This window comes from Notechis scutatus, chromosome 5, assembly GCF_049901735.1.
Source record: "Notechis scutatus isolate UNSWTSFEM ecotype Mainland chromosome 5, rNotScu1.2, whole genome shotgun sequence".
In the NCBI taxonomy this organism is placed as follows: Eukaryota; Metazoa; Chordata; class Lepidosauria; order Squamata; family Elapidae; genus Notechis; species Notechis scutatus.
This window is the reverse complement of record NC_142013.1, coordinates 236,511-358,406: the sequence shown is the minus strand read 5'-3', so window position 1 is coordinate 358,406 and position 121,896 is coordinate 236,511. Positions and strand designations below refer to the sequence as shown.

Below are 121,896 nucleotides of genomic sequence, written 5' to 3'. Positions count from 1 at the left end.
GAATTTCCCACACTCAAAAGATACAAGAGGTTTCCCCTTTCACCCCAGCGCATGACCAGTCCGTCTTCAGCCAATAAGAGTCCACCTGGGTGCTTTGAGAACGCTGAGATGTTTGGGGTAACCCACATTCTTTCTCAGGGTCCGTGGCCTTGGGTGCCGGCACAAACCGGTTCCGAACTCTCCTGCTCTTCACCCAGTTGCCTTTCCCCATCCTCCCTATTTCCCATCACATCCTCATACATGTTTATTGCCCATTTGTTCCTTCCTCCCCACTCCAGTGTCCCCCTCCTCCCGCCTGGCCTTCGATGGCAGGGTGCCAGCAAGGCGCCAAGCCAAAGATGGCAGACCTGACCCTTTGATCCAGTGGGCCTGAACCAGGTGACGGGCTGAGGGCCTGATCCAGCCTCTTGGCTCTTACAGGAGTAAACCGACCGGGAAAATGTTGTATTTATTGAACAAGTTTATTCACAAATCCAGCCTCGTGCCTTTGGATGGATGTGTCTGGTTAAGGAAGGCAAGGCCCAGATGGAGCCTTCGGAGGCTGTGGAAGCAGCAACACCTGCAAAGTCCACCTGGCAGGAGGAGGCCGGGGAGGGAGGGGTTGCTACTTCGGGAGCCAATTACCGCCGTCTCCTTTGAACTTGGAGTGGTTCTTCCACCACAGCAGCTGTTTTCGCACTCAGAGCCCAGGAGACCCATTAAAAGTGTCTAAAGTTTCTTTGAGGCCCAAGGAGGGGAGATGTCCAGGGCTCTCATTACTTGGCTGTCTTGCCCGACTCTCTGGTGGTGGCCACCTCGGTCCAGCAGGCGCTCAGGAGACACGGGCGATTAACTGTTGCAGGAGACCAACAACCCCCCGACCTCTCCTGGGGGTCCCACTTGCTGGCCTCAAGGGGTCCCTCTGCCGCCAAGACCTTCCCTGGAGGTGGCCGTCCAGGAGACCAGAAGGACGACGATGTGTGCAATGACCTTGTTTTCTGCATCATCCACCCAAGTGAGACGAGCCACTTCTAAATGAAAGGAGGGGCCTCTGCCTCCCACTCCCCACCTTGGCTCTTTGCAGCCCTGTGAAGGCTCTGGGCAGGCTCTGCAGCCACCTCCACCCCTCCCAGCTCCTCCCAGGAGGATGGCAGCTCTTCTGGGCAGCCGCCAGCCGGGCCCTCCGCGTGAGGGAGCCCTTTCCGTGAACAAAACCAGCGCAGCTTTCCTTCTCATTGCTGCCAGGCTGAAAGCAGGGAGTTTGCCAAGCCCCCCTCCCAATTGTTCTGATACCAGTCTCCCCCACAGCTCCAGAGCTGTCAGTCAAGTGAGAATGTACAAAGACGCAGCAATAGGTCATGTTTCAGATTTAAATAAGCAGATTGAGAGAATAGAAGCCATTTGTGTGTGTGTGGCTTTGTGAGCAATGCAGATCATTTGTACAATATACCTCTCCACGCCCTATTATATCTATGTGTCCATCTCTCTCTCTCTCTCTCTCTCTATCCCCTTCCTTCCTTCCTTCCTTCCTTCCTTCCTTCCTTCCTTTTCCTTCCTTCATTCCTTCCTCCCTTCTTTCCTTCCTCCCTTCTTTCCTTCCTTCCTTCCTTCCTTCCTTCCTTCCATGTTTATCAGCACACAGGGTGCCATACTAAAAAAACTCTTGGGTGGCACTTACAAAATTGACAACATTTCCATCTGTCAACTCCAGAACTGCTTAGATCAACATAACAGACTATGCCACTGCATTAAAACACCTCAATGTGAATGAAGACCAACACAAATCAAAGAACAGACAGTTGTGATTTATTTAAATAACGCCAACAATAAAAACAATCCAGAAAAAGAAATGTATCAAAAATTACAAAAGATATACAGCTATGCATGTTAGCAAGAAACAAAACAAAAAAGCAGAAAAATGGAAAAATATCACAAATTGCTCAAAAGTCAAGCAAACTTACATAAATGGAAGAATCAAACAATAATCTTTCTGTAACATCCCAATGTATGAACTCGTCATAAAAACAGGGCTGGACTTAGGTATAAACTAAACAAGCTTTGAAGTCCTTACAGAATTTCAGATTCTCCCCCAAGTTTCTAGAATTTTATATGGCTTCTTATGTGTAACCTATGAGAGGCGACCCCCACCAAAATAATAAATAGGAAATCGGGGGATCATTTGAAAACAATGTGTAATTTCAGTATGAAAACGTCGTTCTGAAATAATTAACATGCGTGCATGTTGTGTGTTCAATTTTGAGGGGCGACTCCGGCCCTGTGTGCGTAAATGGTGAGGCCTTCTGGGGTAGCGAGGGAGGGAGGGGGCAGCTGGCTCTTGCTGCTGACCGCCTTGTGCCCTGCTCTGGGTTCCTGACCCAGAAGCCGATGGTTCTGGGGAGGACAAGCTGCAAGAGGGCCGGGTCTCAAGGGACGGTGGTGGCCAGGGAGCCAACGGAAGTCCGGCTGTCTCAGAAGAAGCTGCTGCTCTGGACTCTTGAGCCGGTGCCTTGAAGAGGGCATTGCCTGCTGTTCGCAAGGCAGGTTGTAAGAACCAGGGAATGGCACCAAGGCCTCGTTCCCAGGGGCTTCTGTTGTGGGTTTGGGTTGTGGATGCATGAACCGAAAAGCAGGGGCCTCCATTTCTTTTCTTTTTGGTACAGATGCCCCGGAGCTTCTTCTCCAACTTTCCTCCTGGGAAGTCCACGTTTTAGCCTGAGAAGAAGACCCTTCCTCAAGAAGCAGCAGGTTCAAGTTGGCTCCCTCCAGGATTGGCCACTCAGGGGGTCCCCCACCCCAGAAGCCCTTGGACCAAATTCAGCCTCCTTTTCAAAGGGTTGGGAGAAGCCCCCCCACCCATGACCTATCTAATAAGGGGGGGGTCTGAGGCATGCTGTGCCGATGATTGAGCACCAGGCCCCTCCGGCTCACACCTCGGGTGGGTCTCCGTGTCTGTCTGGCAGCCAGAAAACTGTGGCATAAGACGTCGTAATCGGCCTCAAGGCTCCCTCTGTGGGGTGTTGGATGGACCACCGAGGCCACAAAGGGCTATTAACACCATGCTGGACCTGATGGGATGATGGATGCAAAACGAGGATGCTGGACCTGATGGGATGATGGATGCAAAATTCTCCAGCTCAGTGGAGAATCAGGCCAGGAGCTTGGAAGGGGACGCTGGAGAGAGGTTGGTTTAGTTGAGGTTGCCTCCCTCCCTTCCCGGGAATGTTTGGGTCCATCTCTCCCATTGGGACGCCTGGAAGACTCTGCTGACCGCTCTTCCCTGAGTGGCCACCAAAGGGATCCAGGCCTCCAGGCTGCCTTTTCCTGCCCTTGGCTTTAGGGCAGGACTTGGGTGCCTGGAGGGCCGAGAGGAGACGCCTGACTCAGCACTCGCCTCATCCCGGGTGGAGGGGAGGCCTGGTGCTGGGACGCCCTCTTCACCCCCCTCCCCTTTCCTCCCCAAAGGCAGGTGGAACAGATGGGGGCCAGGAGGGATGCCCAGGTGAGGACGCCAAATGGAAGGGGATTGAGGAGGGGGGGGGAGAGAGCAAGCAAGAGGGGGGGGGGGGGGTGGTGGGACGGGGCTTGTTATCTAGCGTGCCAGGTGCACCCTTACCCCACCCCCTGATGGATGGTCCCTCCCACTGGTCAGGCACAGAGGGGCCGCCACATCCGCCCTCAAGCCGCCTGGCCAAGTGGGTGAGAAACGTCTGACTCAACCACTCCCTCAGCCCCCACGACTCCCGCCCTAAGGGGGGACCCCTGATCACCCCAGGGGGACCTGAGATTACCTGGCTGTCCGCAGGCCAAGTCTGGGGCCCAACTCCAACCTGTGGCTCCAGTCAGGCTCTCTGGCCTCCCGGCCTCACCCTTCCGTTGCTACCCCACACCAGGCTCTGGAGGGGCACGAGCTTCTGCCTGCCCCGAGACCCCCAGTCCAGCTCTGGCCTCCAGCTCCTTCAGCCTCATCACCTCCGGGGGCCTCTGCTGGGGACCATTCAGCTGCCCCTTTGGCTTCAAGGGCTCTCCTCTCTTCTCCTCTTATCCTGCAGGATGCTCAGCTCCCGGCTCCTGGCTCCTGTTTTGGCCAGACCCTCTGCCCTCACCTCTACCGGGCCCTCTGCCTCACCACCACCGCCTCTCAGCCTCGGCCTGGGGCTCTGGGGCTTTGAGTGCAGGTCTCATCCCGGAGTCCTGGAGCTTCTCCACTCCTCCGTTTCCCTCCAGGACACCTCAGCCTTCTGGGGCCATGAGGCCTCCAGCTCAGGTTCGCACCTATTTGCTAGAACCGGTTGTTAACATTCTAAGCAGTTCAGAGAACCGGTTGTTAGAAGAAATTACAGGGCTAATCCTGTAAGGAAGGCAGGAAGGAAACATTCTGGTGTTGCTTACAGAAACTGCCTCTCTGTTAACCCTTATTACATTCTTGGCAGGGTTAGACTTCCTGTCTCAGGAACGTCTCTGGAGTTTTTCCCCCTCCTTTGCTGGTACTTTGCTTGTGTGAAGGGACCATTCAAAGTTACAATGGCACTGAAAAAAGTGACATGACCATTTTTCACACTTACGACTGTTGCAGCATCTCCACAGTCATGAGAGGCCAGGCGAGGAGATGCGTGCCTCGATGGGAGTGATGTTGAGTTGGCGACGCCCAGCCAGTCACATGACCACCAAGCCACACCCACCAACTAAGCCACGCCCACAGAACCGGTTGTTAAAAAAATTGTATCCCACCTCTGATCACAACAGTTGGTTTCGCGTGTAGATGGTTTATGGACCTTCCTGCTGACAGAGCAGGAAGGGAATTAGCTATTTTGCTATCTGGTAAAGTATCTGTATGAGGGACAAAGGCTCCAGGGATGAGTCCATGACTGTCAGGCGCAAGAAACCAAGAGACCAGGCAGTTCAAAGGAAATACAAGTTTTAAAAAGTAAATTTTATTAATTTTCTATTAATTACATTCCTTAGTGCTTAATAAACATCGTGTTGTCTGGATATTTAATTTGTTAACCATTCAAATGCCATTCTTCCTCTCCACTCTTTTTTTCCAACCATGGGTAAAATAAGTTCTCTTGTCACATTTTTCTGATATCTTTCCTAATAAAAACAGCTCAGGTTTAAAATCTACATGTTTCCCTATGATCTTCTCTAGCCATCTATGTATTTTTGCCCAATTATTTTTTTGTTTTAGCACAAGTCCACCACATATGATAAAATGTGCTTGACTTTTGAATACATTTCCAACATTTGCTAGACATATTTTTAAACATATTATCTAACTTAGGTGGTAAATGCCATCTATAAAACATTTTATAGAATAGGATAGGATAGGATAGGATAGAATAGAATAGAATAGAATAGAATAGAATAGACAAGAACAGAATAGAATAGAATAGAATAGAATCCTTTATTGGCCAAGTGTGATTGGACACACAAGGAAATTGTCTTGGTGCAAATGCTCTCAGTGTCCATAAAAGAAAAGATACATTCGTTAAGAATCAAGAATCATCAGGTACAACACTTAATGATAGTCATAGGGTACAATAAGCAATCAAATCATACTAGGAAAAAGGCAATATAGATTTTAAGGATACAAGGGACAAAGTTACAGTCATACAGTCAAAAGTGGGAGGGGATGGGTGATAAGGAGGGATGAGAAGATTAATAGTAATAGTAATGCAGACTTTGTAAATAGTTGGACAGTGTTGAGGGAATTATTTGTTTAGCAGAGTGATGGCTTTTGGGGGAAAACTGTAAATTTTCTTTATAAGAAGAAATGAATACAAGTTTAATATACGGTCGCACTTTCTACAAGAATCTGACCTATTAAAGGTCAAAGCCAATAGGCAGTAGATAGAAGTCAATGGAATTCAAGGCAGGCTGGACTTGGATCTCTTGTGGGCTCGAAAGGACTACAAACTGATGACCCTCTTGACTCTTCCTTCTCTCGGGCCCAGCCTGGTCATCTCCTACAATGGCCTAATTAAACCACTCCCTATTAGGAGATTGTCTAGAACAATAGATGACCATTGTACCCACAACCATTCCTTCAAAGAATGTATTTGCATCCACATTGAACAGAAAGACCGAAGGACACCAAATTTGCTAATTTCCCACAGAACTATTATGGGTTGGCTTGGATTCTGCCTCGGAGCTACTATTTCCTCCTCTGCAAGCCCATGGCCCTCAGCACCCGCACACGGATCTCCTTGGTCTTGGCCCCATAAACTATGGGGTTGAGCATGGAAGGGACTAGCAAATAGACATTGGCCAGGAAGATGTGGACGCTGTGCTGGATGTTGTGCCCAAATCGGTGAGAGAGGAAGGAGAACAGTCCAGGGGTGTACAGGATGAAGATGACCCCCACGTGGGCCCCACATGTGCCTAGTGCTTTGTGGCGAGCCTCCAAGGAAGGCAGGTGGAAGACGGTCCGTAGAATCAGCCCGTAGGAGACGAAGATGAAGGTCAGGTCTCCGCCGGTAACGAGGAGGGATACAACCAGCCCATAGAGGTTGTTGGGAGTGGTGTTCCCACATGCTAGTTTTACAAGAGCCATATGCTCACAATACGTATGAGAGATATTTTGGGAGTGACAGAATGTCAGCCTCAGCAAAAGTAAAGGAATGGGTAAGACAATCACGATGGCCCGGATAACCACGGCTGCTCCGAATTTGACCACCATCCTTGGGGTCAGCAGGGTTGTATAGTTGAGTGGGTTGCAGATGGCCACGTATCGGTCGTAGGCCATGGTGGTGAGCGTCCCAGATTCCACAACAGAGAGGGCGTGCACCATGAACATCTGCACCAGGCAGGCAGCGAAGGTGATCTCTTGGGCGTTGGCCCAGAAGATGCCCAGCATCTTGGGCAGGATGCAGGTGGGCATGGCCATGTCGGTGAGTGCCAGGAAGGAGAGGAAGAGGTACATGGGCTGGTGCAGGCTGGACTCTGTCCAGATGACCCAGAGCAGGGTGGCATTTCCCAAGAGAGCCAAGGTGTAGATGAAGCAGACGGGAAGGGAGAGCCAGGTCTGGACACTCTCCAGTCCTAGGAGGAGGAAGGAGGTGGGAGGGGCATAGGCACTGAGGTTGGCACTCGCTCCGGGCATAGCCGACCTCATGAAGTAAGCCGGAGGCTTGTCTCTCCGAGCTGCCTGGTCTTCTTAAATATTTTGATGCAATCTGCTGGGTCTAAAAGTTGTCTGGCTTCCCACCCCATCAATTGACCTGCAGTTTCTTTGGATAATGTCTCCTTCTCCCAAGTCGTGGGACCTTCTGGTGCTTCTTCTGGTTAGAGAGTCATTTTCCTGCCTCTGGAGGTTGAACTGGGTGTTCCTCTCCGGGAAACGAAGAACAACGTGAGTAATCCCACTCCGAGCTTTGTGGTGCAGAGCCTAAGAATAGCAGACTTTCCATAACTCAGTTCCTCGTGAGGAACAATGGGGGGATTTCCTTGCTGCACCCAGCTGAGGCTCCAGTTTTGGAATCCAGGGTCTCCCTCGCTCCCAGGCCTTGCTCGTCCCTCCTCAAAAAGGAGAAAGAGTCGTCCTGGCCACGCTGCCTGCAAGAGAAGAATTGCACAGAAAAGGAAAGAGGAAGGGAGCAGATCTCAGCCGCTTTAGATGGAGTGAAGGATCACCAGTGAGATGACTGGTCCCACCACCTCTTCTTCCACGGGATGCTCCTGTTTGGGGTTCCAGTCAGCCGACCCACAATTCCTCTTCCAGAGCCTTCCGTGTGTTTCTAAAGGGGTTCAAAGAAGAGATTCCATAGCCATTTGCTGAAAGGGTGTATAGGGTCTCCTTCTTGGGTGGGAGGTTGGAGTCAAGGGCCTCCAGGGTCCTCGCTTCCTTCTCTATTCTTCTGCTTCGTTATTCTGCCACTTTTCCTGTGATCAGGTGTCTCCGTCCCATCAAGGCCAAAGAAAGTCTGGACCGGTAGAGGACCTCCAAGGTCCCTTCCAACCCTATTATTCCAGGTTCTACATTAGCTCTCTCCCCCCATTTCATCCCTTTTCATCATGTTGACTTGCCAAGATCAGAAGTCTGCACATTATGGAGTTTCTCCAAGGTTAAGAATAGAATGGAACAGAACAGAATAAAACTGTGGGAAGTGTATCTATTTCGTGACTCAAAACTCAAGATGAAAAAGGGAGGTTTTCCTTTTGAAGTAAGGAAATGCGGTATCAAACACTGATTAGGATGCTGACTGATCTTGGAATGTTTTTGAAGTGCTGGGAACTATCACACATTTTGGAATGCCTTTGAAATGCTAGATACCGGATAAAGAAGTGTCTGTTACGAGCTAGGCACCATGAAAGATGTAACTTGTATCCTGAAAGATAGATTGTAAATCAAGCCATTTGTATACTGGGGGGAGTAGTAGGGGGTAGTTTTGGGTATAAGAGTAGAGCCTTTAAGCTTTGCCTTTCGTTCCTCCCACCTGCCAGGGCAGGAACCCATTTCTGCAGAAATGTTACAATAAAACCTTTTTCCTTGGATCAACTTTGAATCCTGGTGGTTTTTCTTAGCCACAATCTCACAAAACAGAGTAGAGTAGAGTAGAGTAGAGTAGAGTAGAGTAGAGTAGAACAGAACAGAACAGAACAGAACAGAATAGAATAGAATAAAACAGAGTAGAGTAGAGTAGAGTCGAGTAGAACAGTTGGAGGGGACCTTGTAGGTCACCTAGTCCAGCCCCCCCACCGAACAGGAGACCCTACACCATTTCTGACCAAGGACAGTCCAGTCTCTTCTTGAAAGGCTCCAGTGACGAAGCTCCCACAACTTCTGAAAGCAACTTCTGTTCCTTGGGTTGATTGTTCTCCCTGCCCTGGTTAATTATGGTTAACTAGATTAACTCTGGGGGGGTCCTTGGTGATCTCTGAGCTTGGTGGTTTTCTTGCAGATGTTTCATCACCCAAACTAAGTAACATCAACAATGCTAGTCTAACTAGGGTTAACTATGGTTTCCCATTCAGGTGTGCACCCACTGAATTCATCTGGCATCCTTTGCTAAAGATCCACACACAATCTATTTTAAGGTGGGGCTCTGTATACTTTCGTTAAGGAAGTGGTTTAGCTTATAATCAGGGGAAAATAAGAGCCTCAAGCTTAAAAGTGACTTACCTCCACCCTGTGTATACATTGGTTCCTTTTTTCCAATTTAATGTTGATTGTATGCCTTCATTTCTAATGTTGGGTGCTTTAATGTTCTAATCCTGCAACTGCTTTATTCTGTTATTTGTGGTATTGCAAGCCAGCCAGAGGCACTGAGTGGAGACATGGGCAGCAGGCACATTTTAAAAACAAATAAACCACCTTCCCCCACATCCCTTTTTTGCCATGCGTAAACAGGCAACACCGAGACTTTGCACTCATGAACACATACAGACACACTCATGCTCAGCCATTCCAAGCCACAACATGGACACACCTGTGAGGCTCCTCAGGTCTGGCTGAGCAGATCAGCGGTGGGCCTTTCCACAACCTCCAAAGAGGCAGAATCTGCTGGGATATATAGTTCAGGCGCCCCCAGGTAGCAAAGGGACCGAAGGAAGATGCTGGGCAGGCAGAGGCTCCCTGGGGGATTCTGGCTGCACACAATGCCCAGGTGTGCAACGCCTCCACGGGAGTCCCACGGCTTCTTGGAGTAAAATCGCCCCCAGGAACCTCTTGCTCCCCCCATCACCCCCCCCCTGAGTGGGGTCATCTCCGAGCCTCCTTGCCTTCTGCAAGAGCTGGCAGACTTGGCTCTGCCCGTTGGCTTGGGCCCCAATGGAGGCCTTTCACGCTGGGGGGTGGCTGGTGGATTAAGGACAGACCCCCCCTCCCCCCACTTCTCCCCACCCCCCCTCCCTCCCTCCCTCCCCATCTTTTTAGCTAGCTTGGTATTTTTATAGCCTTGTATTCATTTATATTATTAGGTTTTGTGCCATTTGATCTTTTGTACTGCAAACTGCACAGAGTTACCGCGTGGTAAGGTGGGTGGCTAATAAAATGTACCTATAAACAAATAAAATGGGTGTGTGTGTGTGTGTGTGTGGAAGAACCGCTCCCTGGTTCGGTGCCTCTGAGACGGATTCCCTCTTTAGGGTTACCGTTTTCTGTATCCAGCTGCTGCTGTTGCAAAAGGCAGGGACAGCAAACAGAGAAACAAGCCCGGATGGCAGCCTGGGTGCTTTTTTGCACCCCCTTTTCTTCTTGCATGGAGTGTTACTCTCGGGCCTGGCAGGCAATTCCCATGCCTAGAGAGAGGGAGAGGAAGCATTTTGTGACCCCCAAAGAGGCAGCTTTATCTGGAAGTGGTTCAGGAAGAGGGCTCCCTAATTCACGGGACAATGAGGGTGGGAGAAGGAGACCAGCCCAACCCACCTGGCACGGCTCCGTCCCTGCAGCCCAGCTCAACAAAAGCGGTTTTAGCCTTGCTGGGGAGTGGACTGCCTGCCTCGTCGGCCTCGTGGAGCAGACCAGAGGGGACTGGAGAGGAAAGGGGCCGTCCCGGCCCAAAGAGCTGGAAGAATCCCCCATCCTTTCCCTTTCGTGGGCTTGGCTGCTGGCAGCTGAAGTTGAGCCACTCGGAGGGTTTGTGTTGGAGGAAGGCAGGAAACACGATTTTCCTACAGGAACGGGGCAACCCACTGTGGGACAATTCAATTTAATTATTTAAAATGGTTAAAATATATTTGTACATTTCTGTCGTTCACATTTCATCCTGCCCCTCCTTTGGCCACCTTTCTTTAATGGTTCCATGCCACCATTTCTCCGCCGTTCGTGTAACTCTTGCCCCGCAGCGAGTTCTCCTTTCCCACCTGAGCAACAGGTGAGCTGGCTTGGGCTTGGCATGGAGGCTGGTCCTTCAAGAGCAGCTGGCAAGGCTGGAGACGCAGGCGCCCTTGAGCTCCTCCACGGGAGCCACGTGCTCACGGACAGCCTCGGCCTTCCCCTTGAGACCCCGATTCTCTCGGGTCATCTGAACCTCCAGGAGGCTCCACTTGGAAAGAGGAGCAAAGCCCAGAGCCACTGGGGGGCGCTGCCACCTCCCCACCCACTTCCTTTCTCTACCGATGGAGTCCAACTCGTAGCATCCCTTGATGAGGTGGTTCTGCCCTTGACTGAGGGCATCATGCCCACAGCTGGTACATTGTGAAGAAGCAACGGATGGAAACTAACCAAGGAGAGAAGCAACCTGGAACTCAGGAGGGATTTCCCGAGGACAGTTAACTAGTGGAACAGCCTGCCACCAGAAGCTGTGAATGCGCCAACATTGGGGTTTTTAAAGAAGGGACCGGACTGCCATTTGTCTGAAATGGTCTGGGGTCTCCTGCCTGAGCAGGGGGTTGGACTAGAGGACCTCTAAGGTCCCTCCCAACTCTGTTGTTCTGTTATTGTCTTGCTTCTCCCTTTAGGATTTCCATCCATGGAACCCTTCCTCAGTCTTCCTGCTTCTCCCTCACGGAAGTGAAGAGGTTTGGGTCGAGGAAGCCTCTGGACGTGGGGTGGAATGAGCCTCCTCCCCAAAGCTCCCCCCTTCCAGAGACCAGCCCACGTCTGGGTTTCTAGAGCCGGGGCACCATCAGGTGGTGGAGCGTCTCCTCTGTGGGGGGGGGGGACATTGTGGAGCCAGGCCATCTCCGAGGAATGTCTGTCCACCAGAGGCCTTGGAGGGTTGGACTAGAAGACCTCCCAGGTCCCCTCTCCAAGGTCTCTGTTATTCTATGTCCTGTGTAAGCTGCCCAGGGTTGGTTTTAGGATGGGCAGCTATACCATTGCCATAAGCCGGAGGTCTCCAAACTTGGCAACGTTTAAGCCTTGTGGACTTCAACTCCCAGAATTCCTCGGCCAATTTGAGTCCACAAGGGTTCAGAGGAAGGCAGAGCCGAGCAGAGGCCAAGACTACAAGGAGCAAGTTTATTCGCAGGTGAACATAAACCATTTTCACTTTGTTAAGGAGAGCCTCCGTTCTGGAAGGTCCTGCAGCCTTCAAGGAGGAAACGGTCCTGAGAAAAGCGGCAGAGGGTCCCTCTTCCAAGCGGCTCCCGGCCCAACCCCTTTCCTTGGACGGCATATCTCAATCCTTCGTGGTGCATGGACCTCCAGCACGAGGCAGGGCACCTCTCAGCTTTCCTAAGCCTTTCTCCTTCTCCTCCATCCCCGCCATGGCCGTCGCAACAGGAAGGCGGCAGGGACCGGTTGGAGAAGGGAGTTGACTTGGGACCCCGTGGGCCTCAGGTGTGGCCTGCTGTCTCCCGGGTGGGATTCAAAACTCCCAGCAACCGGTTCACGGCCTGGTTGCTGGATGGGCGTGGCCTATTGGGATTTCGCCTTCCCCAGGGTCCGGAGGCCCTCCAGAAGCCGGAAGCAAGCCCCTTTCCAGACTTCCGGTCATTCCGGAGGGCCCATTTGCCCCCCTCCCAGAGCCTCTGCCAGGCGCTGCACCTACTTGCGTCGAAATCGGGCAGTGTGGAGACTCCTGGGACAGGAGGGGAGGGCTGGGCGGGGCCAGCCGGTAGGTTCGACTCCCAGTTTGGCAAACCACGTGCAAATTTAGCCTCCGGTTCGCCCCAACCGGTCCAAACCGGCTGCATCCCAGCCCTGCCTGTCTCCCTCTGCCTCCTCCTGGGATGAAGAAAGCAACCCTCCGGCTTGGTTTCCTGCCCCCAGCCATCTGGCTTCAGTGAGGCTCCCTGTTCCGGCTGAGCCTCATGAACTTCAAGGCCCGCTTCCGGATGTCTTTCATCCTCGCCCCGTAGACAATGGGGTTGAGGACGGGTGGAACCAGGAGGTAGACGTTGCTCAGGATGGCCTGGAGCAGCGGGGACACGTCTTCTGTGGACCGGTGGATGACGGAGAGGCTAATCAGGGGCAGGTAGAAGGCCAGGACCATGCAGAGGTGGGCCACGCAGGTGCCCGAGGCTCGGAGGCGCTGCTCCCAGGAGCTCAGCCCTAGGACGGCCTTCAGGATCAACAGGTAGGAGGCGAGGATGAGCAGGAAGTCCAGGCCCATCACCAGGCTGATGGCGATCAGGCCGTAGACGACGTTCATGGCCAGCTTGTCTTTGTCACAGGCCAGGTTCATCATGTCCTGGTGGAGGCAGTAAGAATGCCGGAGGACCCGGGACTCGCAGAAGGACAGGCGGTCGAGCAGGAAGGGCAGAGGAAGGAAGAAGGCCAGCCCTCTCACCACAGCCACCAGGCCCACTTTGACCGTCACGGAGTTGGTGAGGATGGTGGCGTACTGGAGCGGGCGGCAGATGGCCACGTAGCGGTCCACGGCCATGGCCAAGAGGATGGTGGACTCCATGCCCGAGAGGGAGTGGATGAAGAACATCTGCAGAAGGCAGGTCTGGTAGGCGATCTCCTTGGCGTCCAGCCAGAAGAGGGAAAGGACCCGGGGCATCGTGCAGGAGGCCAGGGCCAGGTCCACCCCGGCCAGCATGCCCAGGAAGAAGTACATGGGCGTGTGGAGGGCCGGCTCGGCTCTGATGACCAGCACCACGATGGAGTTGCCCACCAGGGCCACCACGTACAGGGCACACAGCGGGAAGGCCAGCCAGAAGTGGGCAGCCTCCAGGCCGGGCAGGCCCTGCAAGGTGAAGGCGGAGAGGCTGCCCAGGCTCTTGTTTGCGGAGGGCACTGCCAGGGTGGCATCCGGAGGCCCCGTGCCCACGTCTGCGGGAGGGAAAGAAGGCAGAGTTGGTGGCGCTTCTCCTCACCGCCTCCCCAGTGAGGCCCCCATGACAAAGTGTCCCTGACTTACAACCACAGATCGGCCCCCAAGGTCTGTCGCCAAGCAAGACAGTTGTTTTGCCCCATTTGACAACCTTCCTTGCCACCGTTGTTAAGTGAATCACGGCAGCTCTTAAATTAGTAACCCCGTTGTTAAGTGACTCTGGTTCCCCTGTTGACTTCGCTGGCTAGGAGCTGCAAAAGCCCCGGTGACCCCAGGAGGGGGAGACCGTCATAAATACGAGTCAGTAGCCCAGGGGCTGAATTTGGGTCACGTGACCAAGGGGTCGTAAGTGTGAAAAACAGTCCTCGGCCCCTTTTTTCAGTGCCATTTAAAGCAGTCACTAAATGAACTGCTGTAAGTCGAGGGTCCCTGTATCCCAAGTGTGGTGCTGGAGGGGCTGCATGGAGGATTCAGCCGTGGAAACGCTCTGGGCCAGCCTGCCCCGCAGGGTCGTTGTTGAAGGAGAAAGTCAAGTGGGGCAGGAAGAACTGTGCCCCCTGCCTGGGGCTCTGTGGGGCGCGGAGGGGTTGAGGGATTCACACCCAGGACTCACAAGGGGCCCCTGAGGTGGGCGTGGGAAGAGCCACAACCGGGCCACACCCACCGGCCCTGAGAGTGGGGCACTTCCAGCCTCAGTTCGCCTTCCGTTGTCCCCCGGCAGCCGGGAAGGGCGTGGCACGCAGGCCCCGGTGGACGCAGCCCTGGAGCAGGAGGAGAGGCAGCGGCCGAAGGGGAGCAGTCGGCCCCGTCGTATCTGGGGGCAGCTGAGCCCAAGGAAGGGGTGGGGGGAGGTCAGCCGATTCTTTGAAGCCCCTGAGAGCAACGGAGGGAAACCAACCAGGGAGAGAAGCAACCTGGAACGGAGGAGACCATTCCTGACCAAGCGGTGGAACGACTTGCCACAAGAAAGTGGTGGGCTCTCCATCCCTGGAGGTTTTCCAAAAGAGGTTGGACAGCCGCTCCTGCTTGAACAGGGGGTTGGACTAGAAGACCTCCGAGGTCCCTTCCAACTCTGTTGTTCTGTTATTCAGTAAAATCTCTCTCTCACACATACAGAGCAAACTTGCAGAGCTGAAACTTTTGTGGAAAACTTACCTTGCGAGATCATTTCCCCTCCGTCTCTCCTTGGGCACAGTGGCTAAATTAAGTGCCCCCGGGGGTCCTTCCTTCCTTCTCTGGTGCCTTCAACACGCATCCCCCATGAGCCTCTCAGTCCAGCTTCCCAAGCCCCTTGGCTGCCCCGGGAAGACCCCCGTCCGGGCCCCACCCGGCCCTTCTCCCTGAGGAAGGAAGACCCTCCCCGGCTGCCCCGCAGGAGGAGGAGGCCGGTTGCGTCTCTGGGGAAGGCGAGGGGCCTGAGCGGCCAGCTGGGAAGCAGGCGAGGATGCCTGGAGGGAGCCTTCTCAGGCTCAGCCCCCCCTCCCTCGGGACCGCTAGTCACTGCTGGGAAGGCCCCACCCCAGAAGGGCCGGGCCCAGGGAAGGAGAAGCACGTCCAGGGGATCCGATCCGGGACGCTCAGCCCGCCTCTCAGGGGCAGCAGCAGCTGCCTTTTCCCAAAGCCCAGGAGGGGGAATTTCCCTGGGGTTTTCCTGGGGGGCTGCCACTTGGGGCTTCAGGCCAGGGACCATCTGGAGGGAAAAGCTGGCCCTGCGTGGCTCAGCGGGGCCCCCGCCAGAACGTTGGCCTGGTGCAGCTGCACCCTCTGAAGGCCTGGCACCCCCAGCTCCATTTCTCCCAACTGCACCGCTCGTCCTGCAAAAGATTGTATTCTCTCCCTTTCCCTCCCTCCCCCCTCCCTCTTTCTCTCTTTCTCCCTCTCTCCCCTTCCCTAAATTTCACACCCAGCAGCACAGAGATTGGAGAAGGAAGAGCCAAGATGCTGGTGAGCTTCATCGGGGATGCTGAAAACAGACGTTGCAAAGGAAACCCCGGTGGCTGGGCGAGTTACAGCCAGAGAAGCGGCCCAGGTGGCTGCTGTCCCAGCCAAGCAAGAGGGGCCCTGAGCTTGGGCTGTGACGCAAGCAGAGGCCCAGCGGGTATCGGCCACGCTAAGAACACCTGGACTTGCACACCTGCTTTTCCAAGCCCAGCAGCCTCCCTTGGACACGGGCTAAGGAGCTTGAAAGCAACCCTGATATTCCTGTTTAGAACTTCCTGTATCCTGAGGCCCAGGAGCTCCGATGCTGGACAGCCCTTTGCCTGCAGTGGTCTGGGGTCCCTGGCCTTGAGCAGGGGGTTAGGCTAGAGGACCTCCAAGGTCCCTTCCGACTCTGTCGTTCTCTTCTGTTCTCCTCCCCTCTCCCCGAGGTCCAAGTAGTAGGCTCTTCTCTGCTCAGCCTCCCAGTTGGAAGAGGGTCTGGGACCCGCGGGGGGCTGAGCACACATACCCCCCCAGCTGCCATTCCCTTGTGGGGACCCCCAAGACCCCCTCCAGCCCTCAGATCGTCTTTTATGTCCATTGGGTGCAGGCCTTCCTCCCCCCACCCCATAATTGTACTGCCTTCGTGTTTCTGTCCGAGGACGGAGAGGCTCACAGCCCACGTTCCAACTCTCCTGCTGTGGGGACGTTTCCTCACGTCCCCAGAAGGGAAGCTGGGCCAGTGGTTGGGGGCGCCCTCCCTCCCGCAAGGGGCAGAAGTTCCTCCCCAGAGGCCAGAAGGGGCCCCCGGGTTGCCTCCTCCTGGGGCAGGGAATCTGGGGGTGGGGGGAACAGGGGCTGGGGGACCATCCCAGCGTGGCCCAGGGCCAGGCAGCCCCCAGGGGACCTCAGGGCGAGGCCTTCCCACTCCTGGGAACCTGGGCGCTTCCTGATCCAGCTGATCCCCCCCTGTTTATTTAGCTCGGACCCTTGAGTTAGATTTATTGGATTTCCTTGGAAGAAACGATGGGGAGAAGCGGCCTGGGATCTGGCAGCTCTCCTCCGGCTGCCAACCTCCCCTCCCCAGCCCCAGGGTTGCACAAAGACCGCCTGGGGGGCAGGGGGTCCAGGAAGGACGGCTTGGCCTTTCCCTGCCATTTGGATCAGGCCCACGAGGGAATGGCAGCCGGGGGAGCGTTCGGTGGGTTCAGCCTCTTCCAACTGGGAGATTCATTCGAGAAGAGGCTAGTCGGTGAAAACAGAGTTGGGAGGGACCCTGGAGGTCATCTAGTCCAACCCCCCCTGCTCGAGCAGGAGACCTGATGTCATTCCAGACAGGCGGCTGCCCAGTCTCTTCTTAAGCACGTCGGGGATGGGGCCCCCACAACTGCTGGAGGGGCGCCTTCCCACCGATGAATTCTTCTACCAGGCAATTCCTCCTGCCTCTGGGGGTCCTCAGGTCTTCCACGCCACGATTGTCCCAACGCTGCTTTTCCAAACGGCAACTGGACTTTTGTCCAGTCAGAACTGAGGAAGCGTCTTGGAGGAGAAGCAAAATGTTTTCAAGGAAAAAAAACCAAGAAAGTCCAGTGTTGCCTATTGGAAAACAGCTTTGGGACACCGAGTGAGGAGGTCGTGGGAAGCCCCTCCCACCAGGCACCCAGAGACGATGGAGAAGAGCCTGGTGCGACCAAAGGGTGTGTGTGTGTGTGTGTGTGTGTGTGTGTGTGTGTGTGTGTGTGTGTGTGCATGGTGCAGTTGCCCCCAGGATGACCAAACCGGGACCTCATCAGCACCACTGAAGGTACAGACAGTCCTGGCCAGCTGCCCCATTGCGATGGCGCTTGGATGGAGGCCAGGCCGGCTGACGAGAAGGAGGAACGGTTCCCAGGGGAAACTCGCAATGGAGAAATTTTGTTTGTGACACAGAAATGCCTGAACTTCCTTGGAAAGCGGGGGGGGTAGAGGCAGGAGGGAGAGGAGGGAGCCCCCCCCTTCGACCTCTCAGCCCTGCAGGTGAACGAAGAGTAGGGGTGCTCCAGGAAGACCCCCTTCCTCTCATTGGACTGTCCTTCCCTGCCCGCTGCCAGGTGCCTGTGGAAGGGGGGACGTTTTGGGCTGCTACCTTGACTCTTTCACCCCACTCCCAGCGGCCCTTGGCCCCTCCAGGCAGGCTGCTGATGTCCTGCGTGGCCCCTTCCCTCCCCCTGCCCCTCCCTGCAGCTCCAGAGCGGCTTGTCCTGCGGTCAGCAAAGTCTGATATTCTGCGGCTGCTATTTTTAAGGCGAAGGGTGGATGGCCTGAAGCCATTTAAGGGAGAAAGGAAGAGCAGAGCTTTTTTTTTTTTTTCTATAAATAAAGGAAAATAATGTGAACAGGAAGGGGTGGCTGGGCTCCACTTGGCCCAGCTCTGCTCCACTTCTGGCTATCTTGGGAACTCGAAAACAGGCTCAGGGAAAGAGGCTGGGGGTTGGGGTGGGCTGCCAGCTTCCTCCAGCAGCTGAGCCCCCTCTGGAGAGAAGAGGGGTAGAGGGGACCCGGGGAGAGGAGATGCAGAGGAGATCCCTGGGGGTCCCGCTTAGGAGGGGCAGCAGCTCTCGGGAGGGATGGCGTGTAGGACCTCCTCCACCCCCAGGCACAGGGCTCTTCTGCCTGGAGGCTTTAATTTGCCCCCCCCCCCAGCAGGGAATGGGCCCTTCAGAGCCCCCTCCCAGTCCAGGGTTCACCCCCTCTGCAGCTAAGCAAGTCCACGTATTTTTCATCACGTTATAACAAACAGAATAACAGCGTTGGAAGAGACCTCGGAGTCCCCTAGAGCAGGGGTCGCCAACCAATGGGCTGAGGACCAAGAAAATTTTGGTGGTCTGCAGAGAAATGTCCCCCCCAAAGTAATTAATCCAGGCTGTGCGGGAACACAAGGCTTGCGTCGCTTGCATTGTGAACAACACAAGGTAGTGAGGGGAGGGGGAAAAGGGCGGAGGGGGGAACTTGCCCCACATGCCCCACGCACTGGCCTGGCCACTGGGCTGCTTCTTTCCGCTTCTTTCTTCTTCTGCTTCTGGCTGCACGCAAGGAAAGCAGCAAAAGTCTTTCTTTCTCTCCCCCAAACTCCGCCAGAAATGAGCCTTGGGGACCCTGCAAGGCCTCCTGCTCCAAGAGGCTGAGCCGGCAAAGACTCATTTCTGGCGGAGTTTGGGGGAGAGAAAGAAAGACTTCTGCAGCTCCTGCTGCTTTCCTTGCATGAAGCCAAAAGTCTCTCTCTCTGTCCCCCCCCCTGAGAACGGAGCTGGAGACGGTATCCTGTGATCCCAAATAAAGAACGATCGATCGTTAGGAAAACGGGGTGGGGGATTTTCCTGAAGACTTTCGGGGGCGTTTTCCCAGGGTCTCTTGGTCCACGGGATTTAAAATGATGAGTTTGGTGGTCCCTGAGGTCCAAAAGGTGGGCGACCCCTGGACTAGTCCAACCCTCCTGCTCAGGCAGGAATCCCCAAAATAATTGTCCAATTTCTTTTTGAGACCCTCCAGTGGTGGAGCCCCCATGGCTTCAGTGGGCAAGCTGTTCCATTGACTGACTGTTCTCACTGACAAGAAATCCCTCCTTACTTTGAGGTGGGATCTCTCCTTGGTTAGTTTCCACCCATCACTTCCTGTCCTGCCTTCTGGTGCTTTGGAGCATAGGCGGACCCCCCTCTTCTCTGGGGCAGCCCCTCAAACCTTGGACAGCTGCAATCAGGTCACCCTCTGCTCCTTCTCTTTGTTGGAGTACAGACACCCCCAATTCCTGCAATCATCCATCATCCAGTTCATCCTCCAGTCCCCTAATCCTCTTTGTTGCTCCTCTCCGCACTCTTTCTCAACGTCTTTTTTATACTGTGGTGAACAAAACATTACGTCAGCCTCAAATGGGCTGCAAGAGCAAATCAAACCCCACAGCAAATCCGGGGAACAGGTTCAAGGCTAGTTTGGCTCCCCCAAAGCTGAGATTGGGGGCGGGGAGAGAACACAGAGCTTCTTCCCCCATGTTGTGGGGTAATTTCCCCATCAGTAATTTATTTCCTCTCCTATAGGAAAGAAATGCTGCTCATGGCAGACGAGTTTCCATGGCCTTTGCTAGAAACACTTTATTTGGCATTCTGTTCTTCCTTAACGTTTTAGTTTCAGCAATGCTGCCTCTCTCAACTTCGACCTTGACGAGTTGGGAGAAGAGAGCCCAGATACGCGGGTCAGGGCCTACGTGGATGAGCGGCACTCGCTTCAAAATGAGCAGATACAATCACCTCAGTTGCCTAGCAGACTCCCACAACCAGGGAAGCACCGGGATGAATTTCAACCACAGACTTTACGTGTCAGTTACGATGACGCTAATGCACCCAAAGTCTCGAGATTCACTTCCCACCAACAGCAAACCTTCCCCAATTGACGTACGTATGAAGGTCCGAGATTCTCTTCCCAGCACCAGCAGCCCTACTGCAACGTCTCACGCCCGGCTGGCTGAGCAACTTAGCCCACCAGTGCCTACAATGATTTCTTGACAAGTCGACATGCCACCAACGACAACTGCCACACTCAATCCACAGGCAGCAGCATTCCTGCCACAACCTCAATACCAATCCGGCTCCCAGGCACCACAAGGTGACCACGCCCAGCCTACACATCAGCATGACGCTCAACCATCGTCCCCAGTATAGGAGTACGACATCCTCCATAAGTACTGGGAGGAAGACTACAACCCGTCGTTGACTTACAACCCAAACTCACCCCACGAGAATCCAGGGGAGAACCCTCTACATCAATACCTCCCCCCAACGCAGCAAATCCTGAAGATTACTGGAGAAACTTGGCTGTACAGAGTGGAAAGCTAAATTTACATGCCAACGGAGTTCGCAGATTCTCTGACAAGCCAGGCGGTGAGTATCTAGTATTGAAGAAACTTTTCCTGTGCCCCGTTCAGGTGGCACACCTGAACCCTGATGAAATAATCAGACACTTGATAGCATGGCTAGGGCCACAGTCTGCTGACATACCGAGGGCACTTTTGGCATCCCACTTAGACGACCCAGCCGCTGCCCTACAGTTATCATGGAAAAGGCTTGACGAACTGTATGGCGCTTCCAAGGACATAGAAGCAACACTCTTGGATAGCCTCAACAATTTTCCTAAAATCCCTATTGACAAGCCTCGCCGAATCATAGACCTCGCTAACATACTTGTCCAGCTGAGAACGGCACAACAAGATCCCAACTTACCGGGACTCGCCTGTCTCGATCACGTCGACACGTAGAACAAAATTGTTGGAAAACTTCTGCAGGTGCTAATTGAAAAGTGGCTCCAGTTGATTGACACCTTCATGGCCAAGGGTTGCCCCCGCTTTGTACCCTTCACACTTCTTGAAGAATTTGTGTCCCAGGAGGCGACAGTGTGCAACACACACCGGGCCCGTGGACTCAGAGCTGTTAGTCCTCCTAATACCAGAAGATACAACAGCAACCATATATCACACTCTGGCCCTATGCTCACTACCAGGGAAAGACCTTTCATGGTTGTCCAGAATACCGAGATCGACTCCTCATCCACACTGTCAGACTGTGCTCCTTCTAAATCCCAAGAAAGAAATACTCAGACTCCATGGTGTAGAGCAGGATTACTCTTTTACTGGAAAGTGAATGGTAGCAACAGAATCAATTCCGAAACTGAGAAATTGGCGGGTGAAATGCATATACAAAGGGATAGAATTGCTCCCCTCCTCCAAAGATCAAATGATTCTTCCAATTAAAACTTCTGAATAGGATCATGTGGTCATCTCCAGGTGATGATGAGGCTACTGTCAGTGACCTTGACATATTTTGATAAAAGTTCGCAGTTGCGCAGAAAAGGACAGAGGCTAGCGAAGAAATGGAAAGTTAAAACAAAGAATCCCCCCTCCCCTTCTTAACCCAGTAAAGGAATGCAAAACACCTCCTGCCTTCTTCCCCTCCAAGATTCCCCCCTCCCACCGTTTCATGACAGCCGAAAGAGAAAAAGACATAACAGCAAATAAAGAATAGAGAGCAGCAAATAAGCAATAGTTAGGGGTGAAGATATCTTGAGGCTGACATTCGGACCCCCTAGAAGAAGGACATTAGTCCCTGTAAGAAAGAACAATCATATATTAACATTGGCATACATTTCTATGGTTTATCAGGATATTTGGCATAAAATTTCTTAAGCAGTTCAGGAGCCCTAATGTCTTCCTCATTAACCCATTCAGCATAGGATGGAGGAAAATGTCTCCAAGCTACAAGATATTGGACACGACCCCTCCATTTCCTAGAGTCTAGAATTTCTTTAATCTCGAAATGTTGTTCCCCTTCGATCAACAGAGGTACGGGGGATCAGACTGGAGTCGGTCTCAAGGTACTGGTATGTTCGGTTTCAACAAACTGACGTGGAAAACTGGATGAATACTGTTTAAGAGTCTTTGGTAAAGTCAGTTGAACAGTCACCGGATTTACAATCCTCTCAATGGGAAAAGGTCCTACATACTTAGGACCCAACTTCTTCGATTTCTGGGTAGTCTGCAAGTATTTGGTCGAGAGGAATACTTTATCGCCCACCTTATACAACATCTGTGGGGCTCGCTGAGCAGATACAATCACCTCAGTTGCGACCGGCCAATAGCAGACTCCAGTCGCCCAACACAACCAGGGCAGTTCACCGGGATGAATTTCAACCACAGACTTTACGTGTCAGTTACGCACCTGACGTTGTCCACCCAAAGTCTTGCTGAGATTCACTTCCCACCAACAGCAAACCTTCCCCAATTGGCGATGCGTACGAAGGTCCGAGATTCTCTTCCCAGCACCAGCAGCCCTACTGCAACGTCTCACGCCCGGCTGGCTGAGCAACTTAGCCCACCAGTGCCTACAATGATTTCTTGACAAGTCGACATGCCACCAACGACAACTGCCACACTCAATCCACAGGCAGCAGCATTCCTGCCACAACCTCAATACCAATCCGGCTCCCAGGCACCACAAGGTGACCACGCCCAGCCTACACATCAGCATGACGCTCAACCATCGTCCCCAGTATAGGAGTACGACATCCTCCATAAGTACTGGGAGGAAGACTACAACCCGTCGTTGACTTACAACCCAAACTCACCCTACGAGAATCCAGGGGAGAACCTCTACATCAATACCTCCCCCAACGCAGCAAATCCTGAAGATTACTGGAGAAACTTGGCTGTACAGAGTGGAAAGCTAAATTTGCATGCCAACGGAGTTCGCAGATTCTCTGACAAGCCAGGCGGTGAGTATCTAGTATTGAAGAAACTTTTCTGCGCCCGTTCAGGTGGCACGCCTGAACCCTGATGAAATAATCAGACACTTGATAGCATGGCTAGGGGCCACAGTCTGCTGACATACCGAGGGCACTTTTGGCATCCCACTTAGACGACCCAGCCGCTGCCCTACGGTTATCATGGAAAAGGCTTGACGAACTGTATGGCGCTTCCAAGGACATAGAAGCAACACTCTTGGATAGCCTCAACAATTTTCCTAAAATCCCTATTGACAAGCCTCGCCGAATCATAGACCTCGCTAACATACTTGTCCAGCTGAGAACGGCACAACAAGATCCCAACTTACCGGGACTCGCCTGTCTCGATCACGTCGACACGTAGAACAAAATTGTTGGAAAACTTCTGCAGGTGCTAATTGAAAAGTGGCTCCAGTTGATTGACACCTTCATGGCCAAGGGTTGCCCCCGCTTTGTACCCTTCACACTTCTTGAAGAATTTGTGTCCCAGGAGGCGACAGTGTGCAACACACACCGGGCCCGTGGACTCAGAGCTGTTAGTCCTCCTAATACCAGAAGATACAACAGCAACCATATATCACACTCTGGCCCTATGCTCACTACCAGGGAAAGACCTTTCATGGTTGTCCAGAATACCGAGATCGACTCCTCATCCACACACAGTTGGGGAGAGAACTCCTCAGATACAACCCAATTTAGATTTCCAAACACAAGGAGGATACAGTTTTGTCCTATGCAGAACACTCATCACTCGCTGAACAGCTGCACTGGGTTTGCAGAAAAATCACTGACCCAACGAAAAGAATTGCTAAGGGAGTACCCATACTGCCACAAGTGTTGCGAATCCAAACACCCGTCCACGTATTGCACAGCCAAGGTGCAATGCGACTTTTGCAATAGTGACCAGCACCCGACCGTGCTGTATCCAGACTCGGAGCTGCCACGGCAGATATCTCGTAACCCTCCTTTGGACAAGGAGCCTCAACGTAACACAGAAGCATGCAGGGCTCCTTGGCAGACTGCCAAACCGCAACCACAACCAAGGCTGAGTGTCAACTGCACAGCACTGTGCGCTGACTCACCACACCCTCGTTCGTGTCTTCCCATCTGCTTAGCTAAAGTGTACCCTGAAGATGCCATGAAAATGTACGTGTGGATAGACATTCAAAGCACCTGCACCCTGGCCAGACCTGCATTCTTTGACCTCTTTGAAGTGCAACAGGACAAACTTCCCTTCACTGTATCAACATGCCATGGACCAAGAAGCACAGTGGGGAGGAGAGCTACTGGACTCTGCATAGAGTCATTGGATGGAAGTTCCCAGTTCCCACTACCGCCCGTATTTGAATGTGATGGGGTACTGAATGACCGCAGTCAGATTGCAACACCTGAGGTCATAAGTAACATGCCTCACCTACAGCACCTGGCTCATCACTTCCCCGCTCTAGATCCGGAGGCTGAGATCCTACTCTTGCTGGGAAATAATGCCCCATGCACCTTTCTCTTCTCCGAGTCAGTCGGCGGCCCTGTAGACAGCCCAGTGGCCATCAAATATCCACCAAGATGGGGGATCGTAGGAATTGTCAGTGTCGATCAGATGCAGACTCCAACCCAGGCAAATGCCTTAGCACCATCCAGTCCAACAGCCTCCCGACACCCTTTAGCACCATCGAAAACAAGCTGCCTCCGATCAGTACAGTTTTGCTAGGACACCGTAAACGGCCGCCTGCAACCACCAGCCATCCACTAAGACGCTCTACACGCTCTACACATATGCCTCCGCAACACCCTTTCCAACATCGTCCTGACGCCCTTTGAAAGCAAGAGCACCGTTCCAACCCTAAAAGGCCGCCAGAGGCAACCCGCAGACTTGCAGACTTGCACCAAGAGGCCAAACTTGAAGATTGAACCTCAAGCTTTGCATGCTTTGCTTTGTTTGATGCTTTATTAATGTTTACTGTTTTTTTAGTTATATAGCTAACTGTTTATCTTAGTTATATAGTTATATGCTTGCTATTCAGTTAGTATTACTGTTTACTGATTATCTTACTTTATAGTTAATTTTTACCTGCACTGGTCAGGTGGGGAGTGTGCTGTCCCAGCCAGTCTATGGGAATTGGATAGTTACTTAGGAATTTTGAGCTGTCCCCTTAAGGGAATGCATCATGGTAAATGTAGTTAAATGTAGTATCCTGGGAAATGTAGTTCATGTCACGCGGCCACATCTGTAATCCCGATTGGTCACTAATTTAACCCTCCATGGGTTGGGGGAGTTTTTCCTCACTTTGCCTGAACTCCCTGACTCATGGCAGCTGCTTTCTATTGCTACGAGATGGGTTGGGAGATCACCATCTTTTACTACTAGGCAGATAGGCAAAGGATTGGTCATTAAAGAAGAAATTCGTCACAAATGCGAGTTATGAGGATACCTGATGAACCAATAAATGTTCTTTGTTATGGACGTCTTCTTGAGTTATCTCTCTGCATCTGTGCAGTTTATAAATCCTTTTTTTCTTACTCTTAGAATTTCCTGCCATAAAATCCTGCTTTGCTTCTTTGGAAAAACGTTGTACATTCTCTGCTGAATCTGCTGAGCCTTCATGCTGTACATGCTGGGATTCAGGAGCAGAGGGACCACAGTGTAGATCCGTGATGGCGAACCTATGGCACGTGTGCTGGCATGCAGAGCCATTTGTGCCGGCACGTGAGCTGCAGGCAAACTTACCTCACTGCGCATGTGCGTGCCTCACAGCTGATTTTTGGCTGGTTTGAGGCCTTTTTCGGCCTCCCAAAGGCTTGAGGAAGGCTTCTGCAGGCTTCTACAAGCTGTGTAGGCCGAAATCTAGCCCTGTTTTGTCACTTCCGGTATTTTCGGAAAAAACAGGAAGTGATGAAACGGGGCTAGATTTCGGCCTACAAAGCTTGTAGATGCCTGCAGAAGCCTTCCTCAAGGAGGCCGAAAAAGGCCTTATACCAACCAAAAATCAGCTGTGAGGCGCAATGCAGGTAAGGGGACGGTGGCCATTTTCTGCCTTTCTGGGCCCCAGGGAAGCTTTCTGGGAGCAAAAATGCCCCCGGAGGCTTCCTGAGGCCCAGAAGGCCCCCAAAATGGGGGGTTGCTGCAAAAAAGAAGAAGAACCCATGCTCACCCAGTCCCATGGCCCTGCTCACTAGCCACGCCCACAGAACCGGTGATTAAAAAATTGGAATCCCACTGTTAGGGATACAACACCCTAGCACAGGGGTGGGCAAACTTTTTGGCTCGGGGCCGCATTGACTTTTAAAATTTGACAGACGGGCCGGGTCAGCACAAGATTTTTTGGGAATCGCCCCCCTTCCCCCCTTCTCCTCCTTCCCCTCCCCTCGGAGGCCCCCTGAGTCAGGAGTTGCTACCGCCGGCGTGGCTCCACGCGGCTCCAGTCCCGCGTTGCCTCGGGAAGGGAAAGGCAAAAGGAAGAGCCGCGACGGTGCTTTGCAATGGGAGCAGCGGCACCGAGAGCTCAGGCTCAGCGGCTCCTGGTTTTGCCTTTTCCTTCCCAAGGCAACGCGGGACTGGAGCGCACGGAGCTGCGCCAGCGTAGCAACTCCTGACAGCCCCAGCTGGACACCTGAGCGGAGCCGGGCGAAACTGCCTGTTGCTGCTGCCGGAGCACCGCCGGTCGCCTCCTCAAGCAGCCCGCCCACCCGCCGGTCTTCCCCTCTGCCGCGTGGCTCGGGGCCAGGCGCGCGCCCGCGAGTTAAAGGAAGCCGAAAGTTGCTGGGAAGTTGCTCGGGTGCTGGGAGCAGGCTTTTAAAGTGCTGCCCGAGCAGGACCGCCGAGCCGGAAACGGGGCACCAAGGCAGGGCAAAGCTCCACCAGCAGCGGCCTAGCTTTAGGTGGCTCCAAGCAGCCCGCCCGCCCGCCCGGGTGGAACCCTTCCCGCTCCTCGGCGGGAAGACGCTCCAGCCTGCAAGCTTTGCCTTTGCAAAGTTTAAGCCTGGAAGCCCGGAAAAAAAGGGGATCGGCGGGGACTCACCTTCGGAGATGTCGCACTCAAGGTGATTTCGAACTCCCAGCCGAGGCCTTTGCAAATTTCTTTTCTTTCCTACCCTAGATCGCTCCGCACTGTTTTGCAGCTTTGGGGGCCACGCGGCACAGGGCAATTACGCCACGCCCAGCGATTTTTTTTCAGGGGCGGGCCGGATTGGACAGACCAATGGCAGCAATTTTTTTTCAGGGGCGGGCCGCATTGGACAGACCAACGGGCCGGATGTAGCCCGCGGGCCGTAGTTTGCCCACCCCTGCCCTAGCAGAACGTGCAACGGCAGTCAAGCAGACAGAGAGTGTGTGTGAGATAAAACGTTGTTGTAGCTTTACAATCAGTAAGACAGATACACTGTGCAATTAAATAGTTTTTATTCCAGCAAGAGTTATAGCATAGTCAAAAGCAGTCCATATGTCATACACTAAGTTCAGACAGTCCGAGGGTTATTCAGTTTGCAAAGTCCAGTGTAGAAAATAGATCGTTCAACTCACAAACAATCAGTCCAATGATGTATCTCTTTTGCAGTCAGAGATATGAAGCAAAATCAAACCTTCTTTTCTTCTCTCAGCAAACATACACAGTAATCACCATCAATCCTTCATTGTCAGCTATCCAGTAAAAGCCGGCGAACAGTGAGCTCTCTTGCTCCCTCTTATGGCGATTTACAACCGCACCCAAATACTTGGCTTACAGTTTAAAGTGACACACACATTTAAACTAACTAACATATATTATATTTAGCCAAACTAAGTTAGGTAACTAATGTTATCCCTAACATTCTCCCCTTTTGGGTAACATCATAATATATATCTTTATTTACAATTTCAACCCATATTTTTCACAATTCTCATTGTGCCTTACTGCACCTTGGGCTTTTGTAAATCCATCTGCAATATTTTCTTCAGTTATGCAGTACTCCAATCTTATCAGACTATTTTTCACAGATTGTCTAACATTCAAATATCTAAGGTCAGTGTGTTTAGATCTAGTCTTTACAGCAATATTTGTAGCCAACCATATGGCTGCTTGGTTGTCCTCATACACAAAAATGGCATTCTTAACAGTTACTCCCATATCTAACAATAACTGTTTATACAGAATTATATCAGTACATAGTAATGATAAACATGAAAATTCTGCCTCCATTGTGGACATACTAATATGTTGCTGTCTAACAGACCTCCAACCAATCAGTGTTTTACCTAATAGTATAGCCATACCAGAAGTTGATGTTCTTGTTTTTATATCTGTTGCAAAACTTGCATCAGCATATGCACTCAAAATCAAATCATCGTTTGGCTCTAAATACAATGCATAATTCATTGTCTTCTTAAGATACCTTAATATACGTTTTAGCGCTTGCCAGTGACGTTCATTTGGTTCAGCACTAAATCTTGCCAGTTGATTAACTCCATATGCAATATCTGGCCTTGACCAATTACTTATATATGATAAGCTTCCTATTAACGACTGATAAATAGTCTTATAAAATTTTGAACTCTGAGCATCAGTACGACAAAATTCCTGACTCATTGGAGTCTTTGCCGGTTTACACAGTTCCATTTTATACATTTTGAGTAATTGGTATATTTTATCTACTTGTGATATCTTAAATCCACTATTGGTTTTGTCTATTGTCAATCCTAAATACTGTCTGATTTCTCCTAAATGCTTTAATTTTATTCTCTTACTTAATAATGATATAATTTCACTAGCTTCATTATTAGTCTTAGTTATTAAAGCAATTTCATCTGTAAACAACAATAATAATGATATATTTCCATTTGTCTCTTTCTTAAATAAACATGGATCAGCTAAACCTGCCTTAAATCCAATATTGTTTAGCTCTTTTACAATATATTGGTTCCATTCATAACCAGATTGTTTCAATCCATAGAGACTCTTATTCAGTTTCCAATAGTCATTTTTTTGTTTTACCATCCTTAATACCTACTGGTTTTCTTAAATATATAGTGTGCTGCAATGGTGCATGCAGATAGGCAGTTTCCACATCTAAATGGTTAACTATATAATTCTTCTTAGCTGCCCACACTAACGCTGCTCTTAAAGTGGTAGCCTTTAAATTTGGTGCAAATACCTCATCATAATCAGATGCCGTTTGATTATATCCTTGAGCTACCAACCTTGCCTTATGGGTAACAGTCCTATTTTTACCAGTTTTTAACTTAAATATCCATTTGCAACCAATGGACTTTTCACCTGGAGGTAATTTGGTTTCTTCATAAACCTTCATTTCCTTTAATGAATTTAACTCCTTTTCCATTGCCTTTTGCCAATTCTCCTGATCCTTTGCAGGATACATCCTAAGTTCATCTATACTAGTAGGAACTTTACTCACTTGGCAAACTATACTGGCTTGATACCTATCAGGTGGTCTAGTTACACGTGTAGAACGTCTAGGTATTACAGGGCTTACAGGTGGACTTACATATTCTACCTGCTCCTGATTATCTACCTCTTCCTGTTCTGGTATTTCTTCCTGTTCTGGTCCTATATGCTCTTCCTTTACTTCCTCTTTAATTGCTCTCTTCTTATTACTGGTTTTCTCTGGCCTTTTGTAGGATTCTATAATTACTTCCTTATTTGAATCTTGTTCCAGTTTCTCCCATCCTACATGTTCTAGGAATTGTGCACTAGCGCTACAGTAAACTCTAGATGTACCTTGTTCCCAGAATCTGTATGATCTATGGTTAGATTCATATCCTACAAAAATCAATCTTTTTGCCCTATGTTGCCCTTTCTTTCTCAGTTGTGTAGGATATGCACCCATGCTGGTGCTCCAAATGTGTGCAAGTAGCTTAGGTCAGGTTTTCTGCCATGCCACCGTGTGAATGGTAATTCACCAGTAGTAGAATTAACCACATTATTCAGTATATGATTCCCACACATTATTGCTTCTCCCCACAAATTATCAGGTAATCCTGAATCTGAGATCATCGTACGAGCCATTGCCTGTAACGTTTGGCCTCGTCTCTCAATAAAGGCATTATGCTGTGGCCTATATGGTGCAGACTTTTTATGTTCTACACCTGCCAACTTCAGCTTATCTTGGAATTTATTGTTTGTAAATTCCGTACCGTTATTAGTAATAAGTGTAACTAACTTCCTTTTAGTTTTCCTTTCAGCGAATTTAAGCCAATTAAAGAAATTTTGATAAGTTTCAGTTTTACTTTTCATTAGATAACAGAAACCATATCTAGAATAATGGTCCATTATACTAAGAATATATCGAGCACCTCCCACACTTTGTTTTTTAGGACCTATAATATCAGCAAATACTACCTCTAAAGGTTCCTTTGTTTTAAATCCATTTACTCTATTTGCTGATATCACCTTGCTTTTCTCTTCACTACATATATTGCATTGCAAATACTTACTGCAAGGTTTCAGTTTTATACCCTTAGATTGTTCTACTGTTTGTTTAAGCATTTTAAAATTTATATGCCCCAAACGTCTGTGTAACAGATGTATGCTCTCATTGTGAGGTTTAACATTATCATAAACTGTGTTAGCCACCTCTAAACTATCATTTAACACATACAATTCACCTGTTAAAGTTGCATTCACTTTCTTATCTTCTTTTTCAATTATGCAATTGTCTCCCCTAAAGGTAATTACATAACCTAGTTTAACCAAAACTCTCACCGAAAGCAAATTAAACTTAAGTTGTGGTACATATAACATTTTTACATTTTCTCTTATGCAATTACAATATGCTATACCTTCACCTTTAGCCTTAAGTTTCCATCCATTAGCTAACGATATTTTCTGTGAACTTGTGGACATCTTAACAAATTTTTTCTTATCCTTTGTTATGCAGTGAGATACTCCACTATCTATCATCCATAAATTATTATTCACAGTTTCGTTGCTATACATGGCTAACTCTATGCTTTCTTTATTCTTGCGATGCTTTTTAGCATTCTGGCTGGTTCTTTGGCTTTTTGCTTTCTTGCAGAATCTAGCCAAATGTCCTTTTGCTCCACAATTAAAACATTTTCTAATTGTATACGCTGACGGAGATATTTTCTCTTCTTCACATTGTGATGGTTCACTTCTGAGTTGATCCCTTTCAAGCCGCCTCGTGGCTTCTTCAATTAATCTGCCAGTAATGTCAGTTAAAGATAAACTATCTTTTGGCTACACTTCAAGCGAAGTTACGTAATCATCGTAGCTCTGGTCTAATGAAGACAAAATGATATAAACTTGGTGCAGTTCAGTGAAGATAAGTTCCTTTTCATGCAGTTCTTGAAAAATTCTCTTCATTGAGTTTATATGATTTAGCATGTCTCCATCCTTCTGAAGATGCGTTCTGAACAGTTTCCGTGTAAGATTTATATGTGCTCCTACACTGTCCCGAACATAAATCTTCCTTAGGTTCTCCCAACATTTCGCAGCTGTCTCTTCCCCACGTATATGGACAAGCTGTTGGTCAGAGAGAGTCAGTCCTATTATGCAAAGAGCTTGTTCATTCTTCACTTGATATTCTTTTATCTTCTGGGCATCATCCTCTTCCTCTGGATTCCATGCATCTACTTCTGGTGGGTTTTGAATTAAATTCCACAAACCTTCTCTTCGTAGAAGTAGGCTACATTTCATAGACCATGAAACATAGTTTGTTCCATCCAACTTGGATATTTGAGACAAACTTTGTAGATTGACTCCTGCCATCATTTAACTGGATATAAAACTATATTAATAAAAACACAGCTTTCTGTTTACAATATTGTGTTGCTACACAAACTCTCACTCACAAGCCTGTTATACTGGTTAGACTGACTGTGCACCTGGGCCCATAACCAGTGTTAGGGATACAACACCCTAGCAGAACGTGCAACGGCAGTCAAGCAGACAGAGAGTGTGTGTGAGATAAAACGTTGTTGTAGCTTTACAATCAGTAAGACAGATACACTGTGCAATTAAATAGTTTTTATTCCAGCAAGAGTTATAGCATAGTCAAAAGCAGTCCATATGTCATACACTAAGTTCAGACAGTCCGAGGGTTATTCAGTTTGCAAAGTCCAGTGTAGAAAATAGGTCGTTCAACTCACAAACAATCAGTCCAATGATGTATCTCTTTTGCAGTCAGAGATATGAAGCAAAATCAAACCTTCTTTTCTTCTCTCAGCAAACGCACGCAGTAATCACCATCAATCCTTCATTGTCAGCTATCCAGTAAAAGCCGGCGAACAGTGAGCTCTCTTGCTCCCTCTTATGGCGATTTACAACCGCACCCAAATACTTGGCTTACAGTTTAAAGTGACACACACATTTAAACTAACTAACATATATTATATTTAGCCAAACTAAGTTAGGTAACTAATGTTATCCCTAACACCCACCCCTATTATAAACCAGCTCCTCCTTTGAAGGAAACTCTCCCTGGAGATCTTACCCCCAAACTGTCTTCCTCCCCTGATAAAAGTCCTGGAGACGCCCTTCCTAGATTAACCCTTTTCTGCCCAAAGCCCAGCAAGGATTCAGCCCGTCTCTCGAAGACATATTGTTTATTTACTCCTCCACCTGAACTGCCTGGCTCAACGGGACTCCTGGGGGTTTCCGATACCTCACCTTATGACCACAATTGAGCCCAAAACTTCTGTTGCTAAGCGAGACTGTTGTTGAGTTTTGCCCCATTTTATGGCTTCTCTTGCCACGTTTGTTAACACCCCAGTCGTTAAGTTAGTCACACGGTTGTTAAGTGAAGTAGGCTTCCCTGTTGCTGGTCAGAAGGTTGCAAAAGTTGATCCCAGGACCCCAGGACACTGCAGCCGTTGTAACTATGAGTCAGTCACCCAGCATTTAAAATTTGATCATGTGACCATGGAGATTCTGCAGAGGTCGTAAGTGTGAAAAACTCACTTACGTCGTAAGTCATTCTTTTCAGGGATGTGGTAATTTTGAACGTCACTAAACAAACTGTTGTAATCGAGGCCTACCTGCAAATAGCTCAGGCTACCTCAGCCTCCAAGTCCCCGGGACCGGTTTAAAGGCTGCAGGCTGAGTCCCTTGCAGAGGAGGCTGGAAGGGTTCAGGTTTCCTGGGATTCTGGCACTGGAGGGGCACAAGGCTTCCTGACCACCCCACCCGGACAGTTTGTTTTAGTGTACCGTATTTGCCCGGCGTATAAGACGACTGGGCGTATAAGACGAGCCCCCAACATTTCCACTCAAAATATAGTTTTGTTATATACTCGCAGTATAAGACGACCCCCCACTTGGAGGCATGCTTTTCAAGGCAAAAAGTCGTCTCATACGCCGGCAAATACGGTATGGTTGTAACACTTGGGGTATTCTGGATATAATTCTTGATTGACACCCCCAACCCCTTTCCCCCAAACTTACAAAGCCACCAAAATGCTTTAGAGAGGCAGCTTCGCCTTTCTCAGGCTGGCACTCAATTCCTCTCCCTTTCTTTGTGACAGCCCCCGCGTGCGTGCCATCGGGACTCAAGGGTGGGGGATGGACAGCTGCCAACTCTCTCTCTCTCTCTCTCTCTGTGTGTGTGTGAGTGTGTGTGTGGTGTGGAGGGTAATTCCGGCTATCTCTGGCCTCCGCTCGGTTTTAAAGTCGCTTGGCCGGTTCCCAAGTCGCAGCGCGCTGGCCGGGAGACGCGGCGCCGGGTGGAAGCTCGGTGCAGGGGAGGCAGATCTTTCTCTCTTAAGCGGGGAGGGGAGGAGGGACAAGAGGAGGGACGGGACGGGACAGGGGCGGGAGGAGGCGCTCGCCTTCTTCCACCGCCCACCGGACCCTTTTCTTCCCAAGGGGACCCTGGAAAGCAGCTCGGGAGCCGGGTGGCCCTGCCCAGCGGGGTCCCATCAGGAACTTCCTGAGGACACCCCCCCCCAAGCACAGCCCTCCCGGTCTTTCAAAGAGGGAGGGAGAAGCGGGAGGAGCAAATTGCCGCCCCCGCCCGCTGCCCAGAAGGAGGGCGCCACAGTCCACCCCCACCACCTTCTCCCTCCCACTCCCCGGGCCATTACGTGGCTCGGGGCTGGCTGGCGAAGCGGCCCGCCAGAGACCCTCCCGCTCCACCCCCACCCCACCTCCAGATTGGCCTCCGCAGCGCCCGAGCCGGGCGGAGGGTGGGTGGGTGGGTGGGAGGAGGAGGAGGAAGAGAGACTTCGGCTGGGCTTGAAGGGGCTTCGCAAGTTGCGGAGCTCCGCCCCCGTCGCTCTTGCACCGGTGACAATGTATTACCGGCGTATAAGACGACCCCCCCACTTGGAGGCATGTTTTTTAGGGCAAAAAAGTCGTCTTATACGCCGGCAAATACGGTATATCTATTTCATTAACAATAACACTCTAGCTAGGGAACAGCGGGACGCAAGGCCAACGAAAACCACAGGCCAGACACAATATAAATGTCATAAAACGAAATTACTTGGCTCAATACTTTCCATAATAGCTACCCACCATTAGCTAGGTCCAAAGGCATCTGCTGAAATCTACCGATTTGATCGTGATGTGCAAACAAACGTTGGTACTACACAGTGAGGTCACCTTGGTCGTTGATTCCATCATGATTACCTCCAACCACTTTGAGTATGGGTCCGCCACTATTAAGAAGGTCTGTCCTTGGCAGGGCCCGGTGAAATCAACATGTACCTGGGCCCGGAGATGTGGGTGTTTCCCATTTTAAGGGTGTTGCCGATGGTGGTGCAGACTGGGAATCTTGGCATGGGGGGCAAGCGGCGACCCAGGCCTCAATTTCCTTATGTAGCCCTGGCCACCACACATAGCTTCTGGCGAGGGCTTTCATCCGAACTATTCCAGGGTGGCCCTTGTGTAGCAATGTGTGTACCCTCGCTCTTAAGGGTGGGGGAATGACCATCCGCTCTCCCCACAACAGGCAAGCCTTCATCACGGATAGCTCAGTTTGTCTGCTTTTCAACGGCTTCAGTCCGTCCCCATCTATGGTTTCCGGCCATCCCCTCCACACCCAGTTTGAAATCCACGCCACGGTTCTGTCCTTGGCCATAAGTCTCGTGATTTCTGTTGACGTCATCAGGTCAGGCCAGAGGCTTTCCACTAACCCTAACCCTAACCAAGACAAATTCCTTGTGAGTCCAATCACGCTTGGCCAAGAAAGAGTTCTAAAATTCTAAATGAGCTGAGATCAGGGCGAGGGTTAATGATTGGCAGCCCTGCAATTGCCGACTTGGGTGGGGGGCTGTGAGAGGTTCAAGGCTTGCAGTGGGAATGGTTTCCATGAGGATTGTTTTCATTCGGAGGAGCGTAAGACACGGGATGCCCTGAGTCAGGATGAAGACCTCAACCGAGCTGCAGTCATAGATCTTTTGGGACAGGTTTAGGGAAACAGGGACCATCCAACAATCCAAGGGGAATGTAGAAGGACACAAACCGGAGCACTTCCAGTATCTGAGGGGCCGTTCTCCAAAGCCCCTGAGGGCAGGACAAGAAACAATGCAGGGAGGCTAAGCGAGGAAAGAAGCAACCTGGAGCTCAGGAGACAGTTCCTGAAAATGGCGACAATTAGCCCGTGGAACAGCAGTTGCCTCCAGAAGTTGTGGACGCTTCATCCCTGGAGGTTTTCAAGAGGAGACTGGACAGCCACTTGCCTGCAATGGGATAGGATCTCCTGTTTGAGCGGGGGCTGGACTAGAAGACCTCCAAGGTCCCTTCCAGCGCTGTTATTCAGGGTTTATGTCCTCCTCCCCCCTCCCAATTCACCTGCCTGCACCATGTTCTGTTGGGATGGGCAGCCATTTAGCTGGTGCAGTGTGTGTGTGTGTGTATGTGTTTTCAGTGGGATCTCCCCATTGGAGCTTAAACACAATTCCTCCTTCTCTCAGCAGCCCGAAGCTCTGCTCTGTAGGTCAGAGCCTGGAGGGCCACCCCAAAGGCCCAGGGCTGCAGGCGGCCCATCCCAGAGCAGGGAGGGAGGGGGCCCATGGCAGCCAGAGATCACAGGAGCACCCCCTCCCCCCTGCGGAGTCCGGTGCCCAAGGGAAGGAAGGGGAAACGGTGGCTCAGCGACCGATGGACGCAGGGAGGAAGCTCCAAGGAGACGCCTGGATCCCGGATGCCCTCTGAGCATCGAGGGGGCAACACAGATAAATAAACGTTCCCTTCTCGACTCCTCGCCCTCAAGCCTTGAGAGGAGCCAGCGGGAGGAGCCCAAAGGAGACCCCTCCAGACAGAGCAGCTCATTCTTCCACCCGCTGCAGGGCCGGCTGCCCAACAACTGGGGTGAGTGAGGCAGGGTGTGTGTGTGTGTGTGTGTGTGTGTGTTCCAGTGATGCATTCCAGAGCGCCATCTTAGCCAGTGCCTCGCTCTTGCGACCTCCAGTGCTGGGTTCAGAGCCACAGACTGATGCCAGAGGCTTCGCTGGGGTGGCTGGTTAGTTCAAAGCAGGGGTCCCCCTTGGCCACTTGAAGACCTGTGGACTTCAACTCCCAGAATTCTCCAGCCAGCAGAGCTGAAATCCACCAGCCTTAAAGTGTTTGGAGACCTCTGGGTTGAAAGAAACGGAGAAGCTGCAGCTCCTGGAGGTTGTGGTTTGCTCTTGGGGGGGGAGGGGGGGGTCTCACAAAATGTTCTGAAATATCCTCCACCCATTACAGGGCCTTATAATCCATGAAAAGGCAGCTGAGTTTGCTGAGTCCACCTGAAAGGGAGTCATGTGGAGATTAAAGCGACAAAGCCCCCCCCCCCTTGGGGATAAGCAGCCGAGAAGAGCAACAAGGATGCTGGAGGCAAACATGTGGGACGGATGGCGGCAGGAACTGGGATCGCCTAGAAAAGAGGAGGATTGGGGGGGGGGGGACACACACGACAGGACAGCAGTCTCCCATTACTTGAGGGGCTGCCCCAGAGAAGAGGGGAGGGGGTCAACCTCTCCTCCAAAGCACCTGGAGGCAGGAGGAGAAGAAGCCACGGATGGAAATTTACCAAAGAGAGATCCAACCTAACATCATTCAGGAGCAACTTCCTCTCAGTAAAAACCCTTGATCAGTGGGATGGCTGGATGTCTGTGGAGCTTCTCAATCATCCTGGTGGTGGTTGTCCCAAAGGTGCTTTTCCCAAAAGGCAACTGGGCTTAATATTGAGGTTTTTTTCCCTTTGAAAATGTTTTGCTTCTCATCCAAGACAGGCTTGGATGAGAAGCAAAACGGAAGAAGGAAAAAAACAACCACCAAGAAAGCCCAGTGGCCTCTTGGAAAAACCACCCTTGGGATGAATGGAGGAGGTTGCCTCCAACAGTTGGAGGTCTTCAAAAGTAGACTTCACAGCCTTTTGCCTGGGATGGTGTAGGGCAGGGTGTCCAACCTTGGCAACTTTAAGACTTGTGGACTTCAACTCCCAGAATTCCTCAGCCAGCTTTGCTGGCTGAGGAATTCTGGGAGTTGAAGTCCACAAGTCTAAAGTCCAATTGGACACCTGGTGTAGTCTTCTGCCTTGGGCAGGGGGTTGGACTAGAACAGGGGTCACGAACCTTTCAGACCTCAGGGACCACTAAATTCATAATTTTGAATCCTGCAGACCATTTATATGAATTTTTTAAAACGACAAATAGTACTTAGTACAATTTTAAAAATGCAAATAATTTTTCTTTGGACTACCAAAATTTTCTCATGGACAACCAGCAGTCCATGGACCACTGGTTGGTGACCGCTGGACTAGAAAACCTCCAAGGTCCCTTCCAACAGTAAGACTATGGCTAAATTTGCAGATGATACAACAGTGGTGGGACTCATCTCCTGGGGGGATGAGTCTGCCTACTGAGATGAGGTGGACCAACGGTTGCTTTCATGATGTGGAGACAATAAGTTGGTCTTCAACACCATAAGACAAGGAGCCTATATATAGTGGATTATAGAAGGAACAGATCAGACCTCCAGCCCTTGCTTATCAATGGAGACCGAGTGGAGCAAGTGGCCAGTTTTAAGTTTCCCTAAAAGAGGACCTGACCTGGGGGTGCTCGCATTGCAGCCCTGGTCAAAAGGGCCCAGCAGAGATTATACTACCTGAGGCTTCTCGGGAAACAACAGCCAGATGGAAAACTGCTGGTGACCTTCTACCGCTGCACCACAGAGAGTATCTTAACTTACTGCACCTGTGTATGGTTTGCCAATTGCACAGGGGCAGATGGGACAGCGTTCCAGAGGGTGAACGTCATTGCCCAGAGGATCCTGGGTTGCCTTCTCCCCTCTTTGGAAGAGCTTTATAGCTCCCGCTGCCTCAAGAAAGTTCAAAACATTCTCAAAGATCCATCTCATGCTGGGCACCCTTTGTTTGAACTATTACCACCTGGCAGACGGTACAGGACAATAATAAAAAGGACAAATAGGCTGAAAAACAGCTTCTATCCCAGGGCAGTAGCTCTGTTGAATCCTACTGTATAGTGCAGTGTTGGTGTGGTGTTATGGGTTTTCAGTTCAATGCATAGAATGTGAAGGATGTGTGTTTATTTTCATGGTCATGGTATGCCCTGAAGATGGTGTTTGATTTATTGCAAGGGCAATAAAGTAAACTAAAACTATGGTTCTATATTCTGATGTGGCAGGTGGGCCCTTGTTTAGGGTGCAGCCAAGTTCACCCCTTCCTGCTTTTTGGTTCTCCCTCCCTGCCTCAGGTGACGACGCTGACGGTGGATCCAGCGTGTGCCATGCCTCCCAGGAGCTATGTTTGCGCTTAACGGGAGCCATGGCACTTCCTCCTCCTTCCTCCTGCTGGGGATTCCTGGCCTGGAAGCTTTTTACCGCTGGATCTCCATCCCGCTCTCCTCCCTGTACGTTGTGACTCTGCTGGGGAACAGCACCATGCTGTACGTGATCACCACCGAGCAGAGACTCCACAAGCCCATGTACCTCTTCCTCTGCATGCTGTCCACCATAGATCTGGTCCTGTCCACCTCCACCCTGCCCAAGATGCTCCGTATCCTCTGGTTCCGAGCTGGAGAAATCAGTTCCACGGCCTGCCTGGTCCAGATGTTCTTCATCCACGCCTTCTCGGTCATGGAGTCCAGTGTGTTGGTGGCCATGGCCTTTGACCGTTTCGTGGCCATCTGCAACCCCCTGAGATACGATTCCATCCTAACCACCCCGCTGCTGACCAAGATTGGCATCGTAGTGGTCCTGAGAGGCACCCTCTTCATCGCCCCAATCCCCATCTTAGCCGCACGCCTTTCATACTGCAAGAGCAACACCATTGCTCACACCTATTGTGAGCATATGGCGGTGGTGAAGCTGGCTTGCTCAAGCATCCTGGCCAACGTGGTCTACGGGCTCCTGGTGGCCCTCCTGGTGGTCGGGGGCGATCTGCTGTTTATCACCTTTTCCTACTGCATGATTACCAGGGCGGTCCTGGCCCTGCCCTCACGAGATGCCCGCTACAAGGCCTTCAGCACCTGTGCAGCTCACGTGGTGGTCATCCTGGTGTCCTACACGCCAGCTCTCTTCACCATCCTGACACACAGATTTGGCCACCATGTGTTACCTTACGTGCACATTCTTCTGGCCAACTTCTACCTCCTCTTCCCTCCCATGCTGAACCCCATTGTCTACGGAGTGAAGACCAGGGAGATCCGAGACCAAGTGGTCACTCTCGTCCTTAGGAGGAAGGGCCTTGCATGACGGACTTCACCAGGACCTTCTATGCAAGAATCACTTGCTGAGATGGGCGGTTATAGTGATCAAATGAAGCCCATTCGATAATGTAAGGCCAGGACGACATAAATCACCCAAACATTTATTTATTTATAGATCACATTTGGAGACTGCCCATCTCCCTCCTAGAGCAATTCTGGACGATATACAAATACACACAAAGATATGTGTGAATCTAAAAAGAGTTAAAAACAAGAATTAAATATATTTTATTTGCTTAGCCTGAATTTCACAAACACAGCAACCACAGCTGACTGATCATTGCTTTTGAAATGAAAAGGACAGAAAAATAACCACTTTGAAGATGTTTCATAGCTTAGCAGATCTCGTCTCCACCCTGCTTATGCATCAGTCCCTTATCTAGTTCTTGGTTAATTTTAATATTTTAATTCTTAATGTCGAAGGCTTTTCATCTTTTAAGGTTTGTTTTGGATTGTTTTTATACTGTTGAGGGCTGCCCAGAGTTGTTTGACAGCGAGATGGGAGGCATATACATTTAAGAAATAAATAAAATAACACTCTAAGGCAGAGCTGTCCAACCTTAACTTTTTAAAAAAGACTTGTGAAAGTTTAGAGATTCTCAGACCTCCAAGGTCCTTTCCAATTCTAATTCTATTCTGGTCATGGTTGTTCCAAAGGTGCTTTTCCCAAAAGGTAACAGGACTTTCTTGCTTTTTCTTCTGAAGGCATTTCACTTCTCATCCAAGAAGCTTCTTCAGCTCTGACTGGATGGTAGGGAATGGAAGGATTTCTACTTCCAATACACTTCACCTCCCACCCTCAAAACGCTGCAATAGAGCACTGCACAGCAGAACAACTAGACACAAGGGCAGCTTTTTCTCCCCCGAATACCATCACTCTGCTAAATAAATAATTCCCTCAGCACTGTTCAACTATTCACAAAGTCTGCACTACTGTTACTGTTAATCGTCTCATCACTCCTATCACCTCCTCTCACTTGTGACTGTATGATTGTAACTTTGTCACTTGTATCCTTACGATCTATACTGACTGTTTCCTAGTATGATTTGATTCTTATTGTATCCTATGACTATTTAGTGTTGTACCTGATGATTCTCAACTCTTGACGAATGTCTCTTTTCTTTTATGTACAGTGAGAGCATTTGCACCAAGACAAATTCCTTGTGTATCCAATCACACTTGGCCAATAAAAGAATTCTATTGTCTGTTCTGTTCTACTCAGGTAACTTTGAGGACACAGATAAACCTCCAAGTGGCCTCAAAGACCCCGGATGCAAAGGAGTAGAGATCCTTCCATTCCCCACCATCCAGCCAGAGCTGTGCCTTCAAAAGAAAAAAACAAGAAAAATCCAGTTGCCTCCAGAAAAAAAAAAAGCACCTTTGGGACGACCTATGGACTCCAAGCCCCAGAATCCCCCAGCCAGCATGGGTTGCCCAAGGAATTATGGGCGTTGAAGTCCACAAGTCTTAAAGACACGCCTCAACTTGTGTGTCTTGAAAATGGGACCCAGGAGAGCAAAACGTGTGGGAGACACACCGCCGCCCCCCTGCTCCTCCTCGGGGGCCGTCAGGGTTGCGGGGGCCGCTGAGGGGCCCTGCGAGGCCCGCACTGGGAAATAGGCCCCTTCTCCCCGGGCGGGGATCTCTGGCGCAGGAGGGGAGGCCTCCATCCCCGGGGCGGATTCCGCCTCCCAAGGAGGCTTCCAGTGGGGCACAGAGCGGGGTCCGCGGAGATGCACGAGGACCGCGGAGGCCGGGATAGGAAGCGGGCAGGCGGGCGGAAGGCTGCGCTCCCGGGCCGGGCCTTGAGAGAGGGAGGCTCCCCGGCGCCACCAGCGGCCTCCTCCCTCCGGCCTCAGGAGGGCAGCCATCTTGCCCCCTCCTTTCCTCATGCTCAGAGGAAGGCCCGCCTCTTCCTCCTCCTCCTTACTAGGACCTACATTGACCGGACCACGTCTCGGGGGCTGCAGGCCAAAACCTTCAGGCCTTCCGTTTCTCACCCCGGCGTGACAATCCCGGTCTGCCCGCTTCTTCTTCCCCCCCGATACTTTCTACCCGCCCGCGCCTCCTCCGGGTCCCTCTCTCCCTGCAAAGCTGGCGGGGGAATTCTGGGAGTTGAAGTCCACATGCCCTTTCCCTCTAAGGCGGCTCGCCTTTCCCCAGGCACGCACCCCAGAGACCCTGGAGACACGCCCCCTCCCGTCTCCGGGCCAATGGCCGCGAGCGGAGGGCCGAACGGCGGCCGGAAGAGGTGCGGCGTACTGCGTCACTTCCCCCAGCGAGGATAAACCTCCCGGCGTGCCGCGCGCGCGGTCTCTTTTCGTTCCGCGCGGGCAAGATGGCGGACACGCAGGTGGGTCCCGCGCGGGCTCCGGGCCGGTCCGGGGCTTTGGGCGGCGGGCTCTGGGCGGCCGTGGCTCCCGGCTGAGCGCGCTGTGCTTCCCCTGCAGACGGAGCGGGCCTACCAGAAGCAGCCCACCATCTTCCAGAACAAGAAGCGGGTCCTGCTGGGCGACGCCGGCAAGGAGAAGCTGCCCCGCTACTACAAGAACATCGGCCTGGGCTTCAAGACCCCCAAGGAGGTGCCCGCGGGCGGCGGAGGGCGGGAGGGGCGGCGCTGGGGGGACGACCCGCGGGGGTCACGCGGTCTCTCTCTCTCCCCCCACCCCTGCAGGCCATCGAGGGCTCCTACATCGACAAGAAGTGCCCCTTCACCGGCAACGTCTCCATCCGGGGCCGCATCCTCTCCGGTAGGCCCGCCGCCCTGCGAAGACCCTCCCCGGATCCCGCCCCTCTTTCCTCCCCCTCCCTCTTCCAGGCCCCGGTTGTCCCAGAGATGCTCCCCCCTCCCCAAATGGAAGGATTCCCGGGCCTGGCAGGATTTGCCTCTGAGAGCCCCTGGGGCCGCTTGACCTGGGCCCTCGGGGTCCCCCAAGAAGCCTCCACCGTTTACCTGGGGGCTCCAGCCCAGTGGTTGCCAGCCGGTGGGCCGCAGAGCAATGTCCCCCCCCAAAGCAATGAATCCAGGCTGCGTGGGAACCCAAGGCGGGGCCGCCCACCCGCTGGCCCCCACTGCTCAGCCGAGCGCAAACCTTTCCTTGAGCAGAGCAATGCAAGCTGGGACTGGAAGGCAAGGCCAACAGCGGGGCAGGGAAATCCGCCCTGGGGTGGCTTGCTGACATCGGTGGGAAAGTCGGCCCCCTATTCCAGAGGTGCAGGAGTCCCAGGACTGGCCCTTTGGTCACCCCGGGGCAGCTGCGCCTCCAGTCCATGGCAGGCCGATGCACCCTGGGGGAGGAGCAGCTGCTCCAGGGTGACCTGCAGCTCTGGAATAGGGGACCAACTTTCCCACCACCGTCAGTCAAAATTCATATTAGTGGTCCACAGGATTTAAAATTATGAGTTTGGTGGTCCCTGAGGTCCAAAAGGTTGGCGACCCCTGACCTAATGACCAGATGACTGCAAAGAATGTAAATCCTTCCAGCCCCCCCCCCCATTTAGCCAGAACTGACGAAGCTTCTTGAATGAGAAGTGAAACGTCTCCAAAGGAAAAGAGAGAGAACCTTCAGTTGCCTTTTGGAAAAAGTGCCTTTGGGTCACCCTGGGGGCTATCAGGGCTCTGCTTCTGCTCTTCTCCCCTCCCCCCGGGCTGCTGTGGCAAGGGATGCTTCTCTCACGATGGTCTGCGGAGCCCTGAGTGGGTGCTGTCGACGCTGCCCTTTGGCACGACTGATGCCCTGCCTAGCCTCGGGGCCCTTCCTGCCTCCCCCTGAAGCCCCTGATGGACCCCTGTGGGGCTTCTGGCCTTCACCGGACTTCTCTCCCCCCCCCAGGTGTGGTCACCAAGATGAAGATGCAGCGCACCATCGTCATCCGCAGGGACTACCTGCACTACATCCGCAAATACAACCGCTTCGAGAAGCGGCACAAGAACATGTCGGTGCACCTGTCTCCCTGCTTCAGGTGAGGAAATGCCGCCAGAGGGGCTGGCGATCTGGTTGCCCTGTGGGGGCCTTGCAGGCTCCTCCTCTTGCATTGCACAAGGGCCCAGGCAAGCTCCGCCCAGGTCAGGTGGTAGAATTAGCAGGCACCTTTTGGTCAGAAGTTGCTATGCTTTGAGACCCATTGTAAAATTTGGAACCCGGGGACCAGCGTGGCCCCCTGCCATGGAAGTTGGGGCAATGGCAGCCTGCGTTTTTATGGCTTCCCATTTTGCAACTTTAAGGCTTCTGGACTTCTCCCAGAATTCCGTAGCCAGCTATGCCTGGTAGGGAATTCTGGGAGTTGAAGTTTGCAGGTCTTCAAGTTGCCCAGGATAGACACCCCTGGCCTACAGCAAGCCCTTTGGTGATGATGTATAATCTCACGATGGTCTGCAGAGCCCTCGAGTGAACGGGGCATTGCTGAAAACGCCAACCTGGCACTCACTGAACCAAAGAGCTTGCTCTGCTTGGCTCGCCATGGCCCCAGAATGCCTGGCAACTTGGCAAGCCTTATTGCCTCTAAGGCACAGGGGGGTCGGCCTTGCCTGTCCACCTGATGTGTTGGTGGCGACTGTTCTGGTCCTGCGGTTGCAAAGCTGCCTTTTGTGGCATTGTTAGACTGGACACCATCAAAGCTGACGCCAGCCAGAGCATAGAACAAGTCAAACAGTGCGAGGTCAGGAGAGGTGGAGAATCGCCCAGAGTTGGACACGATTGAATGGAGAACAGCATTCAAGGGAGGGGGGGCTTAGTTCTTTTGTGACAATGTCAGGAGTCTAAACTGATGACACCTTTAACCCCACCTTCCAACTCAGCCTCTTCAACACCCTGGATCTGCATTTGACTTGCAGACAGCTACTTTCAGTGCTTGCATTTCTTGTTGGCGAGTCTAAAGCTCTCTTCTTTCTCTCCCCCCCCCCAGGGATGTGCAGATTGGGGATATTGTGACGGTGGGAGAGTGCCGCCCCCTCAGCAAGACTGTCCGGTTCAATGTCCTCAAGGTGACCAAGGCTGCTGGCACCAAAAAACAGTTCCAGAAGTTTTAAAGGCTATTTGTACTTTTCTTTGTATCAATAAAGAAGCTGGTGTGATTTGAACGCTGTCCTTTCGCTAACGGCAGGCTCATTCCTCCCTCCTCGTCATTAGAGTTCAACGTGAGCAATTTTCAAGGCAGATACGAGACTGAATATCTCCCTGAATTTGTACGGCCTTTTCCGGCGAAGGCATTTGAAGCTCTGCCATTGTTGAAGACATTCAGAAAACCAGTAACTGGTTACAAATTCCCCCCAATTAGAATCCCACCTGTTCAGTGGAGATTCAAGAGTTCAGGATCTGAAGTAGTGAAGTACTGTGTACACAGTGCGTCTCAACCTGTGTAGTGAAGTACACAGTGCGTCTCAACCTACACAAGCTTTATCATTCACAATGGTTTCAACATCATGTGAACAAATGTGCATACATGGGCATATTGTTCTGTCCCAGTCCACACAGGCACACACAGGTGGGGTTTTACGTGTTTATTCCACTCTGCCGAGCCCCTTTTTTCATTCCCCAGCGCCCCCGGCTGCAAGGGCCGTGTTTCAGGGATCTGTTCCCAACAAACTTAATAGAGCCCAAAGTGAGTAATAGACAAAGTTGTGACAAAGTTAACACAGCATGAGAGAGTCCGTAGAAGTCTAGGGGTCCAAAGCATGAGGGGCTCCACACGAAGTACAAGGGGTCAATGCCAGTCCATAGGTCAAAAGCATGAAGAAGTCAGCATGGAGTCCAAGAAGCCAAGGCGCATGGAACTCAATTGGTTCAAGGAACTCGAGAACACACGCCAAACAGAATTGCAAATAGGTGTCTCAGACTCCAGACACGTAGTAGCTAAATAGGTGCCGCCTGATGCCCCTCATTGGGAGGGTGGAGGCTGCCTCCTTGCGAGTAGCCTCATTGACCTCTTGCACCTTCCTCTGCTCGGTTCTGTCCGTCCTAGGATCCAGCAGGGGAGGCAGCTCCTGTTCTTTGACCAGCTGCAGCTGCATTTCTTCTCTGGCCCATGCAGCTGGCTGGTCATTCGCACTGGTTGCAGCTGGACCTTGCCTTCTGCCTGGGCAGCCAGCTGTTCATCCAGGCGCTCCGTCATGGACCCCCCAGATATTCCTGGCACTGCCCACTCCCGTCATGGAGCCTTCCAGGTCCCCCCTGAACCTCCTGAACCTCCCTCTCAGATGACCTCGGAGCCAGGTCTTCCTCCTTGTCCAAGCCAGCATCCAAGGTATCCAAGCCAGCATTCTCTGGTCCTGGTCTGACCTTGATGGGCTTTTGCTCTGTAACCTCTGGGACCCAGGCCTGTGTCTTTCTTCTAGTTCCTTCTCACAAGCCCAACAAAAGCAGCATTTGAGCACAAATCCATCTGCTCCACTCTGCACATTTCTAGCCACCTTTTCCTCCCACAATCATTTCTGGCATAAACAAGCTTGGTGACTGGAGAAAATTAAGTTCTAAATCTGGTGATTGTACATTTTGACAGCACTGGTAGCCAAAGCAGTTTCTCCATTTATTGCCCATGTGCCCTGGTGGGCCTCTAGTAGCACATGGGCCTGTGGAGGGCCGGTTCTGATATAATGACGAGTAAAATGATAGAATTGCCAGCAATAAGGATCCCACAGCCAGCGCAAACGGCCACGGAGAACCCCAGGTGGTTTTGCCTCCAGCCCTGGGATGCCATGCAGCACGAAGAGGAAGGACCGGGAGTGTGTCACGCCCCCCTCTGAGTTATGTCCTCAGCTCTTGGAAACCTAGGATCCCCGTCAGTTTGGCCACATCACATTCAGGCCAATTGATAAACAGGGCAGAAGATGCTGGTTGTTAACATTATAAAGAATTTGCAAATTACTAAAGTTCAATTCTATGTGCGATAAAGGAGAATTTTTGGCCTTGGCAGTCCTTGTCCGATTCTACGTTCCTCGTGGAGAACTAGAAACATGAATCAAAGGAAACTCCTGGTCACCGGAAACCTTCCTTGAAGACGCCTCCCTCTGCTGCTGCCATCCAGGGGACGAGGAACGATTCTCCTGTAGTGCTGAAGAGTTCGGCCATCCTGAGGGTGGACTGAGCCATATCACTGGACCCCCCATGCCCAGAAGGGTCACCCATGAAGATTCTGGTCAGAGACAAGAATCAAATTACAGATAGTCCTTGTCTTATGACCATAAGGAGCCATTACAATAGCAGTGTCAGGTTTCCAAGGGATGAAATCCATTTAAAGAGCCAAGTCCGTCTTCCAAAACAATTTCTTTTATTTAGGGAAGCATCAAATTGGCAAAGTCTGTGGTAATTCTGGATCTGACCCAAGCCGGAATTACCCCACATAATATTGGAAGTTAGAAACAGTCCCCAAAAGTCACATTCCCCAAATAGAAGTAAATCAACGTTTGCCTGGTGTCATCAATCTCCACCTCCAGGTCTCAGCAGGGTCGGCTTTTGTTCCCACGGGAAGAAGAACCACCTAGCCTCAACAACTCTCTCTCGCTCCACTCCTCCCCACTTAGGAATGTGGCAAACCCAACCCCCCCCCCCATAACCAGCAAAGGGAAAGAAAGAAAAGGAATATATAATAAGGCTAAATAAAATGGCTATGCCTAGGTCAATTTTGGGCCTGCCTAGCAGGTTGTGATGACTATTAAGATTGCCTCACTTAGTGAACCCCCATACCTCCTCCCTGATCATTATCTTCATTTAATGACCCCATAATCCCTTGCGGGATGGAGCCTAGGCAACTGAATGGAGCTAGCAGAGTGTTTTAATGGCTGGATGCCCTTCCTGTCGCCAATGCGGAGTTTTGTTCGGCAGATACGATCTCATTGTGCCCAGAGAGAGGAACACCTGCCTCCACCTAGGATTGAACTCACAGCCTCCTGATTGTGAGGCAAGAGCTCCACCTCCAGGCCACCGTCCCACTCCACCTTCTCTCCCTGATGCAGTCATTAAATGAAGCATGGGATGCAGGGGTGGGGGGATGACCCTGGGAGGTGCAGAGCAGGCCCAGGTTGGGGCGGATGCTGAATTGGTTGGGAATGAGAAGAAATCTCTCCGTGAGAGCGATGGTCTGACTCCACGGGGCCCTTTGGCCTGGGGGGATGCTGGCAGGGACCGGGGGGTGGGGGGGATGGTAGACAGAGGAGAAATGGCGAAGGGCTTGGGGATACGCCCCCCTCCTCTCTCGGGAACATGGCCCCGGTGTCCTGTAGCAGCCCCCCTGCCTCTTCCCCAAGGCCTGGTCACGGCACCTGGAGAGGCCCTCTGGGCTTTGGGCTGTTCCTGCTAAATGCCGGGTCAGCCTGGAACAAAGCCTCTCATTTGTACCTCTCAACTAGACAGGGTTGTTTCTCTGTGTCATGTCATATATGGGCGTATAGGCATAATTTTGTATGTATTTTGTCATGTTTATGTCATGTGTATTGGAGGTGGTGACCCTTTGAGCGCTTGGGGGTCTTCTAGTCCAGCCCCTTCCTGCTCAGGCAGGAGACCCCAGACCCTTTCAGACAAAGGCTTGTCCCGTCTCTTCTTTCAAACCTGCAGTGACGGAGCCCCCACAGCCTCTGGAGGGAAGCTGGTAGAAAGCTGCCTGGGGGGATGGCCAAGGGATCCGATGAAGAGAAACTGAAGATACCTGCAGGACCCAGCAAAGCTATTCTTACCTTGCTAATTGAGTCCCGCTTAGCAAATGGTAAAAAGTAAATACAATTGCAAATACATTTTATTTGCAAAATACAATTTGGAAGTAAGAAAGGGGGGTTTTCCTCCCTCATATTATGAAGCCTCCTTAACTATTACTCTTCAACCAAGAATTCCTTTTGGGGGGAGGGATTGGGGGAATATCACAGAGGCGTGGGAAGCTCCAGGGCAACTCTGAAGGGCCAGTTTGCATGAAACACACAACGGAATGACACTGGCTTCCTGCAAACTCGATGTATAAGTCAGGGATCTCCAAACTTGGCAACTTCAAAGCCTTGTGGATTTCACCTCCCAGAATTCCTCAGCCCGCATGATCTTAAAATTGCCCGTTTTGGAGGCCCCTGGAACATGCAAACACAAAAAGCTAGGGTTTTTTTGTGCTGTAATGCCAACCTGTGTGCCATGTGCCCTCTTGGCACAAGCGAGTGATAGGTGAGAAAATGTGGATTACTGGCCCTGATTTTTTTTTGGGGGGGGGTGGGAGCAGCAAACTTCCCAAAACAAGAAATCAGAGCCTGACAGCCTCAGTTTTGCTTTATGTGAAGGCCAAATTCTTTCCATTGTCCAGTTGCAAATCACCAGTTTTTGCTGCACAGATCAGCAAAGCTTCATTTGACAAAATACACCTGCACTGGGCACTCTTTCTAATCTTACATTATAACTCAGAGACTTCCGTGTCTAGAAGAATATATTCAGTGGGGAGAATTTGATGGCAGATACAGATACAGATTGATAGAGTTGGAAGGGACCTTGTAGGTCATCTAGTCCAACCCCCCACCCAAGCAGGAGACCCTATAGCAATTCTGACAGATGGCAGTCCAGTCTCTTCTTGAAAGCTTCCAGGGATGAAGCTCCCACCACCTCCGAAGGCAACTTCTGCTCCATCGCTTGATGGTTCTCACTTTACACTGTGGTCTTTTCAAAATTGATGTCCTCCCTCTAGGGGAATTGATGGTACATTTATGGAAATGTGACAAGCAGCAAAAGGATAATCTCTGCAGGTTCCAAGCGAGGTTCCATGGAGGCCCGTCTGGAGAATGACACAGTGCTTGACACGGTGCCAATCTACATTGCCATACCAAAAAGAGGAGAGTTAATATATTGAGTGTGCATATCATCATTCAATATCCTTAATTTCACACACTAATAAAATAATGCTTAAGGTCATCCAATGCAGATTACAGCCTGACACGAGAAAAAAAAGTTCAACATGGCTTTTGAAAAGGCTAAAAACATGAAACTTGATGGCAGAGGGAGGTAGGATAACTGAGAAGGAAACGTTATCAAAGACATATCAACATGCTACATTGAGAGTAACAGAAGAACAGAATTGGAAGGGACCTTGGAGATCGTCTAGTCCAGCCCCCTGCTGAAGCAGGAGACCCTATATACCCTTCCAGAGCAGCGGCTGTCCAGTCTCTTCTTAAAACTCTCCAGTGTTGGAGCAGCCACGGCTTCTGGAGGGAAGCCGTCCCACTGTCGGGAAATGTCTTGGTGCTAAGCTGGTTTCTCCTTGATGAGTCTCTATTCGTCATTTCTTATCCTGCCCTCAAGTGCTCTGGAGAATCGGTTGCCCCCTTCCTCTTCTCTGGGGCAGCCCCTCAAATACTAGAACACTGCTATCTACTCTCCCCCAGAAGTATTCCAATATTTGAGGGGCTGCCCCAGAGAAGAGGGGGTTAAGAGGCCTCTGATTTGGTCGATCGTCTCAAGCTGTGGAATATATTTAAAAACGGGGATCCTAGAATTCCTCGCGGTCCTCGTGCGAAACCTATTCAAAGATCAGGAAGTTCCCAGCGGTGGCCCTGAAAGCCTCGGGAGGTGGGTGAGCCAGGGTCCTTCCAGTCATTGCTTGGCCATCTAACAAGGAAAGGGTTGGCCTGCAGGGGACCCACTAAAGGGACCCTTGTCTGTCTGGGCAGAGGCGAAGCCCCCCCCCCCGTCTTCCCTTGCGCTACGCCTTCCAGAGGCTCCTGAGCATTTGGAGGAGCCGGCCAGAGATCTCCTTGGTTTTCAGGCTGTAGAGGATGGGATTCATCAATGGTGGAAAGAGGATGTAGACGTTGCCCATGAGGGCATAGACCAAGGGAGGCGCATGCTGCCCAAACCGGTGTATGATAGACAGCCCAAGCGCAGGAGCACAGAAGACCAGGACAGCGCAGAGGTGGGAGGCACAGGTGCTCAGGGCCTTGACGGGGCTGCGGCCGCTGGACGCCATGCCCAGGACGGCCCTCAGGATCAGGCTGTAGGACAGGAGGATGAAGAGGAGGTCTGAGCCCATGCTGAGGAAGATCACGACCAGCACGTAGAAGTTGTTGAAAGTGGTATCGCTGCAAGCTGAGCGAATCAGGTCCTGGTGCAGGCAGTAGGAGTGGGACAGCCTGGGGTGTGGGCAGTAGGGGAACTGGGCAAGGAAGTAGAAGGCGGGCAGTAAGGCCAGGGTGCTCCTCAGGAAGAGGGCGAGCCCAATTCGCAGGACTCGGGGGTGCTCAGCAGCTCGGAGTACCTCAGGGGTACCGGATAGCCACGAAACGGTCCACCGCCATGGCAAAGAGCACAGCCGACTCCATGAGGGCGAAGGCGTGGAGGAAGAAGGCTTGAGCAATGCAGGCCTGGCTGCTAATCTGCCTCAGGCGGAACCAGAGGACGCCCAGCACGGTGGGCATGGTGATGGCACAGAGGCCCAAGTCGGTGGCAGCCAGCATGGCCAAGAACTGGTACATGGGCCGATGCAGGCTGGGCTCTACCCAGATGATGTAGAGGATGGAGCAGTTGCCCAGCACGGCCACCAAGTAGACACAGAAGACGGTGGTGCCAATCCAGCCGTAGGCTGTCTCCAGACCAGGGAAGCCGCCCAGGGCAAACACCGCCAAGCTGACATTGGGGAGGGTAGCTGATGCCATGGCGAGTCACTGCGCGCGCCTGCCGGTGCCCTTCGCGGATCTCCTAATGCCCTTCCTGCTCTGCACCCCAGGAGGCCCCAGCTTTGCCTCCCCTCCCTGCCCTGGAGAGCTTCGTGCCTCCGATTGGGACCTTCCGTCTTCACCCTTCATCCTGGAAGGAAAGCAGCCTCTCCGTAAGAGGCTGGATTCTCACACAGCCTCCTTGAGATTGTCCTTCCCAGAAGAACCGCCTGAACTCCGCAGCCTGGTGCCCTTGAAGACCATGTGATGACCTCTCCCGGCTCCTTCTTGGGCCAGGAGGTGGACCCAGAAGCATCACCCCTTCCCGATTGTTGTCTACTTCAGCCCATGCAGACCCGTCTTCTTCAAGGGAGCCTCGTCTCTTCTCCAAACCAGGCAATCCAGAGATGCTGCGTGAGAGACTAGAAGGGGAAATGCATTCCCCCCCCCTCCTCCTCTTCTTCTTCTTTGGATGAGATTTTTTCCTAGTGATGGTCGTTACCTGAGTTGCTAAAAGTCCTTATAAAGGGAGATGGTGGCTGAGGGGAGGCCTCTGGGGTTCTTCGGCCAAGAGTAGAGGGTCATCCATGGGGACTGAGATCTGTGTCTTGGCTCTCTGGGTTACCGCAAACATCTCCCAGCCCTGGACCTCAGCTCAGGCGCCTTAGGCAGCCTCCCAGGTGAAGGGAGTGCCAGGAAACAGTCCCATCACGGGAGTTTTCCAAGCATACAATGGGTTGCTGAATCAGCCAGACTGTCTACTGTTGGCCTCACTAAGCTGTTGCTGGAGCAACTCCCTCCCTCCCTCCCTCCCTCCCTCCCTCCTTCCTCCTTCCTTCCTTCCTTCCTTCCTTCCTTGGTCATATACAGTTTTGGGGTGTCAGTGGTAACTTGGAAGGATTGCGAAGGTGGGAGAAGCCCTGCCATTCTCCTGTACGTCCTCTGCCCTTGGGTTGACCTTCCCCCACTCTGGGCCCATCTTATCAACTGTCCAGGGGTGGGATTCAAATTTGGTTCTGTGGGCATGGCTAGGTGGGCGTGGCTTTTTTGGCAGCAACTCCCCCCCCCATTTTTTGCACCTTCTGGGCCTCAGGGAAGCCTCCTGGGGGGCGTTTTTGCTCCCAGGAAGCTTCCCTGGGGCTCAGGAAGGCAACAAATGGGGTGCGGTGGGGTGCTGCGTCCCCCCCCTCCATTTTTTTGCACCTTCTGGGCCTCCGGGAAGCCTCCTGGATGAAACGGAAAGACAGCGAGGGGGATCCCAGCACAGCTGATCATAGGAACAGATGATTTTCGGGAGGGGAACAAAGAAATACCTTCAGGAGTGATTGGGCGGGGGAGAATGCAGTCAACGATGTCGGGCATGTGCGCAATGCTGCACATGCGTGATAAGGACTGACTGGGCAGGGGGGAGGCGGGAGGGGCAGAGGGGGGCCGAGCCAGCCAGGGGCACAATTTGCCGGTTCTCCGAAGTGCACAGAACCATAACAACCGGTTCTATAGAACCGGTCCAAACCGGTAGAATCCTACCCCTGGGACTGTCCATAAAAAATTAAAACTTAGTTGTTCTCCTTGTCTTGGCATAGGAAGGGCGGGGTGGGGTTGAGTCCCTGTATTTTAGTGTGTATGTGGGGGAGGGCAGGACTATGACACGGAGGTGGTCTTCTGGTCATCTATATTATTCTATTACTTATGATGTGCTATTTGCCTTCTGATCTCAGGGATGCAGTCAGAGCTTTGGTCAATTTTAGAGCCCAGACAGATGATATTCCTTCAGTGTTTTGATTTTGACTGCTGACCCTGGTTTTCGGGGGTGGGTGGGAGGAAAGCAGCAAATATCACAGAACAAAAAATCACAGCCTGACATTTGGCTATTGATTCAAACGAGGTGTGGTGGAGTGGTGGCTTAAACATACTAGAGGAGGTCTGTGCTCCAGGGGTTCGAGTCCTAGCACCATGGGACGGGATGAGCTCCCAGGACTTCAGCCCACCTAGCTGTCTGAAAGCACGTTACAGCAAGTAGATAAATAAGTGCCACTTTGGTGGGAAAATAATGGTGTTTCATACAGTAGAGTGAATCCAGCTGGGGCTGAAGTGGTGGAGGGGAAAAGCCCCAGATGACGCTGCAGAATGCCATTGGTCAGTTTGAATGCAGAGCTAGTGTCAGTCTGTGCTCCATTCAAAATCCAAGAAAGAAATACTTAGACTCCATAGATTAGAGGAAAGATATCTTTTACTGAAATTCGAAGTGGAAGTTACAGGTAGAATTCTGAATCTAAGGAATTAAGCGCACAGATCACATATACAAAGGGATGGAATTGTTCCCACCCCTCAAAGTTCAAAAGATTCTTCCAATTAAAAGTTCTGGATATGGTCATGTGGGCATCTTCAGGTGGTGATGAGGCCTCTGTCCGTTGACCTTGACATATTTTGATAAAGATTCGCAGTTGCGCAAAGGAAAGCAGGCTAAGCAAGGAAATAGAAACTTAAGAACAGGAATTTATACTCCCCCCCCCCACTCCTCATTTATACAACACAAGAATGTAACACCTCCAGCTCTCTTCTCAGACGCAACCCCTCCCCCATGGCAGCCGAAAGATGCAAAGCAGTAGAAAAGTAGAAAAGATCTTGAAGGCTGACAGCTAGTTCGTCCCCTGTGGGTGCATAGTGGATAGAGCAGAAGCAGGAACATCATTGCCATAAGCTAAATCAGGGGTCTTCAGATCTGACAGCTTTAAGACTGGTGGACTTCAACTCCCAGAATTCCTCCTCCAGTCATGTTAGCTCAGAAATTCTGGGAGTGGAAGTCCACTAGTCTTAAACTTGTCAAGTTTGAAGACCTTTGTGCTAAATAAATAAATGTTGGTTCAAATTGCACTGGGTAAAATGAACTGGAAAATAATAGGACAACACCCAATGTTCAGTTAGGTGCTAACAAGAAGGTGTTGATGATACCAAACTTAAAGCTGTCCACTGTTTCAGTAAAATGGTGGAACCCCAAAGAAAAGATTTGCATGGACTTTTTCAGTCTACCATTCCTTCCTCTGGAGTGACTCCCTTTCAATGGAGACGGAAGAGTTCAGGATCGTAAGCAGTGACGAGGTCTCCAGGGAGCACAAAGCACGCACAGAATCTCGGTCAACCTACACAAGCTTTATTGTTCACCATTTCTTCCGCATCATACGTGGGTACAGAGTGCATACAGAGACATGTTCACTTGCTGTGCTCTGCTCAGGCCCAGGGATTGCCCAAGAATTGGGGAAGAGGGGAGCATCTTCTGCAGATGACAGTGATGTCCACGGACTGGGGTCTTCAACAGCTTGTCCTCTTTCCCTTTGCCCAAGGCCTCCCTCACATATTCCTTTTCACGTCACCTCAGCTTTTCTTTTCTTTTTTTCCCAATAAATTTTTATTATTTTCCACCAGTAGAAATCTTAGTTACTTTTTCAACAGTATTGACATCCACATATAATATTATCTTATACTTTAACATCTATTCGTACTTATCTTAATCTATATTATCTTTGTTTATCACTAATCATCAATACAATATTACAGTTATTATTATACATCTTTAATATTGTCTTATTCCTTTAACATCTATTCATACCTATCCTGAATACCTATGATCCTTATTTATCATTAATCATTAGTACATGTTACTTTTATATCACACCTCAGCTTTTCAATGACAATTGCTGGGTCAACTGTGACTTACTGCATGGCAGTTAACGGTTAACCTTCTTATGACTGGTGGTGGTTCTGTGATCATTGTCTGATCTTGATAGATGCTTTTTCTGTGACCTTCTCCATGGCAATTCTGACCAGGCCTGGTCCAGAGGCTCGCTTGGTTTGGCTGCATTGGATCTGCCCGGTTCCTTCTGAGCAAGCCCCTCACAAGCTCATCACAAGCAGGATTTGAGCACAAAGGCACCCATCCACTCTGCACATCTGCACCTTTCCCCCACTTCCATTCATCTCTTTCTCCCAAGATCTTATTTCTGGGATAAGCAATCAAGGTGACTGGAGGAAATTAAGTTCTAAATCTGGTGATTGTACATTTTGACAGCGCTGGTAGCCAAGGCAGTTTCTCCATTTATTGCCTATGTGCCCTGGCGGGCCTCCAGAAAAGGGGCCCAAGGCTGCCGTGTAGCTGAGGCCCCCTGGGGCAGCCTACAAGCACGGGATCCCCAACCGGTCCCACAGTCCAGCTGCAGCCAAGGGGGCAAGAGGGAGAAGGAGATTTGGGGAGCAGATTCAGACAGACCTGGATTTGACCAGGACCTTGTTTGGGAGGAACACTCTGATGACCTGGTTCCGAATCTCCTTGGTTCTCACTCCGTATACAATGGGATTCAACAAAGGAGGAAAGAGAAGGTAAAAGTTGGCCAGTAGGATATGAACGTGGGGGGCCACGTTGTGGCCAAAGCGGTGGGTGAAAAACGAGAAGAGGGCTGGGCTGTAAGTTATGGTGATGACACAGAGGTGGGAACCACAAGTGCCGAAAGCTTTCAACCTGGCCTCACTGGAGGAAAGGCGCAGCACTGCACGGACAATGAAGAAGTAAGAGAGGCCAATGCACAGAAGGTCCCCTCCGATGACAATCAAGGCCACACTTAGCCCATAAATGCTGTTGATCCTGGTGTCTCCACAGGCCAACTTCACCACCGCCATGTGCTCACAGTAGGTATGGTGGATGACATTTGTCCGACAGAAGGACAGCCTTTTGATCAGGAAAGGACACGGGCACATCAGCAGGGTCCCCCTGACAACAGCTGCTATCTCCATCTTGGCAACTAGGGAGCCGGTGAAGAAAGAATTGTACCTGAGAGGGAAGCAGATGGCCACGTAACGATCTACGGCCATGGCCAGCAGCACCGCTGACTCCATCATACACAAAGCGTGGATGAAGAACATCTGGGTCAAACAGGTATTAAACTGGATCTCCCCAGCCTGGAACCAGAAGATGGAAAGCACCTTGGGCAATGCAGAGGTGGTGATTGCCAAGTCAATAGTAGACAGCATGCAGAGGAAGTAGTACATGGGCCTGTGGAGGGCCGGTTCTGATACAATGACGAGTAAAATGATAGAATTCCCAGCAATAAGGATCACATAGCCAGCGCAAACGGCCACGGAGAACCACAGGTGGTAGGCCTCCAGCCCTGGGATGCCATGCAGCACGAAGAGAAAGGACCAGGAGTAGGTCACATTGCCCATCCTTCAGACCATCCAAGGTGCACCTATCGCTTTGGCCACCAGCTTCACTGGAGATCATAGCACCTGTCAATCACAACAGAGAAACAGGCAGAAGATGAAGATGGTCACTGGGACTGGAGGCTCCAAGCTTTCAGCCTCTCATTGGAGCCCATCCTTGGAGACTCCTCTCTCTCTCTCTCCCCAGGAGGTATGCACTGAGCTATGTGTAGTATTTACGTGGTGGTGCCTGGCTGTGTGTGGCTTTTAGTTGAGAAAGCTCAGAGCTGCAGGAAAGCCAGAATCTTTGTAGCTCAGGGGTGCAGTGAGGCTGCTCTCGGAGCTTGGTTGTTTTCCTGCAAATGTTTCATTATCAAACGAGGTAACATCAGTGGAAAATGTGCAGAGTGAAGAAGGATTTGCAGAGTGAAGGAGGAGGAGGACAGTGAGATCCTTGAAGCTCTCTGAGCTTAATGGTTTTCTTGCAGATGTTTCATTACCCAAACTAGGCAACATCGTCTGTTGTGATCTACCACTGAAAACCACCAAGCTCAGAGAGCATCAAGGACCCACCATGGCAGGAAACCTTCTCAGTCTCCTACGATCCTATGCAAATCTTGTTCTAGGCTAAACTATCCCCAGCAGAAGCTTGGAAGAGCTTCACAAGAAGTGGGCGGCTCGGGTCCCACAGTGACAACAATATGCTTTGGTAGGAGTGGAAATTAAAGGGGCAACTTTACAAATGAATAATAGAAGAAGAAGAGTTGGAAGGGACCTCGGAGGTCGCCTGGTCCAGCCCCTGCTCAAGCAGGAGACCCTGCACCATTCCAAAGAAATGGTTGTCCAACATCTTCTTAAAAACTTCCCCTGATGGAACAGCTGCAACATCGGAAGCTGTTCCACTGGTTGATTGTTCTGACCACCAGGAAATTCCTCCTTAACTCCAGGTTGCTTCTCTCCTTGATGAGTTTCCACCGTTTCTTCTTCTCCTGCCTCTTCAGGGGCTTTGGAGAATAAGTTGACCCCCCTCATCTTTGGGGAAGCCCCTCAGATATTGGCAGACAGCTATCCTGTCTCCCCTGGTCCTTCTTTTCACGAGACCAGACATACCCAGTTGCAGCAACCGTTCTCATCAGTCTTAGCCTCCAGTCCCCTGAAAAAGCAGGCAAATTCATAGTAGATACAAACAGGATAGGAAAGAATTCGGAATTAACAATAAACTCCAGCAATTAGACAAAATTTTACTAGGATCAGACAAGAAAAATATAACTAAATTTTACAACTATCTATTAGAAGTGGAGTTAGAAGAAGAGACAGTTAAAGGGAATATGATAGCCTGGAGTAGGAACGTGGGACGGAGTATCACTTTAATAGAATGGGAAAAGATCTGGAGTAGAAACAATAAGATCACAAATTGGCAGCATATAAAGAAAACTCTTATAAAATGTTTTACAGATGGCACCTTCCTCCCTCAAGATTAGCGAAGATGCGCCTCAACATGAGTCCGAAATGCTGGAAATGTAAAAGAAAAGTTGGAACCTTTTTCATATGTGGTGGTCCTGTAAAGAAACCCAAAAATACTGGCAGAGAATTAGAAATTGGCTGGAAGATATAACAAAAGAACAGATTGAGTATAAACCAGAGTCCTTCCTGTTAGGGATTTTCGATAAACAGCTATCAAAAAAAGTCAAGTACATAACAATACACATATTAACAGCGGCCAGACTAGCGTTTGCTCAATGTTGGAAGCTACCTCATATACCTACAGAACAGATGATCATCCAAAAAATCTCAGACTGTGCAGAAATGGACAAACTAACTTTAGCCTTAAAAAATAAAGATTTTTCAATATATTATAACAATTGGAATTGCTGGTATAAATGGTTAGAAAAAAGACAGATTCTATATCATAAGGCAAAAAAAGAATAGGACGAATCTATATGAGTGATATATAAACATACATAGGGATGAGGTGTGCGTATGTGGCATAAATCAAGAAGAGAAAAGATCTTACAAACTGTCGAAAATGAGAATGTTTTTAAGTGTTCCTTTTTCTTTTTTTTCTTTTTTTTCCATTCTTTTTTCTTTTTCTTTTTCTTTTATTTTTTGCTCTTCTATTTGTGTATGTGTTGTTGATTTGTTTTTAATTGTAAAATTAATAAAATTTGTTTTTTTTAAAAAAAAAGAAAAAGCAGGCAAACGTTGGCTACCAATTTAGAAACTGGACCAGGAAGCCAACTATGCTAGCAAACAGGATGCTTGCATCTCTGCATCTCTTGGGCTTGGACACTCACCAGGCAGAGGCAGCTTTGTGGGGTCCTTTCGAGTGGGGTGTCATGCATCCTCCAGGGCCCCCCTTGTGCAGCACAAGTGTTGCCCCTTCCATGAGGAAAGAACCCTTTATAGTCTCAAACAGACCAAGCGAAATCCTTGCCTGGAATTCAAGCTCAGCCCGTCTCTGGGTCTTTGTTGCTTTCTCAAGTCTTCCCCTCTGGGAGAAATGGCTCTCCCTGCAGTATTGCCAGCCCTGGAACAGGCCCAGGGTGGGCAGGAGCCTCCGCAGACGGCACGGACGGAGCAGAAGAGGGGCACCCAGTGGGCTGGGAGCCATCTCCTCCGGCGCCGGTGGACCCAGCCATTTCCGTTAGTCCCTGGAGGAGGGAGGGCAAAACATTGGCCAACTAGGGCTCCTTGGGCTCCAGTGGGAGTTTAAAGGGAAGGCAAGAGTGGAAGAGAAAATACGACCTTGGTCAGGACAAGGAAACCACCCCCCTCTCTGTGTTATGTTTTGGAAACTTAAAAGAATAGGAGTAGGGAATAGAATAGGGAATAAGAACAGAATATAGAACAGAATATAGAATTGAATTGAATTCTTTATTGGGCAAAATTGATTGGACACACAAGGAATTTGTCTCCAGTGCAGAAGTTCTCAGTGTATATATATAAACAGCAAGTGATAAATCATGATCATAATCATAAAATACAATCCTCATAAATCATGAGATACAGCACTCAGTGATTGTCATGGGAGACTAATCAGTCAAGGTAAATCAGAATAGAATACTAAATAAAGGCAATCCACATGAATCACGAGATACAAACAACAGAATTATCAGGGGCCCTTGGTGCTCTCTGCTTGTTTCTTGCAAATGTTTCCTTACGCTAACTAGGTAACACCATTAGGGTGAAGGATATACAGGTAATGGGAAAGATGGAAAGATGAGAAGGATAATAGGTAATACAGCTCTCCTATGTTTGACGTTCTGAGGCATAGAGGCTGTTGTGGGAATTAGTTGTTTAGCAGAGTGGTAGCATGGGAGCGGGAAACTCTCTTTGTGTCCGGTTGTTTTGGCGTGCAAAGCTCTGTCAGTTTAGCCATGTAACCTTGGAAGATCAGGAAACATGAATAAAATGCAGGGAGGATGCTGGGAAGTAAGCAAAAGCTCTGGAATGAAGGACAGTGTAAGATAAACCCATTAAGATAATTCTCATGAATGTGCAGCTTGCCTCACTACACCATTGTTTGTTGTCATTCCACCCCTTTGCCTCAAAGGATCCTTCCATATCTGGCCTCACTAACCACATGCACCAGCCCCGTGTATCTTTGGCCAAATCACATTAGTCAATCATATGCATATTTTAATTTGCATAACTGTAAGTGTAGGGAAAACCCACCGGGCGAGGAGGACTCAAGTGCATCATTAGCCTTGAGTCTGTGCACCGTTCAAGAGGTCCAAAACTGACCCGCAGCTTAAGAATTTCTACATTGCTCTCTCACCCAAGTGATTCTGGGCAGTTGACAGGTGTGCATTACAAATCGCTGTGCTGCAACTGGTAGTATCAGCATGGGGGGTGTGTGTGCCTTCATTCTACCCTTTTGACATTCTAGTGGCCTTCAGTATCTTGGCATTCTTTTTTTTAAAAAAAAAACAAGTTTTATTAATTTTCAAAACATACAAATCATCTTTATCCATTACATGTTTAAACCTTTTTCCATTATAAATTTAACAAGTCAGATAAACTATAATTCTGTTTTAAACCATTTCCATATAAACATACAAAAACCTCTAGTCCAATTTCTCTTTACTTCTCTTTACTCTTATTCAATTTCATTATTATTATTTCATCTATTTCTTTCTGACTTAGTTACCATTATTCTCATTCTATATTTCTGCAAGGTTTTATTAATTCTCCCAAAAAAAAAACATATACACACAACACACAAAACATAAAAAAAATCTTTTTGGAAAGTAACTTGGACCCAGGTATCTCTCTCTTCATGGACTTCAATTATATTCATGCTCATCTTACATATCATTACTTATTTTATTTACCATTCTAAGCCTTCTATATTAACTTCTCCACATATTTCACTCTTCTTAATTCTATCTTAATTAATCATCTTAATTTGAGTCATTATATTTGTATCTTTTGTCCATTCTTTATTGTCCCTTTGTCTCGTTCCTTATAAAAAAAAAAGAAGTTTCTCCTGAAATCACTAATCAGAGTATGATGCCTTTCTATCTCCCCCCTAAATTAATCAAATTAACCTTTAAAATAACGCCCAATACCCAATCCGATTTTGCTTGGTACATTCTATCTAAATAGTACATCCAGAATAATTAAATACATAGTTAAACAATAGATCTAAATATTAAAAACAAATACTATAATAAAAATTTTATAATAACATCAATACCATAATCTTATTCAACTCTTTAATTAAAACTCAATATTCTAAACCTCCCCTCATATTATTAAATTTTAAAACCAATCATTATTAAACATTTCAACATTTTAATCTCTTATCAACTCTTAACCCATTTAAGTTTTCTATTTCTAATACAATACTACAATATCATCTTATGTACCTTGCAAAATCTTTTTGAAGAAATTATACTTTATCCTTTATCCCTAAAAAGATTCCTTTTTCCCATTTAATTTCAAAACTTTGTAGCTTTTCTCCACCTTTTCCTTTCTTTCTTCTCCCAACAAACCTTTCTACCCCGCCTTCTTCTAGCCTCTGCCTTACTGGCTTCCCTTCTCTGTCGTGTTCCTTTTCCCTTTTGTTTACTATCATTATATTGATTTTGCACCTTATTTTTCCCTTTCTTAAGTGTTTTTTTAAATCTTAAGTCCTTTATTTCTCTTCCTTTCCCTCTTCCTTTTTTCTTGGTCGAGTTCTGAAATTTATTAAAAATGGCTTCCTCTCCTTCTTCTGCTGTCTTCATCTGTTGTAATGTTTGTTGATAGTTAATAAGCGCCATTTCTAAAAAAGGAAGGCTTCTTTCAAACCAGCTTTACCATTTTTTTTTGCTTGTTCATAATCTTTTCTCAGTTCCTCAATAGAAAGAGCCATTATAAATCTTTTCTTTTCCCCTTCTTTCTTCTTACAACAACCAGAATATTCCAAAGAAAAAAATAAAACAGTCCCAAAGTTATCAATCAGTCCAAACCAAGGCAGAGTTCTCACTTTCTCCTCCTGGGGTAGTATCAATCAGAAAAAAAGAAAGTCCAAATCTGTTTCTTAAAATCTTATTGCAATATATTTTAGTCTTCAAATCCTTAAGGCATCTCCTCCAACAAAGTCTTAGAATACAAATATTATTTTTTTAGTCCTCTCTCTTCCCACTCATCGCTTAAAGCCAGTTTTCACCTAAAAAAAAATAGGTTTCTTAATATTCACTTATTTATTCCGTAGGAAAAGAGGGTAAGCTTTCCTTTCAGCACCACCAAACTGCCGCTTTTTTCCTCTTCTAGAAGGTATCATTCAGAAAATCATACTTTTCAAGAATTTTGTTAAATATGTCTTAGAGTCCTAGGAACCAAGAAAAACTTTCTCCTTTCAAAAACTTTCTCCACTTCCTCCTGCGCATTCTTATCCGGCTGCCAGCTTCTTTGTGGCGGCCATTACGGACCGCCGCTGCACCGTCTTGGGAAAAGGGGGTTCTGCCGGCCGGGGAGGGGGTCTGCAACACCCCCAAACCCCTCTCCGGATCCCCCTACCTTCAGCTGCCCCTACAGGGCAGCCTAGCTCCGTACCCGTCCGGATCGGAGCCCCAAAAATGGCTAGCACAGCAGGGATCGCGCAGCTTCGCGAATCCCTGCCGCTCGCGAAGCCGACAAACCGGAAGTTTCCAGTATCTTGGCATTCTTTTGGATGGCCTCCGAGGGTTGGGAATGGGAGACACGGCGTTTCAGTCGTTCTCCTCCCTTTGCGACCAGTTCCAGTCAGTGACACCAGAAGGGACTTGATGTGTTTGCTCAAGGCTCTATGCTCCCTTTCTCCTCTATTTGATATCTAGGTGAGAGGAGGTTTTCAAAAATAGACCGGGCAACCTTTTGACTGGCCTCCTGCCTTGAGCCGGAGGTTGGACTTCAAACTTGGCAACTTTTAAGACTTGTGGTGGACTTTAACTCCCGGAAGTTGAAGTCCACAGTAGAACAATAGAATAATAGACTTGGAAGGGGCCTTAAAGGTCTTCTAGTCCAACCCCCCTGCTCAGGCAGGAAACCCGACACCATTTCACACCAATGGCTGTCCAATCTCTTCCTAAAAACCTCCAGTGATGGAGCCCCCACAACTTCTGGTGGGAAGCCGTTCCACTGGCTAATTGTCCTCCCTGTTAGGAAGTTTCTCCTTCGTTTCCACCTGTTGCTTCGTGTCCTGCCTTCAGGTGCTTTGGGGAATAGGTCGACCCCCCTCCTTCTCTGGGGCAGCCCCTCAAATGCTGGGATAATGCTATCGTGTCACCTCTGGTCCTTCTTTTCATTAAATTAGACATTTATTTTGTTTTAGAAAAATTATATTGCCCCCTACTCACACGTGGAGACTCAAGGCAGCTTCCCTGAATATAAAAACCCTATAAAAGAAGAAGAAAAAAGGAAAATAATCACCCTCCACTCTGGCAACAGCAGACATTCATCCCCATTTCCGGCAACTCTTCTTCCTGTGTTTTAGCCTTCAGGCTCCCAAGGCCCAAGGAGTCCACTGTGTATTCTGTGATGTGACCCACCCACACGAATGAAGTGACATCAGCACACAGAAGGTTCTCCATTGCACACCTGGGCCAAGGGATGGTGTAGAGGTTTGTTGCGGGGCGTGGAGTTTCTGGGGGTGTGGATAGGAGAGAGCAACTCTGGTTCAGGCCTAGCAGGGCTGAGGAGCAGGCCTGGTTTTACAGCCTCAAACCTTAGTCACCTCTTGGTTGGATGCAGTTGGAGCCCACCCGGAGGCCGCCACTGATTCAGATGGCAGGGGTGGAGATGGGCCAGGTCCCCTCCACAATGCCACCTGGTGAGAAACTTAAGAACAGGAATTTATACTCCCCCCCCCCCCACTCCTCATTTATACAACACAAGAATGTAACACCTCCAGCTCTCTTCTCAGACGCAACCCCTCCCCATGGCAGCCGAAAGATGCAAAGCAGTAGAAAAGTAGAAAAGATCTTGAAGGCTGACAGCTAGTTCGTCCCCTGTGGGTGCATAGTGGATAGAGCAGAAGCAGGAACATCATTGCCATAAGCTAAATCAGGGGTCTTCAGATCTGACAGCTTTAAGACTGGTGGACTTCAACTCCCAGAATTCCTCCTCCAGTCATGTTAGCTCAGAAATTCTGGGAGTGGAAGTCCACTAGTCTTAAACTTGTCAAGTTTGAAGACCTTTGTGCTAAATAAATAAATGTTGGTTCAAATTGCACTGGGTAAAATGAACTGGAAAATAATAGGACAACACCCAATGTTCAGTTAGGTGCTAACAAGAAGGTGTAGATGATACCAAACTTAAAGCTGTCCACTGTTTCAGTAAAATGGTGGAACCCCAAAGAAAAGATTTGCATGGACTTTTTCAGTCTACCATTCCTTCCTCTGGAGTGACTCCCTTTCAATGGAGACGGAAGAGTTCAGGATCGTAAGCAGTGACGAGGTCTCCAGGGAGCACAAAGCACGCACAGAATCTCGGTCAACCTACACAAGCTTTATTGTTCACCATTTCTTCCGCATCATACGTGGGTACAGAGTGCATACAGAGACATGTTCACTTGCTGTGCTCTGCTCAGGCCCAGGGATTGCCCAAGAATTGGGGAAGAGGGGAGCATCTTCTGCAGATGACAGTGATGTCCACGGGTCTTCAACAGCTTGTCCTCTTTCCCTTTGCCCAAGGCCTCCCTCACATATTCCTTTTCACGTCACCTCAGCTTTTCTTTTCTTTTTTTCCCAAAATTTTTTTATTATTTTCCACCAGTACAAATCTTAGTTACTTTTTCAACAGTATTGACATCCACATATAATATTATCTTATACTTTAACATCTATTCGTACTTATCTTAATCTATATTATCTTTGTTTATCACTAATCATCAATACAATATTACAGTTATTATTATACATCTTTAATATTGTCTTATTCCTTTAACATCTATTCATACCTATCCTGAATACCTATGATCCTTATTTATCATTAATCATTAATACATGTTACTTTTATATCACACCTCAGCTTTTCAATGACAATTGCTGGGTCAATTGTGACTTACTGCATGGCAGTTAACGGTTAACCTTCTTATGACTGGTGGTGGTTCTGTGATCATTGTCTGAACTTGATAGATGCTTTTTCTGTGACCTTCTCCATGGCAATTCTGACCAGGCCTGGTCCAGAGGCTCGCTTGGTTTGGCTGCATTGGATCTGCCCGGTTCCTTCTGAGCAAGCCCCTCACAAGCTCATCACAAGCAGGATTTGAGCACAAAGGCACCCATCCACTCTGCACATCTGCACCTTTCCCCCACTTCCATTCATCTCTTTCTCCCAAGATCTTATTTCTGGCATAAGCAATCAAGGTGACTGGAGGAAATTAAGTTCTAAATCTGGTGATTGTACATTTTGACAGCGCTGGTAGCCAAGGCAGTTTCTCCATTTATTGCCTATGTGCCCTGGCGGGCCTCCAGAAAAGGGGCCCAAGGCTGCCGTGTAGCTGAGGCCCCCTGGGGCAGCCTACAAGCACGGGATCCCCAACCGGTCCCACAGTCCAGCTGCAGCCAAGGGGGCAAGAGGGAGAAGGAGATTTGGGGAGCAGATTCAGACAGACCTGGATTTGACCAGGACCTTGTTTGGGAGGAACACTCTGATGACCTGGTTCCGAATCTCCTTGGTTCTCACTCCGTATACAATGGGATTCAACAAAGGAGGAAAGAGAAGGTAAAAGTTGGCCAGTAGGATATGAACGTGGGGGGCCACGTTGTGGCCAAAGCGGTGGGTGAAAAACGAGAAGAGGGCTGGGCTGTAAGTTATGGTGATGACACAGAGGTGGGAACCACAAGTGCCGAAAGCTTTCAACCTGGCCTCACTGGAAGAAAGGCGCAGCACTGCACGGACAATGAAGAAGTAAGAGAGGCCAATGCACAGAAGGTCCCCTCCGATGACAATCAAGGCCACACTTAGCCCATAAATGCTGTTGATCCTGGTGTCTCCACAGGCCAACTTCACCACCGCCATGTGCTCACAGTAGGTATGGTGGATGACATTTGTCCGACAGAAGGACAGCCTTTTGATCAGGAAAGGACACGGGCACATCAGCAGGGTCCCCCTGACAACAGCTGCTATCTCCATCTTGGCAACTAGGGAGCCGGTGAAGAAAGAATTGTACCTGAGAGGGAAGCAGATGGCCACGTAACGATCTACGGCCATGGCCAGCAGCACCGCTGACTCCATCATACACAAAGCGTGGATGAAGAACATCTGGGTCAAACAGGTATTAAACTGGATCTCCCCAGCCTGGAACCAGAAGATGGAAAGCATCTTGGGCAATGCAGAGGTGGTGGCTGCCAAGTCAATAGTAGACAGCATGCAGAGGAAGTAGTACATGGGCCTGTGGAGGGCCGGTTCTGATACAATGACGAGTAAAATGATAGAATTCCCAGCAATAAGGATCACATAGCCAGCGCAAACGGCCACGGAGAACCACAGGTGGTAGGCCTCCAGCCCTGGGATGCCATGCAGCACGAAGAGAAAGGACCAGGAGTATGTCACATTGCCCATCCTTCAGACCATCCAAGGTGCACCTATCGCTTTGGCCACCAGCTTCACTGGAGATCATAGCACCTGTCAATCACAACAGAGAAACAGGCAGAAGATGAAGATGGTCACTGGGACTGGAGGCTCCAAGCTTTCAGCCTCTCATTGGAGCCCATCCTTGGAGACTCCTCTCTCTCTCTCTCCCCAGGAGGTATGCACTGAGCTATGTGTAGTATTTACGTGGTGGTGCCTGGCTGTGTGTGGCTTTTAGTTGAGAAAGCTCAGAGCTGCAGGAAAGCCAGAATCTTTGTAGCTCAGGGGTGCAGTGAGGCTGCTCTCGGAGCTTGGTTGTTTTCCTGCAAATGTTTCATTATCAAACGAGGTAACATCAGTGGAAAATGTGCAGAGTGAAGAAGGATTTGCAGAGTGAAGGAGGAGGAGGACAGTGAGATCCTTGAAGCTCTCTGAGCTTAATGGTTTTCTTGCAGATGTTTCATTACCCAAACTAGGCAACATCGTCTGTTGTGATCTACCACTGAAAACCACCAAGCTCAGAGAGCATCAAGGACCCACCATGGCAGGAAACCTTCTCAGTCTCCTACGATCCTATGCAAATCTTGTTCTAGGCTAAACTATCCCCAGCAGAAGCTTGGAAGAGCTTCACAAGAAGTGGGCGGCTCGGGTCCCACAGTGACAACAATATGCTTTGGTAGGAGTGGAAATTAAAGGGGCAACTTTACAAATGAATAATAGAAGAAGAAGAGTTGGAAGGGACCTCGGAGGTCGCCTGGTCCAGCCCCTGCTCAAGCAGGAGACCCTGCACCATTCCAAAGAAATGGTTGTCCAACATCTTCTTAAAAACTTCCCCTGATGGAACAGCTGCAACATCGGAAGCTGTTCCACTGGTTGATTGTTCTGACCACCAGGAAATTCCTCCTTAACTCCAGGTTGCTTCTCTCCTTGATGAGTTTCCACCGTTTCTTCTTCTCCTGCCTCTTCAGGGGCTTTGGAGAATAAGTTGACCCCCCTCATCTTTGGGGAAGCCCCTCAGATATTGGCAGACAGCTATCCTGTCTCCCCTGGTCCTTCTTTTCACGAGACCAGACATACCCAGTTGCAGCAACCGTTCTCATAAGTTTTAGCCTCCAGTCCCCTGAAAAAGCAGGCAAATTCATAGTAGATACAAACAGGATAGGAAAGAATTTGGAATTAACAATAAACTCCAGCAATTAGACAAAATTTTACTAGGATCAGACAAGAAAAATATAACTAAATTTTACAACTATCTATTAGAAGTGGAGTTAGAAGAAGAGACAGTTAAAGGGAATATGATAGCCTGGAGTAGGAACGTAGGACGGAGTATCACTTTAATAGAATGGGAAAAGATCTGGAGTAGAAACAATAAGATCACAAATTGGCAGCATATAAAGAAAACTCTTATAAAATGTTTTACAGATGGCACCTTCCTCCCTCAAGATTAGCGAAGATGCGCCTCAACATGAGTCCGAAATGCTGGAAATGTAAAAGAAAAGTTGGAACCTTTTTTCATATGTGGTGGTCCTGTAAAGAAACCCAAAAATACTGGCAGAGAATTAGAAATTGGCTGGAAGATATAACAAAAGAACAGATTGAGTATAAACCAGAGTCCTTCCTGTTAGGGATTTTCGATAAACAGCTATCAAAAAAAGTCAAGTACATAACAATACACATATTAACAGCGGCCAGACTAGCGTTTGCTCAATGTTGGAAGCTACCTCATATACCTACAGAACAGATGATCATCCAAAAAATCTCAGACTGTGCAGAAATGGACAAACTAACTTTAGCCTTAAAAAATAAAGATTCTTCAATATATTATAACAATTGGAATTGCTGGTATAAATGGTTAGAAAAAAGACAGATTCTATATCATAAGGAAAAAAAGAATAGGACAAATCTATATGAGTGATATATAAACATACATAGGGATGAGGTGTGCGTATGTGGCATAAATCAAGAAGAGAAAAGATCTTACAAACTGTCGAAAATGAGAATGTTTTTAAGTGTTCCTTTTTCTTTTTTTTCTTTTTTTTCCATTCTTTTTTCTTTTTCTTTTTCTTTTATTTTTTGCTCTTCTATTTGTGTATGTGTTGTTGATTTGTTTTTAATTGTAAAATTAATAAAATTTGTTTTTTTTTTTAAAAAAGAAAAAGCAGGCAAACGTTGGCTACCAATTTAGAAACTGGACCAGGAAGCCAACTATGCTAGCAAACAGGATGTTTGCATCTCTGCATCTCTTGGGCTTGGACACTCACCAGGCAGAGGCAGCTTTGTGGGGTCCTTTCGAGTGGGGTGTCATGCATCCTCCAGGGCCCCCCTTGTGCAGCACAAGTGTTGCCCCTTCCATGAGGAAAGAACCCTTTATAGTCTCAAACAGACCAAGCGAAATCCTTGCCTGGAATTCAAGCTCAGCCCGTCTCTGGGTCTTTGTTGCTTTCTCAAGTCTTCCCCTCTGGGAGAAATGGCTCTCCCTGCAGTATTGCCAGCCCTGGAACAGGCCCAGGGTGGGCAGGAGCCTCCGCAGACGGCACGGACGGAGCAGAAGAGGGGCACCCAGTGGGCTGGGAGCCATCTCCTCCGGCGCCGGGTGGACCCAGCCATTTCCGTTAGTCCCTGGAGGAGGGAGGGCAAAACATTGGCCAACTAGGGCTCCTTGGGCTCCAGTGGGAGTTTAAAGGGAAGGCAAGAGTGGAAGAGAAAATACGACCTTGGTCAGGACAAGGAAACCACCCCCCTCTCTGTGTCATGTTTTGGAAACTTAAAAGAATAGGAGTAGGGAATAGAATAGGGAATAAGAACAGAATATAGAACAGAATATACAATTGAATTGAATTCTTTATTGGGCAAAATTGATTGGACACACAAGGAATTTGTCTCCAGTGCAGAAGTTCTCAGTGTATATATATAAACAGCAAGTGATAAATCATGATCATAATCATAAAATACAATCCTCATAAATCATGAGATACAGCACTCAGTGATTGTCATGGGAGACTAATCAGTCAAGGTAAATCAGAATAGAATACTAAATAAAGGCAACCCACATGAATCACGAGATACAAACAACAGAATTATCAGGGGCCCTTGGTGCTCTCTGCTTGTTTCTTGCAAATGTTTCCTTACGCTAACTAGGTAACACCATTAGGGTGAAGGATGTACAGGTAATGGGAAAGATGGAAAGATGAGAAGGATAATAGGTAATACAGCTTTCCTATGTTTGACGTTCTGAGGCATAGAGGCTGTTGTGGGAATTAGTTGTTTAGCAGAGTGGTAGCATGGGAGCGGGAAACTCTCTTTGTGTCCGGTTGTTTTGGCGTGCAAAGCTCTGTCAGTTTAGCCATGTAACCTTGGAAGATCAGGAAACATGAATAAAATGCAGGGAGGATGCTGGGAAGTAAGCAAAAGCTCTGGAGTGAAGGACAGTGTAAGATAAACCCATTAAGATAATTCTCATGAATGTGCAGCTTGCCTCACTACACCATTGTTTGTTGTCATTCCACCCCTTTGCCTCAAAGGATCCTTCCATATCTGGCCTCACTAACCACATGCACCAGCCCCGTGTATCTTTGGCCAAATCACATTAGTCAATCATATGCATATTTTAATTTGCATAACTGTAAGTGTAGGGAAAACCCACCGGGCGAGGGAGGACTCAAGTGCATCATTAGCCTTGAGTCTGTGCACCGTTTCAAGAGGTCCAAAACTGACCCGCAGCTTAAGAATTTCTACATTGCTCTCTCACCCAAGTGATTCTGGGCAGTTGACAGGTGTGCATTACAAATCGCTGTGCTGCAACTGGTAGTATCAGCATGGGGGGTGTGTGTGCCTTCATTCTACCCTTTTGACATTCTAGTGGCCTTCAGTATCTTGGCATTCTTTTTTTTTAAAAAAAACAAGTTTTATTAATTTTCAAAACATACAAATCATCTTTATCCATTACATGTTTAAACCTTTTTCCATTATAAATTTAACAAGTCAGATAAACTATAATTCTGTTTTAAACCATTTCCATATAAACATACAAAAACCTCTTGTCCAATTTCTCTTTACTTCTCTTTACTCTTATTCAATTTCATTATTATTATTTCATCTATTTCTTTCTGACTTAGTTACCATTATTCTCATTCTATATTTCTGCAAGGTTTTATTAATTCTCCCAAAAAAAAAAACATATACACACAACACACAAAACATAAAAAAAATCTTTTGGAAAGTAACTTGGACCCAGGTATCTCTCTCTTCATGGACTTCAATTATATTCATGCTCATCTTACATATCATTACTTATTTTATTTACCATTCTAAGCCTTCTATATTAACTTCTCCACATATTTCACTCTTCTTAATTCTATCTTAATTAATCATCTTAATTTGAGTCATTATATTTGTATCTTTTGTCCATTCTTTATTGTCCCTTTGTCTCGTTCCTTATAAAAAAAAAAAGAAGTTTCTCCTGAAATCACTAATCAGAGTATGATGCCTTTCTATCTCCCCCCTAAATTAATCAAATTAACCTTTAAAATAACGCCCAATACCCAATCCGATTTTGCTTGGTACATTCTATCTAAATAGTACATCCAGAATAATTAAATACATAGTTAAACAATAGATCTAAATATTAAAAACAAATACTATAATAAAAATTTTATAATAACATCAATACCATAATCTTATTAAACTCTTTAATTAAAACTCAATATTCTAAACCTCCTCATATTATTAAATTTTAAAACCAATCATTATTAAACATTTCAACATTTTAATCTCTTATCAACTCTTAACCCATTTAAGTTTTCTATTTCTAATACAATACTACAATATCATCTTATGTACCTTGCAAAATCTTTTGAAGAAATTATACTTTATCCTTTATCCCTAAAAAGATTCCTTTTTCCCATTTAATTTCAAAACTTTGTAGCTTTTCTCCACCTTTTCCCTTTCTTTCTTCTCCCAACAAACCTTTCTACCCCGCCTTCTTCTAGCCTCTGCCTTACTGGCTTCCCTTCTCTGTCGTGTTCCTTTTCCCTTTTGTTTACTATCATTATATTGATTTTGCACCTTATTTTTCCCTTTCTAAAGTGTTTTTTAAATCTTAAGTCCTTTATTTCTCTTCCTTTCCCTCTTCCTTTTTTCTTGGTCGAGTTCTGAAATTTATTAAAAATGGCTTCCTCTCCTTCTTCTGCTGTCTTCATCTGTTGTAATGTTTGTTGATAGTTAATAAGCGCCATTTCTAAAAAAAAGGAAGGCTTCTTTCAAACCAGCTTTACCATTTTTTTTTTGCTTGTTCATAATCTTTTCTCAGTTCCTCAATAGAAAGAGCCATTATAAATCTTTTCTTTTCCCCTTCTTTCTTCTTACAACAACCAGAATATTCCAAAGAAAAAATAAAACAGTCCCAAAGTTATCAATCAGTCCAAACCAAGGCAGAGTTCTCACTTTCTCCTCCTGGGGTAGTATCAATCAGAAAAAAAGAAAGTCCAAATCTGTTTCTTAAAATCTTATTGCAATATATTTTAGTCTTCAAATCCTTAAGGCATCTCCTCCAACAAAGTCTTAGCATACAAATATTTTTTTTTTAGTCCTCTCTCTTCCCACTCATCGCTTAAAGCCAGTTTTCACCTAAAAAAAAATAGGTTTCTTAATATTCACTTATTTATTCCGTAGGAAAAGAGGGTAAGCTTTCCTTTCAGCACCACCAAACTGCCGCTTTTTTCCTCTTCTAGAAGGTATCATTCAGAAAATCATACTTTTCAAGAATTTTGTTAAATATGTCTTAGAGTCCTAGGAACCAAGAAAAACTTTCTCCTTTCAAAAACTTTCTCCACTTCCTCCTGCGCATTCTTATCCGGCTGCCAGCTTCTTTGTGGCGGCCATTACGGACCGCCGCTGCACCGCTTTGGGAAAAGGGGTTCTGCCGGCCGGGAGGGGGTCTGCAACACCCCCAAACCCCTCTCCGGATCCCCTACCTTCAGCTGCCCCTACAGGGCAGCCTAGCTCTGCACCCGTCCGGATCGGAGCCCCAAAATGGCTAGCACAGCAGGGATCGCGCAGCTTCGCGAATCCCTGCCGCCGCGGCCGACAAACCGGAAGTTTCCAGTATCTTGGCATTCTTTTGGATGGCCTCCGAGGGTTGGGAATGGGAGACACGGCGTTTCAGTCGTTCTCCTCCCTTTGCGACCAGTTCCAGTCAGTGACACCAGAAGGGACTTGATGTGTTTGCTCAAGGCTCTATGCTCCCTTTCTCCTCTATTTGATATCTAGGTGAGAGGAGGTTTTCAAAAATAGACCGGGCAACCTTTTGACTGGCCTCCTGCCTTGAGCCGGAGGTTGGACTTCAAACTTGGCAACTTTTAAGACTTGTGGTGGACTTTAACTCCCGGAAGTTGAAGTCCACAGTAGAACAATAGAATAATAGACTTGGAAGGGGCCTTAAAGGTCTTCTAGTCCAAACCCCCTGCTCAGGCAGGAAACCCGACACCATTTCACACCAATGGCTGTCCAATCTCTTCCTAAAAACCTCCAGTGATGGAGCCCCACAACTTCTGGTGGGAAGCCGTTCCACTGGTTAATTGTCCTCCCTGTTAGGAAGTTTCTCCTTCGTTTCCACCTGTTGCTTCGTGTCCTGCCTTCAGGTGCTTTGGGGGAATAGGTCGACCCCCTCCTTCTCTGGGGCAGCCCCTCAAATGCTGGGATAATGCTATCGTGTCACCTCTGGTCCTTCTTTTCATTAAATTAGACATTTATTTTGTTTTAGAAAAATTATATTGCCCCCTACTCACACGTGGAGACTCAAGGCAGCTTCCCTGAATATAAAAACCCTATAGAAGAAGAAGAAAAAGGAAAATAATCACCCTCCACTCTGGCAACAGCAGACATTCATCCCCATTTCCGGCAACTCTTCTTCCTGTGTTTTAGCCTTCAGGCTCCCAAGGCCCAAGGAGTCCACTGTGTATTCTGTGATGTGACCCACCCACACGAATGAAGTGACATCAGCACACAGAAGGTTCTCCATTGCACACCTGGGCCAAGGGATGGTGTAGAGGTTTGTTGCGGGGCGTGGAGTTTCTGGGGGTGTGGATAGGAGAGAGCAACTCTGGTTCAGGCCTAGCAGGGCTGAGGAGCAGGCCTGGTTTTACAGCCTCAAACCTTCGTCACCTCTTGGTTGGATGCAGTTGGAGCCCACCCGGAGGCCGCCACTGATTCAGATGGCCGGGGGTGGAGATGGGCCAGGTCCCCTCCACAATGCCACCTGGTGAGAAACTTAAGAACAGGAATTTATATTCCCCCCCCACCCACTCCTCATTTATACAACACAAGAATGTAACACCTCCAGCTCTCTTCTCAGACGCAACCCCTCCCCCATGGCAGCCGAAAGATGCAAAGCAGTAGAAAAGTAGAAAAGATCTTGAAGGCTGACAGCTAGTTCGTCCCCTGTGGGTGCATAGTGGATAGAGCAGAAGCAGGAACATCATTGCCATAAGCTAAATCAGGGGTCTTCAGATCTGACAGCTTTAAGACCGGTGGACTTCAACTCCCAGAATTCCTCCTCCAGTCATGTTAGCTCAGAAATTCTGGGAGTGGAAGTCCACTAGTCTTAAACTTGTCAAGTTTGAAGACCTTTGTGCTAAATAAATAAATGTTGGTTCAAATTGCACTGGGTAAAATGAACTGGAAAATAATAGGACAACACCCAATGTTCAGTTAGGTGCTAACAAGAAGGTGTAGATGATACCAAACTTAAAGCTGTCCACTGTTTCAGTAAAATGGTGGAACCCAAAGAAAAGATTTGCATGGACTTTTTCAGTCTACCATTCCTTCCTCTGGAGTGACTCCCTTTCAATGGAGACGGAAGAGTTCAGGATCGTAAGCAGTGACGAGGTCTCCAGGGAGCACAAAGCACGCACAGAATCTCGGTCAACCTACACAAGCTTTATTGTTCACCATTTCTTCCGCATCATACGTGGGTACAGAGTGCATACAGAGACATGTTCACTTGCTGTGCTCTGCTCAGGCCCAGGATTGCCCAAGAATTGGGGAAGAGGGAGCATCTTCTGCAGATGACAGTGATGTCCACGGGTCTTCAACAGCTTGTCCTCTTTCCTTTGCCCAAGGCCTCCCTCACATATTCCTTTTCACGTCACCTCAGCTTTTCTTTTCTTTTTCCCAAAATTTTTTATTATTTTCCACCAGTACAAATCTTAGTTACTTTTTTCAACAGTATTGACATCCACATATAATATTATCTTATACTTTAACATCTATTCGTACTTATCTTAATCTATATTATCTTTGTTTATCACTAATCATCAATACAATATTACAGTTATTATTATACATCTTTAATATTGTCTTATTCCTTTAACATCTATTCATACCTATCCTGAATACCTATGATCCTTATTTATCATTAATCATTAATACATGTTACTTTTATATCACACTTTATCATATTGTTTACAGTTCATTTACAATATACTGGTTCCTTTCATAACCTGATTGTTTAAGACCATAGAGGCTTTTCTTTAACAACCAACAATCATTATTATCCTTATTTTCACTTTTAATACCAACAGGTTTTTTCATATAAATAGTATGTTTTAATGGGGCGTGCAAGTAAGCAGTTTCCACATCTAAATGGTTAACTATATAGTTTTTACTAGCTGCCCACACTAAAGCTGCCCTCAAGGTTGCTGCTCTTAAGACTAGGTGCAAACACCTCATCATAGTCATTAGCATTCTGCCTAAAACCTTGGGCTACTAACCTTGCCTTATGGATTAAATTACCATCTTTATCTGTTTTTACCTTAAATATCCATTTGCAGCCAATGGATTTCTTTTCCTACAGGTAATTTGGCATTTTCATACACCTTCATATCTCACCTTAATGAATTCAGTTCCTTATTCATTGCTGCATACCATCTTTCTTTTTCCTTAGTAGGATACTTTTTAATTTCTTCAACAGAATTAGGAACTTGATTAATCTGGCACACTGTGTTAGCCTGGTACCTATCAGGCGGTCTAGATATACGTGTAGTTCTTCTGGGAATTACAGGGCTTACAGGAGGACTTTGTTGAACTACTACCTGTTCATCTTCCTCATCCTGTTCAGCTATTGAATCTGTTTCTTCCTTTATGGGCACTATTTCATCCTGTATTTGTCTCTTTACTTTATTTTTAAAGTTACAGGGATAACTAATGGGATTTCTATAGGATTCAATAATTACATCTTTATTGGCATCCTGTTCTAATTTCTCCCATCCTTCATGTTCTAGAAATTGGGCACTAGCACTACATAACACTTTAGATGTGCCTTTCTCCCAAAATCTATATGCCCTATGGTTTGCCTGATAACCAACGAAGAAAATCTTTTAGCTCTATGTTGCCCTTTTTTCTGAGTTGTGCAGGAATATGCACCCATGCTGGTGCACCAAATGTGTGCAGGTAACTTAGATCAGGTTTCCTGCCATGCCACCTGGTGAATGGAATTTCACCTGTTGTTGTATTAACAACGTTGTTCAATATGTTATTAGCACACATTGTAGCCTCCCCCACAAAGAATCAGGTAACCCAGAATCATTTAACATTGTTCTAACCATTGCCTGTAGTGTTTGGCCTCTTCTTTCAATAAAAGCATTATGTTCTGGCCTGTATGGAGCAGACTTCTTATGCTCTATTCCAGCTACCTTAAGTCTGTTCTGGAATTTGTTATTAATAAATTCCGTGCCATTATCTGTCACCAGGGTTATCAGTTGACGCTAGACTTTCTTTCAGCAAACCTAAGCCAATTGAAAAATGTTGATATGTTTCAGTTTTGCTTTTCATTAAATAGCAAACCCATATCTAGAATAATGGTCCATAATGCTCAGTATATATCTAGCACCCCCATACTGGGTTTCTTTGGACCTATTATGTCTGCAAATACTACTTCTAAAGGTTCTTTTGTTCTGAAACCATTTAGCCTATTTGCAGGCAATACCTTGCTCTTATCTTCACAGCAAACATTACAACGCAAATATTTATCACAAGGTTTTAACCTTATTCCTTCAGATAACTCAACTGTACGCTTTAGCATTTTAAAATTTACATGCCCCAAACGCCTATGCAATAAATGGATACATTCATCATGAGGCTTTATATTATTAAATACAGTTTGAGCCTCCCTTTCTTACTATTATCTAAGACATATAATGTTCCATTTAAAGCTGCAGTTACCCTTTTGTTATCTTTTTCAATTATGCAATTATTATCCTTAAAAGTAATTACATAACCTAATTTATCTAATACCCTTACTGAAAGCAAATTAAACTTTAGTTGCGGTACATACAACATTTTTATATCCTGGTTTATGTAATGACAACGCAAAACCTTGACCTTTCGCTTTCAGGTTCCAGCCATTGGCAAGAGATATATGTTGAGAACTTGTAGACATTTTTATAAATTTTGTCTTATCTCTTGTGATGCAGTGGATGCGCCACTGTCAACCACCCATAAATTATTCTTCACATCAGAGTTGCTAAACGTGGCTAGTTCAAATGCTTTCTTTGGCTTTTTTACATTCTGGCTTTTTCTCTTTTGCAGAATCTTGCCAATGTCCTCTGCCTCCACAATTAAAACACTTTTTAATTGTGTATGCCGTTGAAGATAAATTCTCTTCTTCCAGGTGCTTTACTTTGCTTAGCTGGTTTCTTTCAAGCTTTGAAGATAATTTCTCTTCTTTCTTATCTTCTCTCAGCTCGTCACGCCACGCCTTCTTCTGGCTTCTTCTAGTAGCCTGCCTGTAATGTCGGTTAATGAGAGGCTTTCTTTTGGCAATACCTTAACGAAGTCACATAGTCATCATAGCTTTGATCTAATGAAGATAATATTATGTAGACTTGTTGCAGTTCATTAAATATAAGCTCTTTTTCTTGCAAATCTTGAAAATGCTCTTCATACAGTTTAAATGAACTAACATATCTCCATTCCTCTGAAGATGCTCAAAAAGCTTCCGTGTAAGATTTATATGTGCTCCTACACTGTCCCGAACATAAATCTTCCTGAGGTTCTCCCAGCAGTTTGCAGCATTTTCTTCTCCACGAATATGGACAAGCTGCTGATCACAGAGAGTCAGTCCTATGATGCATAAAGCCTGCTCATTCTTCAGTTTAAAGTCTTGTAACTTTTCTTTATCATCATCATTAGCAGGATCCCAGCTACTCACATCTGGTGGGTTTGCTATAATGTCCCACAAACCTTCTTCACGAGAAGTAAACTACATTTCATTGACCATGAAACATAGTTTGTTCCATCCAGCCTGGATATCATGGACAGTTGTGACAAATTTACTTGTGCCATTACTCTTCAGATATTTTGACTATTTTAAACTAATTAAAACAGTTTGTTTTTACAGTAATGTGCAACTCACACCAACTCTCTCTGCTATATCCTGGTTAGTTAGACTATGCTGCTGGGCCCATAACCAATGTTAGGGTTTGGGGATTAACCCCTAGCAGAGTATTGCAGCAGTAGTCAAGCCAGGCAGCCAAAGGAGAGCGGAAGGGCCCCAGAGTATACACACACTGAACACAAACACTGTTTGTAGTTTAAATAGTTTTTAATCCAGTTAGAGTTTAAGCATTGTCATTCAGTCCATTAAGTCATTCACAGTATTTCCATCCAGTAAGACTCACTAGTATAGTCCAAGTTAAGAGTCCTTGCAATATCTTTATCAGCCGATAAAGATATCTTCTCCTCCTCCGGTTTCACTCTCCAGAGAAACAAACGCTGATATTCAGTAGAATTACGCAGTAAATCAGCAAACAGTAGCAAACAATAACAGTTCAGTCACAGGCACTCACAGTCAGTAATCACAGTTAGTCACAGCAGCACACAGTAACAGTTACAGCCAGAGACAGACAGTACAGTACACAGTAAGCTTTCCAGCTTCTAATGCTTCCTTATATTGTAACTTCTAACCGCACCCTTAATCGGCTAATTGCTCTGCTGCATTGTGCTTAAAGTGATAAGCACTTAAACCATGATATCTAAGTTTTATATATTTATTCACCCAAACCATATTTGGTATCAATGTTATACCTAACAAAGTCCACAGTAGAACAATAGAATAATAGACTTGGAAGGGGCCTTAAAGGTCTTCTAGTCCAACCCCCTGCTCAGGCAGGAAACCCGACACCATTTCACACCAATGGCTGTCCAATCTCTTCCTAAAAACCTCCAGTGATGGAGCCCCACAACTTCTGGTGGGAAGCCGCTCCACTGACCTAATTGTCCTCCCTGTTAGGAAGTTTCTCCTTCGCTTCCACCTGTTGCTTCGTGTCCTGCCTTCAGGTGCTTTGGGGAATAGGTCGACCCCCTCCTTCTCTGGGGCAGCCCCTCAAATGCTGGGATAATGCTATCGTGTCACCTCTGGTCCTTCTTTTCATTAAATTAGACATTTATTTTGTTTTAGAAAAATTATATTGCCCCCTACTCACACGTGGAGACTCAAGGCAGCTTCCTGAATATAAAAACCCTATAGAAGAAGAAAAAAAGGAAAATAATCACCCTCCACTCTGGCAACAGCAGACATTCATCCCCATTTCCGGCAACTCTTCTTCCTGTGTTTTAGCCTTCAGGCCCCAAGGCCCAAGGAGTCCACTGTGTATTCTGTGATGTGACCCACCCACACCGAATGAAGTGACATCAGCACACAGAAGGTTCTCCATTGCACACCTGGGCCAAGGGATGGTGTAGAGGTTTGTTGCGGGGCGTGGAGTTTCTGGGGGTGTGGATAGGAGAGAGCAACTCTGGTTCAGGCCTAGCAGGGCTGAGGAGCAGGCCTGGTTTTACAGCCTCAAACCTTCGTCACCTCTTGGTTGGATGCAGTTGGAGCCCACCCGGAGGCCGCCACTGATTCAGATGGCCGGGGGTGGAGATGGGCCAGGTCCCCTCCACAATGCCACCTGGTGAGAACCTGGAGGCATGCCTTTCCTGACGTGGCACCTGCCCTCTGGAAGACCTTGTCCCCCAGAATTTAGATGGCCAGGACCCTCCTGACCTTGAAGGCCAAGGGTTCCCCTCTGAGCATTAGGCAAGAGTGACGGATGGACACGTATGGAAAGGTGTTTGGATAAACAATTGTGGGATGGCCTTAATTAGACCATATAGCAATAGCAACAGCCCTTATATACTGCTCTACAATGCTCTCTGAGTCGGCCTCTTGCCCCCAACAATCTGGGTCCTCATTTTACTGACCTGGGAAGGGTGGAAGGCTGAGTCAATCTCCAGCCCCATCTGGATCGAACTCCAGGCTGTGGGCAGCCTGCAATACCACATTCTAGCCACTGCATCTCTTCCTGTCTCTTTGTTTTCTGAGATTCTGTTTTGTAGGGTTTTGTTTCATTCCTATTATTCCCATGCTAGACATCTGGAGTTGCAGTTTGTGAGTTGACCGGCCATACGAATTGTTTAAATAAATAAAACCAGATTGCTAGATGTTGTGTAGATTGGCATCTCCTGCAACCTTGCAAGCTTGGCCATTTCTCTGTTGTGCCTTAAACTGGATTCCTTACTTGAGGAAGGGATAGACGGCCCCAAATGGGTAGCTTCTCTTAACACACTTTACAGTGATACAATTTGCAACACTTTCAATGGATTCAAGTAACGACTAGATTTATTTTTTGCCTACTGTCAAAAACCGGGACACAAAACTGGAGCAACTTTGCTGTGTCAGCATTTGAACAAGGAAGCGAGAGGCCAGAATGGTGAAGCCGCACTGGAGGTTTTCAAGAGGAGACTGGACAGCCGTTTGGCCAGAATGGTACAGGGTCTCCTGCTTGAGTAAGGGGTTGGGGCAGAAGACTTCCAAGGTCCCTCCCAACTCGGTTATTCTGTTAACCCAATTGCTTTGCTTTTTGAAGATGAACTTGATAACTTTAGAGAGATTAGAGCTTTTACTGTTAAAAAAAACTCTCCCAGAAAGAAAGCTTTAAAGCAGCCTGTACAAGCCAAATGGTCATGGCTGGCGATTTCTGAAAAGTCACACTCGCACAGTTTCCAAATGTTGCTGTCCCAAGAAGGAACTCCCACGACCACGGAGTTTTTCACAGCCCCCCCCACCCTGAAAAGCCCTTTGCTGAATGTGTGATGACCCAAAGGGGCGTGGCACAAAGGCAACACAGTCAACAAAGCCAGAAGAGTCCCTTTATTATCTCCAGCTTTGCACCCAATGTCCAGTTACCCTTGGCTGGAGAAAAAACACTCTTAGGAACAGCCTTTAAGTGGAGGAAATTCAGTCCGAAAACAACGTATATACAAACTGTAACTAAAAATCCACACAAACCATGCTGCACTAATTAACTGGACAGGGCAGGAGAAGAAATTGCAGACTTGAAAGCACAGCCAAAACACAAACAGTTGGGAAGATGCCAGGAACACAGATAAGCCTCGACAATACCAGATAATTCACGATTTGCTCCCAATAGTTTGCTGTGCACAGCTTCCCTTTTTAAACACTGTGTCACAGCTAATGAAGGGAATCAGGGCCCTTTCCTCCCCTGTAAGCCACGCAACCCATGCTGCTCCCTTCTCTGTTCCTCCCTGCGTGTCCTAGGATGAAGAGGGGGTGGGCCTGGGTCTTCCTCCACATTCCCTCTGCCTTGCTCTACCTCTCCCCTGCTCTGCCCAGCCGGACTTTGCCCTTCCCCAGTTTCTTCCACAACCAACAGAGCCACACTCCCACTCCCTGACAGCTGCTTGGCCTCCCCTCCGAATCACATTCTGACAGGGGCATAACAGAATGCCTCCAGCCTCCTCAATACGTTTGTCTCTGTTAGAAATGTAAGTCACCTAACAGTTGGGTTGGAAAATATATAAACCAGGATAGACATTTTAATACTGTCTCTTTAAGGCAGGGGTGGGCAAACTTTTTGGCTCGGGGGCCGCATTGACTTTTAAAATTTGACAGACGGGCCGGATCAGCACAAGATTTTTTGGGAATGGCCCCCCACCCTTCCCCCCCCTCTTCTCTTCCTTCCCCTCCTCTCGGAGGCCCCCTGAGTCAGGAGTTGCTACCGCCGGCGCAGCTCCACACGCGGCTCCAGTCCCGCGTTGCCTCGGGAAGGGAAAGGCAAAAATGAAGAGCCGCGGCGGTGCTTTGCAACAGCAGCAGCAGCAGCACCGGAGGCTCAGGCTCAGCGGCTCCTGGTTTTGCCTTTTCCTTCCCAAGACAACGCGGGACTGGAGCCGCCAGCCTGAGCTGCGCCGGCGCGTGTAGCAATTCCCTGCCAGCCCCAGCCAGACACCTGAGCGGAGCCCGGGCGGAACTGCCTGTTGCTGCTGCCGGAGCACCGCCGGGTCGCCTCCTCCAAGCAGCCCGCCCACCCGCCAGGCTTCCCCTCCGCCGTGCAGCTCGGGGCCAGGCGCGAGCACCCATGGAGTTAAAGGAAGCCGAAAGTTGCTGGGAAGTTGCTCGGGTTTCCGGGGCTTCAGGCTTAAACTTTGCACAGGCAAAGTTTGCAGGTGGGCGTCTTCCCGCCGAGGAGCGGGAAGGGTTCCGCCTGGCGGGCGGGCGGGCTGCTTGGAGGAGGCAACCTGGTGGTGCTCCGGTTTCCCCTCCGCCGCGCGGCTCGGGGCCAGGGGCGAGCGCCCGTGAGGAAAAAGGAAGCTGCAAGTTGCTGGGAAGTTGCTTGGGTGCTGGGAGCAGGCTTTTAAAGTGCCGCCCGAGCAGGACCGCCGAGCTGGGAAACGGGCACCAAGGCAGGGCAAGGCTCCACCAGCAGTGGCCTAGCTTTAGGGTGGCTCCAAGCAGCCCGCTCCAAGCAGCCCACTCACCGCCGGGCGGAACCCTTCCCGGTCCTCGGCCGGAAGACGCTCCATACCTGCAAACTTTGCCTTTGCAAAGTTTAAGCCTGGAAGCCCGGAAAAAAAAGGGGGATCGGCGGGGACTCACCTTGGGAGAGGTCGCACTCGAAGGTGATTTCGAACTCCAGCTGAGTGCCTTTGCAAAGTTCTTCTTTTCTTTCCTACCCCGAGAGCGCTCCGCACTGTTTTGCAGCTTTGGGGGCCACGCGGCGCAGGAGCAATACGCCCCGCCCAGCAATTTTTTTTCAGGGCGGGCCGGGATTGGACAGACCAACGGGCCGGATGTGGCCCGCGGGCCGTGAAGTTTGCCCACCCCTGCTTTAAGGGAATGCTAAAATTGTAATTGGGTGTGGTTCCTCAAACGGCCATCAGATGGAGCCAGAAACCTGGGTTGTTCTGTTGTTGCTGAGAATGTTGCTGTTCCTGCATTTCCCTATTGACTTTTGATGATCGTCGTTATTCTTGGATTTCATGTAAGTCTGTTACTAAACTGTTTTTGATACTGGACTTTGTTAATTGGATTATCCCTGGACTGAAAACTGACTGCTTTAACCGTGAATGACTTGGACTGTTTGTTGAACTTTGCTTAACCGTTTTTACTGGAAGTAAAAACCTACATTTTACTATACAGTGTATCTGTGTGCTGGTTGTGTGTTATTCTTCACTACTCTCACTACGTCTCCCTGTGTGCGCTCATTCTCCTAACGGGGAATTACCTCAAGAGTCTCCATTGGTGCCATCCAGCAACGGATTGGTGCATTGCTGTTTCTCTGTGACCCACAATTATTTTTAATGTGCCAGGGAGGCCTTTCTCCTTCATGAGTTGTGCCGGCCTGTGTTGAAGTAAACTGATCTGTTTACAAAATGCTTGTACCCACCTTCACCGATTACAAAGTGAGAAAAGAATGAAGGGCAAAGAGCAGAATGCATTTATTAAAACTTCTCCAGAAGTCATAAAAGGGCAAGCCTCTTGGTAAGGGGCTTCTTCTGCTGGCAACTTGCATCATGCACAGCAGGTCACCAGAGCCTGGTCTTGGGGCTCAGCTACCCCCCCCCCCCGAAATAATCTCTCAGAAAATAAGACACACCTTTGCCTACTGGCAGTTTTTATTCTGGTGCAGCAAGTGCTTCGTACTTGAAAGGTTACAGATTGCAATAAATCAAAGTGCCGGTTTCTCCCCAATGTTAGATTATCGTCCCAGCAGGAGTCCTGAACCAAAGAATGAAATGTTCCTAAGCGGGAAACCACTCAAAGCCACTTTAAAAGTGCCGCCCAGTAACAGGGATCCCGTCTTCATTCTCTGTCCCGAGAATGGGAGCTTGTCATTCCCAGCCGAGGGTTTTGGAGGGGGCTCCCAAAGGCTCCCTGTTTGCTTCCAGATGTGCATCCTTGGGGCTTTGGGGGAAGGGCCACATGCACCCCATGGCTGGGGGGGGGTTTCAGACCCCATTCTTCCTCCCGAGGAAGGCATGGAGCACCCACTCCCGGATCTCCCGCGTCTTGATGCTGTACACGATGGGCTTGAGGGTGGGAGGGAGCAGCAGGTAGAGGTTAGCCAGCAGGACGTGAATGTGGGGTGCCACCCTGTGCCCGAAGTGGTGGTTCAGGATGGAGAAGAGGCCCGGCATGAAGGTCACGAGGATGATGCAGACATGAGAGCCACAGGTGTCGAAGGCCTTGCGCTGAGCCTCCCTGGGCAGCTGGAGGACCGTCCGCAGGATCAGCGTGTAGGAGAGGCAGATGAGCAGGATGTCGGAGAGGCCCACATAGAAGGCCACGCTCAGCCCGTACAGGCTGTTGGCGGTGACATCCGCACAGGCCAGCTTCACCACGGCCAAGGGCTGGCAGTACGCGTGGGGCACCACATGGCTCCATATTTTATTTAATTTGTTTTGTGACAGTTCATATTATCATCTCAGATCTATCCTACAATCATTTTGTAGATATAATAAAAAAAATACATTTTTATATATTAATTATGTTCTAAAAATCTACATATTTCATTACCATGTTTTATTGTCTAACCATTGATAGAATAGATCCCAAATTTTATAAAGTTGTTTATCATCTTGTTCTCTGATTTCAGATGTCAATCTACTCATTTCAGCACATTCCATTATTTTCTTAATAATTTCCTCCTGTGATGGTACTTTCTTATTTTTCCAGTTTTTGGCAAATAAATTCCTAGCCGCTGTTAATACATTTACAATCAGGTATTTCAATTCTTTACTATATATTTCAGGTGAAATTCCCAGTAAAAATATCTCTGGTTTCAAGTCTATGTGCTTTTTTGTCATTTTTTCCAACCATGTGTGGATTTTAGTCCAATATTTTTTGGCATCTGCACAAGTCCACCACATATGGTAATATGAGCCAGGTACTTGATAACTTTTCCAACATTTTTCAGATTTATTCTTGCTATTCTTGTTGGAGGAAACTGCCACCTGTAAAACATCTTATACAAATTTTCTTTATATGCTGTTGACAATGTCATTTTATAATTTTGAGACCACAATTTTTGCCATTTCTCTAGATCGATCCCATATCCAAAATTCTTCCCCCAAGCAATCATTGTTTCTTTAACTTGTTCTTCTTCCAGTTTAACTTCTAATAGATATCCATACAATTTTTTAAATCACCTTTTCATCGGTATCTGTCAAAATCTTATCTAAATCAGTCAATTTATTATAGAAACCTTCTGTTTTAGCATCTTTATCATACCTTGAATGTATTTGTGCATATGAAAACCAATTCATCTTTATATCTTGTTCTTCTAATTTTTGCATAGATTTAAGTTCACCCTTTTCATTCAATATTTCACCATATCTAACTGTTTGTTCCTTTTTCTATATTATAGGACAAGAAAAAGCTTCAATAGTCGATAGCCAGACTGGAATTTTCAAATAACATTGTCTTTTAATCTTCTCCCAGTTTAACCACAGAGACTCCCGTATATAATGTCTTCTAAAGTACCCCTGTGTTTTAGTTCCTTTATACCATAGAAAAGCATGCCACCCCAACAACAGATCATGTCCTCCTAGTGTCAACAATCTAGCATTTCTTAATGTTATCTATTTCTTAACCCACATCAAATTTGTAGCTTGGTAGTACAACTCCCAATTAGGCAAACCAAATCCTCCTCTTATTCTAGCATCTTGCAAAAGTTTTAATTTTATTCTCGCTTTCTTACCTTGCCATATGTATTTCAACACAATTTTATTTAAATCTTCAAAATAATCTTTTCCAAGCCTAATTGGAATTGTTTGAAGCAAATATAAAATTCTGGGTAATATATTCATCTTGACTGTTGATATTTTCCCTATTAATGACAGTTGTAAATTTTCCCATTTTGCCAAATCTAGCCCTATCTGCTGCTTAAGTTTAATATAGTTATTCTCTTTTAGTGTACTACATCTTGCTGTCAAATGTATCCCCAAGTACTTGATCTTATTCGTGATCTGGATTTTTAATACATCTGCCAGTTCTTCCTTTTGTCTTGATAACATATTCTTTGTCAAAATCTTTGTTTTGTCTTTATTTTCAAACCAGCCACCTTCCCATATACCTCTATCTTTTCTATCAATTTTAATGCTGTTTCTAGTGGGTCTTCTAAAATAAAAACCAGATCATCTGCGAATGCTTGCAACTTAAATTCTTCCTTTTTAATTTTCATCCCTTTTATATCCTTTTCTTCTCTAATATTTAGAGAATATTAGCACTTCCAAGAGAATCTGTAGATTTAGAGAATCTGTTTAGCACTTCCAAGGTTAATACAAACAACAAAGGTGACAGTGGGCACCCTTGTCTTGTTCCTTTTCTTATATCAATAGAGTCCGTTAATTCTCCCTCTATCATTACCTTTGCTGTTTGCTTATGATATATAGCTTCTATTGCTTGGATGAATTTTTTACCAAAACCCATGGGTCCTTCCATTCTTGTGCATGGAATATTCCTGCTGCTGTCAGCATATATAACATCAAAGTTCCAGATTTTGCCCCCCAAGTTCTCTATCCTTTAAGTTTAAGCCCAAAAGAAAAGATATTTTTCAGGGCCTTTCTCAAGGCGCCTATTACTATCGGTATTACCCTGGCTTGCCTTCGATGCAGCTGTTCTATCTCTGTTTGCAGGTCTTCGTATTCTGTTATCTTCTCCAGTTCCTCCTTTTCTCTTCTGCTGCCTCCAGCCACGTCCGCTATGCAGACTTCGGTTTTTTGGTTCTTTCTATCGACTGTTCTTAAGTCTGGGGTATTATGTGTCAGGTGCCTGTATTATTATTATTATTATTATTATTATTATTATTATTATTATTATTATTATTATTATTATTATTATCAACTCTCTATTTGCCATCTATCTTGCGGTTTGAGTGACTCTGAGTTTAACTTCCGACGTGGATTCCATCAAATAAGAGAACATCTCAGGTGCTTTTCAAGGGGCCAAAGCTTCAGTCTTGGTTTTGTAGCTGAGCTGGGCGTGGCCTTCAGTCGCTGCGCTGTGAAACCTTCACGGAGAGCAAAGCAAGGAGTCATTGGAAGAGGATGCCTAATGGCCTCTCCTTCTCCTTCTTCTGTGACCTCGTTTCTCCCCATCCATGATCACAGAGCTGCCACCAGGTTTGCTTATGAAGTTGTCCTGCTCAACATCTGGAAGGCTTGATCCTGCCTCTCTTCACTTATGGAGTTGACAGAGTTTTGGATGTCAGAGTGTTTGCAGCATGACTGCTATTGTGAGACAACCCAGGCTTTGTCTTCTAACAGTGGTTTATATACAAGGCTGCTATATACATACATAGATGTGGTAGGCAAATACCTGGCAATCAATCAATCTTCTTTACTCTGCACTGGAGAACCACAATGGAGACAGAACACAAGGAGAGAGAGCTATGCCCTCACATGGCCGCTTTTATATAGACAGCCCCTTAAAGTGGTAAAACCCTGTGGACCCATCCTCAAAGTGGCAATACCCATGCTGATTCAGCCTGGTTGCATCAGCCTTACAGCAGCTGGACAGCTATTAAATCAATACCTTAACACCCCTGTTACATACGACTCCTCCGGAGGGTCTTCCAGGCCCCATTAAAGACACTTGGACTGAAATGTGGAGTATCTGTGACGCTTCTATCTTCATCAGTCACTCAGAGTCAGATGTGAGATGGATGGTAAATAAACAACATCTTCTTCTTCTTCTTCTTCTTCTTCTTCTTCTTCTTCTTCTTCTTCTTCTTCTTCTTCTTCTTCTTCTTCTTCTTCTTCTTCTTCTTCTTCTTCTTCTTCTTCTTCTTCTTCTTCTCCTCCTCCTCCTCCTCCTCCTCCAACTTTCCTTCTTCTTCCTTCTTCCTCCTGTGTCTCAATTTCTCCTCCTCCTCCTCCTCCTCCTCCTCCTCCTCCTCCTCCTCCTCCTCCTCCTCCTCCTCCTCCTCCTCCTCCTCCTCAGCATCCTGCTCACTCTTCTCCTCCTCCCTCCTCCTCTCCTCCTGATGTCTCAGGTTCTCCGTTTTTGCTTCTTCAAATTTGGTGCAGGTTCCCTCCAACTTTTAGAAGGCAGCACCCCCACCTTTGAATATTTGCAGCTCAGGGTTGGACTGAGGGCTCCTGGGTGCTCTCTGAGCTGGGTGGTTTTCTTGCAGACGTTACATGACCCAACTAGGGAACATCATCAGTGCTGATGATAGTTTGGGTAATAAAATATTTGCAAGAAAACCACCAAGTTCAGAGGGCACCAAGGATCCTATTGTCTTATGGTTTCTTGGTTGGAACATTCCAGGTTAGTTTATTAATCGACTTTTTGATTATTATTTTTAATATGCCACCTATCACACTGTCAAGCAACCCTGTTGAGTTGTGTGATATTAACCTGGCTTAGAGTTTAGCTGCTCTGTGAGCCCAGTTCCCTAAGAGCACAGATTCCTTGGCTCTGCTTTTTGACCTCTTCTACTCGCTTCTGAGGCTCTTTGCCACAAGGAGCTCTTCCCCCGATTTCAGCTCCCTTGAGCATCTTCAGACGTGCCAAAGGTCTTCATTTGCCCGGGTTGCCTTTTCTTCCTTCCTCCCTTTTAACCCCTTGTTAGCTGCTCTGCAGATACGAAGCGGAGCCAATATTTTAGCATATCATAAAACTTAGTCAGGCAGCCGGGAAGCAGCGCAGCCCGGTTAATGGTTAACGGTCCCTGGGGGCGCTCGGCGGATGCGGGCTGGGTTCCCAGGCGGGGAGGCGACGGGCAATAATAGCGGCGCCCCTCCCGAGGTGGCCGGAGCCTTCCCGAGGAGCTGCCCCGAGCGCGGACGCGGCACGGAGGCGCCTCGAAGCCACCGGTGAGCTCACCCCGCCGAGGACCCCACCCGCCCGCCTCACCTGTCCGCCGACCGGGCGCCCGGGATCGGGGAGGCAGCTCCCCTGGCCACGCCCGAGGGGCGGTGGCTCTCCGGCATCGGAGCCTGGACCCGGGCCCGGGGAGGGCTCCCTTTGCCCGGCTGGGGGTGGAACCTCCGCAGCGTCCGGCGCCGCAGCTGGAAGCCGCTGAGACCCCCGGGCGGCCCCGGAGCTTTGCGCAGACGGCGGGCTGGCCCCGCACTCGGGCCTTGAGCCCGGCCGGAGGGTTGGCGCGGCCAAGGGGTCAGTGCGACCCTTTCCCCGCCGGCTGCGCGGTCAATGGACGGCTTGTCAGCCGCCTGGACGGGAATCTGGGCAAAAACGAAGGGGGCGGCGGCGGCGGCTTGGAGCGGGAAGGAGCGCGGAAAGGGGCGTTTGGCTGCCGTCGAAGGCCCCCCTCTACCCTCCAGCGGGGATCCAGAGTCGGTTGACGTCCCGTGTTGGTTTCTAGCAGCAGGGAGACGTCGCGGGCGGTGGGTGGTCAGCCTTTGGCTCTCTGCCCCCGAGACCCCCTTACCCGGGTCAGGGAAGGCGCTAAGGCTGCATTCCCACAACCTGCACCTAAACTAAGCCCAGGACGCGCCTTAAAGCGGGAGCCGCGGGGTTTACTTTGGCGGTGCCTCCTAATTCTTAATTCGGGAGGGGGGGCGGGGGGGCTGTCCCTGGACGTGTTTCCCAAATGGGTCTTGAACAGCCCGGGGCGACCCCCTAATGACTCCCCGGTTAATCATTTCCGAAGCTTGCGGAGCGAAATTCCTGCCCGCTCAGCCTTTCTGCCTTCCAGCGGGTAGGTTGGGCTTCCCTCGCTTGGGACCTTGCGTGGTGCCAGCTGCTTCTCAGCAGGTTGAGGTGGGTTCTGGGTTGGCTGCCTCGCAAGGGCAGAGAGCAGGAGGGGCAGACTGGACATTTGTAGAGAAGTAGCAGCAGCCACCATTGCTACCGTGTCCTGAGACTGCAGGGGGAATCCGGCGCAAGAAGGCCGCAGCAAAAACGGAGAAACTCTGCCGGACGCCCAGTTGCTGCCGGGAAGGAGAACGAAGGAAGGCGGCAGCCAGGAGGCCTCGGGAAAGGCAGCCCCAGCGGGAGCCCCGGCCAGCAAGCAGGGTCCTCCGGTGGGCGCTGAAGGAGCCAGCCAGGCGCTGTGCCCAGGTAGGAGAGAGCAGCGCAAGAGGGGGCTGAGGCTGGGGGAAAGAGGGGGCGCAGGCCAGCTCCTGGGCCGGACGTCTCCTTGGTGAGTCCACCGGGTTCAGCTGAGGTCCTCAGCCAAAGGGGGGGATGCTCCCACCGGTGGGGCCTAAAACTCACAAGTGAAGAGGGGGAGGCCTTGGAGATGCTCCTTCCTTCTGCTCCAGACCACGCGAGGAGGTCACCCACCCTCTCTTTCCTCCTCCTCCTCCTCCTCCTCCTCCTCACCAGTCCTGACTGGGGCTCCTCTTGGCCAGAACTCCTTGAGATGCCAATAAAGGAGACCATTCGGGGCTGCCTGAGCTGGCTAGTTCCCTTGCCCTAACTGGGCCACACCATCCGGGCTAGTCGGGAGTGCTGCTGGCTGCTCCCAGGGGGTAATGAAGCACCTGCGGGAGAGCGAGCGAGCCAAGCCACCCCACCCTCTTCCCCTGGGGCTTTGCAAGGGGGGCTGAGGCTTCTCCCTTTCTCTTCTCTGTCCAGGAGCCAGGATCCCACTGGGCGAAGCTGCCCCCCATGGCCGCCTTTAATGACAGCAGCTTTGACCCCATAACCTTCGTCCTGACGGGCATCCCGGGCATGGAGGCGTCTCACATCTGGATCTCGGTCCCCTTCTGCCTGATGTACGTGGTGGCCCTGACGGGAAATGCCTTTCTCCTCTTTCTCGTCGCCACAGAGCGCAGCCTCCACCAGCCCATGTTCCTCTTCCTGGCCATGCTGGCAGTGGCCGACCTCATGCTGTCCACCTCCACGGTGCCGGAGATGCTGGCCATCTTCTGGTTCGGGTCCAGGAAGATCTCCTTCGACGCCTGCATTGCCCAGATGTTCTTCACCCACTTCAGCTTCATAGCGGAGTCCACCATCCTGCTGGCCATGGCCTTCGACCGCTACGTGGCCGTTTGTGACCCTCTGCGCTACCTGGCCATTCTCACGCCTTCCGCCATAGGGAAGGTGGCCGTCGCCGCCATCGTCCGGGGTCTGGCCATCATGTTCCCCCCCATCTTCCTCCTGAAGAGGCTGCCCTACTGCGGCCACAGCACCATGCCCCACACCTACTGCGAGCACATGGGCATCGCCCGCCTGGCCTGCGGGGACATCACCGTCAACATCTGGTACGGCTTCACCACTACGCTGCTCTCCTCCGGCGTGGACGTAGTGCTGATCGCCGCCTCCTACGCCCTGATCCTCCGGGCCGTCTTCCAGCTGCCCTGCAAGGAGGCCCGGCGCAAGGCCCTGCGCACCTGTGGCTCCCACATCTCGGTCATCCTCATGTTCTACATGCCGGCCTTCTTCTCCTTCCTCACCCACCGCTTTGGCCACAACATCCCCAGCTGGATCCACATCTTGCTGGCTGACCTCTACGTGATCGTGCCACCCATGCTCAACCCCATTGTCTACGGGGTCCGAACGAAGCAGATCCGGGAGCGGGTCTCCCACATGCTCTTCCAGGGGGCAGGACCTGCTTCTGAGGTCTGAACAAGCTCCGGTGGAAGACTTGGGGCGAAGGCGGCTGCAGGACGAAAGCTGCCTCCTCCTTAGGGGGAGGGGATGATGGACTCCCAGGCCGGAGGAAGCGAGGAGCCTTGTGATGTGGCTGCTCTTCTGCCTCTTGTCCCACCAGGGAGGGGGAAAACTCCTTGTTTCTTGGTCAGTGTGGCTACAGATCTATTAAAGCGGCCCCCGCCTTGCCCGTCCGTCCCTGGCGTGGTGCCCCTTCCCTGGCATCCAAGGAGCATTGCAGGCCGCTGACAGGCTGGGCAGCAAAGCTCTCAGCTGCCTTCTCTTCTGCCGCTTGTGGGCCCTCCGGATCTCTCCGGTTGGCCTCTCTGAGAGCCAGAGCGCTGGACAAAGGGGGCCCCCCACCCTGTCAATCCAGGGCTCTTCGGCCTTAGTCCACAACTGGGGCTTCTTTGTGAGGGTGGATGGCTACGCCGCCTGCTCTCCTCCTTGAAGGTGTCCCTGGAAAGGGTTTGGATGGGCTGGGCCCTTTTGCCCCTCCCCCCCTCCCCCATTGGCTCGTACTTTCTGTAGATCCCCTGAAAGCGTTTGGGGAGGGGGCTGAGGGTCTCCTGCCCTGCGTTGCTCAGCCAACGGGGGTTTTGTCTTGCGGTGCTGTGCGTGGAAGTGGGGCTGCTGGACTGACCCACTCAAGAAGGCAGAGGAGACACACACACACACACACCCCAGAACCACAAAGGGGGACCAGGTGAATGGGGGCCCACCAGAGGAATGCCGGAGACTCCCTTCTTTTGCCCCAGGCCAACTTCTGTGCCCGGATGGCTCCCTCCCCCCCCCCGTGCGTCCCCTTGTCCTGCTTCAGATGCCGCCTGGCCCTTCTTGGCCCCCTGGGGGTGAAGCAACTCCTGAAGAGGCCTCTGCCTGAGCTCTGTGCCAGGTGGCAAGTTCCCGCCAACCCAGAAAAGGATATTCCAAACAACCCCCCCGCCAGCTCCTGTTAGGCCTGTGGGTGTTGGAGAAGGTGCGCTCAAACAGGAGGGGCAGCGTGGGAGGGTCCGTTGGCTCAGGAACATTCCTCCACAGACCCTCCTCCCAGGCTCAGCTGTCCCAAGGGGGAGGAAGCCTTTGGCACGCCATGTTTGGAGTGGCTGGGGGAGGGCTGGGATGGGGGCCCCCAGAGGCTCAGGCTGGCCCAGAGAGTGCTAGCTGCTGCTCCCTGGGCTGGGGCAGGTCCAGCGCTTCCCGGTGGGCTCTGCACTCCCCCCGTGGCAACGTTTGGCACGGAGGCCTCTGGCTGGAGGAAAGCCCTCCACAGAGGCGCGAGAGCTTTGGGGGCTGAAGCGGAGGAGTCCCTGGGTGGCTGTTGGGAGAATTTAAATCCCATTTGCCAGGCAGCTTCCAGTCTTGTGTCCTGTCACCCAAGACCAGGAAGGGAGGACAACCGGGCGTTCTGACCAGGGATTCCTGAATCAGGAACCATCACACGCTGTTCCCCCAAACCATTTTTTTATTATTTCAATGGCTGTGAATTCTATGCGTTCACAAACAGTCAATGAATAGTCCAACAGAAGTCTGCCAGAGTCCTTTGGGATAAGGCTGATAAGCACCCACCTTTACCTCCCTTGAAATGCTCCCAATGACTAAATTGCCAATTAGCTGCACAAGGCCAAACAGAGCACAAAATCAACACAGAGCTTCAGAGTTTAAACCGACCAGAACAAACAAAGTTGCTTCCTGCAAAGGCTCCTGTCCCTTTGCTCCTCCTTTATGTCTTATGGGAGGGGCCAATCACCTCCAAGCCTTACTCCCGAGTCACCCCTTTTGTCTTAACTGTTTTTGCCTTCTGGCAGCTCTGTGCAAGCGCACACTGGGAACAGGCTCCCGCTGTTCCTCTGCCTCGCTGCTGTCAGATTCTGGAGGGGAGTCGGCACCTAACTCCCCAATGGCCCTGGCCCCACCTCTGCTTCGGATGCAGATCCCTCGTCCGAGCCCTCCCCAGACTCCAGGACTGGCCCATGTTCCTTCCCACTGTCCGAATCTGCTGCTGGCTCCACAGGCCACCACCGGACCACACCACCGGGCTCCTTTGAGCCAGAAGTGGAAAAGAACTTTGAGACCAGGAGAAGAGAACTTTCTGGATCAACTTGTTTCTGGTTGGAGGTCCTGCCAACCGGACATTGGGGGAGGAGGGGTGTTGGACTCCAGCACATCTAGAATAGAATAGGAGAGAATTCTTCATTGGCCAAGTGTGATTGGACACACAAGGAATTTGTCTTCGGTGCAGAAGCTCTCAGTGTACCTAAAAGGTATGTGATAAATCATGATCATAGTCATCGTAGATACATTTATCATCATACAGTCATCTAGATCAATCAAACTGGAATACATTTGGAAGGGACCTTGGAGGTCTTCTAGTCCAACCCCCTGCTCAAATAGGAGACCCTGTTCCATTTGAAACAAGTGGCTGTCCAGTCTCTTCTTAGAAACCTCCGGTGACGGAGCGCCCACAACCTCTGAAGGCAAGTTGTTCCACTTGCTTAATTATCTTAATTGTCCCCACTGTCAGAAAATGTCAGTTCTCGGTTGCTTCTCTCCTTGATTAGTTCCCGCCAATTGTTTCTGGTCTGGCCTTCTGGTGCTTTGGAGGATAGTTTGACACCCCTCTCTTCTTTGGGGCGGCCCCTCAGATACTGGAAGACGGCTGTCATGCCCCCCCCCCCGGTCCTTCTTTTCTCTAGGCTGGCCAGACCCAATTCCTGCCACCGTTCCTGGTAGGTTTTAGTCTCCAGGCCTTTGATCATCCTAGTTGCTCTTCTCTGCACTTTCCCCCAAAGCCTCACCGTCTTTTGTGTGATGTGGTGACCAAAACGGGGTGCAGGATTCCAGGTAGGCCTTTTCTAAGTTGGCTCTTTTAAGCTTGGGTGGCACCTTGCTGGAGAGAGCCGAGGGGTTTGGCTGCCGCACCGCCGCTTGTAACTCCAAGGTCAGCAAGGCTGCTGCTTGAGGACATTGGGGGTGAACGGCGGGGCTCTCCAGTGAAGGGAGGGGGGCCCCCCAGACGGCTGACAGTTAAGGGGAAACTTCTTCCATAGTCGTGCACTGCATTGAGCTTCTGACCGCTCCACTCAATTTCCTGCCCAGCGCCAGGTGTGTGCAGGAGGTGCAACTGCTGGGTTGTCTCCTGAGGCAAGGGACTTTGTGCTGGGACGCCACCTTGGGGTGGAGGAGGTCATGACCTGTGGCTTGCCTCGGTTGGCCCCCCACGGGGAAAGGTCCCTGCCCACAGACCCCCCCCCTCCCGAGCAGCCTAGAAGGCCGGGCTGAGGTCCAGCCAGTGGCCTCCTCAGTGACATCACAGACGAGGGGTTCCACCTCAGAAGGTTGGCGTGGTGCACCTGTGGGCGGGTGGGAGGTGCAGGTAGAAGAGGAGACCCATAGCTTGCATGTGGGCAGAGTGAGGAAGCCAGGCAGGGGCCATCCAAGGGCTGGGATGAGCAGCACGCTCTGACTCTGCCCGGCCACAGCCAAGGGAGATCTCTCGTCCCTGCTTGCTACCCACTTGGCCTTCATTCTTTTCCCAGAAGAGAGGAGAGAAACTCTTATGGGGCATTATGGTGGAAAGCCAGGTAATCCCAGGAGTTGACTTCAGGGCCACCAAAGAGCCACAAGTTGTCCGGATAATTGTGAAGACGCCCTGGCAGAAGGAGGAGTTTTTGGTTCACAAGGACATGCTGGTGAGGGAATTCAAGGAGCATGTAGCCCGACACCTGTCCTCTTCTCCCTCCCAAATTGTGCTGGTCTACACTGGAAGGATCCTGAAAGACCACAAGTCCCTTGCCCAGCACGGGATCCACCTGGACAGCAATGCCGCCGTCTACGTCGTCGTCCGGCCCCAACAAGCCTGCCCGCCCCAGCAGGGGCCCACCCTGCCAGCTGACCTGGGCCCAGACCCCAAAGCCCCTGCCAGGAATGGCACTTTCGACAGTGATGGTTTGCGGGAGCTGACGGCCAGCCTGGGCCTCAACACGGCCAACTTCGCGGAATTCCAGAGCCAGCTGATGTCCAACCCTGACCTGATGCTGCAGCTTCTGGAGAACCCCTTCATCCAGAGCAAACTCTCCAGCCCCGATCTGATGAAGAAGATGGCCACCAAGAGCCCCCAGATACGGCAGGTGATCCAGAGGGCCCCCGAGATCAGCCATGTCTTCAGCTCTCCGGAAGGCATGAGGCTGTTGTTGGAGCTGGCCAGGAACCCGGCGGCGGTGCGGGAAATCATCAAGTCCCTGCCCCAGGCTCACCCGTGTCCCGGGAGCGTCCCCAGTGGCGACGGCAACACGGCCTTGCAGGATGTGCTGATCAAGGTGCAGGGCCTGGTGCAGAAGGCCCTGCCCAAGAGGCCTGCCCCCACTGTCTGGTCAGGAGCCCTGGGGGGCCACCAGCCCTCCTTCAACCAGGGTGAGAAGCCTGGGCGGGCCAAGCAGCAGCTGCCTTCCCCCAAACTGTGGCCCTCCAGGTCTAGCGGCCAAAGCGTGGGCACGGCTGCTGGCAATGACCACAGCAGAGGGGAAAGCGGCAACTTGCGAGGGGAGACGGGCCAGCTGGCCTCAGCGGCCGTGAAGAACCTGTTCCACCAGATCATTAAGCATCTCGTGCAGAGCATGGCGAGCAGCCCCCCCAGACACCCCACCGATCAGGGTCTTGGCTCAGAGGTGGCGGGCAAAGCTGCCCAGAGGTACGTGGCCGGATCCAGAAACTCCCGGGAGCAGATTCTGGCACTCTTGCAGCAGATCCAAAACACGGATGTCCTCCTGGCAAGCTGGAGCCCCAAAGAGATCCAGGGGCTGATGGAAATCCAGCAGAGATTGGAGGCCCTGACGACCGACGAACCGGTGGCGGAAAGGCGCGGCCGATCGGAGCGCCCTGCCCGGAGAGCGTATTCCATCACTTCCCTCTGTGGGATGGTGCCCCTACCTGGCCCAGGGGGCGAGGAGGACTTCTCTGCTCCCGAGATCTGGCAGAGCCTGGCGGCGGACGACTTCTTCTGCAGCCCCCCACTCAGCGTCCATCTGCGGGGCTGCTCGGCACAAGCCTCCTCTTCGAAGCAGCAGACGTACAAGCTCTGAGGTGCCGGGGCTGAGCCTTTGGCAGGCGGGGTGGGGCCCTTCGGGGCAGCTTCTGGGCGGATGCCGGAGCTTCATAAAGGAATGGATTTCATGGTTTCTGATTAAAAGCTTTAAATCTTTCACCCTGTCTCCTGTCACCTCTGCTTGGGCCCCGCCCAGGGCTCCTAGTCCTCCTGAAGGCTAATTCGCTCCTTGGCAAAGGGGCCAAACCCTCTAACGGCACTCGGGGAGTTTGGCCCCGTTTTCCGGGAAGAGAAATCTGGGGCTGGCCTGGCAACCTTGCGACCAGCCGCTCTCCCTGCACGCTCCCATCTCTGGCAATGAATCGCTGGAAGAGCCCCTGCAAGAGTCATCCCAGGGGGGCTTTTTTCCAAAAGGCGCCTGGACTTTTCGGATTGTTTTTCCGTGAAAATGTTTTGCTTCTCATCCGAGAGGTTTCCTCAGTTCTGAAGACACTTCTTGCTTGAGAAGCAAAATATTTTCAAGGGAAAAAACCCCAAGAAAGTCCAGTTGCCGTTTGGAAAAAAGCCCCCTTGGGACCACCGTGACCTGCAGGACGGAGAAGCTCCATGGAGACACCGCTCTGGTCTGCACTGGTGGCCACTGGTTTGGCGATGGGCGCTCAGGGCAGCGTTTCGCCTGTCCAAAGGCCCCGGGTTCCCCCCTGCGGAGGAGCAGCCTTGGCCACAGATGTGGTGGAGGGTAATAACGGCACCCGGCCCACCGGAGACCGTTGCCACGGCGGACATCCCAGTCCTGCAGGGGCCTCCATGGCCATCTGGCCCAGGGGCTGCTTGGCTCGGCTGGCTCCTAGCTGGAGACCCCTGAGAGGAGGAAGAGTTGCGAGAGGACGACCATCTGCTTGAGGCCAGCAACGGCACCTTGCAGGCCCCAGAGGGCTCCAGCTGGCCCAGGGTGTGTTCCACGCACACAAACACACACACACAGAGGGGCGGAAGGAAGCACCCGTCAATCCATGGGAAGCCCCACAGCGGCAGGCATGGAATTGGACCACTGCCAAGAGAGCTGGGGAGGGGGCGGGGGTTCCCTTGCCTCTTTCTTCCCTTCTGTCTGACTGAAACCGGAGGGTTTGGGTGGAGCCCACTTGGCAAAAGCCTCCGAGGAGCCCTGGGTGGCCCACGTCCTCCTGCTCCCCACAGCTGAGTGAGGACACCACAGGCCGTTCTGGTCGCAGGCTTAGAAGAGGCCGGCGGAAGGCCGGACAACCCCAATCGCCACAGCGATGGCCCTTTGACTTCGATGCCGCTTCACGGTGCATCACAGCCTTTCTGAGCGCCTGTCGCCCCCCAACCATCTGGGTCCTCCTCCTCTTCCTCCTCCTCCTCCTCCTCCTCCTCCTCCTCCTCCTGACCTCAGAAGGGCGGAAGGCCGAGTTCAAAGTTGTCCCTCCCTGTCAGGATCGAACTCCAGGCTGTGCACAGGCAGAGTCAGCCTGCAATGCTGCACTCTAAGCATCTTTCTGAGGCTCCTCCCTCTGAGAAGTCTGTCACTCAGCCTATTATGGGATGGCAGACCTGGGCAACCAGTTTCCATCACTTCCAGCCGTGGTGAAAATTCTATTCTAGCTTCTGGAGAGAGGAAAAGGTTCCCTCGTTTCCTGCGCCCGCGAAGAGGGTCCTTGCAGAGCAGAAGAAGGTGAGGCGCCCTGCTGGAGGGCCGGAGGGTTTGGCCCTGCAAGTCAGCTCAGACCCCCAGACCGGCTCTTCCTGGGGCCCCTTTGGACCAGCTTGGCCATGGGTGACACCTGGTGATGTCACAGTGACCCCCCCAGCTGGGTAATGGAGGGAGCAGCTCCTCGGCTCAGCAAGAAGGAAGGAAGGTAAGAGGAGGGGGGAGAAACAGAGGCCTGGGAGGGGGCTCCGACAGCCACCCATGCTTTGCTTCCAGGGTGCCCTTTCGCCTCCCAACAGCCCCTCCCTCTTGGAGACTTGACACCAGCCGATTCCTTTGGTCCAGCCAGGCCAGAGACCCCGGGCCCTTTCTGATCTGCCTCCCCCATGCGCCATGGAGGCCCTGGACCTGCACCAAGAGGGCGCCCCCCGTGGCTGCCCCGGCCTGGCCGCCAACCCCAACTTCATCTGCGTCACTGCGAAGTCTCCCAAGGCCAGTGCCCAGTTTGTGCTGCCCCAGGAAACCCCCATCCGCCAGTTCAAGGAGGAGCTCTCGAAGCACTTCCAGTGCGAGGCACGCCAGCTGGTGCTGGTCTTCTTCGGGAGGCTCTTGAAGGACCAGCACACCCTCCGGCAGTGCGGGATCGGTGATGGGATGACTGTCCACCTGGTCATCCGGTCCCTGGAGAGAGAGCCGGAAGTCTCTGCACCAACGGGCACCAGCCTGGCCCTGCCCGCCATGAGCCCCAGCTCTCTGGAGAGAAATCCCTCCGGCACGGAGTGGCACCCGATGCCGTCCTCAGAGATGGTTGTTCAGAAGGTGCGGCAGCTGATCTTGGCCAACCCAGAGATCCAGCAGCTGGCCCAGCAGTTCCCTGCCATCTGCCACATCCTGAACCACATGGGCATCATGCGGGTGATCTTGGACAAGATGAGGGAAATTATGGACCTCGCAAAGAACCCTGAGGTGGAGCAGCAGCTGAAGAATCCGGAGCCACTCCTGATCGGCGTCCAGAGCAACACTCCTGGCGGGGACAACCCCTTGAGGCAACTCAGCAGCGAGGCTCAGGAGCCAAGTGCAGGCCAGGACCCCCTTGGCACCCTGGCCAGGAACCCTCCTTATCCAGAACACACGGCCAGGGGGGGCGAGGGGGGAGGCTCCCCATGCGCCAACTCTTTCCCCGCCTCCAACAGCTACGGGAGGTTTTGCACCAACAACTCCAGCAATGAGGAAGGGGCCCTCTCCGGCCGCCTTCCCGGGCCTCCCCTGCCCAGCCTTGGGCCCAACCCCGGGGCAGGACCGTGCAACGTGGGGGGCATCCAGGCCCTGATTGTGAACCTCTGCAAAACCTACACCCAGCGCATGATGCTCTCCCTCATGCAGAACGCGCTGCTCGCCTCCGGAGGGTCGCAGGCCAGTCAGCAGGACCACGTCCAGCAGCAGCTGCAAAACTTCTACCAGCAGATGCAGCGGCCGGAAATGGTGGCTGCCATGTCCAGCCCCAAGGCCATCCAGGCCTGGGTGCAGATGGAGCAGGGCCTGCAGGCGCTGATGGAGGAGGCCCCGGTGCTGATCCCCTGGTTCGTGCTGCGCTTGAAGGGTTTGGGGCCCAGGTCTGCGATGGGAGCCGTGGCCATCGGCTCCCCCTCGGAAGGAGAAGCAGCTGCGTTGGAGTAGGGGCATCGTGTCTCCTCTCTTGGGTGCCCCTCCCCGCCTTCCCCCAAGAAGGAAGGGGCCGTGCCAGCTCCAAGGTCCGATTGGCGGCCCAGAGTGCCAGTTGGAGAGGTGCCATTCCTACAGCGCTGGCCTGCTGGGAACCAGAAGCCGCCGCTCCAGGAAGTCAGAAGGAAACCAGGAGATCATCTCCCTGCGCTGGGGCGGCTTTCCTGTCACGCGTTCTTCCGCATCCGCTCCACATTATAAACCCAAACTGAAAGACTCGCAGCCTTCCCGCCTGCTCATTGCCACCAGGAGAGTCTGGCACCGAAAGGGCTGCTCAGTAGCCCCGGCCTGAATGACCGATAGGCCACGGCTGGTCACTTGGAGGAGAGGACGCTCCTTGCCTGTTCCTGGCTGAGGGTGGGGAGAGTTTGCATTCGGCATTGGTTGCCCCAGGAGAATGAGGTGGGGACACCCAGGCTGGGTTTGGGGCAGTGGTGGGATGCCATTTTTTTTTACCACCAGTTCTGTGGGTGTGGTTTGGTGGGCGTGGCAGGAGAAGGATACTGCAAGATCCCCCTCCCCTCCCCTCCCCACTGACCTGCTTCCCAGCTCCGTTCTCCTGGGCAGGGCAACCAAAGGAGACCCAGCCGATCAGCTGGGACTCAATTGGAGGCAGAGAAGAGGTGGGGTTGGAGGGACCAGTCGGAGGTGGGATTGGCCAATTCTCCGAATTACTCCGCATTTCCTCTACTGGCTCTCCAGAACTGGTCAGAACCGGCTGAATCCCACCTCTGGTTTGGGGCCTGAATTCTGTCCTGTATTCTGGAAGGCTCAGCCCAGGAACTGAGGGGAGGGGGGCACCAGGCCTGGATTGCCAGGACCTGGCAGAGAGCTCCTCCTCCTCCTCTTCCTCCTCCAGAGCGGGGGTGGGGGGGGGGGGTGGGGAGGGAGAGAAGCCGATGGGCTCCTCCCTTGAGGAAGGCCACGGGGGAACTTCAGAGCAGACGTGGGGAGGGATTTGCAAAGATGATTTCCCAGGAGGCCCCGAGTGATTCCCTGCAGGAGCAACACAAGTTGGTTGGCATCCAAATGGAATATGAGCAAATCGATCAATCAATCGATCAATCAATCACTCTTGAAGGGAGCATCTTCTCCATGCTCTCTTGGGGAGTTTGGCAGGGATCAGTCCCTTTGGTGGAGCCCCAGGCCGTTATCACCGCCCCCCCCCATCAATTTCAGAAGGTAAAGCACCTGGAAGAGACCCGGAAGGTCTGGAGATGTTTGCCTGCAGAACAGGCCGAGGGGAGACCTATGAGCAGCCTTCAAAGAGCCCGCCGAGGAGGGGGTGGCCGTGTTCTCCTTTGCCCCAAAGAGCAGGGTGAAAATGCCAAGGAAGGCGGTTCAGGCTGGGCAGCATCAATAAGATAAATGTGTCATTAGAAGAGAATATTTGGAGTGCCGGGTTGAACTGCAGGGTCCTTGGCTCTCTCTGGGCTTGGTGGTTTTCTTGCAGACATTTCATGACCCAACTAGGGAACATCAACATCACAAGTCTCCTAGTGGCCACGGTTGGAGGCCCTGCCTTAGGTAGTTCCGCTGCCTCAAGACATTCAAGAGCAGCAAAATTTTCCTCCAGGTGAGTCTTCCAGAATTATAACCGATTGAGAGGTCCTGGGTGCTCTCTGAACTTAGCTTTCTTGCAGACATCTCATAACCCAACCAGGTAACATCATCAGTGGGTTGTATGGTATATAAACAGAGAGCAAACCCCACTCCCTTCTGGCACTGAAGGTGTTACCTAAACGGGTCAATGAAACCCCTGCAAGGAAACAGTCGAGCTCAGGGGCACCAAAGGGCCCCTTGTTTCAACCCTGAGCTGGAAACCTTCTCCTTTGCTGGTTCTTATCACGGACTGGAGAGGCAGGCCAGCTCCTTCCCACAAGTCGCCCAGGACTCTGTGCTGCCAGCGGGTTGTGTGGTGCAAGGCCAGCGCAGCAAAGAGCCCAAGAAGTGGGGACAGGGCAGCCCTGCAGGGGTAAGGGGGGTGGCCGAACTTCAGGAGGACAAAGGCCCTGGAGGTGTGGCCCACCAACTGGGCCACAGGCCTCTGTGAGGTCAGCAGTGAGATCACAGTCCAGCCAAGTCCAGGGGGGAGAGTGTCCCGGGCAGCAGCAGAGGGGAGGACAGGAAAATGAAGGAACCTGCCAGGTTGTGAGCCACGGAAGAGAAGGGCAACATCTCGCTGGTATGTGTGCTCTGGCCTTGGCTGGTGCTGAGACACAAGGGGGCAGGAGACCGCTGGCCCCTCCCCACCTCCTCACAAGCCCCGCCTCCTCCCTGGAAAGAGACTGCCCGCTTCCCTCCTCTTTCTCCCTCAGCCTCCGCTCTCGTTGCCAAGGTCCTTCGTCACCACCCAGGCCGCCGCAGCCCCTGAGCGGCCATGTCCGAGAGCAAAAGGGCCCCCGGGGCCACTGCGGGCCACAGGAGCCGGGTGGTCAGAGTCACGGTCAAGACCCTCAAGCGCAAGGAGCAATTCGAGGTGGCCGACAGCACCCACGTCCAGGAGTTCAAGAAGCTGATCGCTGACCGCTTCAAGACGCCCCCCGAGCAGCTGTCCCTCATCTTTGCGGGTGAGATTCTCAACGACCAGGACACGCTCGTGCAGCGCAAGATTGGCGATGGGTCCAAAGTCCACCTCTTCATCAAGTCCCAGAAGAAGCCCTCGGGCGGCCCTGGGGACCGCCCAGCCGCGCCCACCGCCTTCCCACCGATGCCAGCGATGCGCGAGATCTCCTCAGAACGCAGCCTGGACCTTTCGGACTGGAGCAGCCAGCCGGAAGACCTGATGGCCTCCTGCCACGAAATAGTGGCCCAGACCATGGAGAACCTCCTGCTGCAGATGGTCACGCTGAACCTGGACGCCTCTGCCCTGAACAGCAACCCGCTTCTCCTGGGCTTCCTCATTGGGGTCACTGGCATGAACGTGCTGGACCTGAACGCCCAGGACGTCTCTGACTTTGTGGGCGAGGCCCAGGAGCAGGATGCCACTCGGCAGGAGCTCATCATTGAGGTGATGCAGCACCCCTTCATGCAGAACCTTTTTGGGGACACTGAGCAAGTCAGGCAGATGATCATGTCTGTGCCTCAGATGCAGCAGCTGGCCGAACAGAACCCGGAGATCCACCACATCCTCAACAACTCCGAATTCCTGCGGGAAATGATCGATGTGGCCACCAGCCCGGCCGTCATGGACGAGATCATCCGGAACCACGACCGAGCCCTGAGCAACCTGGAGAGCACCCCGGGGGGCTACAGTGCCCTGCAACAGCTGTACAACGACATTGAGGTCCCCATGCTGAACGCGGTACAGGCCCAGTTCCAGGGCAGCTCGTTTCCCCTCTCAGAGGCAAAGCCTTCCCCTGGGGGGGTCAGCCCCCTCTCCCGGACAGAGAACAGGGAACCCCTGCCGAACCCCTGGACACCCCAGCCCAACAGCAGCGGCGGGGACAACATATGTAACGGTGACCTCAGCAATGCTGGTAACGGCATTGAGCAAGGTTACGTCCTGCTGGCGTTGGGGCCCGGAGTCCGGCCAGGGCCTGGCAAGACCGAGAGCATCCAAAACATGGTTCATCAGCTGACCGACAACCTGGAGTTCATGCAGAACATCTCCAACGCGCTCACGAAGCCCAACGGCCCCACCCAGATGTTCCTCAGTCACTGCAACGAGGCTCCTCCGCCTCAAGAGTGGCCACAGCAGCTCCCGTCCAAGCTGGCCAAGTCAGCCTCTGCGCTGCTGCTGACCAATCCCCGAGCGGTCCAGGCTCTCCTCCAGTTGCAGATGAGCCTGCTGATCCTCACCAGGGAAGTCCCCGATTTCCTGCAAGCTTTGACGGACCCAGATGTTGACCTAGAAAGCATGGAAGACTCCGAGGAGGGAGAGAGCCCCTCATCAGGGGCAGAGAGCTTCCTCTCCATTGAAGAGAGCTTGGAGCTGGGGAGCAACGCCTCCAAAGCAGACGACGAAGAGGAGGAGGAGGGGGAGGAGGAGGAGGACATGGAACAGCAAGCTCCAGAGGCCCTTTACCAGGGCCAGTTGGAGCAGCTCCGCGCGATGGGCTTCCCCAACCAGGACCTGAACCTGCGGGCTCTCATGGACACGGAAGGAGATATCAGTCTGGCCATCGAAAAGCTAACAAACTCTCGTGCATCCTAGCTACAGATTTACCTTTGCCTCTTGTAGGGTCATCTGACACACTAAAGTCAGCATGGTGGATATAAACTGTGCCTTGGGTGCTCCTTTCCTCCGGCTGAAACCCAGGGCTCCCAAAGTGGATCCCTGGGCCACCAGAGGCCACTGCCACCCCCACCCCCTTGCCCCTCCAGGTGTTGAATGTTTGAAAAGCAGCATTTTAAGGTGGGAATCTGCTTGCTGCAAAGCCAAGGGATGGCCTCCAGCCGCCATGGTTCTTTTCCGCCCAGGGCGGCCAGGTAGCTGCAATCCCTGGCCTTGTTCCGTCGCATCTCCAGCCATGGAGACAAACAATGTGGACAATAATCTCTCTCTCTCTCTCTCTCTCTCTCTGTCTGTCTCCCTCTCGTGACATCCTGACGACTGTGGTTTATATTTTGCTTGAGGTTCAACCAGAATCTTGTCGGTGTCTTTGTGCTGACGACCTGTGCGGTGGCTTAGAGGTGGAGCCCTCGCCTCGCAATCAGGGTGCTGTGAGTTCGATCCTAAGTAGCAGCAGATATTTCCCTCTCTGGGCGCGATGACTAATTGCCTGCTGCGAACTCCACATGGGCTTCACGAAGGGCTTCCTGCCAGTAAACAGCCCCAACTCCAAACAACATTTTGATCTGTGGGCTCAGCTCCAACTTTTTATCAGTTTCTTGCCCAAAGCATTTCTCTTGGAGCATCATCAGTTCCCCTTCTGGGGGGAGGAGTAGAAAACTGTAGGCTCCAAAGAATGGATCCCCCTCTTAAGGTCTCGGACAAACCAATGTCCTTTGATCTTTTCGGTTGATTTGCAAGGAAACGCATATTTTGTGCCTGCTTGACTTCCACGGCACCAGGAGCCATGGAGGCCCAGTGGTTAGTTTGCAGCATTGCAGGCAAGCTCTGCCCGCTGCCAGGAGTTCGATCCTGACTGGCTCGAGGTTGACTCCGCTTTCCAAGGCAGTTAAAAGAGGACCCAGGTTGTTGGGGGCAACAGGCTGACTCTGTAAACCGCTCAGAGAGGGCTGGAAAGCACTGTGAAGCGGCATATAAGTCTAAGGGCTATTGCTATGATGTGAAATGCAGCCGTTAAATGCTCCCCAACTTCCAAATGCCCCCCTCCCCCGCAAAGATTGGCGTTCCTCGCTGAGCAGCTGCTCTGGAGGAAGGATGTGGTTTTCTTTGATCGATTGCTCAGGCTGGAAGCCCAATCCTTCCTTGGTTGTGTCCTCTTTGGGAAGAGTGCAAGACCACGCCAGCCTTGGCCTGATCTGAATAGCCACGTATCAAAAGCCAAAATAGTCCATTTGATAAGGAAAATGGGGCGAACAATCGCAAGATATATTGAAAGACTGAAGAACCGAAAGAAATAGAGGAATGTGTGCACACCTTGCTAAAATGGTTGGTAAAATAAGAAATGGATGGTGGAAATTTTGGCTGCACTGCTAACTGGTATCTTGCTCCTATGTTTCCTTAATCTGTATTTAGTATTTGTGTGTGTGTGTGTGTGTGTGTGTGTGTGTACATACACACACACACATACACAAAATACTGAATACATTTTAAAACAATAAAAACACTAAAAACATCCAGATTAAGCATATATGTATATGTATGTATATTTGAATTGTAAGCTACCTGGAATCATTGACTGGGCAGATATAGAAATTGAACAAACAAATAAACAGACAAACAAACAAATAAATAAAACTTTAAGATGGGAAAATATTGCCAGAAAGCCAATGGTAAATAAAAACCAGGCACCAGAGCTTGTTCCTACTCCCTTCATCACATGGAAGTGAGAGTTGAGTATGGGAAAAGAACTGTGAACATAGCAGTAAATATTTGTAGCTCAGGGTTGAACTCCGGGGTCCTTGGTGCTCTCTGAGCTTGGTGGTTTCCTTGCAGACGTTTCATGACCCAACTAGGGAACATCATCAGTACTGATGCTATCCTCACTAGCACTGATGCTGTTCCCTAGTTTGGATCATGAAACGTCTGCAAGGAAACCAGGCACCTGGGATGATCGCACAGCAGCCACCCCAGAAGCAGTGAGATGGTTAGCTTCCTTAGGCCACAGTGGACCATAACATCCACCCCATTGAGGCTCTAGGGTGCTATATTATGAGGGTTTCATTATCTTAATTTGATAGTCTATTTTATCTTGTATATTGTATTATATAAATAAACAAATCGGAACTTGAGTCCTGAGCTGCGTCACGACAGAAGGCTCACAAGTTGCCACAACCCTCTTTTTAATTTCAGAACAACCAAATAACAGAGTTGGAAGGGACCTTGGAGGTCTTCTAGTCCAACCCCCTGCTTCTTCAGAAGGGGGACCAGGGTAGCTCTTCTCCGGGCCTCTGGCATCTCCCCAAGGCTCCCCAGAGACAATTGAGAGAGGACCCGAGGCTCTCCTGCTAGGACCATGGGTAGTGTGGGAGGTTTTTCTTCCGTCCCGGGTTCTGGGGACTTGAAGGCCTTACAATTAGCCAGGAGATCTTTGGCCACATCCTTGCAGACAGATCTGCACCCTCCGCTGCCTGGTTTGTTTCCAGCCTGGGCTCCAGAAATCCCTGTTTCCTCTGGATGTAAAGACGGAGGCTAAAACGAAGTTGACTCTTCATTTTGGGGAGGGGGCGGGTGTTGGATTCTCACCGGTCAAGAGTGAGCCGTGATCCTCACTGCCTTGTTCTGTCTGAAGAGACCCTCCTGGCTCGATTTTGACCCACAAGCGAGCCGTTGTGTGCATGGCCACCACTTTGCCTTCGGGACTTCGTGGTCCTAAGCCTTTCCTTCCATCTTCACCTCCTTCCTTATCTGCTGGTTTTAACCAACCAGGAGTGGGGAGAACTAGTTCTAGTCCACCACTAGGTGCAGAAGCCAGCCTCAGGACCCGTCACTCCACCCTAATCAGAGCAAGAGAGTTGGAAGGGCCCTTGGAGGTCTTCTAGCCCAACCCCCTGCTCAAGCAGGAGACCCTCCATGGTTGTCCGATCAGTGCCAGCATTGCAACAAGCGGGCTGAGAAAAACCCTCATCACAACCTAAAATCAGGAGTCTCCAAACTTGGCAACTTTAAGGTTTGTGGACAGGCTGGCTGGCTGGGGAATTCTGGGAGTTGAAGTCCACAAGTCTTCAACGCCTGGCTTAGGTCAAGAGCTCTGCCGTGAGAACTGGGCAGGTCCAGGACAGAAGCAAACAGATCCTGCAACCAAGCAGAACACAACAAGGAGGACCTCAGCAACATCCTTTGCCGGCACACAGGATTCCTCCATGTGGGAAGTGCCCAAACTAGGGGGCGCTTCCTTTGTTACCCCCCGGGGTCCTCTCCTCCGTCACTTCCCCAAACGAGCCTCGGACGCTGCTGACATTGCCGTCCTTCAATGCCCTGGGGGCTGAGGGGGCTTTGTGGGTGAGGCAATGCCAGCTGGGAGGCCCCCGGGCACTGCTGTCACTTCAGGACTGTGATGTCATGGCCATGATGCCACAGTGGATTTGGGGGAGCAGGGGGGAAGAAAAGAGCTGGCGACCAGGTTGGGAGCGAGGCCAGGGGAAGGCATGCCTGCTGAAGGGGCTCTCGGCTCTCGGAAGGCAGAGCAAACCACCCGGGAGCCTCCCCAGGACCCCCTGGCCTTGCCTGCCCCTCGGCTAGGAATGGACCGGTGGCGGCACCCCAGCCATGAGCCATGACCCCAGTGCCAGCCCTGTGGAGAGCACCCGCGAACCCAAACTCATAAGGGTGACTTTGAAAGGCCCAGGGAAAGCACAGGACTGCCAGGTCAACGAGAAGAGCACCGTTGCGGAGCTCAAGAACGAGGCCGCCCGCCATTTCTTGCTCGGCAAGGAGCAGGTGCTTCTGATATTTGCGGGGAAAATATTGAAAGACCAAGAAAGTCTTCTCCAGCACGGCATCCAAAGTGGAGACATGGTTCATGTGGTGGTGAAAAGGCTGGAGCTCAGACCCAACCACGCCTTGCCAACACGCTCAGTGGCACCAGGCTACAGTAGCACTCCTGGCACGGCTGCTGGCGCCTCCGAGTCTGCTGGAGGGGCTACCTTGCGGCCGTTGCTGAGGCGCATCCGGAGAGACCTGCTGACCCTGCTAGACATCTTCAGTGAGATGCCTCAGCACTTCCAGCATCACCCAGAGCTCATGTTCCAGGTGGTGCAGAGCTCCACCGTCCAGGGCTTGCTCTCCAAGGAGACCAATCCTCTCACTGTCGCCTTCATCCTGGGAGTCTCCAGCCTGGTCAGCCTGAGAACAATGCAGTCAAGAGCCGAGAAAGAGGAGGAGTTTAGTGACAAGGTGGTGGCCGAGGCTCTGGAGGAACCTGTCATCCAGAACATCCTCGCCAACACAAAGGAGATGGCCCAGTTCTTGTCAGAGAACCCAGAGCTGAAAACATTTGCTCAAGAGACGCCGCAGTTTGGCCGGCTGTTGAGCCTCAGTGGCTTAACTAAGATAATGGCCATCTATAAGAAGCTTCCACAACTGGTGGGCACCATCGCTACACCGGACATGAGCCTTGAAGCGGACATGCTGGATGATCTGCAGTCCTTCCGCCAGTTGTTTGTGGACATCCGCCAAGTCCTCTCTGGTCCAGAGGTCCAGGATGAACTTGAGGAAAGGATGCTGAGGCACACTATCGAAACCAGCCCTTCCTTAATCCAACTTGCTAAAGAAAATGCCAGGATTGGCCACCTGCTGAGCAATCCGAAGGTCGTGGGAGAAATAATCCGGTACATCCAAAAGCCGGAAGTCAAGCAGGAAATGGACAGGCATTGTGATCGGATCCTGAGCAACATGGAAAGTTTCCCGGGAGGCTATAACATCTTGCAACGCGTGTATAAGGAGATGGAGGAGCCCATCTGGAGCGTGATGGAACAACAGCACCAAAATCCTTTTGCTACACCGGGTGGGAGTCCAGCTTCGAATCAGGCCATTCTTCCCCCCAGGATAGAGAACCGAACGCCTCTGCCGGACCCCTGGGCTGCTCGGCAGCTGCAGACCAGGCCTCAGGCGATGGGCAAGGCCAACCCCCAGAGAGGTGCTGTGGAAGAGGGGAACCTCCATCCAGAGAAGGTCTCAAAGGGGACCCAAGTGGATTTTAGTTTGGAAAGCAGCCAGACTGAAGAAAGCAGCCAGACTGAGGACTTAGCTGAAGCGCCAAATGCCTGCCCAGAGAGTCCCACCCCTTTCTGGCAGGATGGAGAAGCCCCAGCAACGGAGTCTCCAGCCTCACAGACTCCAGGAGTTCAACCTCAGGATCTGCAGGCGCTTCCTGGCCAGCCTAAGGCCAGCCCAAGAGAAGGACGGAGTCCTCAGGAGCTGCTGGAGACCGAAGACAACCTGGAAACCTCCACGGAGACCCCACCTGGCTCCAGTCTACCTTAGTTCCACTCCCTCTCTGAGATTCCTACTCAGCTCGGGGGTCTTGGGTAATGACAGAAGAAGCCTATCAGCCAACCAAGTCATTGCCGGTCTCTTGTCAAGACGGAGGACAATAAAGAACGCTCTTTGTGGACCAGCGAAATGCAGTGGACATGGTCTCCTTGGATTTCAGTAAGGCATTCGACAAAGTAGACCACAACTTACTTCTTGGTAAGTTAAAAAAAATGTGGGATAGTCAGCATCACCACCAGATGAATTTGTAACGAGCTGACAAACAGTACTCAACGAGTAGTCCTTAATGGTACTACACCTACATAGAGGGAAGTAAGCAATGGGGTGCCACCAGGTTCCATGTTAGGACCAGGACTCTTCGATCTCTTCATAAATGACTTAGATGAGGGAATAGAAGGGGACTTCATCAAATTTTCAGATGACACTAAGCAGGCAGGAATAGTCAACATCCTAGAAGACAAACTCAGGATCCAAAAAGTTCTTGACAGACTTGAACAATGGGCCCTATCCAATAAAATGAAATTTAATGTGGAGAAAAGCAAGGTTTTACACTTAGGCAGAAAAAAACCAAGGTACAAGTACAGATTAGGCAAAAACAGTAACTGTGAGTGGGACCTTGGAGTCTTAGTGGACGATGACTTAAACATGAGCTAGCGGTTTGCGACAATAGGCAAAAAAAACAAACCCTAATATAATCCTTGGTTGTATAAACAGACGCATAGAATCAAAATAACGTGAAATATTAGTACCGCTTTATAAATCCTTAGTAAGACCACACTTGGGAAACCGCACCCAATTTTGGTCACCTGATTATAAAAAAGATGTTGAAAGTCTGGGAAAAGTGCAGAGAAGAGCAACGAAGATGATTAGGGGGCTGGAATCTAAAACATATGAAGAATAGTTGCAGGAATTGGGTTGATCTCATCTAGTGAGAAGAAGGACTAAGGGTGACAGGATAGCCGTCTCCCCATGTTTGAGGGCCTATCAGAGAGGGGAGGGGGGTCAACCTATTCTCCAGAACACCTGAAGCAATGGATGGAAACTATTCAGGAGGAGATCCAACTTAGAATTGAAAACAACCGACGGAACCGCTGGCCTTCAGAAGTTGTGGGTACTCCAACACTGGAGACTTTTAAGAAGAGACTAGACAGTGATGTGTCTGAAATGGCATAGGGTCTCCTGCTTGAGCAGGGGGTGGACTAGAAGACCTCCAAGGTCCCTTCCAACTCTGTTATTCTGATTCCCCCCATGCATGTTTTACAAACAGATAATTATAGGAGAAGGGCTGGCAGAACCTGGGGCAGAATTGAAAAAGGCATCAGCCCAGAATCCCTACGTAGCTACAAGTGAACTAAGTCCAGCCTCCCTTGAGTTTCGTTGGCCCTTCTCTAACTCCAAACGGGCCTCTGCCCTGAGTGGAGAAGAGCCCTGTGCAGAGGCCTTGCAGCAATAAATCAGTGTAATTGGACCTCCACGCGTGGACCTGGTCTTTTACACCTCTCACTAACATAGGATCACAGCTCTTGCTTTTGCAAAAGATATTGCTTATTGCAACCAACCCAGGAAGATTGGCACATGAGCTCTTGTATGTCCTGATTTCTTTCACATCCTCCTTTCTCCCGTCTCCAACTCTTTGTTGTCTACCTATTTCCAATTCTCCTCCCACTCTCCCACCCTGCCCATAAGCCCCCACCTCTTCAGCTCCTGGCTGCATTGCCTCCTCCTGACCCTGCCTGTCCTGTGAGAAGGGTCCACATAATTTACATTCTGCAGAATTGTCTTTGATCCTCTTCCTCTCTGAGTTCCAGAGTTCAGGAGGCCAGCTCGGTTCATTGCCCCTTCTGGACCACTGGGGGCCAATCTTCAAGCTCACCTTCCGTTCTGGCATTCGAGGAGGGAGAGAGGCTGCAACACAGCAGCCAACCCCACCGGGTCTCCTGACTGCTGCTCCCTCCCTCTTTGGTGAAAAGAGTTGGCCCAAAGCCTCGGGTGCTTCTTTTGTTCGGATGCCGTGGATGATGGGGTTCAGCGGCAGAGGAAGCAGGAGGTAGAGGTGGTCCAGGAGGGAGCGCACCAGAGGGGACACATGCCAGCCAAATCTATACGCCCTGCAGAGGCCAATCATTGGGGTGCAGTAAAGCACCCCTGCAGAGATGTGGGAGGCGCAGGTGCTGAGGGCCTTCAGGCGACCTTCTCTTGAGCTGATGCTCAGGACGGTCTGAAGAATCATCGCAGAGGACAAGATGGTCAAAAGCGCAGAGCAAGACAAAGAGACCAGAAAGGCCGTTGTCCGCACACGGGAGCCGGATCAGGTTGGGGTGCAGGCGGCAGGGGAGAGGCAGCGCATTGGCCTCGCAGAAGGGCAGCTTCCCCCTGAGAAGAGGCAGTGGAATGAGTAAGACGACGCTTTTCACTGCAGCGCCCAAGCCTGTCCGGGCGATCCGGTCAGCGGTCAGGAGGGAGGCCTACTGCAGCGGCTTGTAGATGACAAAGCGGTCAAGGGCCCAGAGCACCCCCAAGTCCATGACGGAGAAGCAGTGGATGAAGAACAGCCGGCTGAGGCAAGCGCCAAGGCCAACCTCCCGGGCACCGAAGACCAAGGCGCCCAGCACGGTGGGGAGGGTGGAGAGGGACACCCCCAGCTCGCTCACGGCCAGCATGAGAGGAAGAGGTACATGGGGTCGTGTAAGTTGTGGTTCTTCACAATTGCAAGGAGAACAGCGCTGTTTCCCAAGATGGCAGCAGCACAGAGGAAACAGAAAGGGAGGGAGATCCAGGCGCTGCTTGCCTCCAGTCCTCGGATTCCGACCAGGAGGAAGGTGGGAGGGGGGCACCCCAGTTTCTCAGGGGGGCCATGGGTGTCTTTCCCCCCCTCCAGCACCTGCAGGTACATGAAAATTAACAATGAGCATTGTGTCTGTGTTGCTGGTGCTTTGCTCCTGCCCAGGAGGCAAGGCAAGATGACATGCTGCGATTATCGGTGACGGACCATCGCTTGAACATCAGATGCGGGATCCAATCTGAGTCAGTCACAAAGCTTTACTCTTCCAAGCTTTCGGGCTCATGCTGGACTCCATCATCAGGGAAATTTGGTCTCTCCAGAATATGTGCAGTGGGCTGTTCTACGCATTTCATCATATTTATACTCATTGGTTGCCTCCCATTGCAGTGAACAAGGACATGCATTCAATTCTGCAGCTGCTAAGATTGCAGCTGAGCAACCATCAGCAAAGAAAATGGTTGAAACCTGGAAAAGGGGCCCCTTGTCAGTCAGGAGTGCTGATGGACCACCAGACTATCCGGTATTTGGGAGTCGAGGGCGCAGCAACACAAGGAAACAACAATCAACAGTCATGAAAATCCCTAATTAACAATTAAAAGCTATACACAACTATATAGAGTATACAGAGCTAAATAAAATGGCTGCATATCAGTGGTGGAATTCAAATTTTTTACCACCAGTTCTGTGGGCTTGGTGGGCGTGGCAGGGGAAGGATCCTGCAAAATCCCCCTTCCCTCCCCACCCCACTAACCTGCTTTCCAGCTCCCTCCTGTGCAGGGCAACCAAAGGAGACCCAGCCGATCAGCTGGGACTCAATGGGAGGCGGAGAAGAGATGGGGTTGGCGGGGCCAGTCGGAGGTGGGATTGGCCGGTTCTCCCAACTACTCAAAGTTTCCACTACCAGTTATCCAGAACTGTCAGAACCTGCTGAGTCCTACCTCTGCTGCATAGATGTCAATTTTGGGCTCGACACAGGAGCCCATAAATGAAACAGGTAGAACAGCTCAGGGCTCATATTCTGGAGAGAGAGAGAGGGAGCCTCCCTGGGGACCGGCTCCAGCAGGGGCCAAAAGCCTGGGGGAATGATAAACCTTTGGCCACGGTGACCGACTCAGATTGGATCCTGCAACGTTATCCGGGGATATTTCTGAGCATCAGACACTCCTGGAGGGGAGGAACAAGCGGCTAAAGTGGCAGCAGAAATCTTGGGCTCAATTAAGGTTGTAAGTCGAGGACTCCCTGCACCTCACCTTCATCCAATGCTTTTCTTGGGCCGAGTGAGCTGCCTTACTCTCCCTTCTGGGGAGCTCCAAAGGAAACCCCCGGTTGGCCCAGAATCTGAGCCTTTGTGCCTCTCCTGAGTCTGGATCAGTAAAATTGGGTGGGGCTTAAAAGGGAACCAGGGACACCTGGCCGAGGGGCAGCCCATTCCTGGGACATCCCTAAGCAGAGCCGTCTCTGTGGGGTCCCACCTGCCTCTTTCCACCCCCAGCCACAAATAGAAGCTGCACCTGGGCTTGGAAGCAGTGGTAGTATTCAGCCGGTTCGCACCGGATCAGGCGAACCGGTAGCAAGAATTTGGGGTGGGTCGCTGAACCAGTAGTAAGTTCTGGCTGGCCATGCCCCCGACCCGGTCGCCCTCCCACCCGATGCTTGCCTACCCCACCTGCCCGACATTCGCCTAAGGTGTTTCTTTCCCCCCGCTACCGACAATCAGCCGTAGATAAGATCAGCTGTGCGGGATTCCCCTTGCTGAGGCCCAGGGAGGCCAAAAATGGAGGGAGGAGCTCAGCCCCGGAGGAGCTTTAAGGGAGCAAAAATGACCCCCCAAAGGCTCCTCTGAGGCTAGGAAGTTCCAAAAAAAGCTCCCAACCAGTCACATGACCACGCCCACCAAGCCATACCCATAGAACCAGTAGTAAAAGTTTTTGAATCCCACCACTGCTTGGAAGGGAGCCCGGGGTGCCTGGTTCAAGCCCCAGCTGGGGCAGGGTCTGGGGCAGCAGACACGGCGGCTCCTCCTCATTCCACTCTCAAAATACCACCACCCCCCGCCCCAAGAAATTCATGGTGTGGCTGCTGCATGAAAGAGGGTGAAAACCAGCCCTGTTTTCTCATCGGGGGACAGTGAAGCCAGCCCAAAGGAGAGGAGAGGGAGACGCGCTGCAGGTTGAAACAAAAATGGGGGGGGGGGGGGCTCAGAATTTGTGCCACCACAGCACAGCAGCCACCATTACCAACCAGCAGTCAGAAGACACAATGAGAACTCCTTACTTGCACAGCGCACGGACAGACTTTGCCATCGTTTCAACTGGGAGGCAGTGGAAGCATTCCAGTTGTCCAAAAGAGCCGGAGAATTCCTGCAGACTTGCCACTCAGGCACATTAGCTATCAACAGGCACACAGAGATAAACGCCATCTACACACCATTCAAAAGAGACAATTAAAAACCCCCAAAGGAAACAAAAAGACCAAAGTGCTACTTAGCCAGCCATCAATACCCGGATGAACACCAAGCAGCAAATAACACCTCAACCATAGAACTACCAATTCAGTCAAGAACAGCCTAATTGCGGTAAGGAGCCACCAAGGAGAAAAGAACATCGTCATCCACACTGACAGCACAAATCACTTGTCCATAAAGAGAGAGACACACACACACACCTCCTGCTTTCCCACCACGATGGAGTTTTGAGGCTGTTCCTTCAGCTGACCAACTCATCATCCCCTTGCAAACAGGTTAGGAGAAGCCCTCCAGGTCCACCTTCTGGTCACAGGTGCTTGAAAGGGGCAGAGGGCGGCCAGGGTGACTGAGCCGTGAATTTGGAGCCAGCTGAAGAAAAGGGAGGGACATTTCATGTGAAGAGAGTTCCTGGCCTGGGCGGCTTCTAAGGCACCCACCTTCCCTGCAACCTCACACTCCTCCTTACCTCTCACAGGTCTCCTGCGGAGCTCCTCCTGGCTGCTGCTGTCACCACTCCTTCTCCCCGAGCCCCCCCCCCCCAAACAGCCCCAAACAGAGGCATAGCAGCCTGGCTCCCTTTAGGGGGCACAGGAGGATCTCTTCAGGGAAGGCCTCCCCAGGCCAGGACCTGCCCTGGAGATGCCCAGGGCCAAGTTGCTTGGTGCCTCCTGGCCTTTGGGAGCCGATGGCAGGAGAACTGCCAGCACGGCTCACCTGGGACCAAGAATCTGGCCAGCCTCAGGTTGTCCTTACCTGGAGGATGCTCTTCCACTGGGAACAGGAGTCTTCCTTTGCACAACACATCAACCGAAGGAGCTCTTCGGATGAGGAACAAAATGGTTTTTTTAAAAAACCCAAGAAAGTCAGGTTGCTTTTTGAAAAAAGCCCCCTTGAGGCTGTTGTGAATCAATAAAAAGTAACTAAGCCCAAATGCAAAGCGGGTTTTGAAAGCCTGCACACCTGATTGGTCCTTAAACAACGAACAAGGATTGGTCCATAACAAGTCCCTGATTGGCCAATATTAGGACACTTCTTATTGGGTATTAGTTGAACATGTTGCACATATTATTGGTTAATAGGGTAGCAGCCAACCCTATAAAAGGGTTACTGCTGCCCATAGCCTTGCTCTGTTCTGTTCTATCTACTGTTATTAAAGAGTTGAAGTCACTGGTCAGATGTCTGGTCTCCATTATTCTCCAAACTTAACACTGGCGACGAGGGTGGGATGCGGAGACCGAAGAGCTGACTGATCTACAGAGCAACCAACAGAGCACGTGGTCGAACACGCACTATCAACGGCAACATGGCCAGCGGTGCCGTACCACCCGCTCCATTCGACCCAGAAACCGAAGACTGGGAGTCGTACATGGATAGGTTCCAGATGTTTCTGGAGACCAACAACTTGAAAGATGCAACAGCCAGCAAAAAAGAGCTGTATTTCTAACCCACTGCGGGCCTACCGTGTTTAAAATGGCAAAATCACTTGCCAAGCCAGCCAAGTAAAAGCGATAGACTGGGACGTCCTCGAGCCTTTGCTACGGGCCACTACGCGCCCACCGTGCCAACCTTAGTCAGAAGGCACGAATATTACCAGAGGGTCCAGCGGAAAGGCGAAAGCCTTGCCAACTACGTCGCAGACCTCCGCACCTTGGAGGTCTCTGCGGATTCTCTAACTTAGAAGAAGCCCTCCGAGACCGCCTAGTTCTGGGCCTAGAAGACTGCACGATCCAGAGCAAAATCATGGCTAAGGGGGACATCAGCCTCACCGATGCCCTTAAAGAAGCCACTGCAGCAGAAGCAACCAAGAAGTCGGCAGCCCGAATGCGCCGCACCAGCGCACCGCTACGTCAACTCGCCAATGATACCTCGCCTCGCTCAGAGAGACACCCGGTATCGACTCACCACAGAGACCTAGAATCCCCGTCAGAAAGTGATGAGGAAGAGGTCAACCGACTCCGAACGGAACGAGACCAGTTCACACAACGCTCACTTCGACCTTGTGCAGGATGTGGAGCGAATCACCCACGATCCAGCTGTAAATTCCTCGACGCACTCTGCCGCGTTTGCGGGAAAAGAGGTCACATCGCAAAGGTTTGCAGAAGCAAACAAAACTCCAACTCCAAACCCCGACAGGCCGAATGCCAGTCTTCAGGATTCATCGGCACACCCTGAGACAAACTGAATCACCAATGGGGAAGCCACTCCTACAGAAACAAACCGTCCACCACTTCCACCAGGCGGGAAGAAACCAGGCGGGAAGAGACCCACCAGACAATTACCATAGGCCACGCTACATCCCTAGATGCCGGGAAAATCAGAGTGAAGGTCGCTATCGAAAACAAACCTTGTGTGATGGAGGTGGACTCAGGATCATCCCTCTCGATGGTGTCCTGGAAGACACTCCAACAGCTCGTTCCGACGATTCGCCGCCAAGACCTCAACCCTCAAAGGGTTATACTCAAAGATTACCAGGGTAACCGAATTCCCGTTGTCGGGTCCCGCCGATTCCAGGTCTCTTTCAAGGACCGCACCGTCGCACTGCCACTGACTGTCGTTGACCGTGACCGGCCTAGTCTTTTAGGCCTGCAATGGTTCAGACCGCTCGGAATCACTGTAGCCGGAGTCCACCGTGCCGAGAGCAACAATTGGGAGGAAGCCCTCGTGCAAGAATTCCAAGACATTTTTGCAAACGGATTAGGCAAGTACAAGGGGACCCCGATCTCATTTAACTTGAACCCTGAGGTAGCACCCATCCGCCTTAAGCCGCGTCGGGTGCCGTTCGCCCTGAAACCTAAAATCGACGAACAACTCGATAAGCTAATAGCACAGGGCATGCTGGAACCCACCGACCACGCCCGGTGGAAACCCCAATAGTGACGCCTATCAAGCCTGATGGGTCACTGAGAATTTGCGGAGACTACCGGGCCACCTAAACCACGCACTTCAGCAAAGTGCATATCCAGTGCCGGTAGTGCAACACCTGCTCCATTCCCTGGGTGGCGGGAAAGTTTTCGCTAAATTAGACCTAGCGCAGGCGTATCAACAATTGCCTGTAGATCCGGCCACCGCGGAGGCGCAAACTATCGTCACGCATAGGGGCGCATTTAAATGCAACCGGCTCCAGTTCGGGTGAGCGTCGCTCCGGGAATCTTTCAGAGCTTAATGGAAAGGCTGTTACAAAGAATAAGAGGGGTCGTACCGTATTTCGACGATGTACTCATCGCCGCCCCTAACAGAGACATTCTAGAAAAACGACTCCGAATGGTCTTACAAAGGTTCCAAGACGCCGGCCTCAAAGTCAAAAAAAATAAATGCCAGTTATGTACCGAAAGGGTGGAGTTCTTGGGATACCTCCTGGACAGTCAAGGAATCCATCCCACTGAGGACAAATTAAAGGCAATTAAGAAGGCCCCCACTCCAAGGAACAAGGCAGATCTACAGGCGTTCCTTGGACTTATCAATTTTTATAACGTCTTTTTACCCAATAAAGCAACGGTAGTTGAACCATTACATAGACTCTTAGACAAAAAAGCAACGTGGGTTTGGGGACAACGTGAACAATACGCTTTCCAACAAGTAAAGAAATTGCTAACTTCTGATTCTGTACTTATGCAGTACAACGAGACTCTGCCGTTAACTATTACCTGTGACGCCTCACCTTTTGGGGTTGGAGCAATCCTGGCCCACGTATTACCGAACGGAGCAGAAGCTCCCGTCGCGTTTTTTCGCGAACTTTAGCTAAAGCTGAAAGAAATTACAGTCAGCTTGATAAAAAGCTTTAGCTATTGTGCCTGCAGTTAAACGATTTCATGAATATGTGTATGGGCATGCGTTTACAATAATTACTGATCATAAACCACTACTGGGGATTATTGCGGGTAATAAACCAACCCCGTATATATTGTCCCCCAGAATGACCCGCTGGTCTGAATTCTTGGCGGCGTACAACTACACCTTGCAACACCGCCCGGGGAAATCAATTCTCCACGCTGATGCATTGAGCAGAACACCACTCCCAGAATCGGTTGAAGATCCAGCCCCAACCATCACAACGCTGCAAATTGAGGCTCTACACGCGCCGCCATTGACGGCGAGAGACATTGCCCTCGAAACAAAACGAGATCCGGTCCTGCAACACATCCTACGCTGGGTTGAACGTGGTTGGCCAACAGAACAACTATCACCTGAATGGGCGCCTTTCAAAGCCCGCCAAACCGAACTGTTTTCCCAAAAGGGCTGCATCTTGTGGGGCGATAGAGTCGTAATCCCGGGCAAACTGCAACGAGCTGTTTTAGCGGTATTGCACGACGGACATCCGGGCATCGTGCGAATGAAAGCACTTGCACGGAGCTACGCCTGGTGGCCGGGAATCGACAAAAGAATCGAGGCCTGGGTCGCTACTTGTCAACGTTGCCAGGACGTCAGCAACGCCCCACCTAAAGCAAGCCCAACCGAATGGGGAACTCCGAGGGGACCATGGTCCCATATTCATATTGACTTTGCGGGGCCTACAAAAGGGCACACTTTCCTTATTACAGTCGACGCCTATTCAAATTGGCTCGAGATCCATCGAATGAACACAACTACAATGGACTCAGTTATCAACAAATTAAACAGGCTATTTGCCACACATGGTTTTCCGGACATTCTGGTCTCAGATAACGGCCCACAGTTCACAGCATTACCATTTGAACAATATCTTGCTGACTGGGGCATCCGCCATGCGCTAACCTCGCCTGCGCACCCTGCGCGAACGGACGTGTAGAGCGCATGGTACAGTTTGTAAAAAAGACCCTCCACAAAATGGAATTCGCGACATCGATGAAAAAATCAATCGAATTTTATTGTTGCAGCACATCACGCCCACAGCGTTACCAACAAAACGCCTGCCGAACTTCTCATGGGGCGGAAACTACGATCGCACCTTGACCGGCTCCACCCGCATACGCACCGAAAAGCCTTTCGGCTCCAGCAGCAAATGCCGGGAATTTAAGGTAGGTGATTTAATCTTTGCCAAAAACTTCTCCGGCGACCCTTTATGGATACCCGCAACCGTCACCCACCTCACAGGGCCTAGATCTTACCGCCTGCTAACAGACGATGGGAGGGTGTGGAAACGCCACATAGACCAACTCCATTCGAGATTACCACCCAGCGCCCATGGCTCCCGGGTTCACCAACTGAGGGGGAGGAAATATCGAGGAAATTGACTTCGATATGACAGATAGCAGGCCAACGGAAACCCTACGGCCCAGCGAAGCACCGGGAATTGAAGCAGGGAGGGAGTTGACTTTCCCATGGGACGTGAACACGGGGAAACCGAACTGCGAAACCCAAGAAACACTGATTGGTGGGGACAACCACAACGAAAGCAGCACGGAATTTCCGTGCAGCGAAACGGAGCTTAACAGAGATCATCCAAACGCTCCACTGGAACCGGACTTTAGGCCAAACCCGTGGAACCACGGAAATCATCCAGACAGACCAAACGGCCTGTCTATCTTGAGGATTTTGTTACAGCTCCCTCAAACGGAACCCAAGGGGAGGGGTGTTGTGATTCAATAAAAAGTAACTAAGCCCAAATGCAAAGCGGGTTTTGAAAGCCTGCACACCTGATTGGTCCTTAAACAATGAACAAGGATTGGTCCATAACAAGTCCCTGATTGGCCAATATTAGGACACTTCTTATTGGGTATTAGTTGAACATGTTGCACATATTATTGGTTAATAGGGTAGCAGCCAACCCTATAAAAGGGTTACTGCTGCCCATAGCCTTGCTCTGTTCTGTTCTATCTACTGTTATTAAAGAGTTGAAGTCACTGGTCAGATGTCTGGTCTCCATTATCCTCCAAACTTAACAGAGGCAACCTTGACCTGGCTGATCAAGAATTTCCACGGAGCTTCTTCCTTTGCAGGGAAAGGTTGAAGGAGGGGGAGGGGAGGTCAACATCAGGTCAGGGAAAGGCAAGGCAAGGATCAGTCCACTAAGGGGAGACAATGGCACTGAAGGGAAGGGCAGCTTGGAGAAAGAGGAACTGCCTAATTCTCTCTTTGCATCTATTTTTACAGGTCATGCCAGACAAACCTTATTTGCCCTCTTTAATAAAGTGACTAAATTAGTGGATGCGAGAAATGCAGTGAAGTAAGTATAGACTTGGGCATCAGCAAGGCATTGGACAAAATAGACCACGACCTACTTCTTGGTAAGCTAGAAAAAAAGTGGGTTAAACAGCATAATGACCAGATGGATTGGCTGACCAACCATACTCAGTATGTGTAGCCCTCAATGGAACCACAGCTACACGGAGGGAAGGAAGGGGTGGGCTACCCCTAGTTTCTGTCTTGGGCCCAGGACTCTTCAACATCTTCATACGTGGCTTAGGTAAGGGGATAGAAAAATTTGCAACCCTGGGGAGAAGGGTTAATACTTGAGAAGATAGGCTCAAGTTTCAGAAGGATTCTGACAGACTGGAACACTGGACCCTATCCAACAAAATGCAATTTATTGGTGAGAAAAGTACGGTTTTACACTTAGGCAAGAGAAACCAAACACAAGGTACAAATTAGGTGGCCCCTAAATCAACAGCAGTAATTGTGAGAGGGATCATGGAATCCCAGTGGAGAAGCACTTCAATAAGAGTCAGCACTGTGCTACAGCTGCCAAAAAAGCCAACCCAATCCTAGGCTGCATCATCAACAGAAGGACATTGTCAAGGTTGTGTGAAGTGTTAGTACCATTTGATACTTTAAGACCACACTTGGAATACTCACTGCACGCAATTTTGGTCACAGCAGATGTTGAGATTCTATCAAGAGTGCAGAGAAGAGCAACAACGGTTACCAGGGGGCTGGAGGCTAAATCATACCGGAGACTAGAACTGGAAAGGACTTTGGAGGTCATCTAGTCCACCTGCTGCTCAAGCAGGAGACCCTATAGGAGAATCACTTCACTCACTGTAGGATGACTCTGTGATTTCTAGTTTCAACATTTTATGAATCTCCCTTTTAAGATGCTCTTAAATGTTCTGGCACTCTAGAGCAGAGACCTCCACATATGGCCACTGGAAGGCTTGTGGACTTCGACTCCCAGAATTCCCCAGCCAGCTGTGCTGTGCCAAGTTTTGAGGCCTCTGTTCCAGCGGGGTCTTTGTCTGACTGGATAAGAACCTCCTGGACCCGCCCAAGTCCAACTCCGAGGGAGTCAGCACAGACCCCAAACCTCTCCTTAACTGACCCCCCCCCGCTCCCCTCTGGAAACCAGCAACAAACTGCACGAGGGGGAAGGTTCGCCCTCCCCCCCCCGCCCCCCGCGCTCCAGGGGTCAGCCTGACGTGGGCTGCCATTCTGGGGGAGGGCCGGCCGTGGACGTTGCTAGGAAGCCCTGGGAC

At 50.4% G+C, this 121,896-nt stretch overlaps 11 protein-coding genes, 2 non-coding genes and 1 pseudogene across 13 annotated transcripts; 8 read left to right on the top strand and 6 right to left on the bottom strand.

Annotated features, from left to right (window-relative positions):
- Positions 1–5,355: 5,355 nt before the first annotated feature.
- LOC113427616 (olfactory receptor 52D1-like) lies at positions 5,356–7,966 on the bottom strand. The gene has a single exon (XM_026690128.2). It carries the CDS (start codon positions 7,088–7,090, stop codon positions 6,131–6,133), a length of 960 nt encoding a protein of 319 aa, XP_026545913.2. The 5' UTR covers positions 7,091–7,966; the 3' UTR covers positions 5,356–6,130.
- A 3,899-nt stretch (positions 7,967–11,865) lies between these two features.
- On the bottom strand, positions 11,866–15,111 carry LOC113429738 (olfactory receptor 51E2-like). The gene is made up of 2 exons (XM_026692246.2): positions 14,796–15,111; positions 11,866–13,639 (listed from the first exon to the last, which is right to left on the bottom strand). The coding sequence occupies exons 1-2, from the start codon at positions 14,806–14,808 to the stop codon at positions 12,642–12,644; spliced, it is 1,011 nt and encodes a 336-aa protein (XP_026548031.2). The 5' UTR covers positions 14,809–15,111; the 3' UTR covers positions 11,866–12,641.
- A 23,382-nt stretch (positions 15,112–38,493) lies between these two features.
- On the top strand, positions 38,494–39,713 carry LOC113429028 (olfactory receptor 52P1-like). Its single transcript, XM_026691546.2, has one exon. The coding sequence runs from the start codon at positions 38,557–38,559 to the stop codon at positions 39,505–39,507; it is 951 nt and encodes a 316-aa protein (XP_026547331.1). The 5' UTR covers positions 38,494–38,556; the 3' UTR covers positions 39,508–39,713.
- A 2,012-nt stretch (positions 39,714–41,725) lies between these two features.
- RPS11 (ribosomal protein S11) lies at positions 41,726–44,602 on the top strand. The gene is made up of 5 exons (XM_087965886.1): positions 41,726–41,875; positions 41,973–42,104; positions 42,197–42,272; positions 43,356–43,485; positions 44,428–44,602. Exons 1-5 carry the CDS (start codon positions 41,861–41,863, stop codon positions 44,549–44,551), a joined length of 477 nt encoding a protein of 158 aa, XP_087822012.1. The 5' UTR covers positions 41,726–41,860; the 3' UTR covers positions 44,552–44,602.
- LOC148130317 (small nucleolar RNA SNORD35) lies at positions 43,179–43,264 on the top strand. Its single transcript, XR_015750020.1, has one exon. It is a non-coding gene; the product is annotated as a small nucleolar RNA SNORD35 (small nucleolar RNA).
- Positions 43,868–43,962, top strand: LOC113427606 (small nucleolar RNA SNORD35). The gene has a single exon (XR_003372878.1). It is a non-coding gene; the product is annotated as a small nucleolar RNA SNORD35 (small nucleolar RNA).
- Positions 44,603–50,181: 5,579 nt separating the features above from the next.
- Positions 50,182–51,130, bottom strand: LOC113427605 (olfactory receptor 51G2-like). Its single transcript, XM_026690119.2, is given in 3 exon segments — positions 50,182–50,711; positions 50,714–50,743; positions 50,746–51,130. Coding segments are annotated over 3 exon segments (945 nt in total).
- Positions 51,131–55,384: 4,254 nt separating this feature from the next.
- LOC113429623 (olfactory receptor 52P1-like) lies at positions 55,385–56,344 on the bottom strand. The gene has a single exon (XM_026692126.2). It carries the CDS (start codon positions 56,342–56,344, stop codon positions 55,385–55,387), a length of 960 nt encoding a protein of 319 aa, XP_026547911.2.
- Positions 56,345–65,392: 9,048 nt separating this feature from the next.
- On the bottom strand, positions 65,393–66,352 carry LOC113429390 (olfactory receptor 52P1-like). The gene has a single exon (XM_026691904.2). It carries the CDS (start codon positions 66,350–66,352, stop codon positions 65,393–65,395), a length of 960 nt encoding a protein of 319 aa, XP_026547689.2.
- Positions 66,353–83,647: 17,295 nt separating this feature from the next.
- On the bottom strand, positions 83,648–112,155 carry LOC113427600 (olfactory receptor 52L1-like; annotated as a pseudogene).
- Positions 89,695–91,231, top strand: LOC113427595 (olfactory receptor 52B2-like). The gene is given in 3 exon segments (XM_026690110.2): positions 89,695–89,726; positions 90,246–91,209; positions 91,212–91,231. Coding segments are annotated over 2 exon segments (951 nt in total). The 5' UTR covers positions 89,695–89,726; positions 90,246–90,278.
- LOC113427594 (ubiquilin-1-like) lies at positions 94,832–96,343 on the top strand. The gene has a single exon (XM_026690109.2). The coding sequence runs from the start codon at positions 94,832–94,834 to the stop codon at positions 96,341–96,343; it is 1,512 nt and encodes a 503-aa protein (XP_026545894.2).
- Positions 98,369–99,652, top strand: LOC113427598 (ubiquilin-1-like). Its single transcript, XM_026690113.2, has one exon. The coding sequence runs from the start codon at positions 98,369–98,371 to the stop codon at positions 99,650–99,652; it is 1,284 nt and encodes a 427-aa protein (XP_026545898.1).
- LOC113427593 (ubiquilin-1-like) lies at positions 102,078–103,853 on the top strand. The gene has a single exon (XM_026690107.1). The coding sequence runs from the start codon at positions 102,078–102,080 to the stop codon at positions 103,851–103,853; it is 1,776 nt and encodes a 591-aa protein (XP_026545892.1).
- Positions 112,156–121,896: the final 9,741 nt, after the last annotated feature.

Bases quoted from the DNA above. Each gene is read 5' to 3' on its own strand.
- LOC113427616 (XM_026690128.2), bottom strand. From the start codon at position 7,090: ATGAGGTCGGCTATGCCCGGAGCGAGTGCCAACCTCAGTGCCTATGCC.
- LOC113429028 (XM_026691546.2), top strand. From the start codon at position 38,557: ATGTTTGCGCTTAACGGGAGCCATGGCACTTCCTCCTCCTTCCTCCTG.
- RPS11 (XM_087965886.1), top strand. The intron at 42,105-42,196 runs GTGCCCGCGGGC...CCACCCCTGCAG, and splicing joins GCTTCAAGACCCCCAAGGAG to GCCATCGAGGGCTCCTACAT. The intron at 43,486-44,427 runs GTGAGGAAATGC...CCCCCCCCCCAG, and splicing joins CACCTGTCTCCCTGCTTCAG to GGATGTGCAGATTGGGGATA.
- LOC113429623 (XM_026692126.2), bottom strand. From the start codon at position 56,344: ATGGGCAATGTGACCTACTCCTGGTCCTTTCTCTTCGTGCTGCATGGC.
- LOC113429390 (XM_026691904.2), bottom strand. From the start codon at position 66,352: ATGGGCAATGTGACATACTCCTGGTCCTTTCTCTTCGTGCTGCATGGC.
- LOC113427594 (XM_026690109.2), top strand. From the start codon at position 94,832: ATGGTGGAAAGCCAGGTAATCCCAGGAGTTGACTTCAGGGCCACCAAA.
- LOC113427598 (XM_026690113.2), top strand. From the start codon at position 98,369: ATGGAGGCCCTGGACCTGCACCAAGAGGGCGCCCCCCGTGGCTGCCCC.
- LOC113427593 (XM_026690107.1), top strand. From the start codon at position 102,078: ATGTCCGAGAGCAAAAGGGCCCCCGGGGCCACTGCGGGCCACAGGAGC.